Here is a 144,179-nt window from a genome sequence, read left to right on the forward strand (position 1 = left end):
CGCTCAGAGACTTACTCTCAGCTTTTGTGTGGTTGCTGGTAGCGACTAGTAGTGCCTCGGGTCATCATCCGCTTGATGCCAAGAAATCCCAGGATTACCTCAACCGGCCTTGGGTTGGCTTTGGCAGTCTCAGTTGAGACAGGGGGTCACATCCATTAACCGGTCACCTCGCGCACTGACCTGGCAATCCCTGACAGAGCATGGTTTCTCCCTACCACTCTAGCCTTTTTCTGGTACTCTGAGTCTAACTCCAGCCGGCTTGAGACCCCATTGTGGTGCTTTATTTGGACACACTGCCGATGATATTTGCAAGCCTGTCAGTTTAAGCCATCCTCGTGGCCGTGCTTTAAACTCGAGAGGTGTTCCAGCACGTATTTGAACTTGGCTAGCACCTCTAGCCAATGTGCCACCTAGTGAAAGGTTGTTTTGCGGCAGAGCTATTGCAGAATGGCATGGTTTGTTCAAAGGAAAAACTCTAGTCTGAATAGGTATGGGCAGAAGTGTTTTACTACTCTGACTACCACCACCAGCTTTTAGCTTGTCACACAGTAATTTCACTCCAAGGGAGTGAGTGTTTTGCTGTAGCAATCACTCACTTGTTCCTAGTCGCCCTGCTGCTGTGACTGCACAGCTTCCATGCCGCACTTGCTAGCATCTGTGTTCAGGATATATGTGTTTCCTTGAACTGGATACCCCAGCACTGGTGCTGGGGTAAAGTTGTGGCAGAGGGTGAAAAACGCTGCCTGCTCCTCGCTCTTCTATCGCCAGGGTTTTTCCTTTCTTACTATTGGGTGGAGGGGCTTTGCAATGGCTTCCCATAGCTGCCACCAGTGCAAAGGAATTAATCGGCCTTTACTAAGGCACCATCTAGAATGTTGCATAAAAAAGAGAAAATAAGTATAGGCTTTCGTTTGTTTTATTTATAAAGGAAAATCCATTACTTGAGGAGTTTGCGGCTACTGCTCTGCTCTTTTATTGAGCGAACTCTTTTTGTATACATTCTTTGAACTGTTCTAGATAATGGAACTAAGTAAGGAATAACCAAATACCAACAAAAATATTTAAATATGCTAATGTGTTGGCTTGGTTATAATAATCTAACATGGCAATAACGAAACAACATAAATGACAGCAAAACATAATGGTGAGGCGGTATAAACAAACAAGTTATTATCGGTACAATAAAAACAGCAACACAACTTGCAAGATTATATATATATTTCTTTATTCTTATAAATTGGTTTTATAGGCCAAATATTATTCTTATAGACTTTCTTATTCCTATAAATACTTGTATATGAGCTGCACAAAGATCGCGTTAATTAAACGATTAACGTGATCAATACAAATACACGATTAACTGAGTTGAGCCAATTAATCTTCAAATAAAATGCAATACAGGTGGCTTATGACAAGCAACACTTTTTTACCAATTAAATACAACCACAATTATTTTGCACTCAACTATGAAAACACTAAGTCAGTCACTTACATAAAACTTGTTCATACAACAAAAAAGTGTGGTGTCGATCTAGTAATAAGCAGCCATGATGATAGTTGTTTTAAAATGTTTTTAGGTAATAGCAACCGCAGCGATTTCAGTACTATTTAATATCTAACAGTCTATATTTTTGTTTATATTTTAAATTTTTTTAGGTAAATTATACATGTATTTTAATTTTTCAATAAAATCACAATCATATTTCAGCTTTAGAAATATTGTAAAATAAGGTTGACACTTTATTGGAAGAAAAAAGCACAAAAATGTCCTCCGTACTAACTGACACAATTACATACGTTGTTGGAAGCATAAACAAGAAAGCGAATTGCAATATTTGCCAGAAAGATTTTGCCTACCACAACAGCACATCATCATTAAGCTATCATTTAACTAATTCTCATCATACCTCTCAGAATTCATCACCAGCTGTTACAGACAATAACTACTACTGCTGACTACCACCACTACTGTCCCCTGTGAGCGGCTATTCTTTAAAGCGGGCAATATTGTTTGTAGGAAGAGGGCATATCTTCATTCGGATAATGTGAATAAACTGCTGCCTCAACTTTTGGCTGTCCTAATAATAGACTTTCATAGACTATTTTCATACTCATAATAATTAATACTTGTAACCTATGTACATTGTACGTAACATGTACTCCTGTTAACAATAATTGTCTCAAATCTAATTAATTTATATGTAGCTGTACTATTTGTTTTCGAATATGCAGGTTTTTGCTAGATTAATTCTAACATTAGTCGAAGAGTAACTGGTTCAGGCCAATTATTAATCGCGATTAATTTTTATAATCGTTGTGCAGCTGTAATATATATATATATATATATATATATATATATATATATATATATATATATATATATATATTGTGGAGGACTGGACAAACGCTAACCATGCTCTTAGCTTTAGACACCGATATTCTTTGTTACGACTTTAGGTGTGCTTCCTTTATATCTTGTTATGTAATACTCTTGTGTGTGCTTCTTTTATACCCTATTATATAATACTGTGTTTCTGGGCCTGCCTCACAGGCCTGCCACAACGCATTTGGTTTTACATAATCATTATGTAAGTGGGCGGAGTGAAACCGTATATAAGGAGAAGGCACAGGCCAACTCATTGGGACTTTTACTTGTGAACTCGATGCTGTTTAACGCTGTATGGCATATGTGCTGATTATATATATTAAATAGACTACATTTATTCTTACGAACTGATCACGTTTATGCCTGCCTGGTTGGCTTAGTAAGGATCATTCTGCCAGAACTGATCTGGCTTCAAGTACAAACTGCTTGGGAGATACCTAAGGAAGGCTAGGGCTTGGCTGCATTACAACCGGACCTGATCAAAAATGTGATAGCATTGGAGATCAGGCCCTACAGTAAGCTAGCCGGGACCTAGACTAGCCAAGATAGGGTCTCAGAGAGCAGGCCGTGTTAGTATTCCAAGTGAGCGTGAACTGAGGGCAACCAGCCGCGGCCTGATCAGACCACTAGGTGTGTCAGGCAGGCCGACGAGGAGAAGGCCCAGTGTTCAGACTGCACCGGCTTGTTAGGAAAGTAAGGCTGGCTCAGCTACCGGGGCCAAACCTTTACAATATATATATATATATATCTATATATATATATATATATATATATATATATCTATATATATATATATATATCTATATATATGTATATGTATATATTTATATATATTACTTATTTATATATTACTTATATATATATATTACTAATATATATATAAGTAATATATGTATAAATATATACAAAGATGTATATATTTATAAATATATACATAGATGTATATATATAAATATATACATATATGTATATATATAAATATATATATATATGTGTGTGTGTGTGTATATATAAGAAAGTCATGGTCTAGCGTCTACCATAAGTGTTGAAATATTTCTACTTGATGTTTTGTTTAATCCTTGAGAAACTGAACCATAAGAATACTAATCAGTTTACTAATGATTAAGAGGCACTTTTTTAGGTGACAATGCTTAGTTTGAACAATCCAGATGACTTGATTCAAGGGGACGTCAGGTCTGATTCTAAAGATGATGATGATGATGATGATGATGATGATGATGATAATGATGGTGATGATGATTCTGATAAAAATGAGAATGGTAATGGCGACGACAAAGGCAGCACTGACAAGGTTTGCAATACAAATTAATATCATAATTAGCAGATTTCAATGACCTAATTTTGATGATTTATTTTAAAAATGACTAACTTTAAACTTTTCAAGTTATTTAAATTCAGAACAAGTAAGAATGGTAATAGAGGCGACACAAAATTTCAAATAGGTAGCATGGAGAAAGCTCGTAACATAAACTTTGATCAAATATCAAAGAAATACAGTAAAACAGTAAATGAGAGTCATAGTAAAAAAGACTTGATAGTTAAACTCAAAAAGCTGATACATGTATTTTTAAAACTAAATATTTATTGTTCAGCAACAGTTATTGTGCTCTCTGTTAACAAGGGTGTTCTTGTTGTAGTCATTAATTTATTTGTCGCTATTATTTTAAATGTTGTAGACTGGAAAGAAACACAGACGGTCAGAAGTTGCTCAAGTTGTGGGATTATTAGATGGAGTTGTTGCAGCATCTTTAAAAGTTTCAGGAAAACCTCAGAGGTTTTGTAAATCATGCAAACAAAATACTACATATGATTTGAATCAGAGGTATATTCATTGCTCAACATGTAACAACTACCTCTGTCTTTATAAAAAATGTTTATCAAGTGTAGTTAAACATAAGCACTTTCTGGAGCACAGATCAACACATGGTAAATTAAACCCAACAGAGTGTATTTCATGTGGTGGTGAAAAAAAAGCTAGTCCTGAACAGTTTGGACGATGCCCAAATTGTGAGATCTTCTGGTGCCTGGTGAAAGGGTGCTATCAAGAGTTTAAAGAAATCGCCCGACTGCAAAATCATATGAAAAATAAACACAAAGAAGTCAATATTGTGCCGTACATTGCATAATATTCTGTACCTTATTAATTACAAGATTAATTAAACTGAATTGCAGAAATAAAGTTAGATGCTAATAAAGAAATAAACCAGTTTTTTGTACAACTGTTTGTTACATTCAAGTTTATAATTTAGCATCAAGTGCCTGGGACCATTTATTGTAACTAAAGTTAAGGTTTCTCAACGAAGAGAATTCAGGTTTTTGTCAACTGATTTGAGGAAGAGAATCAATTTAAGTACTTGACATTTCTGAGGTATTCATGCATTCTTTGCTAATTATATCACTATCTAATAGGTAAATACTTAAATCGTTGTGCGTTAGTTTTTGTAAAAGAGGACCTATAATCAAGTAAATGATGTAAACAGCATAGATCAATTTTTTTAGAATCATTGTTTTTGCTTGAAGATAAATTGCTAAGTTTTCGGTAAGCATAACTATAGAAAGTATAAACTAACAAACTTTAAATACTATTTGCTTAACATATACGCTGTTACAATTGAAGAGCCCAGGGCTAAAAGTTTTCAAGTCACAAAATGGCCAACTGCAGAAAAGCAAAGCTAAAGTTAGAAACTTGTTGTGAAATCAGAGAAAGGTCACTAGACATCATTTACCTTCATTATCAGGCTCAGAACTGTCACTACATTTCTTTTGTAAGTTTCTTAGATCTCTCTGTACTATTGGATTGCAAAAAGCTGAGATGTTTTTATGGACTTGAGTACTTATAGGGCAACAACTTGGATTTTTCATAGCATTAACACACTTTTCTTCATGTCCGATGACAATGAGAATGGTTAGGTGAACAGCAGATGTAAAGAACAGTATTGTCAGATGAAAAGCCTGCTAGACTATGTGCTGAGCAGGCAAAATAGCTCTAGAAATGATGTTCCGTTGGCACTCCTGTCAGTGGCAATTTCTGCAGTGATATAGACTAATTTGGGTATGGAGAATTCAAAACTGAAAAGTTGCCGTAGCTGCCATTCCCACTTCTATGAGAAAATGATTAAAAATGATATTTTAGGATTGATCTCCTCTGTAAATAAGATTTCTTCTATAGAAACATCAGATTTGCAACTTTTATCATAATTATGTAGCAGTGATTTATAATATCAGTGGTGAAGTCAAAATTCATCTTCTATCTATTTTCGAACATTCCATGTCCTACGATTGTTACACCACATGTAAACTATCTACATGTCTATATGCATATGTACATGTGTATATATTTGTAAGGTTTAATGGCTTAATTTTACAAAAGAATTCTAAACGCGATAATTATGTTTTATAACTTGACACTGATGAATCATAGAAAATAATAAGATACAAGATAAGTGCATTCATGGTTTGAGCTTTGACATGACTTGTGTAGCCCACATGGATGACTCTCAAGAAGTTAATTTAATAAACATTGTCTAAGCATACAGTCAAACACTTAGCCATTGTCTGAAAAGCTAAAAAAAACTTTTAAATAGCTTGAAAGGTTGTTTCCAATGGTGTATGTCTTCAACTTGCCTGCAAAGGCTACCAGATTCCCAGAACATGCTATCAGAGACTGACTAACAGCAAAATTGAGCTTGGTAGAAGAAAACACACTGAGGTGAGTATTTTTTAGACTTTTTTTAGTGCCATTATCTCACCCTAAATGTTTGAGTGTTAAAGACCACTCAAACATTTAAGGTGAGATAATGGGGCATATAATTATTCTATAAAATAATTATTATGCAATTTAAGTACATAATTAATAATCATTATTAAGATGGAAGATATGCAGACATTGTAATCCATACAAACCAGTAGTGGTGGCTACTGATCAAGATGCTTGTATTCAGTTTGAAAAATAACTAAATTTCAATCCAGCAGGGCATTAACCATTAGTCTTACCCTCATTTATCAAATGGACAAATCATGCATGTATTCACTCTAGTTTATTGGTCTAAGCTGACTAAGTGGTGATGATTTCCTCACCACTTAGTCAGCTTAGACCAATAAACTAGTTGTCTAAATAAACAGTGTCCTGACATTCATTGGGCCACATGAAAAGAGTTGGAAACCTGCTATTCATGATAAACCATGTCAAGATGAAGATGAGCTACCAAAGAAAATCACAAGATTCAATTCTGCTATCCACTTATACACATCAAGACCTACATTTAAACATGTAAGCATGATTTGTGAAAAACAAGGTTTGGTACTACTCACACAAATCAACTTCATACTTGCAAAGCTTTCCTTCATGTAGCCAAAACTGTGTCCACTGGTATGTCCATCTATCATGTAAATTAACCTAAGATATGATTACTTCAGCTGCTTTGACTGCTATTAAGTAATTGATAAGTAGTGCCCGGTTTTGTTTTGCAGACCAACTTGTACTGGTATGGTACCAATGATTGGCATCACATCATCCTACAGGCAACTATGGCCCTCACAACGAACTTAAACTCATAGTGACATCTTCAAGAATAGTTTCACATAAACAACTTGCTAATTTTGCAAGTGGTGCACCTGTCTACACATGCAGATGGATTGAAGAATGCTGCCACCATCAAACAGGAAGAACGTATGCTTTGTAGAACTTTGATCAAGATGTGGTTGTCTTAGAGGTGGCCTCTCATAACAAGTGTTATGACAAGTATGTCTGCGCAATACTCGATAAACAACTGCGTAATTGATAAAAATGTTGACCAATCTTGCCTCAACAGAAGCAATTAGGATAGATCACTACTTACCTATGGTGTCTTGGAGTTTTTTATGTAAGAGGACAAGCAGAGAGCTGTGCTTCTAACTGCAGTTTGTAAATATTACAGCCTAGGTTCCCAGATGGCAACTGAATTAGAAACCTTCTCAGATGACTAGTTCATATCTTTAGCAGACATGATCAAACTACTATAAGTGAAGTGACTCCAAGCTATTGAGGATGTGGGGTCATCATTGTGGATGCCATGGGGCTTATCCAAGCTCTATTTGCAAGTGCCATTGCTTCAACGTTCCGTCAACTTGCTGATACCATTTTTGATGTGCTTATTGCTCATACTAAAAAGTACAAGGCCGCTTGTGTGGATTTTGTGATCAAAAACTTTTGCAATAATAGAGCTACTAATGCTACTAAGCTCGGAGATCAACTTCCAATGTAAAAATCTCATAGGTGTGCACGGTTTCTCTAGCTGTGATGTAGTTTCATCCTTCGCATGCAAAGAGAGAAAGGGTGATAGAAAACTCATCTAAACAGAAGTCGACTCTGAGAATCCAACTCCAACTCATGACACTATATTATAGTGTAAAGTTTTTACCACTTTGTTTATTGTATGAATGTATTGACATACATAAGAAAAGGCGACTGCCTAGCTTGACTGCTTAATTTTTATTAATGAGTAATAAAAATAACACCTGGGCTACCCATAACATTGCTGCAATATCACAATACTCGAAGCACATATAATACTTCTAGAAAGTGACTGGTGCAGAAGTCAGTACAAATGGCATGACCTTTTATTTCCATAAGCCGGAGCTAGTAGCAAATGACAACTTATTTTGTGCATCTGCATATAGCGGCACTCACCAATAGCTACTGCCTAGGTCCAATAGACTGAAGAAGAGAGAATCAAGGCTTTTTTCAATTAAATAAAGAGTAAGCATCATGTCCGGTGGGTGCATTCAGTTGACGGTACCTCACAGAACCACCATTTCTTGTCCTGCTTCTGAAACAATATCCCCTGGATTCTCTAAGCATCTTCATCAAGCTTGATGAGTCCTTTACTGAGAAGCTCTTGCACTTGTCACTCTGCCCGGTTTCATTATAATTATGGTCCAAGCTAGTGCGGAGGTCGGTATATAGGCTGAGAGAAGACTTTGAAAGAACAAAGTATGCTTAAGAAAAAAATGTACTGGTCACAACACGAGGTATTAGGGATTATTTAATATCTTTTCACATATTTGCCCATGACTTCAACAAGTCTAATGGTCTACTCACCTTTTTGACCCTTGACTGTTCCTGTAACCAAATAAAGCCCATCTTGAGGATAAGAATAACGCAACTCATATTTAAAAAATATTGTTTAAGGATGTAAAAATTCACAGATGGCGTTGGCCAATTTTTATTTGTTGATACTGTAGGATGCTTAAGTTGAACAACACTTTAAACGGCATGCTCAATCATTGCTCCATAGCAGTGGTACCACTGGAGGCTCTGTATATTAGTGTAAAAATTATATACCTCAAAATCTATAGGTGCGGCTGTACACACAGTAACCTTGCACATGCACTATCCTGAATTCTCAGTCTTTTCTAAGCTGAGATTTCTCTTGAAATGCCTGGAGTGTGGGCTCTTGTTTAACCTGTACTCCTTTAATATGCCAACTTTTTACCGTTAAATCAACAAGGCAAGGTAAAAAGAAAACTGGAAAGAAAATCATAGAGATTATAAAGTTATAGCTAATATTGAAACATGATAGGCAGAAGTTGGTCCCAAATTATACTCAGTACATAATTCAGTGTAACTGAAACAAATGAGGTTTAAACTACCAATAACACATTTACCCCAAAAAATGACTTTTACTTTTTTAACCTGCAACAGACACTTGGTTTCTTTGATTGTTTAATTTGCAAAATATAAATAAACTAATAGAGCCACACAAATACATATTAATTTGCCTATCTCGTTTCAAAGGTCAACAACAATGACTGGTTTTAGATTTTTCCCTGTCTTAGTCATTTTAGGCTTGCCAAGTAATTTGATTGGTGCATATATAGGTTGAGTGCTAGTTGATATCCTGACCTAGTTGTAGTTTTGTTGTGTTGGTGCTGATGAAGGAACATCGGTTTGACAAAATGAGGCCACAGTATTTGTTTTTGCACAGTTACTTTCTCATACTTTTTACTGATGATTGAATCAAAAGTTGACTGACCATTTATCCCACGACCAAATGAGCTGACGTGAAGTTTGGGAATTTTTATGATAAATGCATGTGCACACAACTTACGAAAATTATTCATCAACAATGAGACGAACCCTTGTAATAAATTTCATCAACAAATTTAACCATCGTTTTGTAGATTAGTTAAAGTATAATAACGATACAAAACACATATAGGCCTATTTAAATATGTTACCAAGTATTTGTATATTCTCGAAAATCTCTTAAAACTTATCCATCATTTCGGATTATCCACAAATAGACAGATTTATTAGAACGAAAATTGTCACAAAACGCTTGAAAAGCTTGGTTTAATAAAAGTTAAGACCGGAAATTGAAACGGCAGGCGACTGAGAATAGAACTATTAAGTCGTGCGCATTTTGCGAAAGAATAACGTGCACATTTTACCAGTATTTGGCATCGTTTACTTGTAATCGAATTTATTCGAAGGTTTCTGTAATAAATGTAGACCGTTTGAGGCGTTGACCAATTTATAGGTACGAAATTATGGTACACAGTTTATCAGCCTATGTTTTTTGTCCAATCACCAAAGGTTTCATTTTTTAAAACGTTAGCCAAAATTCTTTACAACTTATGTACAAGCTAGGGCCAAACTACAGCGCCCCTTTATGACGAGAAAATTTTTTATTTTGCTGCAGTTTGCATCAAACTTTCAGACGTGTGAATGCTCATACTCGCTTTCTGTTAAAGATCGCTATCAAAGCCATTCTACATTCAACGCAACCAACTTTCAAACTGTGTATAGTACACAGTAGCGTGCCATTTTATTTCTAATTTTGCATTTAAGAGTTATAATAAACATATTTCTTTATTGCTGTTGAATTACATACATTACAGCAGATTAGGCCTACAGCTTTATAACACTTTTATAACAGCTTTTATTTTGCTACAATTTGCAGAAATCTACCAGACGCGTGAACGCTCATAGGTTTTCTATTATTGCTGTATTACTATATTAACAATATTGGTTGTTCTAATGATATCAGTGCATTTTACTTCTAATATTGGTCAATATTGCATTTCTCCTAGTGCAGGGGAGAAATTATAATAGACATAATATTTTCCTTTCATTATTGCTGTTTGCCATGACCAAACACTTTTTAAATAAATTTTCTAAAAATCTATATAAATACCACAACTTCTTGATATTGTTAGCTATGACGTTTTGAAATGTAAACAAAATTGTGCATTGGTTTTCTATTATTACTATATTAATAATATTGATTATTCTAATAATATCAGTGCATTTTACTTCTAACATTGGTCAATATTGCATTTCTCCTATTGCAGGGGGAAAATATAAACGTCTTTTCCTTTCATTATTGCTGGTTGTTGTATATAATAACACCCACACCCAGTACATTACAGCTACCATTGCAGTTATCCTATTTTACTGCTAATATTGTATTTCTCAACCATCAGTACCTTTTCTTTTTTCCAATTTCACTTTGGCCGTGGGCGTATGACAGTGGAATATCACTTTGGTCGTGGGCTGTATGACAGTGGAATTTCACTTTGGCCGTGGGCTGTATGACAGTGGAATATCACTTTGGTCATGGGCTGTATGACAGTGGAATATCACTTTGGCCGTGGGCTGTATGACAGGGGAATATCACTTTGGTCGTGGGCTGTATGACAGTGGAATATCACTTTGGTCGTGGGCTGTATGACAGTGGAATTTCACTTTGGCCGTGGGCTGTATGACAGTGGAATATCACTTTGGCCGTGGGCTGTATGACAGTGGAATATCACTTTGGCCGTGGGCTGTATGACAGTGGAATATCACTTTGGCCGTGGGCTGTATGACAGTGGAATATCACTTTGGCCGTGGGCTGTATGACAGTGGAATATCACTTTGGCCGTGGGCTGTATGACAGTGGAATATCACTTTGGTCGTGGGCTGTATGACAGTGGAATATCACTTTGGCCGTGGGGTGTATGACAGTGGAATATCACTTTGGCCGTGGGCTGTATGACAGTGGAATATCACTTTGGTCGTGGACTGTATGACAGTGGAATTTCCAGTAGCTAGAATATAAAGGTTGTATCATACAAGTGCATCATACACTAAGTAGAATTTGTAGTTTTCAACAATATTTTAGTTATAGTTTTTTGATGTTCTGTGGAGCTACCTATAAGATAATTTCAGTTTTCAGTTTTACCTGACTTTTAACTTGTAAGGGGGTTCTGGTCTAAACTCCATGTCTTTTTTATTAAGTTCATGTCATCTGATTTCTATAGCTGTTCTCATAAGATCTCAGTGATTTTACATTTAGCACTTTGTTAGACAACTCTAAGTACTCTCTGTACTCTTGAGGTCTATTAAGCACTGTGCAGGAAAGTTATCACTCCTTTCGTAACACAAACACAACTTGATTAACATCAGTCTTCTTTTCAATTCGTTATTTGAATATCTGCACTTCTCTTTCAACTCCACCATTAGATCCCCAAGCAGGAAAACTCAATCTTGGGATTATATTCTCAATTACTTTAAGGGGTACCTGGTGGCCCAATGCTGAAAATGAGTAGAAAAGTTATGTTGTTATAAAATAGTAAGTATTCAGTTTTAATGAGCCTTTCTGAACAGGAATTATTCTCTCACAAAATCTGAGCACTTGTGAGCACTTTAGTCGTTAGCGTACAGCACCATTGGCAGATGATAGTTGTAGTTATTGTCTAACCTTTGATGATGTTGAGAGATTATCAACTTAACCTGAAAATAATTCAGATTTATAGTTGGTCAACCACAGATAACACTCTGTTGAGAGTATCAGCAATTACTAGCTTGGGTTAAGAAACATAGATTGTTTCATAGCAGAGTTTCATCAGGCATAACTTGAACCTTTGGGCCCTCAATAGGAGCTGACATAAATTCATTTTAGACAGACTCAATATCAGAGGCAATTTGTCAATATTATCAGAAATTGTATGTTTTAAAATACTTCAGCAGCCCTACAGATAGCAAGGAAACCCTTTCAATATGGGCATGTTGGTGTTGTGTGTTGTTCAATGCTTTGAAGGCAAATTTTATGAGCTTAAGGATATCAGAATACCACTATAATATAATTTCCTCGTCACGGTTTCTGATGCAAAATTAGCTAATACAGGAGCCGAAAATCTTTCTTTCCAGCTTTGATACTCCAAACTGAGTTAGTGGTTTTATATCCAGTCTTTCAAGTCTTCTTTTTTTACTAGTTTATAAAGCTGCACTGAGCCATCTGCTAGTTTTGAAAAAAGTTTTATAAGGTTGATTTATTTCTATTAAAAATATTTAGAGATCCGTGCATTCTTTGGGCACAGAAAACTCGAGTCTTGGTTAGCATGGATGCCTGCAGAATCAATAACATGACTCATTAAAGTCACATCCGTCCTAGAGAATTTACACTGTTTTTCACTGAGACACGGGATAAACTATAATTGAGATAGAGTAAATGAAAACCAATAAAATAACCAAACATGATTAAAAACACATAATAAAACAAACTTGTTGAAATAAAAGACTGTACTAAGTTTGAACTGCTTGTAAAACATCAGTTATGCTGCATTCTCAACATTTTACAAATTCCCAAAAACTCAACACCTTACAAGTTACAGCATGGTCTGGTCTATAATAAACAGAAATCAATCTCACAAGTAGTTTCTTGAACAGCCACAATGACCTCAGAAGAGTTGACATCAGTTGAAGTTGTTATGAGCATTTTTACCAAAAGGTTAGCAACAACTATACAGTTAAATATTGCAGTGTTGTGCTGCAGTGAAAAAAATGAGCGATTCATTTTCAAATTGGTGAATATTGGTTTGATGGCAGTCTACTATAAAGAACACAAAATTCCTTGGAATGTACAGGGCGTTATTTATAGACCAAACAAGTTGCTTTTCAATGGAGTCATTTTTAGAAACTCAATATAAAACTTAATCTATGGCACACTATTGTGCTGATCAGAAAATAGAATAGCAAACATATCGAAAACTTGTTAAAACTTTTGAGATCTCATCTTGCAAGTTGCAAACACGACATCTAAGAAATTCGCACTGCTGTATTTTGAATACATGTATAATTATTGCTGTTCAATAACTAGAATGTCTACTAGTATCAACTATTTAAAATGTTTAAGTTTGAAATTTGTGCTATCTTTGTTAGATAGATTGAATGCATTGATTAAACACAGAAACACCTATCATCATTCAAGTGGGCACATTACTGATAGGTAACAGTTTCAGCTGCATAAACTATGTAGGAAAAGTAAAAATGTTAAATATATTACAGTGAAGGCGTAATTAGAATAGTTTTGTGCTGTTGCAAGAATTCCTTTAACAGCAATAAATATTTTGTTTCTTATTTGCTATAAAAAACACAAAAGAGCAAAATTAAAGTTTAAGAAAATACCTTTGATGCAAATATAATAATGTATATTTTATTAGAAATTATATTAAGTTTTAATATAATAACTATAAATTATAAACAAACTTTGTGAGAAGCTATAAAAACTTCTAAGAGATATTAAGGTGTTAAAAAAACCCAAATAGCTTTTTTGTCTAATACTCACTCACCAATATTACTGTCCTTAGTTAATTAAAACATTGTTAAGTTTGGATCCAAAGCGCTAAGAGAGTTTTCTCGGCATGTGGTGTGTTTGGCCAACTGTGGTGGTGGTCTGACAGTAGAATTGGTCTGTCTCGGTGGCTCGCTCTGGGTCTTGATATGTTTTTACTTCCATTTTTTACCCTCCATCTAAATGTAAGCTTGGCATCACGGTTGTTGAATTCCAACGAGCAACACACAGCTGATGATTAATAGACAATTCTTTTGATCAGTACCTTTTTACATTTATTTTGTTAATTTGTTTTCTTAGACTCTTTGAATTAGTTCAGCGAGTGTTTCTTTTAAAACGTGAAAGGTTTCACGGTGTTGGTGTTGATTCACTACAACAGCAAGGAGTTCCACCTTTAAAGACTCGCAAGCTCTGAACCTAGCGTAAACCTCTGTAGAAAGCCTAAATCAGAAAATACATGTATTTATTGTTGCAATGATTGACTTTAAGAATGGGTGCATGGAAAGATAATTCTTGACCATCATAGTTTTTTTCAGAGTTGAGTATTATTTTAAAGTTTTAAACTGACAAAAACAATAAAAGAAACTAAATTTGATTAGAATGAACATCTTTTATTTAGCTTTCTAAAAAATAGTGATGCTTTAGAAGTACTTAAAAAATAGAACTACTGCGGTGCACGAAAACTGATAAACACTCTTTAAATTTTTTTTGTTAAGAAAAAAATTATTTGATTGTGCAGATTTTTGAGAATTCATTACAGCAAACTTTAATCAGTGTGTCATTAAAAACTGATGTCTTGTCTGCAGACGTTTTTATTACTTTGCTACTTTGAAATGTATTTATTTCTTTCATGATATCTCAAAAATTAAAAGTTTGATTAAACCAAAAAATATACGACACGCTCAGTGTCTGAAAGTTCATAATTCTACGTAAGCCAGAAAGTAGTGAAGCTAAATTGAAGCTTTGATGTTATATAAACACTTACCACGTTCTCCACTAAATGGAAGAAACAGGCCTTCCATATGCTCTGGTATAATGGAGCGCTAATACATGTAGGTGAAAAAGGCTTCAGAGTCATATAGGTTTGGGTTAGATACTTTTTTCCGAGGCTGATCTGGTGTCCTTAGTGCTAAGGCATACAAAATATTCAGGAGAAAAACCAGCATTTACAACGTGTTTTTCTTTAGGTTGTTCAGGCTGGTTGATGCCATACTCCACACACTAATAAACAAAAAAGACTAAAATTTATCATAAGCAAACTAAATACAAATAAATATGTCTATTTCAATCATCCCTTAAATAATCCAAAACTATTCTTACCATAAAACCTTAAAGGGCAATATTCTCCTACCCCTCCTATATTCACCTGTCCGAAGACATTTTTGTGAAGGTATCAAAATCCAGGCTTTAGAATACTTTTAGGAGTGTCTCCTTGCCTAAAACAACAAACTCATCTGAGCTCTGCTCTTGAGTTTAGCCTTTATTATACTGTCATTATGATGAAACCCTTATCTTCACCAGGGGACAGTCTACCCAAACTTGATCTGCATCTCTATTGCCACTATTATGAGTTGCAGACACCTCTGTGGCCACAATCTCCTCAAACTGGTCAAGCCTAAACCAGCACTTGGATCACGAGTGTCTTTACTCTCATCATCATTTCTAGTGACATCTACTAAACTAGCAGTTGAATTTTTTCTTTTGTCAGTGCTGACACTCTTACCAGCTTTGGTGACTATACCTACTTTACCATCATTATCACTGGTCTGTTTCCCACTACTGCTGACAGTCATACAGGATAGTCATATGGTGCTCATCACCTCAGCCAGGCACTCCAAAACTGCATACATCTGCCTGCCTTTTTTCCATCTGTTGAGAGAGGCTGTCCTCTTTCAATTGAAGCTTATCCAGAGTCTTCAGGTAGCCTGTTCTGACCCCCTATTGCCAATTGTCAACAACTTCTCCGTTCTTACTGACCTTTTTTGGGAATATAAAGTCAGACCTAATGATGTTCAAGTATGACTGCAGTTATCACTTTACCACTTTTAACTTTGTGGTCTCTCCACAGCTAATGCTACGATCAGGCACATTTGTCACGAGCTCAACTTTTTGGACCCACTGCTAGCTCTCATTTCCTCTGTTCTTTATTGTTCCTTTCAGGTAATAGTTGTTCTATCTGCCTCGCAGCTAAACACCACATGCTTTACCTCACTATTATAGTACCTCACTACACATTGCAGTTCTTTGTTGCCCAATGACTCGACTCCGGTACCTCCACCTTTTTTATTTGACTTTTCATCATGTCTTACAACTTACCATCATAACTTTAGCTGAATGATAACAACATAAACCAGCAGTAATAGGTATAAGTGATAACAGTTTAACTGACAACATATTTTAACTTAAGCTTGAACAGCCGTTGATCTAATGGGTATGTCATATATACATCTCTAATATCTATTGCTGGCTTAGTTTAGCTCTTTCAATAATGCATTTAGAACATTTGTAAACATTTGAGGCATTTATAATAGCTAATACATTCAGCAGCTTTATTTCATTTATGCTCAAAATGTTTGTTTGTTGTCAATTCACAACATTGACCCTAGTTTCCGTAAACCTGTATCTATTGCTCAACTAAACATCTCGTAGTTACTAATCGGCAGACTGCACCATTTTATCTAAACACTCACCACAGTTTTCACTAAATAAAAATGGAAGCTTTTTGTACACATTGGTATATATACTTCGGGCATTCATAACCTGAAGAAGGCTACAGAATTTGTTCGTTTCAGATGCCTAGCTTTCTAAAGCCAATCTGTCCTTTTTAGCCCAGGCTCTTGCAACATAGTCGGGCCCGTGAGATCTGCCTACATATACAAAAAAATGCAGCTGAATTTTTTCAGGCATAGGATCTCACAAGGGAGCATTGTTCCAAATTATTTTGAGCCAAGACCTGAAACTGTTAAAACACATTTTATTAAAAATTATTTTGCAGTAAAACAAGTCAACTATCGATAAGTTAATGATTTGTGCTCTTTTAAGGTTAGAATTGAATGCTGCAGAAAATTTAAATCAGGTTGTTTCTCAAATGAAGATACATTTCAATGTTTCTGGTCCATCTCCATTTCAAGATGACATCTACAGAACCTATGACACAATAAGTAAGTAAACATAAGTTCTGAATAGAACACTAATAATGGTATAAATCACTGAGTATTCACTGCTTGTGAGGATGCTGACCTAAGGATAATGTTTAAACAGGCTAACATTATAATCGATGCCGTGAAATAATAAGTAGCTAAACTTGTTACTAATTGTTATTCTTTATAAAGCTTTACATAAATACTCTTTAGGACAGATTGTGTTGGAGAAAACTAACTTGGTAAGCTAATTGCAATTACTGCAAAACATTTTATTGAACACTATGGTGCTCTATCTTTCAACAATTTCTCTATAGTAGCAGTCAAATAGAGGTGGCGTTCAAATAGAGATGGGGTTCAATTAGAGGCTTTTGCGGTACACACTTTTATCAAGGAAATCTTTTCTTTTAGGAACTGAATAAGGAACGAAGGTGATAAGAAACTGATAAGGAACTTATCAGTTTTATCATTGTTTATCATTTCATCAAAGAAACTATGATACTTCATTGTAATGTCTGCCATGTATATGACTTCGTATCTACGCAGTGTGTGTTTACATAAAATGTTCATATCTCATACATCTAAGAGTATTGTTTTATTGTTTCTCTAACCATGAATAATGTTTTCAATAATCAGAGAAACATTTTTTCTAGGCTATCACAGTATGTTGAACTTGTTATGAGCTTGCAGAATGTTCCGAGTTACACTTGTCATAAAATAATTAGTTAGCTAGTCATGATTAGCTAGTCACTTGGACTAATTTAAAGCTTTTGAATAATGATAGCCTTGTGTCTAAAGCTAACTTAATAAGCATGGAATAATGCTTAAGGATCTCCAGTTATATAACAAGCATGCTAGTACAAACCAATAGTACTTTCTCAAGCATTTTAAGCCTGCATATTTTAGTCGGTTTAATGACTATGGTGACGGTTCTGGTTTTAGCAAACAAATTTAATTGACTAATCTTAAACCGGATTACTGTAGTTAGAATACACATTAAAATAAATTCATATTAGCAAAATGTTACGACTCTGCATTCAAAATTATTTAATAAACTGTTGTAGATAATCATTAGTTTGATGAACTTTAGGGTGTAGATTGTTGAGAGATGGTGAGTTTTCTGAAGAGGAAAACGTGATGATAGATGCTGACAATTCCATAACTGCTTTTGAAGCATGGAATAAATTTAAGCTGCGGGGTTTCCATACCGTGTTTAAAAATGGTGAGATCTTTTTGAGGCCAATCATGAAAGTAAGTTGAAAAATCTTTTAAGCATGTCTCTTCTCATTTCACTAATTATGAAACTTATTGTTAAAAAAATGAGTTCAGCTTTTAGGATAATGGAAAGTATCATAAACTAGCTTGAAATATAAACGGTCATTTTGGAAAGTTTGTTTTTGCATATTAGATTATTTTTTGTTGACAAGTTCAACTGAACTTAGCCTTATACACTTAAGTTGGTTTTTTATCAAAAACATTACGGCTAAACTGGTAATGATGCAGCAATGGATGTTAGGGGTCAGAGCAAAAAAAGGATGAAAGACCCAAGCTACTGACCGGAGTCAAAAAAGCCGGTTCAGCCAAACAAAAAGAAAAAGATTGCTGCTAAGGCAGCATTAAAGACCTTCGGTTTGGCTGAAAATGCAACACTTACATATATTGCTATTTTTCTCAAGAGGTCCAGTTACCTGTGGAATAGTAAAATAATACAGGGGTTTCTTTTGAACTGGTAGCAGCTATGGGATCTCAAATCCTTGGCTCTAAAAGAACTGGCTAACCCTTAAAGGTACTAATCGAGGATGTCTTAGTGGTAGTAAAAGAAAAAGCCATGAGATAATTTGTTCTTCTATAAATCTTTTAGACTAGCTTAGGAGCCCAGGGGAGCCTAGTCACTTTAATTCTGGCAGCTGTCTTCTAAAAATCTGAAGGATCCCCTTCACAAAAGCTGACATCAAGATGGCCACTGGGTGTTCTAGGAGCACAGACAAAAGTATATGTTTTACCAAAGCTTTAGAGCTAATGATGATGGTGCCCAAGGGCTCACCCTTGGCTCACCAGTTTCAGTCACCCCGGTACTCTGTATCAAGAGATGTAGAGGCTTGAAGGATGCTTTGCCCTTATGGAAGCCATAGCACCAGTGGTCGCTACTGTCTTGAACAAGAGGGACTTCTGCGACACAGGGTTTGCCAAAACAGTTTGAAAATCAGCTAACAACTGAGTTGTGCCAGCTCTGGCGTGTGGAGAACTCACACATTACTCCATGTTACCCTCAGGCTAATAGAGTAGTACAGCACAGCAACTGAGTGACTTGCTCAGGTTTCTGCTATTGACCAGAGGTATAAAAATAGGATGTGTTTCTTTCCCAGCTAACGAAGGCACAATGGGGTATGACACTTTTGGCTTTAGAAAAGGTAGCAAACATGCTGAAAGCCGAAAGAGAACTGGGCATGCCAGACTAGCCAAACTATAACCTTCTACTGACATACACTCAGCCAACATGTGAGTATGCGGTTGGCTTGCTACAGAGGCTGGAGGAGTTACATGCCACCTTCAGACAGGCACACATAGAAATCTGACAAAAGTACAGCAAGAGTGACCTTCCATCTCCTGGTTACAAGGTATAGATGGTAAACAAATGCCAGAAAAGAGGAAAAAACCTAAAAATACTAGTTGAGTTTTTTGGGAATTAATGATATTGAAGAAGTCTAGCTCCAAATAGTCCACACATACCTAGTAGACTGGCAGAGACAACTATCAATCTGAGTTGGAGGCTTGCTGAAACCTTGCTATGCATGTTCAGAAAAGTTGGGATGATCACTAGCTATCATAGAGCCATAGTAGATGCCATAGTATGAATGAAACAAAAGAAAGAAAAACAAAATCAAAGCTCTGGCCAGAGGCTACTATAAAGCTGCCCTGTCTAAAAGTAGATGCCACGGGAGTTGGGAAGCTGCCATATCAAATCGAAAAACTTTTGAAAAAACATCTGAAAGGAAATGGCTGTCAAGCTAGTCAAGGTGGACATGAACAAAAACAAAGAGAGTCAAAGGAAGGGGTTAGCCAATTCACCAGAGTCAAAATTGACTTTATGACCAGAAGGCTGCTCTTCCTTCTACCCAGCACTCTGGAGTCCTTGCCAAGTTTCTAGAGTGAGTGCTAACTAACAACCAAAGACTGTTTTCTCACTTAGACTGGCGCCATTTTTTTATTAAAGTTCCGACTTGCAGAACCACTAACTAGGGACTGTTAAGAGATAAGCAAAGCACTCTTGCAAGACAAATATTACTGGAAAAAGTTGACTTAAAGGACAGTTGACCTAGTCTGAAAATCTTAACAGTTTTAATTGGGTCTTTGCCAAGAAAGAAGTGATGTGATTTGAGCAAGGAGCCCTGGAGCATCAGCTCTCGACCTAATTGATGTGCTCCACTCCTTCTGACTTCAAACGGGAGGCCCCATAGCTTTTACTGAGAAAGTGTAGCAGCCTGAGATATCAGGGCTCAAGGCTAGGAGATGATGAGAGCCAAGTCACCCAGTTGAGTAAAGGAGCTAAAAAAAGTAGTTTGGCTACTGACTGGCTATAGAGGATCGGCGTGCTACTGAGTCGACTTCTCCAGTTGAGAGGCAGAACATATTGCGGAAACAAGTTTTCTGAATAGTGGATTAGCCTATTCAAGCAAAGCACCTGACAGTCTCATCCCGCCCATTAGATGGTTGCTTATTGCATACTCTGAATTGTATTTATATATATATATATATATATATATATATATATATATATATATAAAGAACGAGGCGCAATGGGGTATATATATATATATATATATATATATATATATATATATAAAGAACGAGGCGCAATGGGGTATATATATATATATATATATATATATATATATATATATATATATATATATATATATATATATATATATACATATCATATCAAGATGATACCTATCATATCAACAAGATGTCAGCTGCTAATGATTATGGAAGCAGGGTACCACTACGAAGAGTTAGCAAGGCCATACCTAAGAAGCTGTTAGAAGACATTAACATGGCACTGGAGTCGATCTCAACTTGATCAATCAGTGAGACTAGTGCCTTAATCTACAGTACAGCAATCGTCATCTTTGAGGAGATGGATATTAAGCCAATGCCAACAAGGCTTCAAGCCATTCCATCCTGGCAGCTGAGGCTACAAAATAAGATCAAGGACTTGCGCAAGAAAGTTAGCAGGCTCAGTGAGAGATCTAACCACAGTTTGGAGCGTCCAAAAAGGGAAGCCACAATAGAAGCTCTAGAATCTGCCAAACAGCAGCTAGTAGCACTCTCGGCACAACTGAAGCTGTGCACCAAAGAGCGGGATAACAAGAGAATCAACAAACTGTTCATCAATAATCCATCTAGAGTGTATTCCCAGTTCAAAGGTGAACTGCAGAGGCCAATGTCTGAGCCTCCCCGATCTAGCACTTCGAAGTTCTGGAAGGACATCTGGGAGAAAGAGACTACTCATAACACCACTGCAAATTGGCTGAAGAGGCTTAAAGAGAGCCATCAACACACTGTGTCTCAGCAAGGACTCACCATCAGCAAAGAGGACATCAAGTGCAGAGTGCAGCGTATGAAGAACTGGGCAGCACCTGGCAATGTCATGATTCAAGCATTCTGGTTAAAGAAATTGACATCACTTCATGGTAGAATGGCTAAGCAGATGGAGTGCCTAATAGAACAAGGTGACCATCCAGAATGGCTGACCGAAGGACGAACTAAACTTCTGATAAAAGATCCAAAGCAGGGGCCGATTCCCAAAAACTATCGACCAGTAACGTGCTTGCCCACCACTTGGAAACTGCTCTCAGGAATAGTTGCAGACAAACTGGAAGAGCACGTGAGTCACTATATGACCAGTGCTCAGAAAGGAATTGGGCGCAACACCCGAGGAGCTAAACATCAGTTACTGGTGGATCGGACGGTCTGTCAAGACAGCAGGAGAAGGCAAACCAATCTAGCCATGGCTTGGAGTGACTACAAAAAGGCCTATGACTCAATTTCCCATAGTTGGATACTTGAGTGCCTCAGTATGTACAATGTTCACCCTGCTCTTGTGGCATTCATCAAGATGTCAATGACCAAATGGAAGACGGAACTGGAGGCTAATGGCAAAAAGCTGGCGAGTGTACAAAATAAGCGAGGCATCTATCAAGGTGACTCCTTATCACCGCTGCTCTTCTGCATATGCCTAAACCATCTTAGCAATATGCTGGAGGAGACTCAATATGGGTACCAGTTTAAGAGTGGCACCAAGATAAACCACCTCTTCTACATAGATGACATCACGCTGTACGCTAACAAAGAAAGGGACATTGATGCGCTAATACACCTCACTCAGGTATACAGCAAGAACATCAGAATAACCTTCGGTATTGAGAAATGTGGAAGGCTAATTCTTAAGAAAGGCCATTCTATGCTCACAGATGGCCTAAGAATGCCAAATGGTACCATCAAAGATATAGAAAAAGGGTACAAGTACTTGGGGATTATGCAAAGCAACATCAACCACGAAGCCGAGGTACGTCACAAAGCCATTACCGAATACAAGAAACGCCTTCGGCAGGTCTTACGGAGCTAGCTCAATGCCAAAAACCAAATCGTGGCAATAAATACCTACGCACTGCCAGTAATAAGATATCCAGCAGGCATAATAAAGTGGACTGAGGAAGCCATCAAAGAAACAGATATAGCAACTCGTAAACTGCTGACCATGCATAGAGCATAGAGCACTCCACCCAAAATCTGATACTACTAGATTGTATCTTGATAGGAAAGATGGCGGTAGGGGACTCAAAAGTGTACAGCAGACAGTGAAAGAGGAGGAGCAAAGCATCAATGCATATGCAGCCTACACGGCCATCTCAGATAAATTGCTAGCTGAGTTTCAATCGGCTGCTCTTACAACGGACCTACGCCCTGATGATGAGGAAATTGACTGGCACACAAAACCTCTTTATGGTGCTTACCACCAACAAATAACTAAGGTTGGCGATCTTCACCAGACATATATGTGTCTGAACAAAGGAAAACTAACGACCATTACAGAGTCGCTAATCATGGCAGCCCAGGAGTAAGTGCTCCCAACAAGGCAACTCCAAACGAAAATCTATCACACTAGAGACGATCCTAGATGCAGACTGTGCAAAGATGCACCTGAGACCATCCAACACATCATCAGTGGATGCAGGCAGCTAGCAGGGAACGCATACACTGAGCGGCATAATCATGTCGCAGGTATTGTGTATAGAAGTCTATGTGATGAGTATGGCCTTAATAAACCACAACACTGGTGGGAAGCTCCTGGTAAGGTCAATGAAAATGACCGCGCTAAGATCCTCTGGGACTTCTACATCCAAACTGACAAGCATGTCCTAGCAAACCAACCAGATATAGTGGTGGTAGACAAGGAGAACAAGAGGGCTACTATAATAGATATAGCAGTACCCAATGACTACAATATAGCCAGCAAAGAAAAAGAAAAGATAGAGAAATATCTCCCTCTTGGAGAAGAAATTGAAAAATGCTGGAATGTAAGAACAACTGTAATCCCAGTAGTCATTGAGGCACTGGGCGCAATAACACCGGCGCATAAAATGTGGCTTGCCCAAATACCAACAACAATCAACTCAGGTGAGTTGCAGAAAAGCGCGCTATTGGGAACAGCTAAGATCTTGAGGCGAGTGCTCAAACTCCCAGGTCTCTGGTAAGAGACCCGAGTTAGAGCAGAATTTACCACCCACACGGGGTATCCGGGGTGAGGAAACAATTTTTTTTTATTTTTATAAATATATATATATAAATATATATATATATATGGGAAAGTATGCAACTTTTCATTGTACTCCAGTGGATTGGTTGTTTGTGGAGTAGTCAAGGGAGGCAACAGCTTTCTTTATAGTATAACTTTGTTATAGCCAAATGCGCAATATGACAACAGCATCATTGAGGTGCATCGATTTATTTGTTGACAATCACACCTTTTAATGTTTTTTTTTGCGGTTTACTGCATTAAGCATTAATATTTTATTTAGATAGCAAATCAGGGTTGGGTTATGAAAGCCTATTTTAAGTAAAATTAAATTGATTTTTTGTGAGTGCAACTAGACATGTGGTAAACCTGTAAAAATAGACTGATAAATTGAAAACATATGACAACGAGTAAAATTATAAATTTATCATTATAGTTTTAGTCTGAGAATACCAAATGAAATGAAATGTTGATTATGTTGTTGTTACTTTTAGTTGATTCATATTTTCACCTCTATTGCACTTAATATGCTAAGAAACCAGCCTATCCTACACATTATTGACCTGATTGGATGGTTGATACACTCGATTGATACAGAACCAATAAATTCTTCACGCATGACTGTTCTTGGATGGATTAATACTCACGGTGGTTGGGTGAGAAGTCCTATAATATAAATATAATACATAAGTCTGCTTTCAAGGTTACAGTATATTGTAATACTTTGAAAATCAGCGTATGTTTTTAGGTCTGAAACTTATCACTAACAACTAGAAGTCTACGCTTTAAACTTAGACGTATTTTAACCTTGCATCCAAAGTACCTGATTCTGTGTATAATTCATTTTTTGATGGTATAAGTTACAGTAAATAGAATAATTTTTTTAATTTTTTCAAATTCTCTACTGTATTTTCCTAAAACTTTTTCAACTTTGAAATAACGAGAACTGATTTCATATCAATACATAACTTTTTTGCCATGTTTACAATTATTATTATTAGAGCAAGCATTAATTTTCATTACCACATTATTGTGTCAGGCACGTTTTACACACCATTAAGTAATCATCTCCCTACTTTTATTAGCATTGACAGCTATTCACGTTTATTAAATATTTTTGATAGCGCAAGCTTTTCATTCCGGGATTACAAAAAATTTAATGAGAACTCGTTTTTGAGATATTTGGCAGACCTTTACTGGAACCATTTGTTAAACAACCAATTAACACTAGATGAAAAAATATGATACCTTCTTACAAAATTTTTTAGATGTTTGTAATAATCATGCACCCACTAAATCTTTTAAATCGCAGTCACAGGCAAAACACCAGAAGAGAAAAGCTTAGAATACAGCAGAGGTTTTAAACTTGATAAAGAAAAAAACTATCTATATTGCAGAACATTAAATTTTCCCTTAAACACGAAATGAATAAATAAACACAAAAAAATTAAGAACAAACTAACAACAGCTTTACGGCTTTCTAAATCCAAATATTTTGAAGAAAAGCTTCAGGCTACCTCTTATGCTTGACACTTGCGGAATAGTGTTAATCAGGAATTAGGAAAAAGCACTGTAACATCACCGGTGCCTAAACTAATTATTGACAGTTGAAACCAGGTTTTAGAAGATGAAAAAAGTATTGCCGACAATTTCAACAGTTATTTTGTAAATTTTGGACCCAACTTACCAAAAGCGTTTGATAATACCTTTCAAGAAGAAAAAATACTATTGCAAAGTAATCTGTCAAATCCAGAGTTTCAATTTTAAAAAGTTGATAGCATTGAGGTGAAAGCATATTTGCAAGATTTAAATATAAAAAAGCTACCGGCTTAGATAATATTCCAGCAAAGTTATTAAAGCTTGCTTGTTGCTCCATTTGCAATCCTTTGACACAATTAATTAATGAATCTTTAGAAATTGGCCAAATCCCAAAATTTAAAATAGCTAAAGTAAAACCTTTATTTAAAAAAGGCTCAGTAAAGCTTTGTTCAAATTATCGGCCTATTTCGACACTGCCTGTCATAAGCAAAATACTGGAAAAGATCGTGAACACACAAATTATGCAATATTTAGAAAGTAATAATTTGATCCATGAAAACCAGTTTGGATTTCAGAAAAATAAAAACACTGCACTAGCTCTTACTCAATTCACAAATCAAATTTTAAAAGCATTTAATGATGGGAAAACCGCACTTGGAGTCTATCTTGATTTTAGTAAAGCCTTTGATACCCTTGATGACCAAATTCTTTTATATAAGCTGAAACAGCTAAAGTTTAGTTCAAATTCTATTAAATGTGTGGGAAACTTTCTTTCTCAATGAAAGCAACTCACCATTACTGGACAATCTGTTTCTGATGAACTACGCATTACATGTGGTGTTCCCAGGGATGCATACTTGGTCCGACACTTTTTTTAATTTATAATAACGATTTATCAAACATTTTAACAGTTTTTACTCCCATTTTGTATGCCGATAATACAAACTTGTTTTTAGAATCCAAAGAATTAGATGAGCAAATTTTTGCAGTAAATAATGAACTGATTAAAATTCGAAAATAGTGTACTATAAATAAACTAACATTAAATGTAGACAAATCAAACTTTATGATATTAAAAAATCATCAAAATAAATATGAAATCCCTAAGACCGCTTTAACTTTGCATAGTAAAATTTTATACCAAGTCGAAAGTGTAAAATTTCTTGGTGTTCACATTGATACAAATTCATCATGGAAGGATCACACACACAAACTTTTTAATAGTGTTAGACCTTTGTTAGGAATTTTACATGAATGCTCAAGTTATTTACCCCACACAATTTTGGTTTTAATTTACAACGCATTTATTCATTCTAAATTCAGTTACTGTATTGAGGCTTTGGGGAACGCCCCAGGTAAATACTTAAACAAACTCCAACTTCTACAAAAACGAGTTCTCGGGATTTTTCATAAAAACTTAAATTAGAACACACCCGCCCACTTTTTCAAAAATTTTCAATTTTGACTGTGAGTAAATTCTATAAATTTCGAACTCTCATCGCGTTTCATCAATTATTCTACAGCTTTAAATTATTTACCTTTATTCTACAGCTCTTTCTTAATTCTAAAGCTACCTCTCTCTAAATCTGTTTCGGGTTATCGCAGAATGTCATACCAGCAGTCAGTACAATGGAACGCTCTGCCTGATGAACTGCGTAGGGTAGTGAGTAACCCCACTTCTAGACGTGCCCTCAAGCTGTACCTGTTTCGGTGGTGATTAAATTGTCTCTGGCTGCTAGCTGTTAACTTGTGGCCCAGCGCCTTGACTAGCAATGCTACTGCGCAGTTTGGGCCTCATCATTATTACTTTTTTTCTGTTTTCATATCTTTTGATGAAATAGAAAACAAACAAACAAAGCATAATCATGACGTTTTAAACTGGCGCGAATAGCAACATATTAATAGTTTTATTTCAAAATCACACTGTGTTGTTGACTGTACTAACAGGAACATAATATGAAAATCTCCTGTCAACATTAAAGAATGTAATGAACTATTTAGTCAATTCAATAATGCTAAACTATTGGTGTTGATAGATGATATAACTAAAATAAATAATATATAGAAATATAATATTTGGAATAGACAATATATAATATATAGAATAAATAATAATTATGTAACACATAAAATAAATAATTTATAATATATATAGCATATAAAATATATGACATATGCAAGAGACAACAAATAACATATAAAATGAATAATATATCAAATGGATAATATATAAAATAGATAGTGTATAGTATATAAAGAGAATAAAATATAATATATAAAATAGGTAATATACCAAATAGATAGTATAAAAATTAAGTAATGAATGATATATAATATATAAAATAAACGTATAAATAAACTAACTAAAGCGTTGGAATAGGTTAAGGTTCCTTATATTAAAATCCAGGTTGCTGTTTATATCTGGTTTCAGGTCTGTTTTGTGCTTCAGCACTCATCAGGTGATTTGCATTAGTATATATTTGCAACATATATATGATATATATACTACATGTATATATTACAATAAATATCATACAGTAGATGAGTATGTAGCTATATTATAAATCAGACATCATTCAAATACTTTTACACCATTATTGGTCCAACCATTGAGAAATTGAGACGTAAAAGTTATAAACTGTTTCAATCTGATTAGGCAGTAAGAAGTAATTTTTATAGATTTTTTAAAGAAGAAGATTAATAAGTATTTTTATAGATTACAATGCTAAGCATGAATGCGCCAGAAGACCTGGTTCAAGGAGAGGTTAGGTCTAATTCCGGAGATGATGATGATGATGATGGTGATGATGATGATGCTGATGATGGTGATAATGATGATGATGATGATAATGATGGTGATAATGATGATGATGATGCTGATGATGATGCTGATGATGGTGATAATGATGATGAATCTGATGAAATTGAGGAAAATGAGGATGGAGACACAAAAAGGAGCACTGACAAGGTTTGTATTGCAACCTAATAAGATAAGTTTAGAAATACAGTAACTTAATGTTGATTATGTATCTTAATCACGACTAGCTCAAACTGTTTCAATTTATTTAATTAAAATCTCAAAAAATGATTACAGAGGCAAATCAGTAGCATACTTTACTATAGGCAGTATGAAGAAGATTTGTAAGACAAATTTAAATGATAAATTTAAAAACTGCTGTAAAATAGTTGATTATAATTATTGTAACAAAGTCTTGAACGCTAAACTAGAATTACTGATAGGAACCCTTTTTAAACTATACATTTGCCGTTTAACACTAGTTTGCTTTCTGTTAAAATCGATGCTCTTAAGCTAGTCGAAACTTTATATTATTGATTGTATTGAATGTTGCAGACTGGTAAAAAGCCTCGGCAGTCAGAAGTTACTCCAACTGAGATAGAAGTAGTTACTACAACTTCTTTAAAACATTCACCAATACCAAGAACACTGCTAAGGTTTTGCACTAGTTGTAGAAATTATACTGCATGTAATCTCAAGTGGAGGTATATTAATTGTTCAACCTGTGCGAACTACCTCTGTCTTCGTAAAAACTGTTTATCAAGTGTGAAGAAATGGAATCATTTTCTCGAACACAGAAACAGGCATTGTAAAAAATTCCCAAACGAATGCATTGCGTGTGGTGGCAAAAAAAGGGTTGGTTTAAAATTAAATGGACAATGCCCTAATCCTAACTGTGAAGTTTACTGGTGCTTAGTGCAAGGTTGCTTTAAGGAGTTTGTAACCTTTGAAAAACTGGTTGTACATTTTAAAACTAACCACCCACAAGTCATGTTTGTGCCTGAGAAGTAATTTTACGTTATGTAACTACTCAATCACAAGACTGCATAAACTGAATTGTCAAAACAAACTGATATGCTCTTAAGACAATAAACTAGTTCAATTTAAATCAACCAAAGTTTTTAACATTCAGTTCAATTAATAAGTATCAGATGCTTCACTTTTTCTTTACAACCAAAGTTGCAATCTCAATCCAATTTCGATAAATCTTTTAGAAGTTGACCAAAGAAAATAAGTTCTAAGATACAAAGTGTTCAGGAAACATGTGAAAAAACCTCATACAGATGTAGATTTTTAGCCTGATGAATACTCATATGTTTTATAATTTGGTAAACAACAACTAAACTGAAGGATCTTTTAAATTAAAGAGTGAGGATAAAATGAGATGCTATTAAGAACTAGCTATTTTCCTTTAAAGTAATTAAGGTTTTTTATATTCAATTTAATTATTGAACATCAGATGATTTGCACATGATTCGTTGTAACCAAAGTTTAGAATTCTCAATCAAGATAGTTAAAGTTCTTGTCAACTGATTTAAAAAAGACAAACTTTAAATATTGTAGTTTACTTGAGCATTACTGTGTCTACGCAGGGTCTACAAATTATATCACTATCAAATAGCTAAATACCTAAACATGTCAAATAGTGTTAGTTTTGGTAAAAGTGGTCCATCCTATGATCAAGTGAATGATATACAAATCATGAACTAACTAATGTTGAAAGACTCTCAGTGCTTGATAAAAATGCCAGGCTTTTGGTATGTATTGCTATGGGAAGAAAAAACTATGATATTTTAAGTAATATTTGCTTAATATAATAATTGCTAGAATTATCAGTAAAATAATTTGGCTGAGTTACTCTAATCATGGCATGTAAATAATCGATAAATTAGTTTACCAATATTTTTTGATGGCAAATAAAGCAGTTTCACTTAATTTAATTAAATTTTTGTCTCACTTGCGCTAAACTTTGAAAGACCCAAACCTGATAGTTTATTTTTAGTTTATTTTCTGTTGTCCTCATAGTCAGGCGATGTTAAAAATAAAAATAAACAGTCTGTAGTTTCTCTTTTGGTGGATTTGGTCATTTCCTAAATTATTTTTGGTCATATAATTTTACTTAAATTGTGCTTGCTAAACCTTTAACACTCTAATTTTAGAATTTTTATTAAAAATATGTTTGAAGGTGGCTTGTTTCTACGAGAAAGGCAGCTTTTTGTTTCAACTCTAAAGAAAGGCCATGTAAAATGCTAATTTTTCACTCTCAGAAATTGCTGTTGTATCAAACAACAATAGATCCAGAGCTCCATCAACTCCAATTATACAGAATGAGTCTTTTTTCCCTGTTTACAAAGATCTCACCAACAGTTCAATTACCTGCATAATATACTCATGATTACAGGTATTTCTCAAAATAACACTAGTAAATTACCTTCTTCTTTGTTCTAGCTACTCATTCGGCCGAGTATCTTTTCACCCACTATTGGGTGTATATGGAGTGACTTTAATGGCATCTCTTCCGAGTTGTAATAGAACCTCGTATGGCTTTTTTTCTTACACCCATATTACTATCATTGTACCAGTTTTTGTATCATTACAACCACTTGTGGTAGCTCAGAGGAAGAAAGTTAGATGGAGATTGACCTTTCAACACAACTACATGCTAAAAAAGCATCATAAATTTTTCATGATCAACTAGTAGACATGTAATAGAAGTTGTCACACACCAGTGTTAATGTAGGCCCAAACCATCTAAAATTAGTCCTCTTTAGAAAAGTAGCAGTTTTGCTATCATAATTATACTTATATTATATTTTTTAATACTCTTCTTTACTTTTACTATATCTTCTTTTATAAATATCTTGACTTATAATGACTGTCTTGCTGCTACCTAACTCTCAGTCTCGCTATTTGTTGTTCAGATTTCACTCGCAATTCTTTTACATCTTCTTTTTCACCTTTTTCCAAAACCAACTTTTCATGCATTCTCTTGCTCAAAGTTTCTACCAGGAATTAGCTGATTTGTTCAACTTAGGTAACTACTCTCATAGTTTCCACCCATGTGGTTAGTTTGATGCCTTCAATTAGCATAGCTCAAAGATTCAATTCATTATCCCTCCTTTGATAAATTGGGTTTAAAGCACCTTATGCTAGAGATTTTACCTACTTGCTGCCTTTTCCTGGTTTCTTTTGCTACTACTGAGAGCAGCCAGACTTGGCTGACAACAAAATGCTTTGCAGTTCTTTTGCCTGCAAATAAGACCGTAAAATGGCTTTGTTATTTTGTCCATTTTTAATTATTATTGGTATTTATATTACTTTAAGCTTTGAACACAAAGTCTGAACAGTTTCAATTTTGTTAAGTACTTACTTATCAAGTACTTACTTATTAAGTACTTACTCAAATAACTTTAGCAATTGACAAACCAACACTATCCCTTGTGATCTTGAATCTACACAGGAGTAAAAAGCTTTTCATTCGTAGCTAATATACCACCATGAATCACTTCAGGTTTCCCCATTTTGATGAATACTTGATATACAATCAAATTTACCTGATTTTAGTACTGCTAATCCTCTAAACTTGCCCTACTTTTGTTCTCTTTTGCTTTTTCTCTTGTATGACACATATTCTCTCCAGATTCCCAAAAAGAACTAAAACAATAGTTATTGAGTTTTATTTTTTTAAATAAAATTTTATAATGCACAAACTCTCCACATGAAGATTCAAATGTTTCATATCTCTCGCTTCATTTCGTTATTACTGAAAATATTTTCGCATTTCATTTTTCTAATGTTTTTTTGTATAAGTTGTTATTCACTCAGATCCATTATGTTTCTTCTCTAGATAATCTTTGCAGTAACATCTTTTTAATTTAAAAGTTATTAATAACTTTGATAACTGCACTTGTATTTACTATAAGGCCATATAAGACTCAATTCAAAAAATTTAAAATATTTTATGAGGGATTATTTTAAGTGAGGCTTATAATACACATGACACCAAAAACTAGCAGTAACCCAATTAAAACTTTGTTAGAAAGAGTGTTTATACAGTATTTCAACTTTCAAATAGGTTTTACCTAGTAGAATAAATAATTCCTGATAGCGCTAAGTCTTGATTAAACACACTCAGCAGTTATAATCAACTCAAGTCAGTTTTAGTTGTAAAATCTCGCCACACATTAATTCCTCCTAGTACTGTTGCAGAAAATTTTGTAAGAATTCTAAAAGTCATTTGTTTTGATCACGCACCTCATTAGCTCAGTTGCTGCTTTTGAACAAAAGGTTCACCTTCATAGGAAACTATGAAAAACTAAGTGATCATGAACTGAAGAGAAATGTTGATTTGTTTATTAAACAATTATAATTCATCTTTGTTAGTTCTTAGTTCAAGGCATCATCGATTTTTCCTGGTTTCACATAAAAGCCAGAAAGGAAAACCTTGTCAAGACTGCGCTGAAGCTTTTAAGTATTTTTGTCTGATTTTACATTTATTTCTGTTCTTTCAGTTCAATCATCCTGTTGAAACATTTGGGTCTATTTTACTCATTATTTCATGAAACATATTAGGATATGCTACTTTTCTGCATGCAAAAGTTCTTCTTTCATTTATAACATAAACTTTAGTCTTTAATTACATGTACTTCCGATTGGAAGTTGATATATTTGATTAGTTTTTTGATTGATCAGCTTAGCAGAGAAACAGGTATATTAAGTTTGGATTGTATATATACCTCAGGTCGTAGGCACTACAAATCTTTTTCTACCTCTTGTCGAGCTTTAATTCACAAGTGGTATAACTTCAAAACTCCTAAAAATATTTTATAGAAACTACGAACCTGATAAAATTATTCCGAAAAAATGTACAAAAAATATATTTTCAAGAAAAGGGTATGAGTGAATCTAGCCAGAAAGAATATGATTCTTTAATTTTGGGCCAGTGTTTTGAAGGCTGGTTTTGTAATAAGAAAATGCAAATGTTTCTTAACATCTCCGGGTTTAATAAAACTAATACGGTGTAAATGATGAAGTATCTCTCAACAGTTAATTTATTTGCCTAAAAGAGTAATAGTGTTAAGCCAGTTTATTCTGCAATGAAAAATAAGTAAGTCGTTTAATTTCTAGTTTCTAAAAGAAAATTGTTACCCGTGGTTTTGATGCAAAAAGAATGCAGTTATATAAAAGATATATAGTAGCAGGCTCATTGTCTACATCAATCAAATTCTCCCAAGCCTATATACATGCATAGCCAAGTTTTCATTCTGTTAGAATGCTCAAGGGAACAATTAGTCATTCACGGTAAACACAAGATCACAAAAAAAGATCAGCCTCCTCTCCAGTCACTATATACTAAAGGGAGTCACATGACTACTAGACGTCTATGCGGTATCCATTATTTCCAGTGACCATAACCTCTAATAGTCTATATAGTCTGTGGTTCTTTATTCCTAAACATGTTACATTATGAATATATAACATGTGTTTTTTTTTCTCAAGACTACAACGCTTAATCAAAGTAACAATATTAATTTCAACCACTATTAGCAGAACAAATAATATCGTATCAAGCAATGGTTAAATTCAATCAAGCAGAGTTTTCCGGCGAAGCTGGTTAGATAATCACAAAAGCGTTAAATCATAAATAATCATAATCATAGTTACAAAATTTTCAAGATCAGATATGTATATATGTACATATATATATATATATATATATATATATATATATATATATATATAAATATATTTATATATATATATATCTATATATATATATAAATATATATATATATATATATATATATATATATATATATATATATATATATATATAGACAAGAAAAGTCACTATTTGTGAAATTTTAATATTCATAATTTTTCCGCAAGATACCTCATAACATCTTGTAATCTTTCGTATGCTACAATTCTTTTAGCCAATGATGCACTGACTAATTTTTACCTTCTGTAACTAGTAAAAACAACTAATACTGCAACATTCTCTTACATGTAAGCTCAGCTTTCAGTCACTGGATCTAGACAGAGCAAGGCAAGTTGAGCTATTTTACAATATAATGTAAGGCAGTTGTTGAGTCTTACAATTTGGGAGTTAAAGACTATTTTTAAACTTATGTCTTCAAATTTTGGATCATATTTAGTCTATTAACTTTTTCTCTTGTTTTAATGATTTTTATTTGACTCATTTTTTCCAACTACTTAAATAGTAGAATATTATACTTAATATTTTGTGACTGCATGTTCTTTGAAAAATTCTGTCTTTATTAGAAATAGAGCATTGTGAACTTTGCTGAAACCATAGACATATAAACCTAGATTGGCCAATAGGGAAAAAGCCTGTCAGACTTAAATAGCATGACGTAACGTCATTGCATTGTACCTCATGCTTGACTGCACTGTTGTTAACAACGGAGCTAATGAAAAGAAGGTGACGTAATCACATTTATTGTCACATAAAAACCTTCTTGTATACATTATCCAGTAAACTAAAGTAATTCTGTGATAATTTCGGATAATCACCATAGATTAAAAGTATAAAAGCTATGAAATATTGCACACAAGTCATGAGCCATCAGGGCTTCATTTGCTACCCTCTCCTATCCCCATTCTCTCTTTCCCCCCTTCTCCAAAGAAGAAGTGAGAAGGGGAAAAGAGAGAAGGGGGAAAGGAGACGAGGGGGGCAAATAGCCCACCCACCCAAAGAGCCAGGCCCTGGCTAGGTAATGACTAATATCATGTTGAATTAAACATGACTAACTATGATGAGCCTGCGAAGTTTTGATCTGATCAGGGAAATGGAATCAATGGTCTTCTTAGCTAGAGCTGGAATGAGACGAAGGAATGCAGGGTCGGACCAGACACAGAGTCAGCAATGAGGGCCAAGATCGGGTCGGACCGGGTCAGCAAGCGCAATTTTTTATTCATTTAAGGTTAAGAGATAGTTCTATTACAGCCTAATGTTGTGAGTCTTGTGACATCATTAAACTAAGATAAAAGAAACCATTATCACACCAATCATTATATTGTATGGCTTGGTTTGTAGATGCAATCTGCAATTTATGGCTAGACATTGGTGGATCAATGCTATTCAATGGGTGATAGATTATTGGCATGATTTGGCTAGTGTTTTTATTACAGATTTTACTTTCAACTGCTATTATAATCAACAAGAAATTAGTTAAGAAATACTTTACAAATATAGAAATAGATAACCCAGCGTAGTAGAAAGCAGAAATCCATCACTTGTCTAAAACTTTTGGTATTAGTGAAAAAAACTGAAAATAAAATAAATTTGCTAGATTGAAGGTTCTTAGACGCGCTTTCAAGTTCCTCATGATGCCCTCGTAAATGCCTCAATAGTATTGAGGTGGACCCTTCTTTGTAGCCTAAATGTTGATTTGCAAGAAAATTTACATTACAGTTATTTGGCATCAAAAGATTCACCATGTCTTACTTTGTTGTGTTGTAAGTGTCAAATATGTGGAAATGTGATTACAAGCTCTTAAAAGCTCAAAAACGAAAAGCCGCCGTAGATTGGAATCTGTTTATTTCTCTGACGTAGTCATTACAGTTTGGTTATCGTCTTGTCACGTGATGTTCTCACGTGAATTGAAAAGCCCCTAAAAAGCTCAATATAAAACTTATTGCAGCACTAGTTTATGACAAACACTCTGGGTTTTACCGAATACCTGGTATCAAATATAGAAGCTCGCTACTTTACAGTTTTGTTTCCGCATTATTCAATCATCAAGTCGTAATCTGATCACGTAATCAAATAATTTTTGCAGCACTTTTTGATTATCTCAGGTGATCAACAGGCTCGTCATGATTATCAGACAATGATATGTACTCCTTCGAGTTAAGGTTAAAAAGTTTAACGAGTTTTTACGGTAAGTTATAAGATATCAGTGCTAAAAGTGACAGCATTACAATGACGATAAAACAGACGCGTAAGAACAATAGACATGGTTTTATTGAGTGCGTTAAGTATATTTGTGAAAATATTTTGACCAATGAAATTGCATGAAAGTGTAAACAGAAACCATCCTGTAACAACTACCTCCCATTTGAGCCGTTTTGGAAAGCGAATCCAAACTATGGCGGTCTCGTGTGGCTGCGATTGGCTGTTCGTTTTTTTAGCTTTTAAGAGCTTGTAATCACATTCCTATATATTTCACACCTACAACACAACAGAGTAAGACATGGTGAATTTTATATGATACCAAATAACTGTAATGTGAGTTTTGTTGGAAGTCAACCTTTAACTTGCTTTTGCATATTGTACAAATAACTTGGTATTTTCCTTTTGTGACTGGCATCTTCATGAACTCCCAGACCACTGACATGTTGATTATTTCTTGCCGAAAAATGTTGTGAAACCTATAGTCCAAAGACTATTGTCGCAGACGTAAAAATATAGTCTTGGCTCACTTTGTTTTATTTCGCCTGGTCCTTCCGTGCTAGGACTATATGCGACTCCATTTCAATCGCACTTAAAAAGCAATATACAACCGCTGTTGTTCAGCCATAAACCTACCCGTGTCTTTGTTTAGGAAGACCCGAGGGTCAGGTGGCCCAACCCGCGCACCTCTGACCCAGTGGGTCAAAACCAGATGAGCAACCTATGCCAGCTCTATTCTTAGCTTCATAATGTGCTCTAATCGAAATAAATCTCTTTGCTATCTCACAAGCTAGGCTACTAGCTTGATGATTACACTTAAACAATAGCATAATTTTGAACGTCAGCAACTTCTCCATGGTAGCAATTAGTGCTAGCATGAAAAAGTTTTTCACCAATCTAGCACTACTAAGCAACAATTTTGTTGCTTTCTCACTGTGGTTGCAAACCTCAATCACTACAAGCAAAGACAAAGTCAAGCCACGACGATTCTTAACTGTGATTAGGAAACTCGCTGCTTGGTTTACATCATAGTTGGTAACATCCACGATGCTGGTGATACAATCATTACACTTCAGCTTTGGTGACTTAGCCAGCTACATAGCCAGCTGTAAAATAATCATTCTGTCTCATTTTTTACTTAAGCCATACTTGCATACTCATCATATTTAGTCATGTTTAGTTCAGCATGATATTAGTCTATTTACCTAGCCAGGGTCTGGCTCTTTGAGTGGATAGGCTATTAGCCCCCCTCTCCCCCTTTTTTCTTTTCCCCTTCTCACTTCTTCTTTGGAGAAAGGGAAAAGAGAGAATGGGGATAGGAGAGGGTGGCAAATAAAGCCCTGATGGCTCATGATTTGTGTGCAACAATTCATAGCTTTTATAGTTTTAATCTATGGTGGTTATCAGATATTATCACATAATTGCTTTAGTTTACTGGATTATGTATCCAAGAAGGTTTTACGTGAAAACAAATGTGATTTTGTCACCTTCTCCTCATTAGCCCCATTGTTAACACCAGTGCAGTCAAGCATGAGGTACAATACAATGACGTTATGTCATGCTAATTAAGTCTGACAAGGCAACCTATGGAAATAGCTAGTTTTGGCCAATTTAGGTTTATATATCTATGGCTGAAACGGTTTAGTTCTTGAGCTAGGAGGTTGCCACATAAGTTTTGTTTTGAGGGTAATTCGCAAGGTCAAAGAACTTTCATGCAACCATTTCAATGAATCAAAGGCATAACTGCATGTCTTGAGTTAGGGTTGCTAGTGTTTAAAATCCAGAATTTATGCAATAGAAGTGTGGTTTGTTTTTGTATGTTAGTGGAGTAAATGACAATCAGCGCGCTCCCTCATTTAACTTCACCGATGTATCAGAGACCATATTTTTTACAGACCTAAAAATATTTACAAGAATTGAAAATATCATTGCCTGGCGTCCACCAAACAAGCATATAAATTTAATGCTAACGATTATGAATGATTTTAATAGGAAACAATATTATGGATGCCGATAGATTGTTATTGGGCTAGAATGTAATTATAGTAAAAGATAAGTTACAATATCAGTCCTAATTAAAATTTATTACTGAGGAGTTTTTTTAACAAACCTAATTTTACCTAACTAAGCTAACAATAGCTATTTTTGCATCTTTTAAATGTTTTGTCATGCACACATATGTTTATCTATATGTGCTCTTTATTCTCAAGGCAGAAAATATCAACACTTAAATATGTAATTATATTGCTAGCAGTAGAAAATAAAAGCAGTAACTTAGTTGTGATAAACAAACTTAAGATTAACACTTGTACACATTTTTATTGTTGTCAAATAATAATAAAGATTAACAGAAATTGAATGTTGGTTATACCTTAAAAGTTATATAATTATGTTGGTTATATCTTAAAAGCTGCAGCAGAGGATTTTGTGGATTTCGAAACATGAACACTATATGCAGCAAACACTTCTTTTCTCTCAAACAGCATTGCTCTTTTGTGAGGTTTGGAAAGCAGTTATCTCTGCGTTTTTAACTTTTTTAAAGACGGTTTCCATATTAAACAATTATTTAGTACAGTTCTTTATGCTTTCATTAACTGTGCCAACCTAAAAAACGATCATTCAAACTATTTTGCTCTCAGCTGGCTCTAACTACGAGTATGCATCAATTTTTACTAAAATTATTTGAAAGAATAATTATACTTCCAATTTTTCACGTAATTTGTTTTGTAAATAAATAAACATGTTTAATACAAAACAACATTAGCATAGAAAAAGGAACAATATATTGTAAAGTAGCTTGAAATCTTTCATGTTGTGTTGACAGCAAGCGCCAGTCTCAACTTTGCTCTTCACTTTGATGTTGTGTTGACAGCCAGCGCCAGTCTCAACTTTGCTCTTCACTTTCATGTTGTGTTGACAGCAAGCGCCAGTCTCAACTTTGCTCTTCACTTTGATGTTGTGTTGACAGCCAGCGCCAGTCTCAACTTTGCTCTTCACTTTCATGTTGTGTTGACAGCAAGCGCCAGTCTCAACTTTGCTCTTCACTTTCATGTTGCGTTGACAGCCAGCGCCAGTCTCAACTTTGCTCTTCACTTTCATGTTGCGTTGACAGCCAGCGCCAGTCTCAACTTTGCTCTTCACTTTCATGTTGTGTTGACAGCCAGCGCCAGTCTCAACTTTGCTCTTCACTTTGATGTTGTGTTGACAGCCAGCGCCAGTCTCAACTTTGCTCTTCACTTTCATGTTGTGTTGACAGCCAGCGCCAGTCTCAACTTTGCTCTTCACTTTCATGTTGTGTTGACAGCAAGCGCCAGTCTCAGCTTTGCTCTTCACTTTCATGTTGTGTTGACAGCAAGCGCCAGTCTCAACTTTGCTCTTCACTTTCATGTTGCGTTGACAGCAAGCGCCAGTCTCAACTTTGCTCTCCACTTTCATGTTGCGTTGACAGCAAGCGCCAGTCTCAACTTTGCTCTCCACTTTGATGTTGCGTTGACAGCAAGCGCCAGTTTCAACTTTGCTCTTCACTTTCATGTTGTGTTGACAGCCAGCGCCAGTCTCAACTTTGCTCTTCACTTTCATGTTGCGTTGACAGCAAGCGCCAGTCGCAACTTTGCTCTTCACTTTGATGTTGTGTTGACAGCAAGCGCCAGTCTCAACTTTGCTCTTCACTTTCATGTTGTGTTGACAGCAAGCGCCAGTCTCAACTTTGCTCTTCACTTTCATGTTGCGTTGACACCAAGCGCCAGTCTCAACTTTGCTCTTCACTTTCATGTTGCGTTGACAGCAAGCGCCAGTCTCAACTTTGCTCTTCACTTTCATGTTGTGTTGACAGCAAGCGCCAGTCTCAACTTTGCTCTTCACTTTCATGTTGTGTTGACACCAAGCGCCAGTCTCAACTTTGCTCTTCACTTTCATGTTGTGTTGACAGCAAGCGCCAGTCTCAACTTTGCTCTTCACTTTCATGTTGCGTTGACAGCAAGCGCCAGTCTCAACTTTGCTCTCCACTTTCATGTTGTGTTGACAGAAAGCGCCAGTCTCAACTTTGCTTTTCACTTTCATGTTGCGTTGACAGCCAGCGCCAGTCTCAACTTTGCTCTTCACTTTCATGTTGCGTTGACACCAAGCGCCAGTCTCAACTTTGCTCTTCACTTTCATGTTGCGTTGACAGCAAGCGCCAGTCTCAACTTTGCTCTTCACTTTCATGTTGTGTTGACAGCAAGCGCCAGTCTCAACTTTGCTCTTCACTTTCATGTTGTGTTGACACCAAGCGCCAGTCTCAACTTTGCTCTTCACTTTCATGTTGTGTTGACAGCCAGCGCCAGTCTCAACTTTGCTCTTCACTTTCATGTTGTGTTGACAGCAAGCGCCAGTCTCAACTTTGCTCTTCACTTTCATGTTGTGTTGACAGCCAGCGCCAGTCTCAACTTTGCTCTTCACTTTCATGTTGTGTTGACAGCCAGCGCCAGTCTCAACTTTGCTCTTCACTTTCATGTTGTGTTGACAGCCAGCGCCAGTCTCAACTTTGCTCTTCACTTTCATGTTGTGTTGACAGCAAGCGCCAGTCTCAACTTTGCTCTTCACTTTCATGTTGTGTTGACAGCAAGCGCCAGCCTCAACTTTGCTCTTCACTTTCATGTTGTGTTGACAGCAAGCGCCAGTCTCAACTTTGCTCTTCACTTTCATGTTGTGTTGACAGCAAGCGCCAGTCTCAACTTTGCTCTTCACTTTCATGTTGTGTTGACAGCAAGCGCCAGTCTCAACTTTGCTCTTCACTTTCATGTTGTGTTGACAGCCAGCGCCAGTCTCAACATTGCTCTTCACTTTCATGTTGTGTTGACAGCAAGCGCCAGTCTCAACTTTGCTCTTCACTTTCATGTTGTGTTGACAGCAAGCGCCAGTCTCAACATTGCTCTTCACTTTCATGTTGTGTTGACAGCAAGCGCCAGTCTCAACTTTGCTCTTCACTTTGATGTTGTGTTGACAGCCAGCGCCAGTCTCAACTTTGCTCTTCACTTTGATGTTTGCTTGAAATATTTCTCTAGAAAGATCAGTAGTCTTTTTCTTTTTACTGCAATAACCAATTATCTCATTTTAATATTTTTTTCTATACATGGTGTATATATTTAAATGCTAGGAACAATTTGCTTTTGTTTAGTTTTTGGCTTTAAGCATTCACCTTGTCATTTTATTTGTATTGTGGGTGATACATTTTTAATGCCTGATCTTTTTTAGTCAAGATGACCCATTTTACATTCAATTCATGTTTCTTTGTACGTTTGATAAATAATAACACAAAGTTTTGTGAGTTTTTGTTCTGACTGCAATAATCCGAATTCATAACTTCAAAAACTTGATAGAACTATTTACTATGATACCTAGTTTTTTTTGTAAGAAATTGAAAATTTTCTTTGTTTAATTTACATAGCTACTACTTAAATAATTGATCCCATTGAATTGAATACTCATCTACAAGTCTAATGTATCCTTTGTATTGTAAGTTACCACTAGAATTTGTCTACTCAAAACACGTAGAATAAACTTTATTCAGCAAGGCCTAAAAGTTTAGAGCCAGGCCACAAGTTATCAGAACAGACATTAGTTTTTAGTGTGAGTAACACTTAAAACTGCCGAACTGCAAAATTTGGTAACTTTAAAATATTTAGCTAACTATGGTAGTTAATTAGTGATAGTTAAACCTTGTAAAAATATACCAGCTGATTTAGTTGTACCAATAGTTCAAATACTTAGTGAGAATGTTTTATGTGGTCAAATTCAAATCACAAAACCTCAAACCCGTATCTTTGCAAAATACACTAGTTTTAAGTAATTAAACTGATATATTTCTGTGTAAAATATATATTAGTGAACTGGCACGAAGCCAGAGAGGGATAATAACAGTTTTCATGTAGCTCTGGTCTTTTGGAAGCAGTTTTAAAGTTTTACCTGTAAGAAATAATAACATGGTAGACTGTAAAATAGTGTTATACAGATAGTTTAATCGAAGGAAACTTAACCAGTAAAGTGTAAACTAGATTTGGTAACCATTCTGTTTGCTAGAACCTGTTGCTTACAGTATTCCATGAACTTTTCTATGTTTAGTTACTTTGACCTTAATGAATCTTTTCAATTCGAACTAAAACTGCTCAATTCATTTTGATGCCTATGATGGTTACTACAATGTGTTTGTTGAATTAGCTTATACAATTCATTACCAATTAGTTTCTGTTAAGATGCTCTTGACTTGAGTCGGCAACCTCTATGTTAGTTTGAATAAAGATATGTAACTTTTTAACTAGGATAGATATATAGGAAAAAACTGAGATCTTCAGTATAGCGAAATGGAATCAGAATGGACCTTAGTTACCTTGAGCTTGGTTGAAAATCATTTCTAATAGTAAACCTTTGGATCCAGCACCGACTGTATGACTGAAAGTGTTTTCAGCTACAGAGAAAGAAGGACAAGATAATTATAATCAACTGTAAGTTCAGACCAACTTATGTATAGATGACTGAAGCACTTCATAATCTGACTAGCTGTGCTACCCTGCGTTGCCCGGGTGATAAAAGTCTCGACAGAAAATTTATTTGTATTTAACATATAACAACATTTACTATTCTAACTTTCAAACTACATATCATGAGAGAAGTGATTTGTTTAGTTTAAATAAATTAGGAGAAAAATGCAAACAACTGTAAAGGTTTTAAAACTTTGTCAAACAGCTGTAACTTTCAAGCTGTTAGCCTGGCACATTGCCAATGAACAATTGCAGTAAGCTGCTAGGCTTCCAATGACGTTACTCCATGACATTGTGTCAGCATTGTTGTCCAGCTACAGTTATTCTAATAATAGCTATAGTCGGAATGTAAACAGACATACGACATAATGTACACATGGACATACTTTCAGAAATATATATGTATATATATACTTCTCAAAGTCTGTGTGTTGGAAATTCGTCTGTCTGTTGGAAATCCGGCTATAGCTACTATTAGAACAGCTGAGTTTGACAACAATAACGACTCAATTTCATGAAAATTCATGAAATTCTTACTGTCATTGGAAACCTAACCTTATTAACTAGCTTAGTGGAGTTTCCATTGGCAATATGCCAGGCCACTAGCTTGAATGGTACAGTTGTTTGACAAAGTTTTAAAACCTTTACATTTGTTTTTATTTCTCTCTTAATTCATTTCAACTACACGACACACTTCTTTCATGATATGTAGTTTGAAAGTTAGAATGGCAAATGTTGTTATATGTTAAATACAAATCAATTTTCTGTCCAAAGACTCGTCTATTACACGGGCAATGCCGGGTGGCACAGTTAGTATATATATATTGGCAAAGTTTTTAAACAGGAAGCAGTGCAGGAATGTAAATTCTAAGTTTCTTAATTTAACTGTATAAAACATGCATTGCACATCACACTTCTGTTATCAAAATATCTGACAATTTCTTATGATAGTAAATTTTTATACTGTTTGATAAAGGATAAACTATATTAAAATAGCTCTCTTTCTTCTTGTTTGCTATCTCCCTTCCGAACTAAGAATTTTATATTCTCAAAATGTTTGAATAATGTTTTAAAAAATCTCAGAAAGGTTTCATTGCAAGGTTGTTGCAAAATAATGTGTTGGCAATATTTTAATCTTCCTAGCAAGATTGTGGGAGATACCTTGCTGAAACTCTCAGCGTATTTTCTCATAAAATTTTTCTATTGTTTTTGAAGAATTTCAAATAATATTCTACAAACATTCCTTGCTTCAAGGGTATTAGCTAAAATCTCAGGAATGTGTTATATGCAGAACATAATTCAGTAGGTTGTAAATGTCTAGAAGCTGTCCATCATTCTGACGGTGTTTCGTAAAGTTTTATTTGAACCAATCGGACACAAAAATACAATGTAACAAGCATAACTTATTCAGAGCATATATTATGCAACACTGTTGGTGAATGCACAAATGGTAGCATAATAAAATGACAATATAAGTTGCATAAAGCACAATCAAAGACTTGCTGGAAAAGTGTTTATCATAATTGTACGGCATAATAAGCCCAATGTTATGTTGCATCCGCTCCAATTCACAACTGAGTGTGAAAAATAAAATTGAAAGGTTTTTAGTTTTTCACATAAATCTTTAAAACTTAAAATAAGTTGTCTAATTTCGAGTGTTGCTAAATTTGTAGTAAAAGAACGAAAACATTTTAATTTTCAAGTTTCATCTAGTTTTCAATAAGTTTTTTATTATCAAAGTGAAACAACTTCAGAAAAATAGACCACACTTTTTGTAAAAAAAATTTAAAATATAATTTATTCATTAGGCTATTAAAAAAAATGTTCAAAGAGCCCCCTAAGTAGCAAGAGCAATATATTACAATTACAATTTAAAGGATTATAAGACAGCCATTGTCAGAAAATTGTTGTAATATTCAATACAGAGTATCAACAATGTTGTACTTCAAGTTTCCCTTTACATTTCAAGTCAGCGTAAGATGGATATTTACATCGGCGTTACATTTACTATATTTAAAAGTTTAAAATAATTTTTCTGTAACATCGCTAGAATGTTCATCTAAAGGGGCACATAATGTCGTACCAGATTGTTAACTTCAAAATGTAAGCCTATGTTATTTAGTTGTTTATACTCCAACATTTCAAAGTAACTTTGCAGCAAAATTGCCTGAACGTTCATTTGAGAGTAAAAATATGTTATATTATAATGTTCGAGTTATATTTTATGTAACTTCTATCTGAAAATTTATGCTCAAATATACCAAAACAACATTTATGGAACATTGCTAGAACATTCAATAACAATGTTGTCTAACATTGTTATGATAATGTTAGCAGAGTTTATAGACGTAATATTTTATAGGATGTTGCAGCAAAATTTTTGCACAGCATTCTGTTGGACTATTCATCAAGATTGTTGTAACATTATACAGTAATAATCACCAGATAATGTTTGCAGAAAATAATAATTAAAACATTTACTGTAATTGGTCATTTTTGTGTAACATTCCGAACATCTCAGTAAAGTTGTTAGTCAGGCTTTTTTATCTTTTTATCTCTATTTTCCTTTTTACATTCCTTTTTTTCTCTCTGTCTCATCCTTCTTCCACCTTCCTACTCATTTTGAACTCACTGTCTCCATTAGGCCCTCTCTTTTGTTTTTGCTCCTTTCCTCTGACTTTTGCTCTCCTTCTTTGCTTTCTATTTTTCCTTCTGTTTCTCTGTTTTCTTATTTCTTAGCCGCTTCTTTTGCTCTCATTTTCTATTTTTATTGTTTTCAACTATTTCATTTTTTATTATTCTATTTTTCTCTCTTTTCTTGTCCTTTTTTCTCTATCACTCTCTCTGTTTTTCTCTTTTTTTGACATTTAAAAGAAAACTGCTTGTAAATGGTGCATGTGATAAGTATGTTGTATGGTAAAATATAGAAAGATAGAATAAAGCTCATGAATAAAAAAGCCAAAAAGGGAAGAAAAGGATACAAAAACTCATGGTAAAACTCTTTTTAGGAATTATACATAAAAAGTTACAGGCTTTTTACTAAAATTTTGTCTAAAACTCTTAATACTTTAGTGAAGGTGTATTAATCAATTATAATAAACATGTATTCATTGAAACAAGAGTTGTTCAATATTTTAATGAAGGTGTATTAATCAATTATAATATACATGTATTCATTGAAACATGAGCTGTTCAAAATAGAAAATTTACTAAGTTACCTATAATATTTTGTCTTGTTTCTTGTATCAACAATTGCTTAGTATGAAAAACCAACAGCCACGCTACCTTTTTATAAAGAAGGACGATAATGGACTCTTGACATACTCCGCAAAAGGATCATTATAAAACCTTTGTCAGCTCTATGGTTTAGCTCTCAAATTTCTCAAATCTGAAAACTTATTGTAGTAAGCCTTGCTTGTAACAATTTTAAATTAAACTCTTATTATAGTTTAAGAAACCTCTCCTTTTGCAACACTTTTGTCAGTTTTTGTGACGGTGAATATCATTTCTGATATCTCTTTGAGCTGTGCAAGTAAATCATTTTTACTTTATCAAGTTTGGTTCATCGAATATTTGAATGAAATACTTAACGAGACTAGTTACTGAAAGATTTGCGCTTGTTGTTTAAGAAAATTCCAATGAAATCTGATTAGTTTAGCATCTTCACACAACTGCTGAAAATTTTTTATAAGTTACATAAGTCATTTCTGCTAAAATATTACCAGATTAATCTATGTAATGTGTAACACAATTGGTAAAATTGACCTACATTTACATTCTGTGACAGATATTAGCAAATTCTCATCAGGTGAATAAATCAATGATGACTGTAAACATGTTATAAAACCTGTTAAACTAACGGTATACTCATGGTAATTCACTGGAACTACTTTATCAATAGACAGTGATACTGTTATGTGTGGTTGTGGAGAAATTATGTTATGCATGATTCATCCAAATTCACACACAGCATCAGTGTTAAATTTGCTTGTTATATTATTCTATTTTGACTATGTTTAGTTTGTGCACTTTTGCTTAGCTTGTGAGAACTAATTTAAGTATTACTGGTTTAGGTATAGTAAAGATGTTAAGCTATTGTAAGTAATGCTGATATTTACCAGTCAAACTTACTTCTTTATTCTGTAAGTCAAACAATGAAATACACAACTAACAAAATTCTAAAACAATAATATTAATGACAAACATTCAGAAGAACTAATAAAAATTACATCCTTACTTGAACGGTTGTCTACGCTTGTTGATCAGTCCTGTACAACTGTGAGTTTTGACAGTTAAACGAAAATTGTGAGAGGTATATGTAAAGAGCGGCAGCAGTTGAGATAGTGGAGTAGAAGAGGCTCAGCTGATGAAGGAGAAGGAGGCTCCATTGGTAGAAAAAGCGAGAGGCTTTTCAGCAGGCAGATGGGAAAGCGTCCGAAGAGGCCCCCAGGAAGAGAGAGAGGGGGGAGGGAGAGGTAGAGGTAGAGAGAGAGAGAGAGAGAGAGAGAGCCAGAACCAGAGCTCAAGCTAGAGCCTCTGACACATTGGAGCTGTTCCCTTTTATAGATGTCAGGCATGTGGGATGGCTAGCCTGTGAGTGTAGGTTGAGTGTTAAGGTTTGATGCTTCATGTCAGGCGTGTGAAAATAAATTGTTTGCGTAAGTCTTCAGCTGGTGCACGTGATGTTGACATGTAGGGTGGAGCTCGTGACTTAATTACTCCTAGTATTTAGGTCATGTTTGACAGGAGTGGCAAACCTGTATGTGACTCATTTGATTCGTCTCTAATGTTTCTCTGGTGGTTTTCTGGTGATGGTGGTTGATAGGTTTTATTGCTTCAATTTCCCTTTGGCATGTTCTCCATCTGGTGTTGACGCAGTTTTTATGATTGATTTTTTCCAATTCTGAAGTTCGTAATTTTCTTTTGGCGTTTCCAATTATCGAATCATCTGATTTCTTTTAGGCGTCTTGCTGCTTGTAGGTATTATATGCTTATCTTGTGGTCTGGCTACATTCCCTGTTGGTATCTTGTTTTCGCAGTATCTCCATACAACAATACTAATTAGAGTGTTATTAATAAGCCAACAGTGTTACTTGTACTTATAAGTTGTCAGGTGTAGCCAAGTAATGAAGGTGAATCAAATGTACTTATACAATTTTATTCTTGGAGTAAGAAAGCTCACACAAATGAAAGGAGGTAATAAATCATTTTTAACAACTGTAGCAAGTTGAAATGGTTAAAATGAGCTAATGAAAAACTTATAATTAAGAGAGATTCTATAAAACTACTGATGATAATAAGAAAATCATCATAGAGGTCAAAAATTAGTCCTATCTTACTGAATATCCATCTTACGTAGCCTCTCATTCATAGCAGCCACCCAGAGAGAGTGTTTTTGTTTATGTACACCTGTTTATTATATCGTCATCATCCTTGATGTAAGAAAATTTAGGATGATTTTTTTCTCCTTCCACATCACCTGTCAAACAGACACAATAGTAACATGATGCTTTCGTTTGTAGTAAGTGAGTAAACTATCAGTCAGTAACCACTTGCTCTATAATATATTTTATAGACACATAAAGATACAAGTATAAACAGTTCACCTTGAGATATTATTTAGTATTATCATTTTATTTAGAAATACTAATAACATTAACTAAAGAGTGTATTAAAAGTACATCTAAAGTTAGACTATATCCCTAGACTGTAATGTGAGTAACACATACTAAAGTTAGACTACATCCTTAGAGTGTAATGTGAGAAACACATATTAAAGTCAGACTATATCCCTAGAGTGTAATTGAGTAACAAATACTAAAGTTAGACTATATCCTTAGTGTAATGTGAATAACACATACTGAAGTCAGACTATATCCCTAGAGTGTAATGTGAGTAACGCATACTAAAGTTAGACTATATCCCTAGAGTGTAATGTGGGTAACCCATACTAAAGTTAGACTACAGTCTTAGAGTGAAATGTGAGAAACACATATTAAAGTCAGACTATATCCCTAGAGTGTAATGTGAGTAACAAATACTAAAGTTAGACTATACCCCTAGAGTGTAATGTGAGTAACACATACTAAAATTAGACTATATCCTTATAGTGTAATGTGAGTAACACATACTAAAGTCAGAATATATCCCTAAAGTGTAATGTGAGTAACACATACAAATAATATGCATTTGATGACTGATAGTAATAGAACATATTTTAACTCCTAATAAAATTACCATATATTGTAAAGTGACCGTACTGTAGCTGTTACAGAGGGATGTAGTAATGGGCGACACTAAAGTTCCACTTTCACATGTGTTTGTCAATCATCCTGTTTTACCTTGACATTTTAATACTGTCGGAGAGGCATTAAATTGTTATAAACATTTTCAAGGAATGTTTGTTTCAAAGAAAATTGAGTTTTTTGTTGTTGTAACTGTATCTCATAATATAGTGGCAATGCAGTTTTATGCTTACAAAACCATTTAAATATTGTTACATATTTTTTTCAACAGCAAAGTGAGTCATAGCAATTGAAATCTTATTAGAGTTACAATCAAACTAATTATAAATTGGTCACAATAAATTTTAGCAACAATTCACAACGTAATTGATAATTAGAATCGATGAACGACTCTATAATGCCGCCGTTTCATTTTTTTACAAAGAAGAAACATGTTTCTCATCCTATTGCTCAAATGCCATTTGACTCCCTGATGATGAAGTATAATTTCAAATAATTTATAAACATTTAAAAGAACTAGCAAATCGTTCAATGGTCAGCAACATTAGAGGCTGTCCTTAAAGTTTGTAATTACTGGAGTCTTTAGCACTGTATAGAAGTTATGGTCAATTTATTTGGCAGCAAAAGAGTTTAAGTTGTAAGCTACTATATTCATGAATTATATTTCCTAGACAAGCGTTGTAGGCTGAACCATGATCCTGAATTGTATTAGTAAATAATACACTTATTTATCTCAAGCCATATGGGCTTTATTTGCATCAACAGAGTATTATCTCAATATTGGGTCACTTCAATCAAAGAACACACAATGTGTACATTGTAGATAAACATTTAGTTGAAAACAACCAAATAATATTTAACTATTATCTAATTTTACACATTATTGTTAACTTTCTAGCAGATCTAAGAAGTTGGTTACCTATCTCATAATTGTTAATAAAAGCTCTAACAATGCCATCTAACCTCTATGCACCCTCAGACATGTGTTGTCATTGTGTAGCTTGAGAGCAATTAGAAAGAACTGCAATTTTATCTCAAATATCCTCATATATACACAAAAATCATTTATAAGCCAAACTAAAAATAGTTCTGAAATGGTGAGTTTGTGAAAGCCAACCATGAAAATTGTAAGATACCCGTATGCAGTCGTTACAGTAGAAGAATGCAAAGATAATTAATGGATATGATAATGATTTTTGTCATGTTTTATTTTTAATTTTTATATTTTTATATCAGTAAAAAGAATTATGGAAACCTACAGCATGTTACATTTCCTGTAATAAGCATAACTATGCAAGCGTTCATGACGAGTAACGTTAACGCCAGCTAACTACGTCAGTGTTACGACAGAACGATCATTGACTATTATTGCTGTTATCATGTACTATAACGAACCAAACCCTGCCCGGTGTATTTGAGTGCACACTTTTATTGTGAGAACAAAAGCTGGACAGAAAAGATGAGCTGCGCCGGTTTGATGCATTTATTCAAAAAGCTCTCGGGTGTTGCTTTTCTTCAAGCAAAACACATCGTTCAGTATAGAAAACTATGAGTATAAGGTACCAGCCACATGCTTAGCGTGGTTTGATGTGTAGTTACTTGTACTAAATTACCATAATGTCATTTTACTTTAGTGAAATCAGATTAATAAGTGTAACAGCTGGCCCTTTACTTTAGTAACATTTTAGAATTAAACTTCATTTCTATGTGGGGATATATGGTACATATTATTATTTATTTACTTATTACAATATGAAGACCTCAACGGAAGAATGATCAATGTCACAATTGATCAAACTTGAGATATAGCCATTTTAAAGTTTGCAAACTTTGTTACAGGAAATCCCAACTTATATCATAGAAACCTTTCAACCCGTGGTCAATAAGGATGTTACCTGTGAATATCATCAACAAAGAGGTGGTAGACATAATTTAGTGTGGCACATTACGGCCTAAATTAAAACCACTACACGACATTGATTGTTTTACGTTGAAAATCATTGACAACTCTCTACACCAGACATGTCTAAGTCTAAGTCCGGCCCGCAAGCCAAACTGGCCTGCAAGGGTCAATTTTCATCCTGTCATAAAATCATTAACGGCTGGCCTGCGGGTAGAATTAACCCTTTGAACTCTAACGGCCGATTTTCCAGACTTGTGTAGGGTCTGTTAAAATCGGCTGGAAATCTGGCTATCACGTGGCTTTGTTTACAAAAGCGGTTTCTAAGTGACATCGTGAACCAATCAGATTAGCTCTTGCACAGAACGTTTGACCAGAAATGTCTCATCCGTTTGTAACATTTTTCTAATATCTTCACTTCCTTCGATTTAATAACAAATTTTATTAGAAAAGTATCGCGAAAAAATTGATACGGCTCGTTTGTTGGTAGGTCATAAATGATTGTGATGCAAATAAAGAATTTTATGATACTAATTATACTGTGATGGAACACAAGATTTACATCCTCTCTTGTACAGTTTCCAACCGGAGTTATGTTCCCTTTTATTCTTTTGTTAGCCACGCCCCTAAGGGAGGCTGGTCTTATCATCTAATTTGCATAATTTCATGTACATAAGGCAGGGTCTTGGCTTTTTGTATTCATTCAACACATGCAGTGCATTTGAATCATACTCCTTCTGCTACATTAAGCAATGCAGGAACTACCACGGCATATAGCTATCTCCAAAGACTTGGTCTATGGACTGTGCTGTGGGAATAGACTCATAAAAACACTGTCGACCTCTGTCGACCCCGTCGACCTCGTCGACCCTAGGTCGACCTTGTCGATCTAGTACAAAACCTCCTTCGTGCAATCCCTTGTGTGAAGTGGTTAATGTTGACCGGTGGAGTAAGCCGACCTAGTCGCCTCCGCGTGTTGGTCACGGGAACCAGCACACAACCTCCTGTGAAGGGCGAATGCTGACCGGTAGAGTAAGCCGACCTAGTCGCCTCTACGTGTTGGTCGCAGGAACCAACACAATACTTGTCCACTATAATTCGAGTCATGAAATGATGATGAACATGCACTCAATGGATATGATGCAACTGTAAATGTTTTACGAGTTTTTTTATACGTACAAACTTTTATCGTTTATCGACTCGCTGAATCTTCCTCAGCCAGTCACACCACCCTCGCCCTCAAGATTGCCTGCTATAGGGAGAGAGGAGCCGAGCCTACAGTTGTCCGACAGAAGCTGATGGGAACCAAGACTATGGAGTCCTATGGCTGCCCCCGGGGCCCTTCCGGTACAACTGCCACGAGGTACAGGGACTCCTGACGATGTTCGCACGGCTCCCCCTACGTCCGGACCCCTTGAATTAAATAAGGATGATTGGCCCCAACTAAGCCGCGGCAGTCACCCATCAGGACCCGGTCTCCCGAACCCTACACCAGCCGGCCAGGTCTCAATGCGGCCGCCATACGGTGAAGGGGTCCCTCGGGTATCGGATAACCTTCTCCCACCCTCCGGGGCAAGGACTGGACCCGACGGTCCTCGAGTCGAAATGGAGCCTGGTCTTCCTGGGGAGGATGGCCAAAATATAGTGCGGCCATCACTAAACACAGAGGACGCGAGACCCCTGCCTACGGAGCAGTCATCCCTGGCCGCCATCCAGACACCCCTGGACGAGATCCGGGCTCTCCAGCAGAGGTCTGGAACCGAGCTGGGACAGATCTATCAAGCCATAAGAGAACGACGAAAGGTCGAGGAAGCGGTGGTACGTTTGGGGAGCCCCGAGCTACGTAGACTTGCTCAGATGTACCACCAGCTACAGATCGACGAGTCTGGGGTCCTGACCCTCCACCTAGTACAGAATGGACGGGAGAAAGTTGTAATTGTGTGCCCTCAGAGCCTACGCCAAGAGGTTTTATGGAGGACACACGAACAAGCCCACAGTGGAGTAGAGCAAACCTTGAAGAGGGTACAGATAGACTGGTATTGGCCAGGAATAGCCGGCGATGTAAGGCGGGCTGTATTGTCATGCGAAATCTGCCAGCGAGCTAAACCCGGCGCCCCTCGACACTCTAGTAACCGCCAACGGTTGTATGCAAGGAGGCCCTGGCAGCGGCTGGCGGTGGACCTGGTGGGCCCCCTTCTCCAGACAGCACGAGGAAATAGCTGGGCCTTGGCGTTGACGGACCATTTCACCCGATGGTCAGACGCCCTCGCCATTCCCGATGCTACCGCCCCCACAGTCGCCCATGCATTAGATGAGCGTGTGTTCTGTTATTTCGGGTTGCCAGAGATAATACACACAGATCAGGGAGCTCAATTTGAATCTACTCTGTTTCAAGAACTGTGCGGATTCTGGGGGGTAGACAAAACGAGGACAACCCCTTACCACCCCAAAGGAAATGGAGTCGTCGAGAGGAACAACCAGGTGCTAGGAGACTCATTACGAGCGCTGCTACTCGGCAGAGAACAAGAAGATTGGGACCTCTTGTTACCGCAACTCATGCGTATGTTTCGAGGGCTGCCCCACTCAGCCACCCGGGAAACTCCGAATTTCCTCATGCTTGGGCGAGAGCTACGCCTCCCCGACCAATTACACTATAGAAGACTGGTGGATTCATTCACCAGTACACACGAGTATGTCAAAATCATACATGAGAGGCTCGTGCAAGCACATACCCTCTTGCGAGAGAGACAGCGAGAAATCATGACTACGGACACCACAGAACCTCCCCTCTTCAACGAAGGTGACCTGGTGTGATTAGTCAGCAAGCGACGTAGAAAAGGAGGAAATCCAAAACTAGCCGCAAAATACGTTGGCCCCTACCGGGTGCTAAAGAGTTATGACAACCACACCTACGAAGTTGAAAGGTACGGACAAAGGTCGGTGCAAGCAGAAGGAAGGTTGAGGCTCTGCCGACCAAGTGAAGTACAGCAAGGCAGGGCCCCAGCTCAAATCGAGCCAACTAGAAGGCCAAACATGAGAGGGTACCCTCGAAAAAGACATATACACAATCAGGCACCAGTACCTCCAGATATATATATAGAACCATTACCTCTTGTCCCACCTATAACAAGATCGAGAGTAGATACGCATCCACTCTACAACCATCCAGAAAGTCGTCGACATACCAGTTCCGAAAGAAATACGACTATACCCCAAACCCGTAGCCAACTCGGCCTCGAGCACACTCTCGACCCTAATCCAGATGCTGTGACCGAAGAAGGGAGTACGCCCGTCCCGGCGAATCCAGGGACGAGTACTACATATAGCGAAACCTCAGCTCGGCCCCAACGCCCCCTGCGTATCTAGCGGATTACGACACCAGTACTGTCCAATCAGGAGAGGCCAGAAGGGGTCAAGGCCGAAGGGCGGCCATTTTGGAAAATAAAGAAAGCTCTCTCACTGTTTGTTACCAGCTCGACACGCACGCACACGCACACTTACACCCTCCAGCCATGGAAGTGATTAAAGAAACCATCAAGGAAGCTTCTCCAATTACCGGAGCTCTACCCTTGCTATCGGAGCTAGTAATTCCATTAGAACTGCACCCTGCTCCCAATGAAACTTTGGACGGTATAGACTCCGACACGACAAAGGAAGATTCTTCTCCGAGCTCTCGAATACCGACCAAGTGGGTCTCAGAGGAGACGACCAGAAAAATAATGAAGCTGTGTGAGGAAGACGGTGTCCACTGCCCGTTGTGCCATCAGTCATTTTCCACCCCCCGAAGGCGTCGGATTCATATTGCACAACACTTCACGAGGTTTTTCTGCAAATGTGGAAGAAATTCTACCTCGAGGGATACGATAGCCAAACACCAATCGAGAATGAAGGGCATGGAGAACCGGAAAAATCACAGCAGAGCGGGCATCAAAATCTACGAGGTCGACCGCGCCAGTTATCCCACATGGATAAGGAGGGTCAAATTAATCAATCCACCGGCCTTCGAGAAGCCTATGCCTCATGGTCCGGTCAAAATAAAGCCCCCTGTGAGGAGAGGACCGCAGGCACCCTTTCCCTCTCCCCCGAAGGAAAAGCGGGTGGATCGGAAGTGGAGTCCGCTCAAGAAGGGGAAGCCCATACCTGCTCCCAGGAAGTCGCTAACGACGGTGGAGAGCATCCAAAGTCGACTGGGGGATGTCCGACCCCGTGCCACGGTAGACGCCCTTCGAGAGGAGGCCTCCAGCCTCAGATGAACGGCCCGCCGCCTGGAAGAGATGGCTAACCAGATGTCGACCAAGTGAAAGATTACGATACAGATTCCGATAAAAACATTGACTATTCCTAGAAACCATTATTTACACATCTTTATCTTGTAGTATATTCTAGCTCGTTTGTGTTTTTTTATTTTTTATTTTTTTGGTTTTTTATTATAGCCGATTGCCGTCTATAGGGGCGGCGTGTGTGATGGAACACAAGATTTACATCCTCTCTTGTACAGTTTCTAACCGGAGTTATGTTCCCTTTTATTCTTTTGTTAGCCACGCCCCTAAGGGAGGCTTATCTTATCATCTAATTTGCATAATTTCATGTACATAAGGCAGGGTCTCGGCTTTTTGTATTCATTCAATACATGCAGTGCATTTGAATCATACTCCTTCTGCTACATTAAGCAATACAGGAACTACCACGGCATATAGCTATCTCCAAAGACTTGGTCTATGGACTGTGCTGTGGGAATAGACTCATAAAAACACTGTCGACCTCTGTCGACCCCGTCGACCTCGTCGACCCTAGGTCGACCTTGTCGATCTAGTACAAAACCTTCTTCGTGCAATCGCTTGTGTGAAGTGGTTAATGTTGACCGGTGGAGTAAGCCGACCTAGTCGCCTCCGCGTGTTGGTCACGGGAACCAGCACACAACCTCCTGTGAAGGGCGAATGCTGACCGGTAGAGTAAGCCGACCTAGTTGCCTCTACGTGTTGGTCGCAGGAACCAACACAATACTTGTCCACTATAATTCGAGTCATGAAATGATGATGAACATGCACTCAATGGATATGATGCAACTGTAAATGTTTTACGAGTTTTTTTATACGTACAAACTTTTATCGTTTTGACCGGAAAAATGGGGATGCACTGTTTTTTTCTGTTTGATGACATTTGATATGGGTTGTTCAACCTTTTCACTAATGTTTCACCAAATATCATTGTATTATGAGCATGTTTAGATTTATTTAAAAAAAGTTTAAAAACTTATGATCGTTGGACAGATTTCCTATTGTTAATGACCAAACCTGCCAACTCTCACGCATTGGACGTGAGACTCACGCAATCACATCAAAGAAAAAATGAAAATGTGTGAGATTTTTTCCACAACTTTATATATACTATCATTGATAAATCAATTGCCCCCAAAACCAAATCTCAAGCATTGCCCAACTCTTGGGTTGGCAGGCCTGTTACTGACACCACTAACAAAAACCACCAGGGTTCAAAGGGTTAATCAATTGGACAGAAGCGGTGTTACCTGCATGTTAAACATTTAAAAATCCAATCAACATTTATAGTACTGTCATATTTTAAATGAGCCCTGCACTTGTTGATATGCCTAATACATGTACTAGTTCATTTTTCTGTAATTTTGTTTAAAAATTCTATAAATATGAAACTGCCATTGTCAGATATTGTTTCACGTTTTAAATGTAATTTGTATCCAAGAGTACAATTACTTCTTTTCAACTGTTTCAAAAAATTAGTGTTAAAAAAGTGAAGTTAAGTGATTATTAAATTTCAATTAAAATGTCAATGCAATTTTGATATGCATGTTTATAACAAACCAAAACACATGCTTAAAATAGCTGAAATTGAAATAAAGAAGCAAATATGAAACATAAATTGGCTCGGTAAAATTTATTTAAATTAATTGCTGTTTTATGTAAAAAAATGCCCGCCAAGGTTGGCCCCCTAATTTTTTAACACGCCACATCTGACCCCTTTTGCAAAAATTTTGTACACCCCTGCTTTACGCTTTATTTTCTATTAGGTGATAATTTTACAATGTTAGCGTATAATATTCTGATTTTAAACGCTATATTGCAGTAAAATATGGGGTTTTGCCGTATCTAAAATTGTACCAAACAAAAATGAACGAGTCGCAACACCACAACAACATTTTCTTGACAGCGTCCGAGAAAGACTGCAATAATTTGGTTTTGCATTACATTACGTGCTTTTGCCAACATTTTTATTTTGCCGAAATGTTTACGAATACCGCTATTCAAAAAGTGCAGCGTGTCTATACTTAGTGCGTCGCTAAAGCTATGTGAAGCTACAATCGCTACGAAGTTAAAACGATCCTCCGCGATGTTCTATACTCTTACCAAAACTATTACTTTCATCACCTTCAAAGTTAGTGCTGCTATTTTAATTATGTGTGTAATCACGAAAATCTGAATCTGAATTGGCTATAATATCATCAATGCAAGTAATTATCTGTTTTCTAACTCGAGAGATACTTACGAAAGCCATAATAACACTGTTGTGTTAATTAATGATAGTATTGGATTATCCTACCAATTACTCTTACAATGGTTAGGGAGTAGCTCAAGGATACACTGCTAATCGTCATTACTGACTTCTCAGATTAGGACCAATCCTGATAAATGACTGTTTAACCAATGTATTGTTGATTAACGTAATCAGGATCCTATAAAAGACCTTCCTAGATGTGAGAATCTAAGACTATGCTCTGAGAAAGGGAATCCTTAAGGTATGCGAAGAGGGGTTTCACAATACCTTATATGCTTATTTGAAAACAAGAAAATATATAATAAGTAGCACTCTAGACTAAACTTACAATAGTATAAAAGTAATTTCTAGAGATTAATAATATAGTCACTCCCTTTATTCTCCGAAAGTCGACTCTTCCACTTAATCTCCTGACAAGTCTGTCCGCCATTAGGATGCTGTATTGAAAGAGTGAAGTATATGAATGAATATGTGTCCTTGTATATGGGTTGAGAATTAGCCTTGGCGCCCAAGGTTGGAACTATATGTTTCAACTCTTCCATTTTGAGTTTTGTAATTTTTGGGGTTCCTGGTCACGTTCTGTTGTATTTCCCTCCGCGGAGGTTTCTTAACCTTTAATCTTCAGTTTTTAATCCCTTGTCTGGTGTAAATTGGTATAAGATGCGGATCTTCATACACAGCATGACGCTGGTTGTTATCGTCTGAGCGTTGTCATGGGATGGCACTAATTCCAATCATGAGAATTGTAGATGACGTAACTCTTGGAGTTACTTATGTAAGTTGCATGGTGATGTGGCTTGTTATCTTCTTATCTTTGTAGCCCTTGGACTTTGATCAATTCTGCAAAGAGCTAGTTTATTTTAAGCAAGAATATTTCTGGACCTTGATCATTTTTGCTGAAAGTTTGTCACAGGCGCTAAACTTTGTGGCCAGAACTATTTAAGGGAAGATAAACCTAGTATTTTGCGAAAATGTTACATTGATCATTCTTCTGTAAAGGTCTTCATATTTTAAATAATATTTGTTCCCTATTACTTTGTGTAGTTTAATAAAAACAATTGAAAGTATTATCTGGTTTATATGTTCCCTCATCCTGTTGATCTATTATTATGTCACATGCTCAATTTGTTACACCACTAAGTGGGGATTCTATCACACAAAGTTGTCGTCAGAATAGTCACTTGTAAACTTGCTGTCATCACTTTTAAATTTACAGTCATCACAATCGTCACCTTTTTCCTTCCATAACCAAAACAACCTCTTTCTTCACATTCGTTATTTAATACAAATACCCATTCTGGTGGCACTAGGTTGAAAACCTAAAACTTGCTCTGCTTGAACCTCTGCTAGTCAAAAGCATAGCTCAACCAGCGACCTCCACAAACTTATGAGTGATGTTTGTGAGCGTTGCTGATTACTCCGGGAAGAGTGACAGGCGTCTTAGGTTTTCGGGTCTACATTTCTTGTACTGAAAATAGACTGAGATTGTCTGCAACAGACTTGGAAACAGATTTTCTGTCAGTTTATCATAGCATTTCACTGTTGTTTACATGAATTACCTGTCAGTCTATAAATGCTGAGCCAGATGCTTCGAATCAAAACTAGTGAAGTTTCGTTTGATCGTGTTGATTTCTGGACAAATAATTCAGCAGTTAGTAATCTTACTTACACAATCAGCTTGATTTATCGGCTCTTGTTGGGGCTGCATTGCATATCCACATTCTGCTATCGGCTGTGTGATAGCCAGTTGGTACTAACGGCTTTTGTGCTGGCAGAGATGGAAGTATAGTTAAATTAGAGGTGCCTAAGCTACTTTCACCAAGCACCAGTTCCTGCTTGGCTTGGTTCGAGGTTGTCCTGATTTTACTTCACACAATCATTATATTGTATAGCAATGTAGCCACTTGGCTTTTTGTATAGCACATATCTATGCAAACCTGTAGGTTTTGAGTTCAAAACTCTTTTTGAAGTACAGTTTTGTTCCTAAAGCTTAAAAAAATGTACTATATACTAAACATATAACCATATATTTATTATACACATTTAAATAGTGTGTATTTATTTTGTATATACCTGTATGTAAAACATGTCTGTATATATATTTCTCAAAGTCCGTGTGTTGGAATTCCGTCTGTCTGTTGGAAATCCGGCTATGGCTATTATTATAACAGCTGAGCTTGACAACAATAAAGACTCAAATTCATGGAATTTCATGGAAATTCATGGAATTCTTACTGCCATTGGAAGCCTAACCTTATTAACTAGCTTAGTGGAGTTTCCATTGGCAATATGCCAGGCTACTAGCTTGAAAGGTACAGTTGTTTGACAAAGTTTTAAAACCTTTACAGTTGTTTTTATTTCCCTCTTAATTTGTTTCAACTACACGACACACTTCTCTCATGATATGTAGTTTGAAAGTTAGAATGGCAAATGTTGTTATATGTTAAATACAAATCAATTTTCTGTCCAAAGGCTGTTCTATTACATGGGCAACGCCGGGTAGCACAGCTAGTATATGTATAAATATGTATATTATAATATGTATGATATGTTGCCTTATAAGATTGCGGTATTACAGTAACACAACATTACTACATAAAATCACATTAAACTACATTGCTATGACTGACAGCAATGTTTATTTTTCACCGGACACAAAACACACATATGCCATAGGGAATAATCCCTTTTAACTTGAGCATTACAGAAAGATAGAAGTCTTATTCAAGGCACCATCAGTAGCCAATGTTTTTGAACTGGAATTTGATAAATTTTCTTTAAAAGTTCTAATAGCACTAGTACTTCAAGTACTTAAAATTATTTTCAAGTGCTTAAGGTGTCATAGGTTGAACCATTATTGGGCAAAATAATTCAAACAGATTTTTCGACAACTTCCATAAATGTGTTCTCCGTCCAACTCCCCCTTGTTTGAAGCTTCACTTTTCAGTATTCACATTATGTTTAGCCATTTTATTGGGTATTTACAAGTAACTATATTTTAGTAATACTGGATAATGCTGTGCTAATCTCTATTAAAATGATAGACCTGTCAGTCCCTCTACCCAAAACAAGGGATCAAAGTTGGAGTAAAGGGTTGCATAATATGGGGCTCGAGCTCGTAACATTCAAGTTAGTAGGCCAATATATCAGCATTTAAATTAATTCGTATGCTTATAAATATTTGTACAAATACATGTACTTATTAATAGAGTTGCCCTGATTTTAGTACCAGAATCGATATCGGTGCCGATATGGGTATCAAGTATCTGAATAGGCCGATCTTTTCTTAAAAAATCTGAAACTTCTGACACTTTTTACAAATCAACTATGTCGCAGAAATTTTTTATTTTAGCGACACTAATAAAAAATCATCAACTCTAAGCTCCTTACTTTTACCTAATGAATTTCGGGCCTGCCGCACTATTTATTTCATGTCTATAGCCTGATCAACACAGCGAAAGAAACTTTTTGCTTCAACTAGGAGGTAATCACAAAACGTGCTATTTTCGAATTACAGCGATAGGATTTATTGCAGTCAATTACGAACAAGATAACAAAGATGGGAGACAAGAACGTAGTGTAATATTTCTATTTACTAGCATTACGAAAGTAATTTAAACAGTCGTTGCGTTAAGTTATCTATCACTCTCTCCTTCCTGATGATACAATGTATCATTTGTATTGTATGAAAAACGGTAACCCCAGTGGCTTATTGGTATTTAGCCTGTCCTCCGCCATATGTGACAAGTGAGCGCTCCCTTCACTACTACTGGCTGCATTGATAATGATGGAAGGAAGAGACTTCTTACTAAGAGAATTGAATCATTAACGGTAATTAAAAGAAACATTGATACATTTGTACAGGCGAAGCAGTTCATCCAGTAATAAAAGAGAGACTTTGTTATCACAGAGTGAACTGTATCACCAACTGCAATTATCTTTATTTACAAATTACAAGAAACATGGACTGTTTTGTTACTACATGCATGGTATGTCAGTATGTGAGTATGTATATATATATTTTTCCATAAATACAAATAAATTCATTAATATTTATGGTTTTTTTGCTTTATGTTTATATTCGCATAATAAAATGAACAACTATCTATGCAACACAAAAAATCTGAATCAGATTACTTTTCAATAAGAATCGGTGTATTGGATCGGAATCTGAATTGGCTGGTGAATTTAAAATCGGGGCATCTCTACTTATTAATCTCTGTATTTTATTAGCACACTGGACTGCTAAAGTAAAATCAGGGCAACCCACTAACCAGGCCAAACAGGAACTGATGATTGGCTATAGAAGCTTAGGCACCTCTAATTTAACTATACTTTCGTCTCTGCCAGTTTAAAGACGGCCAATTTCGACCTGCTATCACACAGCCGATAGCAGACTGTGGATATACCAGCGCAACCCCAACAAGAGCCAATAAATCGGGACTATGTATAACAGCCGATAGCAGACTGTATATACATGTATACCAACGCAACTCCAACAAGAGTCGATAATACAGACTCTGCATACTACAGCCGATAGCAGAGTGTATAAATATCAGTGCATTTCTAGCAAAAAAGCCAATAATATGGAATCTCTTTATATATTACAGCTGATAGCAGACTGTTTATATATACCAGCGCAACTCCAACAAAAGCCGATAAATTAGACTATATAATACAGCCCATAGCGGACTATTTATATAGACCAGCGCAACTCCAACAATAACCAATAAATGCAGACTCTATATACTACAGCCAATAGCAGACTGTATATATACCAGTGCAATCCCAGCAAAAGCGCCGATAATACAGACTCTATATACTACAGCCGATAGCAGACTGTATATGTACCAGTGCAACAAGAGCTGATATATCAGAATCTATAACAGCTGATAGCAGACTGTGTATAATAGACTAGCACACCTTGTGAGCCAAGCTAAGTTACAAAAGAAGGTGTGTTGTACTTGAATAAATTTATTGTGATATCACAGTATGCCTCACCATACTAGCCAAGTCTTGACTGCTCCTCAAATCCAAAAACAACTGTTTATATAAGCGAGCAGAAGCAAACACAACATATGATTGGTGGTTACGAGTAATTAAAATTTGTAGGTCAAAATGACAGTTACTTATCAAAACAACAAATGCTATTCACAAGTAAATACATAATATAAAAGTTTTGTTACATTTTTATAATACATTTTTAATATGGGAAAAAAGTTAATAATTAAACAAAGAACCAATAAATATTCTTTCTTGAAGTTCAGAGGATTTTCTGCTTGTTAGTCCAAGGTAGCAGGTGCCTTATAGTTCTTTCCGCATTCATTTCATTCTCCGCTAGCCATTGAAACGTGCCATAATTTGAAATCTTAAGGTAGATAAATAAACCAGGATTGACTCGCTAGTATCGTTTTAGCCTTTGCTCCCATCCTTTTTTCGAACCTTCTCAGTGTGACCGACATTTAATTAAGAGTTGTCCTTTCATTTTAGCTGTGAAATGTCTTGCATGAATTTTACGCAAATTTAAGGAGGAGTATAGTTCATATTGGAAAAAAGTTCATTTCCTGTTACAACGGTAAAATTTTGAGAATAGTAACGTTAAGATCTTGAAATTAGATTTTATTGTTCTATAATTTTCCCTATATTAGGGAAACTGAAAGGTTTGCGCACCTTCAGTAAAATCCAATCTCAAGATCTTAAGATTCATCGGCTCGCACAAACCAACTCTCAATATTTTGCCTTTGTAACAAGAAACAAGCTTTTTCAATATGAACTGTAATTTTCCCAAACTTTCTACACTGCCAGTCAATTACTAATTTCCTATACAGTGATAATGCAGCGACAGACCCCATGCGATGTTGCAATGCCATCACAGAAACAGTCGTTTTGCTCCAATTGTATCCCGACTCAAGGTTGTGGTTTTGATGTGAATTAACTGTGTGATGCACCATCTTTACGCAATAAACTTGCTTTTAATAACCAACAACGTCACCTTTCTGCAAAGGTTTAGGCTTTCTGTAGATTCAGAGTCAGAAATTTCAGTTCACTGAATGCTTCGCACAACCATCATTTCACTATAATAACATCTGATGAAAATTTGGTCTGTTTGTCAGCTTAGCGTAGCGCTTCATCATTTGCACACCCTAGTGTCACTGCGCACCCTGATAGTGCCACTGCATATCCTAGTGCCACTGCACACCCTGATAGTTCCACTGCATACTTTAGTGCCACTGTACATCCTAGTGCCACTGCACACTCTAGTGCCACTGCACACCTTAGTTAGTGCCACTGCACACCCTAGTGCCACTGCACACCCTAGTACCACTGCACACTTTCTCGAGGCTCATACTTTGGTAGCCATACACTTGAACACTTGCCTTAATCCTCAAGCTTATATTTGTACAAAAACTTAACCCTGTAAACCCTGTCGGTTTTTTGGGCATTGTGTAGGGCATCTGAATCCTAAAAGCCGGAATTCCGGCATTCACATGGCTTTGTTTACAAAATCGGTTTTTAAGTAACAACAGAAACCAATCAAATTAATTCTCGCATAAGAAGTTAGGTCAGGTTTTTTACTTCTATTTTTAATAGTTTTCCAATACCTTCAACAAATTTTATTCGAATGATATCGCGAGTTCATAAATGATTGTGATGCAAATAAAGAATTTTATGATACTAATTATAATTTTTCAGTATATTTTATGTCATTAAATGATGATAAACAAGTGCACAATAGATATGATACTACTGTAAATGCTTTTACATCTTTTATAAAATTGTACAAACTTTCATAGTTTTAGCCCGAATAATGGTGAAGTAATGGTTTTTCGCTGTTTGACGACATATTTTGCAGGTTGCCTGCCATTTTACTATTGTTTCACTAAATATAATTGTATTATGAGCACGTTTAGATATATTTAATAAAAGTTAAAAAACTTTGGATCGTTGGACAGATCGCCCAGGATTACTGACACGCTTCGATGAAAACGGCCATGGTTCAAAGGGTTAAATTTATCTGTGTTTTATCAGCACACTGGACTGCCAGTGACTTCGTAAGTTTCTATATAGTGATAGCGCAGTGACTGATGCTGAAATACTATCATAGAAACAGTCGTGTTGCTCTCATTGTATCCAGACTCAAGGTTGCAGTTTTGATTTGATACACCGCCTTTGTGCAATAAAAATTGCCTTTAATGACCAACAAAGCAACCCTTGCATAGGTTATGCTTCCTTGTTGCTTTATATGTAGAACTTTCTGTTCACACAAGGCTTTGCACAACCATCACTATACTATAATAGCACCCTTTGGAAACATGGTCTGCTGGTCAACACAGCATAGCACTTTGGCGTTGTACATCCTACTGCCGCTGCATACATTATTGTTCAAAAATAGCATTGCTTCATTTGTTGACTGCCGGCTCGCTGTTTTCTGATGGCTGATCAAATACATATATTGATATATTATTTTGTAAAGCTGTAACAGTACAAATGTGCATCATCTATCTCTACATTGTTTGTATTTTAGGAGTTATCAAATATGAAGACCTATTCAATCAATGATTTTGCAGAAAGTCATCAATGTAAGAAATGGCAGAAGGCAGAGAAAATATTATCAAAAAGTTAAGAGAGAACTTGCTTTGTCCTGTATGTACCAAGCACACTGAACTAAGAATGCTGCCATGTCAGCATAGCATGTGTCTCTCTTGTATAGGTGAGTCAGTTTAGCCTGTGTCTGTATTGTGTAGATGAGTCAGTATATCATGTGTCTATCTTATCTATGTGAGTCAGTATATCATGTGTCTATTTTGTCTAAGTAAGTCAGTGTATCATGTGTCTCTCTTGTCTAAGTGCGTCAGTATATCATGTGTCTATCTTTTCTAAGTGAGTCAGTATATCATGTGTCTATCTTGTCTAAGTGAGTCAGTATATCATGTGTCTATCTTGTCTAATTGAGTCAGTATATCAGGTGTCTATCTTGTCTAAGTGAATCGGTATATCATCTGTCTATCTTGTTTAAGTGAGTCAGTTTATCATGTGTCTATCTTGTCTAAGTGAGTCGGTATATCATTTGTCTATCTTGTCTAAGTGAGTCAGTATATCATGTGTCTATCTTGTCTAATTGAGTCAGTATATCATGTGTCTATCTTGTCTAAGTGAATCGGTATATCATGTGTCTATCTTGTTTAAGTGAGTCAGTTTATCATGTGTCTATCTTGTCTAAGTGAGTCGGTATATCATGTGTCTATCTTGTATAAGTGAGTCAGTATATCATGTGTCTCTCTTGTCTAAGTGAGTCAGTAGCCTATATCATGTGTCTATCTTGTTTAAGTGTGTCAGTATATCATGTGTCTATCTTGTGTAAGTGAGTCGATGTATCATGTGTTTATCTTGTCCAAGTGAGTCGGCATATCATGTGCCTATTATGTCTAAGTGATTCAGTATATCATGTGTCTATCTTGTCTAAATGAGTCAGTATATCATTTGTCTATCTTGTCTAAGTGAGTCAGTATATCATGTGTCTATCTTGTCTCACTGAGTCAGTATATCATGTGTCTCTCTTGTCTAAGTGAGTCAGTAGCCTATATCATGTGCCTATCTTGTTTAAGTGTGTCAGTATATCATGTGTCTATCTTGTCTAAGTGAGTCGGTATATCATGTGTCTATCTTGTCTAAGTGAGTCGATGTATCATGTGTTTATCTTGTCCAAGTGAGTCAGTATATCATGTGTCTCTCTTGTCTAAGTGAGTCAGTATATAATGTGTCTATCTAGTCTAAGTAAGTCAGTATATCATGTGTCTATCTTGTTTAAGTGAGTCAGTATATAATGTGTCTATCTCGTCTAAGTAAGTCAGTATATCATGTGTCTATCTTGTCTAAGTGAGTCAGTGTATCATGTGTCTCTCTTGTCTAGGTGAGTCAGTATACCATATGTCTATCTTGTTTAAGTGAGCCGGTATATCATGTGTCTATCTTGTCTAGTTGTGTATGTATATCTGTGTCTGGTTTGTCTGCTTCACTTAGCATAGATTGTACTTATTTGGTTCATTCAATACAATATGATATCAGTGCCACTTTCTCTGTAAGCTGTGATGGACAATTATTGTTTGCGAGCCACAGTTTTATATTACTCTCCACTTCAGCTATATAATCACTTTATCAATTACAAAGCGGGAGTATTCAAAATAACTAGGACATGTATCTATGCTATAATAATTCATACTCTGGTTCACTGATGCAAAGTAACAGCCTTTCCTAATAATTTATTTTAAGCAGCACAAGCTCTCCCTGCTGCAATTATTTTACCTGTTCACACCGGCTCAACTCTTTCAGATTCATAACCACCTACTTGAAGCACCTCTCGTTGCTGCGGGAAAAAGTGGACAAAGTTTTAGCTTGTTTAATGATTCCAAAACTTTCAAGTTTAGTAGTTTTGACTTGCACACATTATGGTGGAAAAAACTTCTCTCAAGCTGCCTACGTAGGCTAGGGTGTTTGCTAAATTTCAGTTTATAGCCAACGATAGCATTCGTAATGTATTTATAATACGTCAGGGTTTTTCAGTAAGTGCTTATAATTGCTAGTGGAGCAACACGGATGCTGTATTTGAGTGCGCAGCTTCTCAATAACATTTTTCTAGGTACATTTGCTCACTATGCCCATGGATTCCCTCCTCTTTGTTTTCATATAATCATGATCTTCTCATGGATTAGTCTGGCTAATCCATTTTTTATGAGACATTCTGTAGATACAAATTTGTTTTCTATTAATGTCTGTCGCACCTAAATTTGATTCAGTGCCACGTATCAGCTTGCTTTGTTATAGCTGCAAATCATCCTGATAACAGGTGTTCACTCAGTTACAGCTGATTCATTATCATAACAGATGTTGATTTGTGATAAATACATGTATATTTACATCAAACACAATTACGGAATTTTAACTGGATTAGCCTACACATTCATGCTTTCCAGCGCTATATTTTTTTTCTAAATTTTATCTGTAGTTCAATCACTAAATTGAGGTATATTTAACTCGTTTCCCAGCAGTAGGCAACTCCTAATTAACTTAAGCTATGCTTACAATTGATAGCATTTGGTAAGTATGGTTGATAGTTAGTTCCCAAACTTGATTCGTGACCAGCGTTTCACCGCAAAGCTTTTTATATCTTTGGAAATAATTTATATATATTTTATTCTAACTTTGCAAATTCTTAATTAGATCTTTCAAGATGAAAACATCAGCAAAACTAAATAGAGAGCTAATTTCTTGGTTCGCATTTACTTTTAGACTGCCATTATAAAATTCTGCTTTTTATATTGTATGATTGTCACGTAGGATTCATCATATATTTTTACAGTGGCTCACTTGGGAGGTAGCAAATCGTTTTAATAGATATGCATTTTATATTGTAGAACAGATAGTGTCTACATCATCTCAAGAAGAAAGAGGTCCACACTGCCCATTCTGTAGCTTAGTGATTTCAGAGAGCCCATCAAATTACCCTAACATTTTACTGGCCGATCCTCTACAAGAGCAGCTTGACAAGCTCAACGCTGCCATTAAAGACAGCAAGCTAGATGATGGTAACATATTCCAAGGATGCTATAGAGTCCACAAATCTGTTTAAAAGAAGTATTCAGGAACATCTAAACTGATCAGATAGCGCGTATATACTGATATCACTCTAATTCAGAGTCTTGTTTTAACTAAAAGTTTATTATCAAGTTGTTTATAAATTACAATATACAGGTTAGTTGCCTAAATTTAAATGTTATGATTTGTTTCTTGATTAGCCAATGAATGTTGCTTACACTAGCACTATTTCTTATTGACATCCGGTGTGTGCCACTACTCACTCTAGATAATTTTTCTATTATTTCTAGTAATTTTTAATAAATAAGTAAAATTGAATAAAATTTGAGTAAATTTCTATGGTTTGCTGAGAAATAATTAGGCAAGACTATATACATTTTAATTAAGAATTACCCGGCAGTAGCTGCCATTTTGTTCAATTGTTTTTTGTAAAGTTGTTGAGCTGATTGGTTGTTTGATGGACTTTATATGCCGGGAAGATACAATTTCACCTCATAGATTTTTATTGTCAAAAGCTTTCATTTTCAGCTCCTACAAAATATTCCGAATGCATTTTTCATGAGTAGATGCTGACATATTTTGACTGATAAATGAGTCAGGTACGCCGGTCTTTTTTTGATTTCAATCCATTGTTAGTTTCCTCAGCATATTTACAACTCACATAGTAGTATTCTTACTATATTCTTATTTCAGGGGCCATTTGTGAGTCTAGTGGATGTCGGAGACCTATAGACTGGCAGTGCGTAAATTGTAAAGAGTTCATCTGTCAAAGGTACTTGTGGAGTGTCAAAGTATTGTACTGTTATTATCTGTAATGCTGTCTCAATATGCCATTGGTTTGAAGTGTACAAATTTATTGACTTGGTTATTGACTTGATAGGTATTGATAATTGATTTGGTTTATAGTACATGTCATTTTGGTTGTTTTTAGTTCATCATGCTATTTTATCAGTTTAGCCGTGAAGTTAATTATCACCCATCATATTAATGATAGTTTAATAACTAGGTTACTATCTTCACATATTAGAGATGAATTAAACAATTACAATTTCAGTCTGCTAAATGTTTAATGTTATGTATTTACTGTAAGCTTAGATTATTTTGCTAATTTTTTTGTTTTATTTTTAGCTAATTACTAGTTTTATTTTAAACGTGGCTAGATGAAGTGCCGCAATAAAAGTTGAATGAAGACAATTTAAATAAAATGTAAAACTTTTCGTAATAAATCTGGTTGTTTGAGTTCAAGACTGTATCATGTGTTTGTTTTAATCAATCAGATAAAATACCATTTAAATATATTAAAATAAGATTCTTATAGCTTAGCTGAGATATGTCATGAGAAAAACTAAAAAAAAGGTTAAATTCATAAATAAGTTGTATTTAAAGACAGTGAATATTACATATTTCAATTAAGAAAGGAAGAAGGTTTCTAACATTATAGTAAGTTAAATTTTAAGCTTGAACAGCGCAATCAGTGAGCTCAATTGTTGACTGCATTAGAGTTTTTACTTTAATAAAATAATATCCATTCAGATGCAGCAAGGAGAAGCAGTGCACATTTTCTCACTCTCTCCACAAGCTTACCGACTTTTACGATTTGAAAAAGCAGAGCGAGGAAATTTTTAAAAGATGGAAAGCAGCAAAGAAAGAAGAAATTAATTCTCTAAAACAAAATGTAAGTAAACGAAAAACAATGCTTTATATTTCAGGTTGTTTTATATTTCTGTTTATTTTATGGAATATTTTATAGTATTTCTGGTTATAATATTCTAGCATTTAGAATGTTTTAAACACTGAGACACTAAGTAGTTCAATTTGTAGATATTTGTACTTAACTCTAGTTTAACTTTACAAAAGGTTACACTTTAAATTTCTCTAGCATGCCTAAATTTTGCATTTGGCCATAAACTACATGTAAATAAAAAAAATCTAAAACTTATTTAAAGAAAAACTCATAGAAAGTATAAAACTTTTAAATAAAGTCTACCATAATGTATGCTTAAAATAACACACACTGAAATTGCATTACATAATATGCCAGTGGGTGAGTAGTCATTTTGATTATATGTGCTGCCAGTTCCCTAAAAGTAACCTAAAACCATTTATGCCGCCTAGTTCGTCCGCTATCATTATTTGCTTGTTGTTAAATATCCTGTAACCTACAGCTTTTGTAATGCAATTTTATTCTACTACTAGAGTGTGATGTCTACTAAAAAAAGACTGAAATGTCTTGCATATAGCAGATATTATAGCTTTTATTATCTGCCTTGTCGGGGCTATCACTAGTAACTGTTTTATTATTAAATTCTAGAGAACTATGTTAGCTTCTCAAGTTCAGGTAATGCAACTGATGGAAGATGAAGCGCAATCAGTTTTAGTCAATTATAGTGCTGATATGGAAAAAGTCAAGGATACTGACTTCATCAGACTTGTGGAGCACATATCTATGGGTAAATAAATATCTATTATTATTCTAAGATTTGAGTAGTTTATAGAATGTGAATGTGGGTTAATGAACTTGTTTTACAAACTCAATATGATGAGACATGACTCTTTGCTGGTAATAGTAGAAACAACAATTGGCATTTTGGGAGTTTACCAAATATTTGTTTGGAGATGGAGTGAAGTATTGTGATAATAATAAACCTAAGGCTAAATAGTCAATCGCAAAACTTTGAAAAAAGGTATGGTCCCAGTCTTAGCCTGAGTCCTCGACAAACTAGTTTAGATTAGAATCTATTAGTAGTAAATTCTAATAATCTGTGAAAATACATATCGTAATTCAATGAGGAGATTTAGAAAATCTCATTCTAAAAGAAACCTTTAAAACCCTTTAATGAAAAACAATAGGAACATACTAGATGTTTACATAATAACTCTACAACAAGATATGTGAATTTTAAAAAGTTGTTGGGTTTATAACGCAGTTTACTGTATAAAATTATTCTAAAGTGCCTGTAATTATTGCTACATTAAAGTCTGAAAAGTGAACGTAAACTGATAATCCTCCTATAAAACCTCTAATGTTGTTTTGCATGCATTGTAGTGTTGTAGCATTTCTAAAAGCTTTTCAGAAATTCAACAAAAACATTTTTTCCATTTATTATGAATTTTGTTTCAGATTGTTCAAACATTTTTGGGCTTTCAGATTACATTCATAGATTACATAGCGCAATAGTTCTTAAAGCTTGCCTCATCAAGAAATTCTGCAGTGTACTGTTAAACAGTACAAAGTTTTCATCACTTACCTCAAAGAAGTTGTGTAGACAAGATAGAGAAAATAGATCCCTTGTCAAGTGCTCCGAGTCTTTATCGCCGACAGTAAGATCAACCGCCGAGATCGGTTCTCAACTTTGATTGTGAATGAATGAAAAAAGTTGTCTCATCTAAACCAATTAACTGTTGACTGTGAAATTCTATGAAAACCAAACAAACATGATTGAATAGTACGCGAAGATACTTTGATAACTTTACGTTTTAATGGTAACTAGGCAGTGACTTTTGAAACGACACCGACTATATCTTTCCTTCCTAGCTTTAACCCAAGAGCTTTGCAAAACACAATACTACTGATAACACTTCCTGCTTCAATCAACAACATTCCTTAGCTGTCAGTAAATCAGTAAAGACAGTATTGTTTTGCATGGAAACGCAACATGATGTACAGTTATTTTAAAAGTTTGACTACTTTACCGCACATAGCATTTAAACTTCGTGTACACAAATACACATTTTTCAGCAACATAGAAAAATTATTTTGTGTTTTTTTATAAATTTTGTTTCTGATTGCTTAACCCATTTATAGAAGTTTTAATTTATGAACCATGGATGTAATAAATGCGTGATTAAAGTGTTAGTGATATTCAAATGTTCTAAATTTTTAGCCAATTAATAAGGACCTCAAATGCTTTTTAAAATTTAAAGAATATGTTTACTAATAGTAATCTCTATCATCTCTTTGCTAGAATAGTTTTATCATGAACACCAGTTTTTTACAAAGTTGGTAAATAAACTGCAATAATAAAATAAGTATTACAACAAAATATGTGAACATTAATAACATGCCTCATTAACCTCACAACTCTAGTACCTTATTAGTATTTACTATAAGTTTTAATAGTATCACACAGATGATGATTTGAATCACAGAGTCACTATTGATAGACTTTTTTCCACTATATTGACTACAAGTAGTTTAGAGGTGGACAAGGTTTCCATGGGATATGTCATTTCATTAGTGTTAGTTACACTGTTGCTTGATTGCAATTGCAGGGCTCAAGAAGCAGCCAACTCTTGGAAAGTGTGATACAGTCCTGGCTGGTACTTGCTACTCTGTAGATGTGAAACCTAGTGGGGAGATCTTAGCAGGAGGCAATAAGAAGTTCACTGTGTGTATCAGCAATGGAGGTGTAGTAAGAACTGAACCTGTATCTGATGGTGATATCGTATCTATCCAGTGGTACAAAAATTGCATATACACATTGTGTTGCGACACTGGAAGTGGTAGTAAAAGAGAAGTGATTGTATATGATGGGAGCAACTACAATGAATTGAGGAGGTGGTCTGTGCCCAAATATGTGTTTATTAGCCAGCTGGCTGTTACTAATGATCAGGTTCATGTTGCTGACCAAGAGCATCATCAGCTATGGGTCTATTCATTAACTGGTGAAACTGCTGATCCTATTTATCATGCTATATTTAGTAGACCTAATCACTTAGCTATCAGCCATTCAAAGGGTATCATAGTCAGTGACTTCAACGCAAACAAAGTTCACTCACTGAGAAATGATGGCACAATACGATGGACCAGCAGTAAAGTTGCTGATCCCAGAGGTGTTTGTTGTGATGTCAGTAAAGATGTTTGGACTTGGTCCCGCAGAAGTAGAGTACTGTTCCTGCTCTCTTCTCTGTCAGGTGGGTCTGCTGCTGACTCAACAGTGTTATTAGTTAGCAATATATTATTTTTCAGACAATATAATCGATTTGAGAAGCATAGAAAGGTAAATAAATTTAATTGCAGAAAAAAAATTTCTGTGTATCTGTGTTTAGCAAAGTGAAAAAATGCATGTAGCACTGTTAGTAAAGGTTAATACATTAAATTTTAAATGTTATGAGTTTTGATCAGCTGAAAACTGCAAAAAAAATCTGAATATCTTCAGCTCAACACTGAGTGGTCCGTGTAACGGCTAATATTTTATATTATAACTAGCTGCATCCCCCCGTCCACGGGAATAGATTCATGTACAGCAAAAGGTTTATTGAGAGTCGTCTTTCATACTTTAAAAAAACTCCAAATATTCAGTCTACTGAATTTTTTGCCCTGATCAAACTATGCACACACATATGCAGTCATATATGTTAATAATGTTGGGGAGAACAATGGAAATCTGCAATATTTTTACAGCTAGTCTAATATGCACCATTCTCAAACCACTCTAATTGGAGTTGTTCTATTTTTGTACAGAGAACTGATAATGAAACTGACATTGCTAGGCAAACTGAAGTTCTTCAAACTGACAGTATTGAAAAATTTTGAATGTTTTAAGAAATTCTACAAAATATTTTGCTATTGCACTGCTGAGCTATAGCCAGCATTTATTGAATGGAGACTTCTACATGCTTAAAACACTAATCATGGCTCACCAGGACTTCATATATAGCCTGTGTTTTGACATGGTATATATAGACAGTGTGACAGTAATGGGGTTGTGTTAATAAAATTTATTATCGGTAAAATTTACATGTATAACAGCACAGATAGTATGATGTCAAGGCAGATACAGCATTAGCACCTTACAATAATAAAACATAATGCCAACATAATAGCCTTTTTGCCGAGCAGAAACTGCTGACCAAACATGACTATGACTAGAACAGACCAGAACTGCTACTGAAAACATTTCTAAAAATGAATGAAATGGTGAGATTTTTGTCATATACCCAGTTCTCTTCTCACCTTCGCCTATCACAATGTTTGGAGTACACGTTAAAGTTCTGTAGTAGCTTTAGTTCTGTAGTACTTGTAGCTGGAAAAAAGTAAACGTAACTCAGATGCGGAAGGAAATGAACATGTTTACTATTATGAACAGTGGCAAATCCAACATTTTTAAGTAGTGGATGTATGGCAATTCCGAGACAATACCACATTGAATGAAAAGTACTTACCTTTTGGAAGTCGAAATTTAGTAGGTAAAACGCGAAAACAATTGTCTGGGTGGCCGCAAGAAACAAATGTTCATGTGACCTTTCCTGTACACGTAGATATTAGTATTCAATAGTAAATACTAATTGCATGTAATTTACTACTTATTAATTTATTTAATGAGTAATAAATTTTATTTAATTTGTCACCGATATTTACTACTAATTCAATTTTTCTACTCATATTAATTCAGTTTGCTTTGTACGACTGAATTGAAAAAAGGAAATACCGCTCTAGAAGGTGGACTAACACTCGCGCACATACACACAAATGTACAGACAGATTTTTTGCCATTTATATAGTAGATTATCTGATGATTATTATAATATTATGAGTGGAAGCTAATACTTTTTTAGTAATTCTCATTTTGCGAACGTACTACACGCCTGAGTTGTGTCATGATTAAGCAATGCTCTCAGATCATTTTTAGCGTTAGTGCAAAATATTACTTTTGTCAAAATTTGGTGGAAAATTGAAAATTAGTTAGCTAGAGTTAATGACTTTCAATCATGATCACATCAATGACTTGATGTTGCGTGGTCTTTATGGTAATTAGCCCTTTACTATAATAATGATATACTGACTCTTATTCAGCTATGTATTATGTACACTATAGTATCTACCACCTTAGTTTAATATTCATATGATTAAGTTAGCTGGTAGGAGACAACTTCAATTATTGTTTACCCATGGTGAAATAGGCAGCCATATAACTAGGGTTTATTAAATTTTATTAAAAGTTAAAACGCAGTTAACTTTATCTAATGACTTTCAGCCATGATCATACCGCTAGCTTGTTAGGTGGTTGGTCCTTTTTGGCAGCTAGCACCCTGGAAGTCTGGTGCACAATAAGAGGTTATCATTTTTAATCACCATGTGTTGTCTGCAAAAAAAATTCATAATGCAGCAAGGTGATGGAGTGGCTAAGCAGTGTGGCTTGCTACAAAACCAAATGTGTGTGTTCAAAACCGGTATAATGCCATTTTTTCTAACCCATAAGAATTATTTGGGACAGACACAGCACTTATTATAGTACAGATTATCAGCTAGTATAATTGTGATATACTTACTATCATTATACTAAGTACTGTGTATACTAATGTGTCTCCATTTCAATATTCTTAAGTTTAGTGTGGCTTGGAGAAGAAAATCTCACTATTGGTTTTCCACAATGAAATAATCAGGCATAGAAATAAGGTGTGACAGATATAGCATGTGATATAACAAGAGATCAACATGGTGAGAAAACACATGAATCAGATACTAAGTTCAGTGCTTTTTGTTAAACTGCTCTGGGTAAAAGGTAACAAACATTATTAAAATATTGCAATTGGTAACTAAACAATAATAATATTTACCATGTTTTCTCAAATATACGCTGAGTTTAATGCTAAAAAAGTTATCAAAAAAGATGCACTTTACATTCACTCTTCTGTTTTCACTAAAGCATAATGATGTGATGTTAATTTAATTTTATCATCAAACAGACAGAAAAAGCGGAACTTCATCATTATTCGGGATAAAACTATAAAAGTTTGTACGATTTTAAAAATTTGTAAAATCATTTACAATAGCATCATATTCATTGAGCACATGTTCATCATTCTTTTATGACTCAAAATATGCTGGAAAATTCTAGTTAGTATTATAAAGTTCTTGATCTACCAACAAATGAGTCTTGTTAATTTCTTCGGCATATCGTTCAAATAAAGTTTGTTATTAAAACAAAGGAAGTAGGTAAAGGTATTTACAACTTTTACATATGGGAGTAAAATTTCTTGTCTAATATCTTGTGCAAAAATTAATTTGATTGATTTATGCTGTTACTTAGAAGCTGCTTTTGTAAACAAAGCCATGTGAATGCCGGAATTCCGGCCGATAGGGGTTTTGACACACCCTACGCCATGCCTGAAAACTGACAGTTGGTGTTCAAATTTCAAAGGGTTTAGGCTGCGAGCACGAATATCGGTCAATAGAAAATAGTGAAAGATGATAAATAAATTGAATAGAATTATATAATTGTTTTGTAAATTTTAAAATATGTCTGATGTTTGGAAATTCTAGACATAAACCTGTATCAACAAACCTGATAGGCTACCTAAAAACCCTGTTAGCCAAGAAGTACTCTTTTCCAGCACTACATTAAACCATGCTAAGCATGTGGCTGGTAGCCTTTTACTTACAGTTTGGTTTTATACCATACAAAGTCTTCAACTTGAAGAAAAAACACATGTGAAGGCTTATTATTGCCCTTATTCTGTTAAGCTTTTTTACCAAGATAGGAGCAATGACTCAAATACTCAAGGCAGCAAACTTGGTTGTTAATAGTAATGACAGTGACAACAGTACATGATTCGTCCTTTGTAACGCTTACCGAGTTACTTGTTGTTAAAATTACTTGTCATGAAAGCTTGGGTAGTAACTCTTATTACATAGAACTCAGTACACAGTTTTTTAACTTTAATAGTTTCAATAATGCCATTAAAAATTAAACCGCGACAAAAAGCAATAATGATTATTACTTTCATTCATTCTCTTTCCAATATTTTACTGCCAGCTGCATACGGCTACTTTACAGTTTTCATGATCTGCTTTTATAAATCCACTATTTTAGAGCTACTTTTAGGCTGGTTTATAAATAAGAATTTCTTCTATGTGAGGATATACAAGATAAAACTGCAGCTAATGCATACAAGATCTCAGGCTACACAATGAAAACAGATGTTTGAGAGTACATGGAACTAGATGTCATTGTTAGAGTTTTATTAACAATTATGTAATAAGTAACTTATGCTTTAGCTCTCTCAGAAAGTTCATAAAAATATATGAAATTAAATTAGGTGGTAAATATTATTTGATCGTTTCCATTTAAATTTTTAACATGTACACTTTGGGTGCTTTTTGATTGAGGGACCAAATATGGAGATAATAATACTCTGTTGATGCAGATGCAGTGCATATGACTTGAGATAAATAAGTGTATTATTTACTAATGCGTGTCATAGTCATGGTTCAGTCTACAGTTCATCTGGAAAATAGAGTTCATGAATTTAGTAGCTTGCAACTTTAACTCTTTTTTTGTCAAATAAATTGACTATAGTTTCTATAGAGTGCCAAAGAATTCAGTTGTTACAACCTTTGAGAACATCTTTGTATGTTACTCAACATTGAACAGCTTGCTAGTTCTTTTGTTAAACTTATAAATCATGTTAACATATACTTCATCATCAGCAAATTCAAATGGCATTCAAGTTTATATGGTTAAAAACACGTTTCATTTGGTAAAAAAACTTTTAAAAAGGTTTTAATATAATGTTGCTCATTAAATCCAATTCAAATCCAAACAAATAGTTGCTAAAAGTTATTGTGAACATTTTATAAAAAGTTTGAGTGTGACTCTGATGAGATGGTAGCTGCTGCGACTCAGTTTGCTGTTGAGAAGAAAACCTAACAATATTTAAATGGCTTGTAGTAAACAAAACTTGCATTGCAACTATATTAGTGGATGCAGTTACAACAAAACAAACTCAATTTCTTTCCTAACAAACTTTCCCTAATAGGCGTATAACAGTTCAATTACTCCCTGACTTTGTGAAAGAATGTTTGGCTAAAACTGTATCATTGACAAATACATGTGAAAGTAGAACTTTAGTGTCACCCATTACTACATTACTCTGTAGCTGTTATCATATGGTGACTTTTTAGGGAATTAAACTAGGTTTAATTCTATCAGCAGCAGATACATATTGTTTGTATGTGTTACTCACGATACACTGCAGGAATGTGATGCATGCTAGATTTGAACTCTGTGAGATTTTAACCACAAGTATTAAACCACTACTACTGAGCCATAGTAGAGTCCTTGGCATTTGATCACTATTATCATATCCCGTATACTGTATGCACTCGCAAATGGTGAAAAAGTGTACGCCAAATGTGCACTTTTGATTATTTACTAATATTGCTTTTTGCATTTTTATTATTTAAAATCTTTTTTGATCTAATTGTTTTGCTATTATTACCAGTTTTTTTAATTTGTAATTTTCAACTTTGCTGTTTCAATTTCAAATGCTCGCTACATTTATATTTCCAGTAAGGTCTGAATGCTAAATCAGTAAAGAGTAATACTTTTCACCCGAACCATCGATTATCTCAAAAAGGAATAGCCTCTACATCCTCTCTCCAATCGGTCAGACACAGTGTTAGGCAAAGACAGTCCGATATATATCATTTTTACATTTGTACCAGTATCGAGAGATACCAGTATCACTGTATTCAAAGTTTTGATGGATAGTTTCACTATGTTTCCATGATGCGCAGTGCTTCGATGCAGCCTTCTCCGAAGTCGAGATGATTGTACGTTTACATGCTGCGTAGTGGTTTTTAGCAAATTAGCCAGAGAAGAGAAATTGTATAAATCGAATCGCTGGATGGATACATGGAATCGATCATGGATACCGAACATCAGAAACGGTCTTTTTATGCTTTTGTCATCATTATACTTTTATTTACAGTACACATTCACAATGATTTACAAACCTTAACACAATTTTTACAAATAATATATTTTTAGTAAATGTTTATATAAGTAATAGATTATTTAAATGTTACTTTAGGACTTGCCACCTATTTTTCGAAAAGTGTTGGTATTGATAACAAAGTCCATGAAAGTAATTACTTCATCATCCTCATAGGAGCAAACCATAATAAAATTTAAGTGAAAAAATATCGGAAGAATAACAAAGACAAGATAAGCAGGATAACTTTTGTACTAGTTTATGGCGCTCGAAGAATCTGTCTCCACGGCATGAGAGCGATGCGCTGCTACTGCGCAATTGCTGTTTCCTTGCTGCGACTTTGCACTGGCTTCGCACTGTTCAGTGCGCAGTGATTTCAGTGCAAAGACGCCGTTTCCATGATTCGGAGAGAGCGCAACTCCGAAGTACTGCGCATCATGGAAACAGTGATTGTTATACTCCCAAATTTCTATGCACGAATTGCTATTATTAGTTCAACATATTCATGATTTTTATTTTGTTCTCTCAGTTTGTATTAATATTTCTATTACCAAATCATCCTTTATTGTAATCGCAGGAAAACAGACTTAATCGAGCTTTAACTCACTCCATATTTCACTTTTCCAATTAAACACTTTTATAGTTATTTTGTTTTTGCTCAATTCAATTGGCCTGTACAAAAAATTTTTTTATGATATGAAGTTTGAAAGTTAAAGTTGTTTGACAAAGTTTGAAAACTTTTACAGCTGTTTTTTTTCTTCTAATTTATTTAAACTGCAAGAAACACTTTTATCTTGATATGAAGTGTGAAAATTATAATGGTAACTGTTGTTAAATGTTAAAAAACAATGAATTTTTCATGCAGAGACTTGCATTACCCTTGCAGTACATTAAACTAGTAATATAACAAATTGAACTGTTTATACTTTTATTTTTACATTTATATAAAATATATCATATAGCAAGTGATAATTGATTGATGGTCCACTTATTTACAACAAATGAATAGCTCATGTTTAGAATTTTGTCTACTTGACAGGTGATGTGAAAGGAGAAATAAATCACCCTATATTCTCTGACATCAAGGATGGTGATGAGATATTTGATATGTGTATAAATGAGAACACTCTCTGGGTGGCTGCTAGGCGTAAGGGACTACTTAAGTTTGATATTCAGTAGGACAGGACTAAGTTGTGACCTTTTTGCTTTTTTGTTGTTTTTTATTAATTTTATGAAATCCTTCTTAACTCTAATTTTCTTATTGGCCCATTTTAACCAATTTCGTTTCCTAAAATTATTGAAAAAAATGCTTTACTAGCCAATTTTAGCTGCTTATATTTTTATTCATCAAATAATAAACCTATATATGTAAATCCGTTTCATCTTTATTACTTATCTACACTGGACAATCTAAAAGTACAAGTAACATTGATGACATATTAATAACACTCTAATAAGTGTCACTGTCTATTGATAAAGTATTCACAGTGGCTTTCATGAATAACCATGAGTCTATTGTTTGTTTAACAGGTTTTATAACATATTGTTAACAGTGATCGTTGACTTATTCAACTTGGGAGAACTCGCTGATATATTTCACTGAACATAAAAGTCACAGTTTTCCCAAGTGATATTCAATAATCATCAAACAGTTTCAAGTGTGTTATGCAAAACATAGCAAAAACAAGTCTGATAATCTTCAAGTAAAACTGGCATAAGTACCTTTTATAAAGAATTTCAGCAGTTGCATGAAAATGCTGGATTGATCAGTTTTTATTTTTAAGAATTTTTTTTAAATAACAAAAATGTCTTCAACAACTAGTGTCAATAGTTATTCCGTTAAAATATTCAAGGAACAAGATTTTATAAAATGCACTGAGGTACTTGCACTGCTCAAAAAAATATCAAAAACGATATTCTGTGACAAAAAAATGGAGAAAAAGTTGAAGCAGATGAGATTTCCTAATACTGTAATAGGAGTTGCATGCACGCTGCTACAATGGAAGACAATTCCAAATTCTTGCTTTCGACTAACACAGATGCTCAAATCATTTTGCAATTATAATTGGTTAATACATTGTTTACAAGGCTTCTTCTATTATTACTTTTGTGCGTCATACTGACCGGTTTATCGTGTTTTGTCCAAAGTTGTAAAACACTCAATAATATTATATTAAAGTGTGAGGTCACCTCACATGAGAAGGCATGTTGCATGGAGTGTAGCTTCATGGACACTTAGAGATTTGAGTATAAAATGAATGAGCACTATTTGAAGATAGTTTGTTCTTAAAGCTGAACTGTAACAACTATGACTCACTATTATAAGTTTTTAGATCTGAAAAAATACAGAGCATAAACATAGTCCTGGTCAAAAGTGTTAACTTTGTTTTTGGTGATCCTTTGTGTAGATAGTGCTGTTAGTCCATTATTGTCCCTTTATAAAAGTAGCACAGTTTTAGTTAGTGTCTAACTAAAACCAACTACTAACTACTACCAACTAAGTAACTGTTTATATAGCAACTAAGACAAAATATTATAGATAATGTGTGATATTATAGATATATTATAGATATTATAGATTATTATAATATATAGATTATAATATATTACTAGAAATTCCACTGTCATACAGCCCACGACCAAAGTTATATTGGAAAAAAGAAAGGGTACTGATGGTTGAAAAATGCAATATTAGCAGTCAAATAGGATAACTGCAATGGTAGCTGTAATGTACTGGGTGTTATTATATACAACAAATAGCAATAATGAAAGGAAAAGATTATATGTTTATATCTCTCCTCTTGCAAAAAAAAGAAATGCAATATTGGCCAATATTAGAAGTAAAATGTACTGATATTATTAAAATAACCAATATTATTTATATAGTAATAATAAAAAACCGATGCACAATTTTGTTTACATTTCAAAACGGCATAGTTAACAATATCACGAAGTTGTGATATTTATATAGATTTTTAGAAAATCTGTACTACGTAGTCATTGTTTTGTAGTCATCCAAACTTATAATTAATTATTGTAATAATCTCATAAGAAACGTTAAAAAATATCATCATCATTTGCTATACTTATACTGCGTTGGACATCAGTTAGAATGGGAAAGTATTCAAATGTGTCGGCAAATGAAAATGAAAAAATTGAAATCGGCAAAAATGAAACGATTTCTGTACTCCTATGTTAATTGCCAAAACCTTTGGCAATTCGACAATGCTATAGACTGGTGAAAAATGCACGTTATTTTTTCGTGAAATGCGCAAGACTTCATCGTTCTATTATCTGTCCCTCGGCTTTTCAATTTTCGGTCTTAACTTTTATTAAACCAAGCTTTTCAGGTGTTTTGTGGCGATTTTCGTTGAAATTAATCTGTCTATTTGTGTATAATCCGACCAGATGGGTAAGTTTTAAGATAATACCGACGGTTTACAAAGACTTGGTAACATATTTAAATAGGTTTAAATGTGTTTTGTATCGCTATTATACTTTAACGACTTTACATAACGATGCTTAAATTTGTTGATGAAATTTCTTGATGAGGGTTCGTCTCATTGTTGATGAATAATTTTCGTGAGTTGTGTGCACATGCATTTATCATAAAAACTCCCACACTTCGCTCCGCTCGTTTGGTCGTGGGATAATAAATATTATATATATATATATTATACGTGTATTATATATCATATTGTATTATACGTATATTATATCAATATTATAGATTATACGTGTGCTGTTTCAGTATATGTATGTTATAATTGGTTAATACACCTTCATAAATAGTGAGATTTATAGAAATAATGTCGGTAGCATCTTTAACTTTTCTTTCATGTATAATCACCATAGAAAGTTTTACTATGAGCTTTTTGTATCTTTCCATTTGTTGGCATCATTCCATACAAAATAATTATTACTGCATTTGTTTTAAAATCTGAACAAAAATTGAGAGAAGACTAGAAAAACTAAGAGAGAAAAAAGGTAGATAAACATAAAAAGAACAGAAACAAATAAATATTAAGAATGTTAAAGACTAGGGTAAAATAATGGAAAAAGGAATAATAAAAAAAGAGAGCGAGAGAGGAAAACAGATTAAAATAGAGATGGAAAAAAAAGAAAACGAGAAAGAGAAACAGAATGGAAAGGGAAACAAAAGGAGCAAAGATGAGGGAGAGAGAAAGTCAAACAGAGAGAAAAAAGAGTCTAAATACAGAATTAGAAATAGAGAGAGTGAGCCTGGATTAAGTAGTAAAATAGAGGAGTGAAGATGAGACACACAGAGAGAAAGGGATAAATCAGAGAAAGAGATGAAAGCATACTAACAACAACAGTACTGGGACGTTGCATAACGTTACATAAAGATAAACGTTCTGTAAACGGTTTCATAATGTTCTACAAACTTTATCTAGTGATCCTTGCTGTATTATGTCACAACAATATTGCAGAAATGTTTGCAGAATGTTGAGCAAAATGTTACAGCAACATTCAATAGAATGTTACAGCAATAAAATGTGTTAGTGTTATCATAACATTTCTAGAAAACATTGTTATTGAATGTTTTAGTCATTTTTTATGAAGGTTACTATGAAATGTTTTGAGCACAAACGTCTGTATAGCATTGACATGCAATGCAATTTAAACGTTATAGAGTAAAATCTTTCGTAACTTCACATAAATGTCCAAGCAATATTAGTGAAAAGTAACTTTGGAAAGGTGAAGTGCAACCATTCATATAACGTTTATTTACACTGTAAAGGGAACATTGAGGTGTGACATCATTTTTACGCTTAGCTGAATGTCCCAGTAATGTTACAAGAAAGTAACTTTCCTAATGCTTTAATAAAGTCAGTGTTCCATAGATGCAAACATCTATGTAGCATTGAATTGCAATGTACAAATTTGCTGCACACTTCCTTTAGGAAGTATGATAATAAAAGTAGATCCCACACGAGCCAAATATTTTCCTCAATAATAAACCTATATACTTATTAGTTGTTGCACTAATCATACCATATCAATCTGTAGTTTCTATCAGCTGATTGGCTGTCTTGCTTGCACTAGTAAGTACTCTGAGTGCATTATGTTGACTGATCGCTTCTGAGAGACAGCCATTCCATTGTGTCTAATCCACTTGTTGAACCGAAAATGTTTATTGGGTGTCATTGGCGCCTGGCTAGCGCTTTTACCAAATTTTACATGTAACGGGGAAAAAAACGTCAACATAGTGGGTTTGCAAGTAATATTAGAATGATATAAAGTTACTGGAAGATCTGAGGCTATCTGTGTAGATAAGGGTAGAGTTTTTACAGTCCCGCTTTTGTTGTGTTAAGAGTCAGTATTGGTTCTTCATTTTCTCTGTTAGCATCTGTTATTACTATTACGGTACTTGCAGTTGTTCTCTTATTTCTAGATTCAGGACATCATTTGAGTTTTTTACAAATTTGTCAAACTTTCCCAAGTTTCAATTCTGCAGCAAAATCTCCAAGGGCAGCAATGTCACTGGTGAAATAGCTTCTTGATGACAACATTTTTGATAGCTATCTGCATTCACTCGCTATCGTAAGCTATGATTTTACCCCTTTTGGTAGCGATGGCAGCGGTTCAGCACGGTCAACGCTCTTGATACAAAAAGTAAATGAGCTTGTTGGAGCTGAACAACTAATTTGTATCACGTTACATTGAATTGCAACGTAACAAGAAATTTATGGTGAAACAATTTCTACCATCAAATGTATATTACAACAATGTTCTGACAATGTTTCTCACATAATCTTTTTAACTACATTTTCATTGTACCATTTCACTCTCGCTACTGAATCCGTTCTTTTAGAAAATTGCTGGACATCTTAATGAAGTCATTGGTAAAAAATCTCCAACTAATAAGCAAACTTTAGCTTTGCTACGTTTGTCAGAAACGTGTGATCATTTTTTTGAAGCTTTCAATTTCTGACAATAAAAAATATGTTTAAACCAGATGAGACAAAAAAACTGCAAATTTTATTTACTTGTTATTACAAGGTTAGCAACAAGCAAAGTAATCTAGACAAACTATGTCAATTTCAAATGCTTATTGTAAAGACAGGCTATTTAAAGTTTCCTGTTTCACACTTGATTTTAAATATTTCAAAAAGGCTAGAGTCTATTAAAGCGCATTTGTCATAACAGTTTTTTTAAGGCATAAAACCAAAATAAAAAATTCACGCACATTTTTATAGCTATATTTTAATTGTATTTTAGGCATATTTTGTTGGTGTTATATTGTGCTATCGTTTGTGCATTTACCAACAGTATTGCAAGAAGAGACGTTGTACAAAGGTTATGTTTGGCACAGTATAATAGTAACATTGTACTCAATTTGTTAGAAAAACATTTTTTTAAACGTTATCAGAATGTTTGAAAGCTTTTACAAAATTATATTCCACTAATACTCTGCACATAACTTCCTAGGATGTTTTTTATCATCTTTGCCGCAACCTCATTTACGGAATGTTTGTTACAAGATAATGTAAGATAAGAAATTAAGATAAAAAATTCCAGAAATGTTTTGTTGCAACAATGTAGCAATGAAACATTTTTGGAACCTTTTAAATTATCTCTGAAATGTTTTAAAAATAGTTTTAAATTGTTTAAAAATTGTTAGAAATAGTTTCCTTTTTTAGTTGGGAAGGAAAATTGCAAACAACAGAAAAAATGATTTTACTGTTAATATAGTTTGTTCTTTATCCAGCATTATGTCGATAATATATTTACTACCAAAAGATATGTCCAGATATTTTAATTACAAAAGTGTTCTACGCAACGCATGTTTTCAACTGTTAAATTAGGAAACTTAGAATTTACATTCTTTCTTTGTCTCATAGTTTCAACAACTTTTTAATCAGACTACAGAGTGCTACAGTCATTTATGCAGTACAAACATGGAATTTGAGCTTGTTTTACAGCCTATTACAAAAGTCTCATATTTCTTTCACTGCAGTTGAAAGTAACTTTTAGTAACACTGGTAAAAGTTGTTGGTCGTTTCCATTTAAATCTTTATCATGTTCACTTTGGGTGGTTTTTAATTGAGGGACTTAATAGAGAGAATACTCTGTTGATGCAGAAGCAGTGCATATAGATTGAGATAACTAAGTGTATTAGTTACTAATGTAAGTCAGGATCATGGTTCACTCTACAGTGTTCATCTGCACAATAGAGTTTATGACTTCAGTAGCTCGCAACGTAAACTTTTTTTTGTCAAATAAATTGATTATAATTTTTATACAGTGTCAAAAACTTCAGTAATTACAACTTTTGGAAACATCCTCTAACTTGTAATTAACTTGTAATTAACTGTGCCTAAAATATTTTTACTAAAAACGATTTTCAGTTAAGGTCATACTAACCAAAATAGTTGGAATTTTTGCTTTATACAACTTATACAACTTTCTGCTTATTTTTCCAATTATCTCACATAATCAGATTAAAACATTATAAGGATTTACTTGGTTGATTGGCATAAGTCTAAGCCTTTATTGTCTTCTTTTTCTTAAAAGTTGCTATCAGCCGAAGCGTACATGAAAAATGTACTGTACAAAAGTACAATTTTGCTGGTACGTTAATTTGTACTTAATGTATTAATTAATTCATTTATTAATTTTGTACAATATGTACATGTACGCTTTGGCTGATAGCAAAATATTTTTCGTACGTAATGTACAAATTAATGTACTAGCAAATTATGATTAATTATGCTAATTCATAATTTGTATTCATAATCAATTGTATTAATAAATGAAATTAATAAAAGGTCTATACATCTCTAAGCCGCTTGAACTTCTACAATTGTGTCATGTTTTCAGTCGGTCATGGCAAAGCAATACTCTGCATCATGATCCAAAAAAACACTTCAATAACAGCCTTTAATTTTTTCTTCTTGCCCCAAAGCTGTTTACCCCTGAAATTATGTTTCTTATTTACAGAAACAATAATCTTCGTTTTGTCGAGGAACATCTTTATTTTACTCAGTTCCCTCTTTAAAGTTCCACTCATTTCATACGTCAATCTCACAACTAAAAAATCTTTACGGTGTGTGCAGCCTGAAGTACATTGCAATCCTTCCTCTTTTGGAGATAATTACCACTAAATACACTAAACTTGTTTTTAGATAATTTTATTTGCTAAGGGTAACATAATATTTTGTTATTATGTTTTTTTTTTCTATGATTCTCCTTTTCTTCCTTTCTCTATTTCTCCCTTTCTCTATTTTTCTCAATCTCTATTTTTCCCTCTCTCTCTCTCTCTCTCTTTTCCCCTTTTCCCCCATTTCTCCCCTTTTCCCCCTTCCTCTCTTTTCCCTTTTTCCTCACCCCTCCCCTTTTTTCACTTTTCCCTTTTCTCCCCTTTTTCTACTTTTCTCACTTTTCCCTCCATTTCCCCCCTTGTCTCTTCTTCTCGTTTCCCCCTTTTCTCTTTTTCCCGTTTCCCACTTTGTTCAATTTTCCCCGTTTCCTCCATTCTCATTTTCCCCATTTCCTTCTTTCTCTCACTTTCTCTCACTTTTCCTCCTTTTCCCCATTTTCCCTTGTTTCTTTTTTTTCCCTTTCCCCTTTCCCTATTTCTTCCCTTTTTCCTTTCTCTCTTTCTCTATATCTTTCACCACCTTTAACCTTTCTTGCTCTCTGCTTGCTCCTCTACGTTTTTTCTGTCAAATTGTTGTTTTTGCAAACATTCCCCCCCTCTCTCCCACACACTCCCACTCACTCAACAATCACCACTAGGAGCCTTCTTTTAATTTTTTCTTGTGGCGGATAAAATATTTTCATAGCGGAAAAGAAAGAAGTCAAAGTTTGCAAGCTCGTGTTTTGCTTGCCGTGTTATGAAAACTGATGGTATACAGTGCTGCCATAATTGAGTAAACAAAAACGCTTGAATAGTTTTCATTCACAATGGTCTATTCTACTTTACAGTTGGTTGATTAGTGAACATAAAAACCAAATTGGAAAATTTTATAACTCGCAACAGTAAAGTTTATTACTATCAGTGGGCTTTCAGACTTACTCCGGATGTTATACATAGCTTCAGTTCTGCTGATTACATATAATTATTAGGTAAAATATTATATTTATTGTATCATATTTATATCGTACTGATATCATACTAACTGTATAAGATTTGATACTGGACAATTATTGATGGGTCTAATTATTTCACTTGTGTTTTATTCTGTGTTTTATTAATCAATGATTACTAATTAAAGAATTAAAATTTTCCCATCCAGAGAGAATACAGCATGACATTGGCATAGAGAATAGCATTGCATTGATTTTTTTGTAGTAAAAGTTGTGAAAGTTGGCTTTCTATGTTATAACAACAACCGTAATACAATCTAAGTATAGACAATATAAATATGCTAAGATATGTGTAGTATTACGACTGTTTAGAACATCTGTATAGTTAAAATGGACAACGATAAAACGTGTTTAGCAATGGCTTTAAATATTGCTGAAACTAACTAGTAGTAAATATCTATGTAAGGTAAACTAGAAGTTGCCCACTCCTGATTAGGGTGAGAAATCTAAAAATACTACACAGCATATCTTCAGCATATGACACACTATTCAATTGGGTATCACTTAAAAATGCCTATGTCTACCATTATTATTATTCATGAACAGCCATTTAATTTTGGAACGTTGCAAAATATATACTTTTAAGAAATCCTAAAAAGGAAATACAAAACAATGACTAACTAACATCCTGCTTGTCAACTATCTCTAAATAAATAAGCACGAAGAGGCTGATAAATCTTTTACTGCTAAATCCATTGCTTGTAATTAACCTACAGAGATTTCACAGTCTGTGTTGCAACTTGTTAGAGCTTTCAAGTATTTTATGTATTTGTAAAGTAGAAGGCGTATTGTCATCCTATAACTATAGGTAACAATGTGGCATAAACGCTTATTGCACTCATTGATTTTTGCTACAGATTGCAGCCAATGCTGACTTTTTATGTGCTACAGGAGAGGAGTTATGTGTGTTAACCCATTGCAAGCTGAGTGTATATAATAACAATTATGCTATGAAATGCTATAAATCTGAAAGGTTATCAATTTTGTTATAATCTATCAAATGCTAAAAATGTACAATATATTGGAGAACTAGTAGCATAAGCAAACTAAAATTATAATACCTTCAAAAACAATAATTAATATCTTTCAAACATAAAAAATATTACCATCAGTTGTATTATTCAGTCAGTTTGGTTGGAAGCTATTGGACCTATTTACCTCATTACTCCATCATTTTCTAAATTGGCTTCTGACCTCAACTTTTTTCTAGAGAGCAGAGCTAGTTGATGTTAGTGCACAAACAATTTCCAGCAGAATAAATCTTTCTTCACTTTATAATTCACATTTTTTGCGCAAGTAAAGAGAAACTGTATAAATAAAATAGCTTCAGAATTTTAGCCTCAAAATACAGGGTAGCACAGATTCCATTGTAAATGTACAAAACTCTATTCACACAGGTCAAAGGGTCAAGATCATGTTAAACAAACAACTACTATTCACCGGATACAGCTACTAAATATTTCTTGTTTTGTTTTTATCAATTTTAACAAAAAATTTCAAAGACTTGGAGTTAAAACATTGACTTTGCTATGAACAGCAATGATAAACAAATTAGCAGGTTATAGAAGCTATCAAGCCATTTTCAGTACCATGCAATCTTGGTACACACTTTTTTAATTATCACTTACAGTAATATTATGGGTTCATAAGTATTAGGAATATATAATAGCAGCAATTAAATATGAGAAAAGTTTCAATAAAATTGGCATTCAAAACAACATCTGCTTTGTTTTCAACCATTATTTGATAGTGGTGGAATTCAAGTATAAATGACAATTAAATACAGGTTTTTCAGTATAAAATCATTGTATAAGCATCTCAGTCCAATTGTACAGGAGTTATATTATGCAGTGTCTTATTAATCTACATTGAAAATAGTGGCATTTTAAAATATTTTATTATTACTGCATATGCATTCTACAAGGATTATACATTAGGTATTGAATGACATGTTATATAGGCATTGTGTACTCACTACAAAGGTGACATAAAGCAATACATGGATCTGCTACACCATAGGTGGCACTGTCATTAAATAAAAGACAAATTAAATAATTTTATTGCAAAACCAGGGCCAGAATGAGAGAATGTTTTATGAAAAAAATTAATTGCATTGCAATATGGCTGAACAAATAAAACAATGTTTTGTCATGGTTTAGTCGATCATCTATAATTCTTTTTAGGAGCACAAGGCAAATTTTTTTATGAAATGCTCTTACGACATGGGCATTACAGAAAGAAGCCAGTATTATTCGAGGCACCATCAGTACCCTACATTTTCTTCTTTCAATTAGATTATGCTAAACTTTCTTTAAAGAAGAAAATACTGGTGGCGATATTCAAACACAGATTTTTATATGACCTCCGTAAACCTGTACACAGTCCGACGCAGACGTTGTTTGAAGCCTCAGTTTCAGTATCCACTTCCAGTTTAGCAATTTTTCTGGGCAACCGAAAGTTACTATACAGTTGTTCTGAAGACTGCCATGTCAATTTGTACTATAATGGAAACTGTGTCCATCATTCCACCAAAACTAAGGCTAGAAGTTGGAATAAATGGTTGCATGATATGGGGCTTAAACTCATAACAATAAACTTGGTAGCTACAGACTTGAACACGTGTCCTAACCATCAAGCTCAGACTTGAACATGTGCCCTAACCATCAAGCTACAGAGTTGAGCATGTGCCCTAACCATCAAGCTACAGAGTTGAACACGTGCCCTAACCATCAAGCTACAGACTTGAACACGTGCCCTAACCATCAAGCTACAGACTTGAACACGTGCCCTAACCATCAAGCTCAGACTTGAACATGTGCCCTAACCATCGAGCTCAGACTTGAACATGTGCCCTAACCATCAAGCTACAGACTTGAACATGTGCCCTAACCATCAAGCTCAGACTTGAACACGTGCCCTAACCATCAAGCTACAGACTTGAACACGTGCCCTAACCATCAAGCTCAGACTTGAACACGTGCCCTAACCATCAAGCTCAGACTTGAACACGTGCCCTAACCATCAAGCTCAGACTTGAACATGTGCCCTAACCATCAAGCTACTGACTTGAACATGTGCCCTAACCATCAAGCTACAGACTTGAGCATGTGCCCTAACCATCAAGCTACAGACTTGAACATGTGCCCTAACCATCAAGCTCAGACTTGAACATGTGCCCTAACCATCAAGCTCAGACTTGAACACGTGCCCTAACCATCAAGCTCAGACTTGAACACGTGCCCTAACCATCAAGCTCAGACTTGAACATGTGCCCTAACCATCAAGCTACTGACTTGAACATGTGCCCTAACCATCAAGCTACAGATTTGAACATGTGCCCTAACCATCAAGCTACAGACTTGAACATGTGCCCTAACCATCAAGCTCAGACTTGAACACGTGCCCTAACCATCAAGCTACAGACTTAAACATGTGCCCTAACCATCAAGCTCAGACTTGAACACGTGCCCTAACCATCAAGCTACAGACTTGAACATGTGCCCTAACCATCAAGCTACAGACTTGAACATGTGCCCTAACCATCAAGCTCAGACTTGAACATGTGCCCTAACCATCAAGCTACAGACTTGAACACGTGCCCTAACCATCAAGCTCAGAGTTGAACATGTGCCCTAACCATCAAGCTCAGACTTGAACATGTGCCCTAACCATCAAGCTACAGACTTGAGCATGTGCCCTAACCATCAAGCTACAGACTTGAGCATGTGCCCTAACAATCAAGCTCAGACTTGAACATGTGCCCTAACCATCAAGCTCAGACTTGAACATGTGCCCTAACCATCAAGCTCAGACTTAAACATGTGCCCTAACCATCAAGCTCAGACTTGAACATGTGCCCTAACCATCGAGCTCAGACTTGAACATGTGCCCTAACCATCAAGCTCAAACTTGAACATGTACCCTAACCATGGAGCTCAGGAATATATGTACAAATACTTACTATGATCTGTATTTTATCAGCACACTTGATGGCTAGTGAGCTACTGAGTTGTCATATAGTGATAGCGCACTGACACACTTCCATACGGCTTTACACTGCCCTCATAGAAACAGTCGTGTTGCTCTCATTCTGTTCTGATTCAAGGCTGACACCAAAATTGCCACTATTTGTTCTAAGAGCACAGACAAAAAATCATCTCGCCGAAGCCCTGGAGTTAATGATGATGGTGCCCTAGAGCACAGCCTTGGTTCACTAGTTCAAGTCACTTTGGTATTCTGTATCAAGAGATGTGGAGGCTTAAAGGATGCTTCGACTTTTTAGAAGCCTTAGTGCCAGTTTATTTGTACGCAATTTTATTTGTGTTAGTAGCCAGAGAATCCCCTCTAAAATTTACCCAAGACAGTGACAGCGATATAGAGCTGCTATTACTAAAATAACTAGTCAGAGAGCACCATTACACCCTAGTATTTACTTATCAAGAGTATCAGTTTAATTTTATTGCCAGACAACAGCTATATGGGCCAAACTGTTTGTATTTACTTCATTCATTGTTTGTAAAATTTATTTGTGTTTGAAATATTTTATTTGTACACTTAAGTTTGTAATAAATTGTACTGTAATATATCTATACATAAAAATATCTCTATATAAATATCTCTAAAAATCCTTAAAAATTATCTATATATAAAATATGTATATACATTTATATTCTGAATATATATCTCTATATATGAATATATATATATATATATACATATATACAAAAATTGTTTCCTCACCCCGGATACCCCGTATGGGTGGTAAATTCCGCTCTAACTCGGGTCTCCTACCAGAGACCTGGGAGTTTGAGCATGCACTCGCCTCCCGATCTTAGCTGTTCCCAATAGCGCACTTGTCTGCAACTCACCTGAGTTGATTGTTGTTGGTATTTGGGCAAGCCACATTTTATGCGCCGGTGTTATTGCGCCCAGTGCCCCAATGACTACTGGGATTACAGTTGTTCTTACATTCCAGCATTTTTCAATTTCTTCTCCAAGAGGGAGATATTTCTCTACCTTTTCTTTTTCTTTGCTGGCTATATTGTAGTCATTGGGTACTGCTATATCTATTATAGTAGCCCTCTTGTTCTCCTTGTCTACCACCACTATATCTGGTTGGTTTGCTAGGACATGCTTGTCAGTTTGGATGTAGAAGTCCCAGAGGATCTTAGCGGGGTCATTTTCATTGACCTTACCAGGAGCTTCCCACCAGTATTGTGGTTTATTAAGGCCATACTCATCACATAGACTTCTATACACAACACCTGCGACATGATTATGCCGCTCAGTGTATGCGTTTTCTGCTAGCTGCCTGCATCCACTGATGATGTGTTGGATGGTCTCAGGTGCATATTTGCATTGTCTGCATCTAGGATCGTCTCTAGTGTGATAGATTTTCGTTTGGAGTTGCCTTGTTGGGAGCACTTGCTCCTGGGCTGCCATGATTAGCGACTCTGTATTGGCCGTTAGGTTTTCTTTGTTCAGCCACATATATGCATGGTGAAGATCGCCAACCTTAGATATTTGTTGGTGGTAAGCACCATGAAGAGGTTTCATGTGCCAGTCAATTTCCTCATCATCAGGGTGTAGGTCCGTTGTAAGAGCAGCCGATTGAAATTCGGCTAGCAACTTATCTGAGATGGCCATGGAGGCTGCATATGCTTTGATGCTTTGCTCCTCCTTTTTCACTGTCTGCTGTACACTTTTGAGTCCCCTACCGCCATCTTTCCTATCAAGATATATATATATATCTATATCTGAATATAAATATATATATATATATATATATATATATATCTCTATATATGAATATATATATATGAATATATATATATATATATATATATATATATATATATATATATATATATATATATATATATATACAGTCAAACATGGATAACTCAGCCACGGATAGCTCGAAAACATGGTTAATTCGAACGGTTTCTTTGGTCCGTTCCCACGTAATGATAAATTGCTATAGATAACTCGAACTCAACACTGTTAATTCGAACTGTTTTTTTGCCCAACGGCTACCGAAACGGTTGTTATCGCTTTAGAAAATCACTTTATTCAAAGCCATAGAGGTAAACCTCATCTTTTCGTAATTCATAAGCGTTGTTATTACCACCATCGGCAAAATAATTTTGTCAACGACTTTTCTAAAGGTTTGGTCAAATTTGATTTATACTGCTATACGATTAATAGCACGGACTTGCCGTGTCACGCGCGCAAGGATTTTCGCCATGCACATACAAAACAAAAACAGCATGTTGTTTTGTATGTGCGTGGCGAAAATCCTTGAGTACGTGACCCGGCTAGCCCGTGACAAATAGTTTTCCGACGTTGATTCCGTGTTGAATCAATGTCGGAATGTTGAATGTTTAAAACGTCTTAAAATTGTTTTTATTAAACGTATACGTTGTCTTAGCTAAAAAAACTATTCATCGTTTGACCTAAACACAGAATACGTGTGTACATTCAATAAGTATCCATTCAAAAAGCGTGAGTGATATACAATGTACCGTTAAACCTCGTAAAACTTTTAATTGAACTGCCTCGGAGTGTTGCTCTTAACGAATCCCAGGTAAAGTAAGGGATTTTTCTTTGGTAACTTTTTCTTGAAGTTGCATAAACTTCAAGAAAAATCGGCAAAATTGATCGTGGGTAAAACGCTCAAAAGAAAAAGATGTCTTTTCTTTTGAGCATTTCACTAACGATCAAGTTTTGCCAATGTCAATCTAAAAAAACGTCCTGGCAATAACATCACCTCAAACAACAAACCAATCTCAAGTGATAGAAAAATCTCTATACTTTTTGATAAAAACATTTTAAACTTTACATTAGAAGCATTTAATTTGAAACAAGCCATTTGTGCTTTTGATTTATATTATAGTTTGCATATGTACATGTATCTACTAATAAATAAGTAAATACATGGACTTGTGACAGTGCTCTGATAACTTGAACGCTCTGATAATTCGAACACTTTTGCTCGGTCCCGTGAAGTTCGAGTTATCCATGTTTGACTGTATGTATATATATAAAATTGTTTCCTCACTCCGGATACCCCGTGTAGGTGGTAATTTCTGCTCTAACTCGGGTCTCCTACCAGAGACCTGGGAGTTTGAGCACTCGCCTCAAGATCTTAGCTGTTCCCAATAGCGCACTTTTCTGCAACTCGCCTGAGTTGATTGATGTTGGTATTTGGGCAAGCCACATATATATATATATATATATATATGTATATATATATATATATATATATATATATATATATATATATATATATATATATAGTCAAATTGTAGTGAATAGGAGGCCACTTTGGAAAATATATCCACGATATAGGGCTTTTGGATAATAGGAGGCTTCTGATAGGAGGCTTCGCTAAAAACATGCTAAAACAACTCTACTCGTCATGCTGATCGCATACGTATCTATTTTGCATTTTGCAAAAATTTTGCCGGAGAATGCAACATTTTGGAAAATTTTGCAGGTTGGGAGGCTCTGTAGTATGAATTGGAGGGCCTCCCATTAGCGCATAAATTGAATTTTTTTATACAAAATTTGGAGTTGTTTTCTCTTTTGCACAAGCAATTATCTTCTCTTTAATTTCATGGACTCCTATTAGGTTTTTTATGTCTAGCAATAGATAGTCTTAGTGTCAAGGTCTCCATTACTTCTTTTTATATGAATTTAGCTAAATTCCATATGATATTTAATTTTAAGGATTTTAGTTGCAATGAACCTTGATTATTAGATAAAATGTTTTAATAATAGGTTGCAAAAGCCAACTAATTCGGTTTTCAGGACTTTGGTCAACTAAGGCCAAAAAAAAGACTTATTGGCAAATATTTTTGTGCTTTGATCAAATGTTTGTCATATTGTTTATCCACATGAAAATTTTGTTTCACCCTTTATAGCTTGTTCGTGTTAAGCAACACAAGAACTAGCATTTTGTTAGTTTTAAACAAGTTGCAATAATGATCGGATTGGTATCGAGATCATCATAGTTTTCACATAGAAACAAATACACTTTGTGATCATATATTAAAGCATCGCATATATTCAAGCATGCTGCAAATATGCCCGTTACATTCACAGAGCTAAAATGTTCAAAACATAAATTTCAAACATGAACTGTGACCACTTTCGTTACTAAAACACGTTCATCAAATCCAATCATTGCTACTAGCAGACAAAACTGGAAAAGATAGCATGTGGTGGCCTTTGAATTATAAAAAAATTTACGATAGGAGCCTTCGATAAAACCAAGGAGTAACTTTGAACACACTGAAGATTACATAGATATTCATCTCGCATTTATCAACATTGGTCAACACTTTCATTTCAAAATATCATTCTTAGTCAAAAGAAAAAAATGAATTCATAAGCGGCCCCTTTAGGGAGTAGAGTTTAGAGATGTTATAAGCTTAATATAGGCGTGTCAAACAAATAGTTTAATTGAGTGCAACAATGACAAAGACAATATTATTACAAACAATGAGTTTGTATGAACCTAAAGGTCTTTTGTGAAAATGGAACCAACCATCAAAAGCAGCCCGAACAGTTGTTGCAATACCAAAATATTGAAAATTGAATGATTTACAAAGCATAGCATCAAACCTTTTGTCAACAAAAATGGATTATCTGATTTATTTCTGTCAAATAAAGTTTTAGAGCTTCAAAACACTGCTGCTACAATAATTGTCCTGCGATTTGTGTGAGCAGTCCCTTGTATGTTGAGTATAGTGCAATATGTTATGGTTAGTGTAACCAACGGCTAGGCACAATTTTTTACAATAATATTCTAGCAAGACATCTCTAAAGTAATTGGCAAGGGAACTTTGCTGATTGCAGACACGCCCAGTTGCAGAAAGAACTTCAAGCTTGGATGTCTTTCCTGTCACTGGAGACCTTTTTGGAAATTGAACAACAACCTGTCGTTTGAAGGTCAGGCATTCTAGACCACTATGCTTCAACGGGTAGAGTTGCTGCTCTTCCTGCAAAGAAACCATTTAGTAAGTTGTATAGTTGAAAATTAGGAGAATTTTGAACCCTACCCATTTTACAGACTTTCCCAAAATATCAAGGAGGTTTTCTAACATTAATTACTAAAAAGTGTGTTCCATCACGTTGTTTCAAAATACTTAGGAAACGGACCTGAACTTTAAAAGGAAGCTCTTGCAGCGGGTTACTTTGGCAGCACTACTACATGTAGGTGTGGCACAGAAGATGTCTTCCTACTGAAACTGCATAATTACATTTCTCCTAAAGATATTGCAATTCTAAGTATGCTGATGTTCCACCTAACAATAAAACTTTAATCAATAAGCTTTTCTTTGAAAAAGTTTGTTTTAATGTTGTGGTTAACACAAATCTTTTCGCTCAGTAAAATTAAAAACAATGATTATCATCAGTGATTTATTTCAAGCTAATGCTTCTTTGTTCAAATCTTAGTTAAGAATGGTATCATTGAAATATAATATGTAATAAATAGTTGGATTAAGAAAAGCTCTATTTTACAAACCAACAATTACAGCGGTACTGTTTCTTTCCCTTCTAAGCAAAACGCACAAAAATCAACAACATTGTACACATTCAGCCTGTACTATTATGAGAACAGTATATGTCCATCTAAAGCCACAGTTGGAAATCAGAAAAAAAAAATTGTGTCACATAGGATTTAAACTTGCAAGATTCAACGCGTTAGACTGACACAATAACAATTGTGCTAATTGACCTTCTTGCAATAGTTTGCAATAATTGAATGTTTAATTATTGCAACTGACAATATTTTACCGCACTCTAGACTGCCATGGTATTTTTAGTACAAACCAAGTTTAGTCCAACTCTTGAGCTGAATAAAATTATTAACTGTCTAACAGTCAATGTTTTTTCATGCACAGATTGACTATTTAATTGTATAAAAATCCCTTATTATTCAGTTGGCCTTTAACACTCTAAGGTTGGTGTGTTTAGATATGCCTATTGCTGCCATCCATGTACCAATTAAGCATCGGCTTACTGTCAGTCATTTTACTGAAAGATCGTGATTTTACTTCATGGTATGTTCACAGGTTTTTTAAACTTCAAACTCTAAAACATTTTTGTAACATTTTATTTTGCAAACGTGTTACCAGAGCTATGCACCAAATCGACATGTTTATGCTCTGTGCATTACTAAACCTATGTAAAGCTGTGATCGCAATGAAACTAAAATGATCATCTCCAATTTTACTTACACTTACAAAACTATTATTTCCGTCAGAACTTAGCAGATTACCGTCAGAGTTAGTGCTGCGTCTTTCATTATCTTTCTAATTACTAAGCCAGATTTTGAATTGGCTGCAATTTCATCAACATATGTAACTCTTTGTTTTTTAAGTCGCGAGGAACTTGCGAAGGCCATAATAACGCTAAATAGTTCAAATGTTGAAAAAAAGATGAGCGTTTCCGAGTTGAAATTTTCCAAACAAAGACTTAAAACAGACTTGCGAATTTATGCAACTTTCATAGAAAAATATTTAGACAACACTGTCAATACTATAAAAGTACTAAAGGTCGTTGGTTATGTTATCAACAAGTAATAAAATTAAGTTACTATGCGACTGCTTGAAAATTTGCTATAGTGTGCATATGACAGTTGGCCATACACTTTGCATAAAAGCGCATATGGCAGCAAAAGGGATATCTTGCTATGAACAGTTTCTATAGTTACATGTTTTCCATGCGCTTCTGCCTTGCCAGTATTTAGGTATTTTATATAATAAAGACATTTAGCTTTAGCTGCTACTTACCACACTCCTAACTGGCAATAGTTTGAAACACCAGAATAGGGTTGTAGTCTATAGCACTAAGCTATCGTACAATACTGTTTTGAATGCATCTTAGGGTGTATCATCTAAGTACTTTTACTATCGCGAAATTCTGCTTGCGACCTGAAACACGGAGGTGAAAAACACTGACTGAAACACGACCACACAGTGGGATGCCAATTTAAAAGCCAAGCAGAACTTCATTGAGACAGCTGATCTAAAAAGGAAACAATATTTACTTGCAACAGGCTGAAACAACATTTACATACAACAGGCAGTGCAGCTCGGCACAACATACGCGTATAGCCAAGATCAATGTTCTATGGCTCTTACAAATATGTTTGTACAAAACACATTTTTATTGAGTAGCTGATTAATTAGCCTGTCATACGTGTACCTATTTGAAAGAAAAGAATCATCTGCCTGCATTGAACCAATAGAAAACATGTTAACAACCCTCACCGACCTGGGATTTTCCGTTTTTTGGGAGCACATATTTTTGTTCTCGCAATTTCGTTTTTTACTACAAGTGTAGTAAAAAGACCTTGGTAACTTTAAAGGTCTGACACGGCTGGTTACTTAACCAGCCGTGTCAGACCTTTAAAGTTACCAAGGTTTTAGAAATGGGCAATCAATAGACTTTTGAAAATGGATTACTGATTGCTTCCTATGTTATTAGCGGAAAAGGCTGAGAACACGACCGAGCTCACACTGCAACACACTTTTAGCTTTTTCTTTGCATCATTATATGTAATAAGTTCTGTTGATTGATATGTTTATAAAAATCTCATAGGCGGTGTGGTTCAAAAATAGGGGCCATTCTAACCTGAGGGCACACACATTCATTGGTAAAAGTTAGGTCTTTAACAAAAGCCATTACATTTATGAGAATAGCGATTTGTATAACAAAATATGTTGTATTCTAATAAAAAGTGTATTACGTTGTTCTATATAGATTGATATGGTAATGATGCTACCACTACCAGGCACACTGGCCTTTTAGCTATAACTAAACAACCATTTGTATTAACCGTTTTAGGCAACACTCTTGCTCACTTAAATTCTTGAGTTGTCTGCTCCTGTAATAATATTATGTTTTACAAACTATGATACAATTAAAAGTGCTCTTGTGAATCCTGGTCATCAAATGTTTTAGCAATTTTTTATAACATCAAATGGCAATTCAAATTTCCTCTCTTCCAACAAGATCAATAATTTTTTTAATCCGTCTTAGCATTTTCAACTTATTAAAGAATGAAGGAATAATTTGTTCAAAAATCATGAACTTGTGGTATGACTACTACTCTATTTCTTACATCTATCGCAAAAAATTATCGTCGACTTTTACGGACCTCAATTGCAATTTAAGAAAGCTTAAGATGAAGAGCTAAATATATAAAATAAGTACATAGATTCATTGCAAGTTTACCAATTTTTGATGAGCTGAAATAGAAGTAGCATAAGTTGAATCAGTGCTTTTATTGAATAACAACAGGTTTTATGTAAACTAAAATCATTTATTGTAGGCAGGTGACACTGGAGGCAAATATAAACAGACAAGATCCTCACGCACACTTTTCGATCAATGTGGATTTTATTTGTATTATTAATACTGATTACACTAAAACTATTTAGTTCTTCTTAAATGGCCAGTGATCAAATTTTGAAATCTCACATTGCAGATGCATATTAACCGACTTAGCGTTGGAAGGCATTTGACACCACAGCGATCGTTTTCCCTATATTTTCCAAGTTTATTAAAAATCCAAAAAGTTTACATCACTTCTATTATTTGAATTATTTTGATTCTGATCAAACAAAAAGTCACTAATGATCGCAGGATCAAATAATCTTTTATTTTACCGTTTTGAAAGTCGAGCTGATGTTGACTGTTTTTTCCAAATTTTATTCTTTTTCAAGGAGAGGCAATTTGTTTAGTTTTTAGCACAAATCAAAGCCTCTCAGATAATCATTTCATATTGTAAATCATCAACCGATATATTGTTGATGATATTTAAAACTTACTAGTGTTCATATCCTTTGTTTAACGTTACTAGGCGACAGTTTTATAAACGTCTACCGAAAGCGACATAAATTTTGTTTCTTCACGCAACCGGTAAACGACATTTTAGTCGTTTCTCTGCCAAAGGGTTAACACTAAAATAGTACGTCCAGCAAGTCCAGCAAAATCAAGAAAAGTTTAAACTAACAGATTTTGCAAGCAAATAATTTTTTTAACAAATATGCTTCAAGATGTCATTTCTTACAGAAATAATTTTTTCAGTTGTCTAAGCTAGGATTATTAAAAATAAGTCAGCTTGCTTTATAACTCGCATGTTTTTAGACCACTTTGAATTACTCTTTCTAGGTTTAATGTTTTCTTCCAAAATACGCATGATACAACTAAAACACAATTAACACTAAAATAATATGTCCTAAGCTCCAACGAACAACATGAGCCTTCAATTGCTGTGCAGACGGCTTTTCTCCAAAAATTGTAATCTATTTGAAGAAGGTTCAATGCTGGGACAAAAAAACATGAAGTTGCCCTCTCGAGCACTTTAAAAAAATTCAAAAAATCTGAGATTATATAGACATTATTAAAGTCCTTTAAATAGCTCAGAAGTTTCTAGTAGAACAGATTTTCAGCCTTGGTTTACACGATTATGGCATGTGCTTTTACAATAAAGTTACTCTGCCATTGGCATGCAAGTGCCACTGCGCCTGTTTGTTACAGTTCGTTTTTGTAACACTATTCAAGAAAACTGAAATAATTACTAGCTCAGGTAAAATTTCCACTTTAATGCTCATATCAACCGATTAAACAATTAAAAACATTCTGGTTAATTGGCAGTAGACATGAATTTGGAGACAAACAAGAAGGTGAAGTAAATAAAAGCAACAAAAGACTGATTGATACTTGTTGTTGCTAACTAACAAGGTGAAAGCGGTGTCTGTCTGACTTTTCATTTATCCATCGTCGGGATACAGTTAGGAAAAATATATATTTTTGATGAGACTAGAGCTCATAACATTCATCTGGGTATATCAATACTTCAATGCTTGCACCAATAGGTAGCTTTCCAATTTTTGGGAGTTTATGAAAGGCTAGTCATTTTTTCTATTTTTTGACACAACTGACATCTTCTAATGGCAAACTAGTTTAACTCTTTTGCTACTGCATAAAATTCTGACCGAATGATTAACCTTCCCAAATTAATTCAAACGGTTTTTCGAAAAAAAGCGATATACCGCTAGTATTTAAGCAGTAACTCAAGAATGAAAACAAATATTATTTTACTGTAAAATGCATCTTATTTAAAAGAATGTTCTCTACAAGGTAAGCTTAGAATTGTTTGGTGAATCTCACTCTCACAATTTTTCTGACGCTTTGTTTGCGATAACGATCTGGTTTTGCCGTTTTGAAAAAATGATTGGAAATTGAATAGTTGAACAAAAATAATGTATATTGGTTGCACCTGACTAGCAACAAGGTGGTCTCGTGCGAGACCAGACTTTATTAGTCTAGCTAATGTGTAGGTTTCGTAATGAAAAGCAAAGTGAAACCCTATTGAAACGTCAATACACCGGCTTACTGTCTGTACTTAAATTACTGTGAAATGTTAGAATGGTTGAACTGCAAACGAATTATATTGGTTGCACCTGCTTGGAAACAAATTTCTTTAATTGGAGGCATAATTTGATGTGTCTAGCTAATGTGTGGGCTTCCTAATAAAAAAAGTGAAACCCTATTGATAAGCTGATGCATAGGCTTGCGGTGGCAAAAGAGTTAACAATGTACTAAAATCTATAATAGCGAACCCTATACATACTCTTATTGCTCCAGTTCGGCAAGAATGTAAACTATATTTTTAAAGCCAGCTATAAAATTCTCGTCATTGAATTTGAGAATTTGCACCAACTTGACACTTTACTTCATGTGAAAGTATTTATGTTGCATCAAACAAAAGCTTTACATAAATTATTTTTAGGTGGAGTTCCCGTTATAAGAGGAATGCATTATAAGAGCATTTACTGGACAGATATTCCAACCAGATAAAGTCCAAACTATGCCCATACACTTGAAGTTCATTCTTTGAATTACCATACTGGGATTGAAATTGAAATACGACATAACAGTCAATCAAGAGAACTTCAATTTATTTATCATACAGGAAACAAATACATTATGTTTAGAGAAAAATGCAAGTGTTTTAACAAAAAAAGTTTGAGCCATGTACATGTATATATAGTACGTAAAAAAAACTACTTTTTATTTTGCGATTTCACTTTTCACAAAGAACCAATGTCCCTGTGTATCACGAAAAATGAAGGATAACTGCAAAAGATAGCTATGACAAGCAGAACGGGATTTTGAGCAAAAATTGGATTTATCACAAACAGATTGTAAGTAATACTAATATGCGAGTCAATCTATTAACCAACATGAATGCCATTGAAAGTTATAAAGGGTATAGCATGGGGCAAATTATTAACTCTTTTGCTACCATAAGCCGATGTCACGGCTTCCGAGGTAATATAAGTACAGACCATAAGCCGATGTATTGGCTTATCATGAGGGTTTCACTTTTCTTTTCATTACGGAGCACACACATTAGCTAGACAAATCAAACTCTGTCTCTACCAAAACAATTTGGTTGCCAATCACCCGCAACCAATAGAATAATTTTTAGCCTAACAGTTTCATTTCTACTTATTATCAAAACAGAAAAACCAGATCATTATCGTCATGGCAATAAGAAACACACAGCGTTCATTCAACGCAAAGAAAGCGTCAGAACATTTGTGAGATTGGGACTCACTAAACAGTTTCATAGTTATTTTGTAGAATTTTTTTGAAAAAGATGCATTTAACAGTGAAACGGTAGGTTTTGATTTTTGTGATATTACTTAAATACTAGCTGTATATCAGTTTTTTGAAAATTTGTTTGAATTAATTTTGTTTGGTCAGAAATTGATGTGATAGCAAAAGTGTTAAATGTATTTGCCAAAAATAATATAATTGAATTTTTAAGACTAGAAGTGATTTTTTATCTCTATAATTGTAAAATACCTCTAAAAAAAAAATTTTTTTCATTAAAGCTCATTCTACGTTTCTCAATATTTTTGTCTATAAACACCGTGATTTACCTTCACTAAGTTCTTGTGTCCACTCTCTTCTGACCAGAAACATCCCAAAGATGTATGTAAGCTGTTTGAACCTTAAATTGCCAGTTCTGTAGATAACTTGACTAGCATCAAAGAGGATGCAGGACATGTTATGGCAGCACTCTGCAATGATTCATAACAAAATAGAAATAACAAGTTTTTTTTTAATAGAACCTTTTCCGATTTACATTAACTGTTTTCAACATACGTTTACAGCAAATCGTTTGCAAGTTCATTGATTGCTGCAGAAAAAACAAAAACTGAGCAAGTAGAAGTGTATTTGATATTCTAGCCCTGACATTCAATCACAGCTTTTATATTCCTCACCGGTGTAGTCTTTAGGCATTAGAAGAGCATGACTTAAGCAATGTGAACAAAATTTCAAAAGCGATCACCAAGTCATGAAATCGATTGTCAGTTGTCTGACCTTGATTTGGACTTGGCTTCTAGATATTATTGTAAGGTAAAGTTTAGAGCTCGTCACCATGGGTGTTAACTGCAAGTTTCTGTTCCTGTCTCAGACGCTACGCTAACCTATAGTTTGTACAAGTGCTATCGCCGGTAAACAGGTAACAGGAATGCAAGAACACGACAACTATAAACATGCAAGGGTGAATAGGAGCTGTGTACATAATTGAAATTAAGCAGTTATTCACAGGGCATAGTCCAATATGTAAAACATAATAACCAGAACCTGACGTTCAACCAAATTATTGTTAACCTTTTTCACACCGTTCCCGTAAATCTTATGGGCTGAGAGCGCAGTCTCAGCGCACCAAACCCGTAATTGCCATCAGATCTGAGTCTTCAATAGGTATTTTTTAAATTCATTTATTTATTTTAAAAATGGCACTAACATTTTTCATTAATATTTTGAGGAGTTTTAAAAGATATCATACTACTGTTTTGAGGCTGTAATTACTCCCTTCTACGCATGTGCAAAAAGAACACTTTGTTAGAAGTTGAACGGTCTTTATGGAAAGCTGATCATCATGAACGGATGCGATATTTGAAGCGCTATTAAAAAGATTTGTTTACAGGAAGATAACGACAGGTTTGAAAGTGAAGAAGGGGATTTTAGACCAAAAAATGTGAGGAAGCCGATGAAAGTAAAAAAGAGAATCAACAAAATGAATGGGATTGCGAAAGTGAGACTGAAACGGCCGGTGTTGAAACGGCTAATAATGACGGATATCAAAGAGGAGCTGATTTAAAACCAAAATAATTACATTTTGCTAACAGTCTGGCAGGAGTATAAGTTTGAATTCTTAAACAGGTAGGTGTTTTTTATTATTCAAAGCTTTTTAAACATCGGTCGCTATAAATATTATTTTGAACCAAACAAATAAATATGGCCTTCAAAAACATTGCGATGCGTCGGAGCCTGTTGATGATAAAGATTTGGCGAGTTGTTTGTTTAGTTTTGCATTTAGGTATTCTCAAAAAGCCTACTATGCTGCCTTACTGGTCCACTGTGACATTCCTTTATTATCTACGCTGATTTTTAATCAATTTAAAAATTGAAAGAAAATTAGAAGCAAGCTTACAATTTATTGACAATTTTGAAGACCCTACTGGCAATAAAATGTTCAAGTTAGAAAAAAATTTTGCCATGACATGCGACTGGTTCTATCCTGTTTTTCACTCTGATAAATTTATATCTGTAGATGAAAGCTTGCTGGCATGGGAAGGATGGCTCAACTTCAGACAGTATATTCCATCTAACAGATCTAAATTTGGAATTAAGTTATTTGCTTTCCGTTGCTGTCTCTGGCTATGTGCACCAGTTGTCTGTATACATTGTCGACGAGCAAGCTGAATGCACTGGCAGCGGAGTCACAAGTGGAATATATTTGTGCAAGTCATGTTTTGATCTTTACCATGCTAACTAAATTTATTTACAAATGGTATTTTATTGTTTCCGCAAATGCTTCACTGCTTTGTATTGCTAGCATTTTTACATAAATTTGCTAATTTATTGTATTAGTTGTGCATTGGTGTGCTGTATTTGTTGCACACTTTCATCTTCAGAGCAGCGGTCTAATCAAAAAGTTCTGTTCTCATATTGTTTTGCAATCTAGTAGTCCATGATTTGCTGTTTCTGCTCATAATAAATGTTACTTCATGTTTTTTGCTGCTTCACCAAATGTGTGAATATAGGCTCACGACTTAATTCTTCTTGCACACAACCGGTTAATGTTTGCTGCAGCACACATGAACCTGTGCATTGACTTTATATGCAAAACTTTTACATAGATCTATAGTCTCAAGAAATGCATAAAAACTAGAGCAAAAAATTGTAACTGCATATAATTATATATGTCTAGCTGCCAAGTTTTTGCAAGCTGTGTGGAGGAAAAAATCTCATTCTGCAGGAAAATTTCTCAGCTTCCAGATGCATATTTATTCACAGTTTTGTGCCAATTTGCACAAAAGTTGGAGCAACCTTGTCGGGTGACTGTCTTGCGCTGCTTATGGACAAGGCGTCTTGAGCATTTCCAGTGGCGCTCCCGCTATACATTGGAGCTCATAACTCCACTTTCAATGCTCTTGGACGACTAATTTTTTTTTAAGTTGTTGTGAACATATAAATCCATGCAGGAATTATTTATACAACATTGCAAAATTGCTTTTAGTAAATATAAAAACAATTGAAAATGACCAACAAAAATAAAAAAAACTCGTCGCTTCAACGAATTGAGAGTTTTGCAGGAAAGCAAATGCAAGCTAGCTACATAAAAAAAATCAGCTTGTAGAGAAATTTCTCAGCATTCTTTGCATGTTGATTTATGATCTACCTCAATTTTGATGAAAGTTGATGCAGTTTTTACGCAGTGGTATCGAAGGCTCAAATAACCATAGTAAATGCTCTGGTGCGCTGGGGGAATTCCAGCCGTAAGCCCGCGTCACTAAAGGGTTAGTAAGAACTCTGCACCAGCTTCATGAAGCTAAAAAGTCATACATAATAGTTACATATATATGGAAAAAGAGACAAACCAAAAAGCAGCAACACTTATTCAATACTAAGAATGATTAACAAAGCTGAGAATATTAACCAGCATAATGCGCAGTAGCACTGACATACATTTGCTGCTTGAATGGTATGTTTCCAACAAAAAAAGCGGGTTCATTTTTTTAAAAAGATTACTACTCCCTAACAAGCAAAATGATAACAAGCCACGGAACTACGAGTTAGCAACCTAGGCAGCTAAGTTGTACATGTAATCCAGATGAGTCTATTACGGTTTTTAGCAAGGCAAATAATTAACCAATATTTGAGTGTTCACCAAACTAAATTTTCTTTAATGTGCCATTTTTAGCGGCACAAAGAAATCAAATTTTTGATGATCATTTGCACCGACTTGAGGCAGGTGGTAAGAGTGAAACAAACTAGATTTGTTCGACTTAGTCAAAAGCGTATAAAAGTATTAGGCACAATTAGCCACATCAATACTTGTTACAGAAATATCTATCATACTAAGATAGAGTTTAAAATCATTTCTATGAAAAGCCTGTTGCAGTGGCTTCTTTTTGTCCTGGGAACATTTAAAATCCTTTAATAGAAAATGCAAAACCTATATAAAATATATAGTATAATATAAAATTAAAACTGGTAGCAAATTTATGTTAGCGATGACATATTTTTATTGTAGTTTTACATTAGCACTATTTGTTCTAAACAGTGTGGTAACTACATGATGTATTTAACAAACTAACGTCAACTCCTTTACTACGAAAGGAATTTCTTTACTGCGACATAAGTAATTAGTGACACATAATTTCTAAAATGAGTCTGTATAAATGGTTATAACTTTAAACCACATGATCTATTAACAGTCTTTTTATAGCAAATTAATCAGTATAATAATACGTTAGTTGATGCCGCGAAAACTATAAAAAATGTGTTGCAGAATGAGAGGGAACACTTTTCGTTCATTTTGAAATTACCGTGAGGTGAGCATAAAACTCGAGTCAGATGATTCATGAATATTATTAGTTTACAATATATTATTACTGATAAAAATAATTACTCTCATCAGCACTATTACTCAATAAAATTACCCAGTCCATAGAACTAAAACTAGTAAAAATTTGTGGCTGTTATGCCTCCGACATGACTGTCATTTCTAAGAAGAAATTGTCATAAAGCAGGTATTCGCAAAGCGAAACTACACTTGGGTTGTAAACATATTTTTATTGGTTCAACATATACAAACCATTGCTTTTTTCATTCAGGTATATATACAGTAAAGTAATTTGTCAATTACTCACTAATCATAAACAATTTGGGTCATGATCTCAGAAACCATGGTTAAATCAGTGGTTTGAGATTGGGAGTTATCTACACTACTATCAAAAGGAGTGAGTTCACAGCTATTTTGCAAAACAAAATTTTGATTTTACCTCAATTACAGCAGGTTTTATGGTCAATAAACTGAATGCATGTAATTAATGCATGCTGAATGCTGAAACCATTAATGCCAAAACATAGTTCCGAGAAAACAAGTGTTGAAGTTTGAGAAACAAAAACTAATGCACAATTGTGTTTACATTTCAAAATGTCATAGCAACCAATATCAATCAAGATGTTGTGATATTTATCTAGATTTCTGAATTTATATCCAGAAAATTATGCTGAAGTTAAAAATCTAAACAGATTGTAGCTGGTTGTCATAGAAATAGCTGTATATCTAAAAAAATGTATTACTTATTCAGTTAGTGCAGCTTTATAGTCGGATAACTCAACTTCATGGTTTGCGACTTTTTGAGATTGCGACCCATTCGTACAAAAGCTTGACAAAGCCACATCATGCAGCACTTGGTTATGCGAAAACACTTTGACTATCTTTACTGTCCTACTAGGTTCACAGTAGCTCAGGAGTTGAACAATTTGATTCGCACTGAAACAGCTTCGTCAAAAGAAAACAGAAGCAATCAGTGTAAAATCTGCTTTGTATTACTTTTACGTCATGCTTTGCTGTATTTGAGAATCATATTGTATACATGTATAATTAAAAAAAAAACAATACCAGAGGTTTCCAAGCTTTTAATATTAATCGAGCTAATTATTATTATAGCTAATTTAATTCTTAAATGATTAAAAAAATAACTGAGACAATTTATGCGTAAATTATTGGTGAGCTTGCAACAAAACTTACATTACAGTTATTTAGTCTCAAACCATTTACCGTATCTTACTCTGCTGTGTTGTAAGTGCAAAATATGGGGAAAAGTGATCACAAGATCTTAAAAGATCAAAAGCAAACAGTTAATCGCAGCCATCACAAAAACGTCATAGGTTGGAATCCCTTTACGAAACGGCTAAAATGGGGTGTAAGTTGCGCAGTGATGGCTTCTGTTTAAACTTTTTTGCAACCTCATTTGTCAAAATATTTTTACAAATTTACCTCATGTATTCAATAAATCATGTCTATTGTCCTTAGGTGACTATTTCCTGATCATTGTAATGCTGTCACTTTGAGCACTGATATCTCAAAACCTCGCCTAAAAATTATTTTATTTTTTAACTTTAGTTCGAAGGAATGTATACCATCCTCTGATGACATGAGGAGCCTGTTGGTCACCTGCGATAGTCAAAGGATTCTGCAAAAATTGTTCATGCTTTTTGACAGGAATTATGGGTCACATGATCAAATTACGACAAAAAAATTACACCAAGCTGAAAAAATTGTAAAGTAGCGAGCATTTATAATTGAGCATGTATATTTGATGAGAGCTTCCCGGTAGAACCCGAAGTGTTTGTCATAAACTAGTGCTACGAGACGTTTTATACCGAGGCTGTGATTGGCCTTTAATTTTCCGTGATAACACTGCATGTCAGAACAATAACTACATTGAGTTGAGTACGTAATCAAAATACAGGGATTCTAACCTACGATGTTTTCGTGATGGCTGCGATTAACTGTTCATTTTTGAGCTTTTAAGAGCTTGTAATTACCATTCTACAAATTCTGCACCTACAACCCAGTAGAGTAAGACATGGTGAATTTTTTGATACCAAATAACTGTAATGTAAATTTTGTTGCGAGTCGACCTTTAAATGCAACTGCATTTTGACAGCATGTTTATAAGCAGGCTTGATGTAAGAAACAGAGTAAGAGTCATACCACAAGTTCATGATTATTGTGGATCATGTCCACAAATTATTACTTCACTCTTCAATATGTTGAAAATGCTAAGAGGGGTTAAAAATTTGTTGATCTTGCTGGAAAATAGGAAATTTGAATTGCCACTTGATGTTATAAAAAAATTGCTAAAAATATTTGATGACCAGAATTCACAATAGCACTTTTAATTGTATCATAGTTTGGAAAACACAATAAATTATTATTATTAAATAGGAAAATTTAATTGCCACTTGATGTTATAAAAAAATGCTAAAAACATTTGATGACCAGGATTCACAAGAGCACTTTTAATTGTATCATAGTTTGGAAAACATAATATTATTACATGAACAGAAAACTCCAGAATTTAGGTGAGCAAGAGTGTTGCCTAAAACGGTTAATACAAGTTGTTTTTTAGTTATAGCTAAAAAGCCAGTGTGCCTGGTAGTGATATGGTAGCATCATTACCATATCGTTCTATATAGAACAACGTAATACACTATTTATTAGAATACAACATATTTTGGTATACAAATCGCTATTCTCATAAATGTAATGGCTTTTGTTAAAGACCTAACTTTCACCAATGAATGAAGTGTGCCCTCAGGTTAGCATGGCCCCTATTTTTGAACCCGCCGCCTATGAGATTTTTTATATACACCTCAATCAACAGAAAATTTTACATCTAAAGATGCGAACAAAAAGCTAAAAGTGTGTTGCAGTGTGAGCTCGGCCGTGTTCTCGGCCTCTTTTGCTAATAAAATAGGAAGCAATCAGTAATCCATTAATCAATTAATCAATTAATCAGCTACTCACTAAAAAAAGTGTTTTGTACGGAAAACTTTGTAAGAGCCATAGAACATTGATCTTGGCTAAACGCGTACGTTGTGCTGAGCTGCACTGCACAGCCTGTTGTATGCACTCAGTTAATGGACTACGTACAAACCTGCTTGTGTTTTAAAACGTTTCAATTCTGAGAACCCAAATTAAACTCATTAAAAAAATCAGTCAAACTTTGCAAAAATGGTTAATATTTTTATATTAACATTTAAATATTAATATTTAATAATAATATTTTAATAAACTTTATACTAAATTTATACATAGTTGAAATACTGTACATAAATATAAAAAACGGATAATTTGTACATACAACTTCATACATTAGTATTTTGCATCCTAACTATTGTTTTAGTTATTTTTTTGATTGCCAGTGCTATGGTATTTTGGTTTAGCCAACTGCCCAATGTAATTAATGACTACAGTCTCCAGAGCCAACTATAATCATCAAAAGATCAAGACTAAAAAAACAAGGGCTCATAAACTCACCCTTTAGCTTTTTTAAAAACTTGTAGACCGATATGATTGGTTCTATGAGGAAATGATCGAGGGACTATAGTTCGGTGTGGAGAGCTCATCTTTATTCTCCAGATCAAACAACTTCTACAAAAGTAAAATGTTTGTAACATAATATTAAGTAAGAAAGTTGATGACCACTTTATGCATTGAGCCTCTGACCACCTTTTATTTGGTATTTACAGACATGTTGAAAGTGGGCTACCGTTAAACCTATATTTGAATGCTAACTCTATTTTAATGGTACTGCTATTTGAGACCACTTAAAGCAATTGTTTGAAAAATTGAGGGCCATTTTTTATTGAAGGATGGGAGTAGGACTGAAAGATAGAGTGTTGTTGCATCAAAATAGATGTGTTATGGTATTTTTTTGAGGTATTATTATCGCGTTTATCAAAAGTTAAAAAAAAAGTTTGGGGTATCGATCAAGTCTAAAATAAATTAAAATTATACCGCAAAAAGGTTCACTTTATGCAAAGAAATTCAAAGCAACAGACAAATGGCAACAAGTGTTGAAACTAATGTGTTGAAAGGTCTATGCGAGGTCATTGAGTAAAAAGCTTATTAAGTGAACTAGTTAAGGATGACCTACCAGCCCTTGAAAATCAGGTTGGTTACGCATCCAATGACTGGGAAGAAGCGTTGAACTAGCATTTGAGATCTGTTCATCATTGTAACATCTCTCAGGAAAGATGACTTTAATGACTACGTAGGCCTAAACAGATAACAAACTACTGATCCACGACCAGTTGATATGTTGGTGGACATGCCGATAAATTTGATATAGGCATACATAAAGTGCTTGCCAACTGGAAAGCAATACATGAGCTGTTATGGATGAGCAGCTTTCAATGCAAGCAGCTGGGCAAATGGCTTTGTACTAGCCTTTGTTATGAAATATTACCCAAGCCTGTGTCAGTAGACAGCTCGCACCTCTGGTAGTTAAAGTGCTAAAATTTTCAAATAAATTAAGTAATTCCATGTCAATAAGATAATACCATAGTCGTTAAATATAAATATAAACTTGTAAAAATTCATGAATTGATGATATGTCAAGTTTTAACGCTTTGATCCTTGCCGATCTTATCAATGCGTGTCAGTAAACCTGGGCAATATTTTCAGCGATCCAAAGAATAGTATAATGATATTTGATCAAACACTAGTAAAAAACCTACCACCGATGTCATCAAACAGAAAAAAATGGTATTTCACCATTGTTCGGGCTGAAACTATAAAGTTTTGTACAATTTTAAAAACTCGTAAAAAAATTTACAGATCATATCCATCCAGCACACGCTCATCATCATTTCATGACTCAAAATATACTGGAAAAATATAGTTAGTAAAATATTTTCCACCTACAACACAACAAAGTAAGACTTGGTTAATCTTTCCATACTAAATAACTGTAATATAAATTTTGATGCAAGTAAACCTTTAACTCTTTCACTACCACATTAAAATCTTACCGAATGAATATTCTGCCCAAATTAATGAACCAACTTTTTGAAAAGCTGATATACCGCTAGTAATTAAGCAATATCTCGAGAATAAAAGCAGATATCACTTTACTGTAAAATGCATCCTATTCAAAACAAAATTTTCTACAAGATAATTACAAGGTGATTTTTACTCTTGTACAATATCGAATGTTTTATTTGTGTTGAACGAACGCAGTGTGTTTTTCCTTGCTATGACGATAACGATCTGGTTTCACCGTTTTGAAAAATAATTAGAAATGGATTAGTTGAAACAAAAATTTTTTAGGTGCACGTGATTGGCAACACAATTGTTTCACTGGAGACAAATTTTGATTGGTCTAGCTAATGTGTAGGCTTCGCAATGAAAAGAAAAGTGAAACCCTATTGATAAGCCGATATATCGTTTTACGGTCACTACATTTATCACCGCGATTTGTTGACAATATTTAGCTAAAAATATTTGCATTGATAGCAAGTAGTTGGCAACAAGGTTGTTTCACTGGAGACAAAATTTGATTAGTCTAGCTGTTCTATAGGCTTCATAATTAAAAGAAAAGTGAAACCATATTGAAAAGCCGATATATGGCTTACGGCCTGTACTTGAACTACCACTAAAGCTGATATATGGCTTACGGCCTGTACTTGAACTACCACTAAAGCTGATATATGGCTTACGGCCTGTACTTGAACTACCACTAAAGCTGATATATGGCTTACGGCCTGTACTTGAACTACCACTAAAGCTGATATATGGCTTACGGCCTGTACTTGAACTACCACTAAAGCCGATATATGGCTTACGGCCTGTACTTGAACTACCACTAAAGCTGATATATGGCTTACGGCCTGTACTTGAACTACCACTAAAGCCGATATATGGCTTACGGCCTGTACTTGAACTACCACTAAAGCTGATATATGGCTTACGGCCTGTACTTGAACTACCACTAAAGCCGATATATGGCTTACGGCCTGTACTTGAACTACCACTAAAGCTGATATATGGCTTACGGCCTGTACTTGAACTACCACTAAAGCTGATATATGGCTTACGGCCTGTACTTGAACTACCACTAAAGCCGATATATGGCTTACGGCCTGTACTTGAACTACCACTAAAGCCGATATATGGCTTACGGCCTGTACTTGAACTACCACTAAAGCCGATATATGGCTTACGGCCTGTACTTGAACTACCACTAAAGCCGATATATGGCTTACGGCCTGTACTTGAACTACCACTGAAGATGATATATGGCTTACGGCCTGTACTTGAACTACCACTAAAGCCGATATATGGCTTACGGCCTGTACTTGAACTACCACTAAAGCCGATATATGGCTTACGGCCTGTACTTGAACTACCACTAAAGCTGATATATGGCTTACGGCCTGTACTTGAACTACCACTAAAGCTGATATATCGGCTTACGGTAGCGAAAGAGTTAAAACCAGTCTTTATTTTCATTGGAGGGTCAGTGAATGTCTCAATAGCTTAAAACCTTCCAGTTAGCAAAACCAGAATACATTGAAATCAAGGCTCAGAGGCTAACCATGAGACTAAACCATAAAAATACTCATTTTAATATTATCACCAGAACTATATTGAATGCAAATTTTGATTTTTTGTAATAACAGAGAAAAACTATTCTAAGTAGTAACTCTATGTTGTTATTATTGTTATATGAAACAATACCATTTTAAAGTTCTTGTTGGCATAAGTAACAGTAAAAAAAACAACAAGAAAGGCGCACAGCTAATGGCTAAGTCCTGGCAGTTGTTGTCTAAATTAGAGACCATATGAATGCAAACCTGGAAAGAAATAATGGAAAAAAGTTAGATCGTTTTATCTGGTCAGTACATACCTGCAATCAAGAGCAAGCCAGGCATTGTAGCATTATTACGAAACTCAATATCGGACTCTACAAGAAAAACGACAATTGATTAGCATCCATTTATGTTGGCAAGTTAGACAGTACATCACCAGTTAGACAAAGACATGAGTAATGAGTGTAACCAGTGCCAGCATGTGGTTTACAGCGATTGATGAGATTAGCTCTTTCTCTGAAATAAACAGCAAACAGGTATGAGATTACATAATGCCATACACTCAGCTATATACAAAGGGGTGTTTAAATAATGCTTCTTACTAGTTTAAGACCTTTATTTCTTGAACGGGGTTCTATGTTTGGCTCTGAAAGCTAAAGCTCGAGACAAAAACTTGCAAACTAGCATATTAATGTGTATACGAAGAGCTTCACGATTTTGCATGTACCTGTATCATGGTTCGTTAGACAATCTTCAACAAAATGTTTACAAACTAAAGCAAGGCTAAGTCAAAATAGTCATTTTCTCTCAAATAATATCTGCTACTGTGAATGTTTACATAACCAGATAAACTCATTCGCACCCATGCGCGAGTTAACGCAAGTTAACATGCGTATTTATAACATTGTCAGGCACTCAACGCGTGTTTACTCGCGTCTGAAATTTACCAACTCTTTGCATCATTATTTTTCAGTTATAAAATAATACTTTTAATTCGCTATAAAGAAAAATTTCTGGCCAATCAGACAAACTTTAAAATATGCTTCTGTGACATCTCCGACAAAAGTTATAACCCGATTAGTACACCTATCTCAATATCTACCAAAACCGGAAATCATCATGCTGACTTGAAATTTTATCGTTTGTGATAATCTTTTTTCAACTTCAGCAGTAAATATGCAGATCAAAAAGTGGTAAGACACTGAAAGACTGCATAAATCAAATTAAAACATTATTTTTAATGTTTCAAAGTTTCTATTAACTTTTAATTTTGCCAATTTGAATCGTTATGCTCGAATAAAAATGCATTCTTCACGCTGCCAGCTGTAGTCAGACTGACGTTATCTTTCAGTTTCGATAGGATCATATTGGTTCTGAGAGCTGTCTATGATATCTGAAAAGTCAAGAACAGAGTTATTGAACATATTTTTATTATTTGAAACATTTTCATGAAGTTTTATTCGTGTTATATTGGCATATAGATTTGCTATGCATTTGTTTGAAGAAAAAATTCAAAGTTTCTCGTTGGGAAAAATTTGAAGTTTCATGATTTTCGTGTTCGTGACTAACTACATCTGTATAAATAATCTTTATAACTATGTATTGTCTGTAATAAATAACTAATTTCAGTCAAACTTAGTATATTTTGCAATTTTTATGGTGCAAATCTAACTTTGTTTCAGCAAATGACATTTTTTTGAAAATTGGAAATTTCCTAAAACTACCTTCTTTGATGCATGAATCTACATAAAAGGGATACGAGTTGTTTGTATGAATATAATATAATTTGAAAACGGAGATTTGGCTGGTTCTTGTGAAATTTAAATGAGTAAATTATCTTAAGTTTGTTTTTTGTAGTAGTAATTTGAATTACGGCAACTTTCCGAAAATCAGCGGTATCTGGGGCAAATCGCCTAAAAATTAGGCAGGTGCGAATGAATTAATATCATTCAATAAAATCAATAATATGTAAATCCGCGACAAAGACTTTTTCTCATGTCATGCATATCTAATACGCTTCACAAACCCTGCAATTATCAGTTCCTGCAAATCACTTGACATTTCTACCGCTTGCTTCAGCTTTTATGACTATTATTGCTTCAGCTTTAGCTATTATTGGCTTGAGTGCTCTGGTGGGTTCTTGTCCCAGCTTAGTGCTTTATGTATGTACGAATAGTGCTGGGCACGAGTACTTCTTGGTCAACGGGTTTAGACCCGCCCCCTTCTGTTCGGGTTTTTTCGAGTATCGGGTAGCTAGTAGTGCTAGGCTCGGGTATTCCTTTGCCTACGGGTTTTTCGGGTATCGGGTTTGTTGATATGGATTTTATGTTTAAATTTTCTAAACATATATCTTCAAATTTACAAAGCATTTATATTTCTTTTCTATTTATTTATCATTTTTCAGTTTTTATTGACTGACATTCGTACTCGCAGCGTTAACAGGTGGATTGTTAAACAGTCAAGATAGTCTGGGGCTACAGGGCATTTTCATGTCAACAGGTGGCAGAAGATAGGGTCTATGGTAGCTTAATACTTAAGCATGTTCTATGTACCTCTCTGACTTTTTGTAGATGGTGCTCCAAATATCATAAAAAACTTTACATTATCGGCTTTTTCCGTTAGTAAGGCTTGTTGGCTTAGTAAAACTTGGTTATAATGAATTATGTAATCTATAACAGCTAGCTGTGGTAATCAATTTAAACAGAGTTATTAAATTTTCCCTGCTACTATCAACGCTGATAGCTTTTTCTAACAAGGCGATAGCGGAAACAGACTAAGGACCTATGTGTTATCGGTGATAGCGAACACGCGCCGTATTAAAAATTACATAGATTTGTTTACGAAGCCGATTTGGCTAATTGCGCAAATAAAATTTGATGTAAGTATTTCTTCTCACCTTTTAATGACAAGTAATCACTGCTTGACTACAATATTTCTAGTAGGCATAGTAAATAGGGTATGATATATTTTATTCTATCTATTAAATTAAAGACTCGTTAAACCCCATTGTCATGCCTCCTTAGCAAAAATGACACAGAAATGCCCAGTGGTCCCAGACTAAGAGCGCAGGGTGCAATAGACCGAGTTTTTGTTAAACCATAACTGTCACGAACAACTTTTATCGTATTTCCTAGGTAAATCAGACACGCTGATTCCGATTTTGTACTCAAAATAAAGATTAGTCCACTAACCTTCAAAGTCATTTAGGCTTTTTTAAAGCGTTTCAATGTCCGTTTCGAAAACAACACAATCGGCATTACAAGCTCCGCCCATAAATATGTGACGAAACCTAGCTTTTTCAGAAACGGAAGTTCGGAATGTTTAGTCCGATTTAAAATAATAGAGATGGGTGTCTTAAAACCCATTATTATCTAAATCCAGCCTGTAAAATAATTTCAGTTTTTTATGAAAGGGATATAAACTATTTAAAATTGCTCGCAGCTTGCTACATGACGTTTAAATGGGCTGGACGCCGAGAAAAATTAGCTCAAAAAGCGCGGTTTTATCACAATGTTATCGCGCTTTTTAAATATGCACTGCTAAATAGCTTATCTACCTTTCTAAAAAGACTGATATTATTTTTAAGGCTGAATTTAGATATTAATGGATTTTAAAACACCCATCTCTATTATTCTAAATCGGTCTAAACATACCTACGTAACTTCTGTTCCTAAAAAGCTAGGTTACGTCAAGTATTTATGGGCGGAGCTTGTTATGCCGATCGTGTTGTTTTCGAGACCGATATTAAAACGCTATAAAAAATCCTTCATTACTCTGAAAGTTAGTGGCCTAATCTTTATTTTGATTACAAAATCGGAATCAGCGTGTCTGATTTACCTAGTAAATACGATAAAAGTTGTTCGTGACAGTTATGGTTTAACACTACCCGACAGATCCGTGTACCAAAACCCGAACTTGAAAGTCAAAGCCCGAACCCGAAGGACCGGAATACCCGAAATCTCTATTACCCGATACTCGAGAGAAGATAAACCCGCGAGTTCAACGAGTATCACTACCCGTGCCCAGCACTATGTACGAAGATGTTGGTTCTAGTAAGTGTTTCCGATCAAGTTTTATTATTCACAGGTGTGTTTTGCCACTCTCTAGCTAGCTCTGCCCTATAAGCCTGACTCTTATTCGCTCCGAGAGCCACATAATGCGTGTATAATGAGTCTGTGATAATATTGCAAAATACTAGATAAACCGCAGTGAAAACATTGGCCTTGCCTTGAATGTGGCAGCAGTGAATAACAACCCTGTCATATTTAGCCATACCATGTCAATTACCTTTTTTGGTCGCTATAACTTTATCTCTATCTCTTTCTTCAAGTATATGGAACAATTCAAGTACTGTTCCATATACTTAAATTGTAATTACAGGTGAAAATGATTTTCTATCATTTTGCAGGTACAACTACAAAAACATTGAATCTTAAATCCAAAGAATAGAGAGTAAACTTTTAAAAACACTACCCTGCTCAAACTTAATTTAGCAAGTAGCATTGACTGAAACATGTTAGATATCCAGTGTTATATTTCAGCAGCCTAATTTAATCCATAACACCAGAATAGTAATTGTGATATTAAAATACAATTATAATTATTTCCATAGATGCATTAGTCCATAGCAGGCATAGTTGTTGAGTATCGCACATCTTTCAAGCGACTAATCCCAACATTTATTCATTGTGCTTCAATAATTCATGTGCCAAACTCGAACTCAGAAGTCAAAATTCTAGCAAACATGATAAAAATACTCAAACTTTCTAATGCCAAAAATTGAGAGAAGATAAACTCACATTTCCAGTGAGTATAATTACTCAGTACAAATATTAGGGGAGAAGTGGGATATATGGAAACAGGGGATACATAGGTATCCCATTATTAGAAATTGTTTACTTTATTTTAGTTTTCTATTGCTTGTATAATATTGTCCAATCCAAAAATAGGTCACTGCTGCCATCTTAGTTTCTGTCAAAGTGAAAATGTCAAGCATGGAGGTAAGTTACCTTTCATCAGTACTGTTTCGTAAATTTACTTAATATTCTAGCAGGTTTAACATGCAGCAAATGAATGACGTTTACTCAAATTTTTGTTTTTAACATAAATAAACATATTTTAACCGATTTGAGACAAAATTTAAAACTAATCTGTAAATAACTTGAGAGTTATGGCACTTTACAAAAGTTATAAGCTGGGTATACATGGGCCATTAAGAATGAGGGTAGTTGGACCAGTTGGCCCAACTAATCTACTGCAATGCAAGCGCAAAAACGGATAGATGGGTCAAGCGGCCAAGTATAATTTTATCATAACCCATTCAATTTACGCTTTTAGCCAATACCATAGTTTTATAAAAAGAAAGCAGCAAAAATCTATACGTCAAATAATGTTATGGGTAGTGCTGTAATAAGATATTAAATGAAAAGCTTTCAGTTATATGTATAGCCTAAGATCATGAAATTTGCCCTTATGCCCAAGTTTCCTCAAGTGGTGGCCTCTGAATCCTCCATACTGACCCATGCATCTTTCTTCAAAGATAGATGGCCCATTGACTTTACTATATGAAATTATTTGAATGCAGTTGAGAGAGCAAAAGTAAAACCATGTTCACCGATGCACTTAACCAAGCTCTAAGAGCATGCAAAATTATAAATACAACGCAAAAAAACCTTAGTTATTTCATATTAAAAATGTAACTCTTTTATTGGCTCAAGTATCCTACTTCTCACCTACTCTGCACTAACAAAAACCAACCACAATACAAGGACAGCACAACACAGAATGGGTAAGGTCTGTTGGTTAGGTTATTGAAAGCTGGCTGAAATCATCATGGTTAAAGACAGGGTTTATCTCTATACGAGGGTCAGTGTATGTCTCAATAGCTCAAAACTTTTAAATTAGACAAAAACAGAATACATTTAACTCAAGATTCAGAGGCTAACCAGGATACTACACCATGAAAATATTCATTTCAATGTTATGACTAGAACTATATCGGTTGCTAAATGATTTTTGGTAATTACAGAGAAAAACTATTTTAAATTGTACTCTTTTTGCTATTATCATTACTATATAAAAACAATGTGAATATTAAATTTTCTGTTGGCATAAGTAACGATAACAAAACAACAAGAAAAGTGCACAGCTAAAGGCTAAGTCGTCGCAGTTATTGTCTAAATTAGAGACCATATAAATGAAAGCCTGGAAAAAAAATGAAAAAAAGTCAGATTGTTTTATATTGTCAGTACATACCTGCGACCAAGAGCAAGCCAGGCATTATAGCATTATTACGAAACACAATGTCACACTCTACAAGAAAAAAAGACATTTGATTATTAGCATGCATTTATGTGGACCAAGTTAGAGAGTACATCACAAGTTACACAAAGACACATGAGTAATGCATGTAGCCAGTGCCAGCCAACAGAGACAGTGATTGTTGACACCCTGTTGACAGTGATTGATGAGATTAGCTCTTTCTCTGAGCTAAACAGCCAACAGGTATGAGATTACATAATGCCATACACTAAGCTATATACAAAGAGATGTTTAATTAATGCTTGTTACTAGTTTATGACCTTTATTGCTTGAACTGGGTTCTATGTCTGGCTCTGAAAGCTAAAGCTAGCTGGAGGCAATACATGTCCCGCAGGATACTGGAGAAATATCAAGCAAATTTTGGTCATTGAGTTTTCTGATGATAGGCTACACGCAAATTCGTTGCAAACTAGCATAATAATGGGTATACGAAAAGCTTAATTATTTTTAATGTACCTGTTTCATGTTTGGTTAGTCAATCTTCAAAAAATCTTTAAAAAAAACAAGGCTTATGGCAAAATATATATTTCCCCTTAAAGAATATATGCTACAGTCAATGTTTACATAACCACATTAATTATATCAATCAATAATATAAACATCTGCAGCAACAGATTTTCCTCATGCAATGTGTATCTAATACGCTTCACAAAGCTTTGCTAGCAAAGCTTTGCTGGCACTTAGTTCTAGGCTTCTAGCATTATAAAACGTTTATTTTACATGAATTTTTTTGTCTTGAATCTCTATACCGAAAGGTTAACTACTGCTAACCTTTGCCTTGAAACGGTAGCTTTGATTAGCATATAGTAGGCCTACGGAACTAATTTTTGTATGAGTATTACAATATAAATTATATATTCTTTCAGAATTCAATTAAAAACTCTTTCTGTAAACCATTTTTAATTAAACTCTTGTTATAGATCTTTGAATCACTTGAATTTTTGAGAAGTTGGAAAAATTTGGGATTTTAAGGATATAACGTAAAGCATGCATCCGACAACCAGCTAGCAATGGAAAATTATTCAGTGATGCATATCTACCAATGTCTACCAATGATCGCAACACTCGATTCCTGAAAATCGCTTGACATATGAGCTTGACTTGACTTGAGTATGAAGCAAATGTTAAGCTACAGTCATCCAAGCTTTCATTGAAAGTCGTATATTTTTGTTACTTTGGATGAGCGACAACAACAAATCCTGTAGCCCAATGTAGTCCCCAAAGTTCAAGGTAAAGTAAAATCTAAAGCAAAAGCACACATACCTGCTGCTTTCATTATCTGTTTCATTTCTTAAATACAGTTTTATCCTACTCACGTTGGTCTAAATCAGAAACTTGCAGCCACATAGATCTTCTGCCAGCTCAGTTGTCCTCCATTGATAATACTTGCACTAAAAAGCGTTGCTGACATGAGATGAGTTAAATGAGCTAGATTTGAAGCTTAGATTCGATCCCGAGTGCACTCCGAGTTCACGCAAGCGATAGTAAATCCTACAGAAAGAAATGTGGTTATCAGCACAATTAAATTAGGTTGATGCCCATACGCAGCTAGACAATTTGTTTAATTTTTTGGCTGTTGTAATAATGAAAACTCAGAGTTTACACAGCTGTCTGCAGGTCTGAAGCAGGCCTTACCTCAGCCTGTGCAGAAAAAGTATTGTAACTCTTTGATGATTTCAATATAACAGAGAGAGTTTACTATCAGGCATGTACATTTTTGATGGTTTTAATTTATACGCTACAGCACGTACACTAATATGTATAGACAATATACATACTGTATATGTTTAAACCAATAGCTGGGAGAGACTTGCCAAATGATTGGTTTAAAAGGCAATGATGAAAGCCTGCATTATTATGAGCACAGTTTTTGAAAAACAGTATTTTTGTATTGTATAACATGTTCTAGGACATACAAGTTTGAACCATACCAGTGATTTTAATGCCTTGCCAACCCCTTCTTGTAATCTCTGCTATCTGGTATGCCTATGGGATTTATTTGAAGATCTTAGGGCTTTCTGCAATGCTTAAAAACAGCACACAATTCACAAGCTATCGGCATGCGAATTACATCATGACTAATCGCTTGTCAAGGAGAGAAGTTTAAAAAACACTGTAACATTAAGCGTCAATGAAATTTTTTTTCAAATCAGTCAATTTGAAGTTAATTACGTGATTGCAGCAACATGCCCTATCTAGGGCAACAAGCCATAATGGAGAGCTAGATTTAATGATGAGAAGTTGTGGTTCATGTGACTCTATTTAACCCAACTGGCTCAATGTGAAGTCTGCATTGTGAACTACATGACATGTAAATCAATATAAAACAGTTGCAAATACTTCTAACAGATTAAAATATACATATTGGTGCAAATGTTTTAGAGGCAGCTCAAGTGAATAGAATTAGTCATAAATTGTAAAATAAACATGAAATCAGAAATAGGCAGTGAGTGTAACAAATATTAATGTGTGTAAAAGTTCAAGTTTGCTAAAATGAAATACACAAAATAATTGAGAAAAAATTGCCTTGTTGCCTTCTGTGGCTCGTCTTGGTAGAATAAAATTGAAAATATTGTGGACTTTAAAACTTAAAAAAATAACTTTATAAACTTAGAAACTTTATCACCAATAGGGTAAGCTTGTTAAGCCTTATTGCTCAGGACAACAACTGCTGCTTTACTGACCAGATCTAGAGAGGACAGTAGACCAAGATGAGCCGAGAATGTGTAAAACTAAACAGAATTAGTGCACATCTTGGTGCCTAAAATAGTCCTAGTCTCAGCCACACCAACCGCCGCAGAAGCAGCAGCAGCTCTCCATCTTATTCATCCCAGCATTCAAAGACTGGAAAGATCATTAGAATTTAATAAAAATGTACCCGTTATATAGTCATGACACATCTGTTGAAGTAATTATCTATTACACCTTGAAAACAAAGAAGTCTGGGGCTGATTTTTACTAGAAATATGTTTAAGAAATGGCTAAAAATAATATAAGTATTTAAATTTATTACATATATGTTAAAGACTATAAAGTAAAAGCCTACTCATATTAAAAGATTTGATTGCACTGAAATCTCACTTGGTACTGCGCTATGATGACACAGTGTAGTGGCAAATTGTCACTGCCATTGATACAAGGTAAAAGATTTGGTAAAATGTTATCTCAGCATTACAGCATCTACTGAAATGTCAGTATCTAGGTCGTTTCCAAATGACATCCACTGCTTTCATTTAGCTACCAATTATGAAGCCTGGTTATGTAATGTTAAACCAATTACTCATAACACAGAAAATCCCTCTCGCTACCCCTTTTATCTAGCTAGTCTGTAAATCATAGGCCAATCATGAAAACATATCATGTCCTATGCATATATAACAAAGTTATTCACTGCAACTGCTTGCTGTTTCATTTAATTTTTTTTCATATTTATTAGATAGAGCTATGGAAAAGCTAGAAACACTACACAAGTTTCTTTTCAGATTGATGATGTTTGATAGGTATAGAATTGGGCTCGATGTACCTCGGGTTTTTTTAATCTCTGTTGTCTAAAGCACGTCAACAGACTATCCTGCATACTATGCCGCAACTTTGATGCCACAAAATATCCTGATCTCACAAAAGGTTTGCTATTAAAAGTTGTTAAGTTTTTGAGTCATTATAATTGCTCTTTTCTTTCATTTCCACACAATATCACTTGCTTTTACCAATTCTTCCATCAGCCAGTAAAATAAACTTCATACCAACATGTCAATATCATGTAACTGCAAGGTTTAAAGACAAGGTCACAAAACATTTTTATGTTATTCTAATCACTTAGCTTTGGTAGGGGATTACGTTATTCTTGCAGATTAAGCGGATTAACAGTTGACATAAAACCATGGTCAGGGTTGTCACCATTATGAGAAAACATAACTACTCATTAATGAGCACTGCCCTCACTTGTGCTTGTATATAAAACTCATTGCAATTTCAACAATTGCCAGTCTAGACATCTATATATTTGCATTAGCCGTGCAGTAGCACTAGTAAGTGTGTCACATTCATGATGCTGTCAGGATAATTGCATTACAAACTTTTACTATGGGTAGTATGCACTATACATGCTGTACAAGTATTATATAATGCATACTAATGAGTATCGATTCAGTGACAGTATTACCTTCTGCACAGTGTGCAATGCTAGATACAGTGGAAGTGTTGCTAAGGTACATTTCGTAGTGTTACAAGCAATAAAAACCTCTGCATTACGGTTGATTGTACATACATGCACAGTACATTTTCATGAAATATCATTCCAAAATCAAGTATAGTGTTGAAAATTGCAACACAATTGCAAGATGTGGATGGTATTAAAATTTGAATGTACATGTAATTAGGCAAACAAGTTGATCACCACTAGCATATTGTAGCTTATATGATTGGAATCTGGAATATGAAATGGGACTTACTAGACAAGTTCAGTAGTGCTAACGATAGTATTGAACGATCTTGTACAATGCAGTACAGATGCTTAGAAAGTCAGTAGTGTCAGCTGGTTCACAGTATCATTTTCATACTAATTCACAATTGCAGTACGCATGCAGTTTCAATTTTTTAAGAATGTGCATTAGTACTATGTATGAATTGCTGGGTTTTAGGTAATGAGTCATGAAAGTAAATAGGCAGTGGATGAAAGTAGGAAATTTACAGTAGGAGCACGGTTTAAGTAACAGAAAATGTCCATTTTCCCTTGTAAAGTTGTAATGCGGTGGAAAATTACTGCTTACTGAGCTGCAATTACACAATACAGATTTAACGCATCACAACTCTGAACCATTCACACAAATCAGCAGTCTGATTGCATTGCAATTGTTTAGCGGAGTTTAATCAGCAAGAGCTTGGTTTGAATGGGTCTAGTGTTATATCTAAAAGTACAAGTATACACCACAAAAAGTTGCATTGTTTCAATAGACATTATTAAAACTGCAAATTAATAAAATGTTGCAAATAATCAACATTTCACTGTAAGTTTAAAGTCTGTTGTTAGAAAATTCTGAACAATGTTCATACTCCTTGAGATAATTTAATCTTTAGTTTTGCGCAATGAGAATGCCTAGGCAAGTAAATGCATTCAGCTAGTTTAGAAACAATGCTTACATTAGTAGTGCTGCGGCTCACTGAGATTTTTTATTTTTATAAACAATCATGAAAACAATGTAGCATAGTAACAAACTTGCGTTGGTAAACTAAAAATTTTCTTTCCGAACTCAGAGTCACGAAAAACTCCAAAGGCTGAAAAGAAATTAACTTCTAAAAGCTTTCCTTGAAGCAAAGCAGTTGCTACTGCTCAAGTATGTAAATTTGATGTAGCTTGTCATGTTTTCACTTTTCAGACCCCAACTATATATCTTACAAAGGCTTTAAAGATGTGGTTGTGTCAAAAGATTTGGTTTAATTAAATTAAGACCCATAAAAGGCTGAAACATCAGCTACAATTTGATGCCATTTTCGTTTTTGTAGACCAACCCTGTTCAGAGATATATGAATTTAAGTGGGGCCCGCTTTTAAAAAGCTCACGTTCCAGCGGGTGCTTCTTTCGTGACGTCACAAGCAATATATCTGAAAAGAAACCACGAGCGATAAATATGAGGTAGCTTCCTTAGTCAATCATCAGCGCAAAATTTTTATATAGGCCGTAACAAATGTTGTCACTAGTAAGACGCGTTGGCTGTGATCTCAAATTTAGGAATTTTACTCTATTATTAAATCGCATGGACATCGATATTTACTAAATTAATTAACATCATTACTTTAATCAATTACTCGATCGACACGATTTATTGGCGAACAACATGATTGTAAAAATTGCTGCGAAGGTGACTGTGAGTTTTCTTGGCATCAGGTAGTAAAAGTTCTACGGAGGAAGATTGGAAAATGGAGGTAAATTTATCTTTTACTATGATTCTCCTATAGAGTTTCTTGTTGAGTTTACATTTAGATTATATTTCCCTGTTTGAGGCTGAAATGTAATTTCCTGCGCGTGCGAGATACGTATGTGCAGTGAATTTTTGATGGCTTCTTTTTAATCTTTAGCATCTAGCAATACAATGGCTTAGATTGATGAATATACTAAAGGTAATATTTTAGTACTCAATAATACATGTACTAATTAATAAAATTATACATTTTTGCTATCACTAATTATCTTTTTATGTTTTTTTATTGGTTCTCCTAGCTGCATTTGCTTCAAATTTTCTGTGGCAGTTTTATGTAGTAAATTAGATTTATGATTTGACTTTAGATGTTCACTTTTCACTTGTAGAAAGTGAAGAAAATTGATTGATCAATGCAAATCTTTAATTTCCAGAACCGAAGCTCCGAATCGTTGGCTTGGCGTACTTGTGCCTTTGTTAAACGTTTAATCGTTTTTAAAATTACACTCACAGTCTATCAAACTCCGAATTTGAAAGCTTTCAGTAGATACGCTTTAGAATGACATATTTATGAATGACATATATTTATTGCCTTTGTGTTACTGATTACAGGATGTTTATGTCGTCCCACCATCCGAAGCAGCTTTGTCAGTATGGAAACTGCCATAAAGGGAAAAAAGAGACTTGAATGTGTGCTGTATAAACCATGTTTTGTTTAAGTTTCTTGCAGTAGATGAATTTGTCTTATTGTAACAGCTAAAACTATGTGAGTGGCCACGAATTGATGAATATTTTTAATAAAAGCTTTATGCCGGGATGAAAATATTTTGCTTGTAAAAATTATATAATAGAATTATATTGTTGACGATAATGCAAAACATGATTTACAGAATATTGTATTGAATTGGATACGATATATGGATGTTCGCAGAACTGGAGAATGTGAGTTCAAATCCAGTTTGCAGCAGACTTCTCATCCTTAAAACTCTATCCCTATGTATATTATTTTCAAAGGTAGTAAGAAACTAGTTTTCAGTGTTGGCAATGATATACGGCCGCGCCCCAAGGATAGGCGACGGACATAATGTGGGCGGGGCTTTTGGGAGGCTTTATACAGTGTCGTATAGGGACATGTCCCTATACGACACGGGCTGTATATCGTTAGTGTGGGTAGCGGCGGAAGTGTGCTGATACAAAGACCTTATTATACAGTTAACTTGACAGAATTACCGTAGACCGGTAGAATTGGTAGTCGGTACTGAAATGTTTACACAGCAATTAGAGAAAGTGAGCAAGACAAATTTTCAATTTTTGTTATTTGAGGCCTTTGAAACATTCATAATAATGTATCTGTAGTAGGGTTTAAAATTTTATTCTAACCAGCATGAGCAAATACAAAATAAAGTATATGCCGATAGAGCCGCGTAGGACTAGACTTTTATCGCAAATAGCCGATGTGAATACGAGATATATTGACAGATAAATTCACTTGTGACATCATTTTGGGCAAGTCTGGGCATGTTTTTTTTTGCCTGAGCGTTTTTACGGCGACCATATTTTTCTGATTTTAATCTTCAAATATCTTGGCAATGAGATTGCCTAACACAACAAACAACATATCAACTGATAGAGAAAAAAATGCTTTCTTTTAAGATCAACTCAAATTTGACACAACCACATCTTTAACAGTAAAAGCCCTACCAACAGAAAACAGTATAAGCCTACAAGCGTTGCGAGGTAGCATCATATCCTAAAAAACAAATGAGCTAACAACGACTTTTTTCTATATATGTTGGGTAATATGTGATGTGCTCTCATGTGTGACACAACAGTTGTGATGCAGTCCACCAAAAAAATTCACAGACGTTGAAAATAATCACTTTTTGTCAGATTTAGCTTTCTGTAGCAGAGTTTAATGTATGTCACGAGCTAATTAAAGTTATCAAAGCGTTTTTCATGAAAATATTAAAATGTTGATATCATCTACATGTAAATTGTTGCAACTTTTACCTACTATTTATTGAGTATAACGCATAACTAATCTTGATGTCATTATTTGGCAAATAATTTCCATAAACTTTTTGAAACAAATATTTTGAAAGGGTCCATTACATAAAATTTTAAAAAGTGTTTTAAAAAACTATTGGCATTTTTCAATTTGTTGAATTTCTGCATGTGGTTTTATGTGATTTGGTTGCTGGGATGTTTCAAAATTAAAATTGTTAACATTTAAGTGCAATTATAAGGCTCAGAAGAAAAAGATTTCTCCAAAAATTATGTCAATCGTTGCACTTCCTGTTTTTTCTTCCCGTGATGCCATCGGCTATTGCAGCCAAGTTGCAGTGTTATGCATCTTTATTGACATACATCTTATTTGGTGTTTGCTTATGGTTGTTTAAATTAAAATTAAAATATAGGCCTATACTTAGATACATTGCTATAGCTGTTTCAAACTTTTTAAATATAGGTTGATTAGAATTAGTCCCATTGTTTTCCATTAACTACTGTATGAACACATGAGGAATCATTGATAATGAGACAGTATGTCTATTTTGATAAACAACAAGCATGACTATTGATGTAATTTTTGAGGTCTGGGCACATTTCTTTTCTTGTGAGCATTGTAACTGGAATTGAGTTTCGCAAACTTTAATCTTAAAATATCCTGCTTGTCCGAACTCCGAAAACCACCAGCAAAATTCCATATGATAAAAAAACTTCAATACTTTTTGATTAACTCTTCAAATACTTGACAGGTAAAATTGCCTTAAAGATATTAAAGGTATTAAAGCAAATGAACTATGTATAAAAATTGAGACTAAAATGTCACAAGCATCTTAATTACTGTTTAAACCATATAAGAATTGCTGACATTTCGGGAAGCACAGCGAGAGTTATATTAACGTGTAATAGACAGCAAGGAGAACCACACGTTTTTAAAAAGCTTGCGAAAAATCATGGCAGCTTTGACAATCCATCATAAGTGGCCTCTGAGCACAAGTTTTCTCATCCTGCATATATGCAAAAGCTGCAAACAAGATGCCTGGATGCTTGTATAGGCAGTTCATTAGCTCAGCCTTTTCATTAGCCTTTTCATCACCCAATACAAATTCCAACCAGTTCTATTTGTAGATGGATGAGAGTGTAAACTAATCAGTGGTAGTGTTTTTTTAAATAGTTTTTACAAATTTTTGTTGCTCCTTGCTGATTTACTAGCCATAGTACAAGATTGCTAGGATTGTTCTTGGTCAGTGTGACGACCTAATCTTCTAAGCTCTCATTATCCATGTGTTTTTCTTTTAACTGTCTCTGGCAGTTAATGTTTCATGAATGGGTCAAATTCTAAAAACTATATCTCAGCAAATTATCACAGCAGGAATTTATTTTTCAAAAATAATTTTTTCGTTGCAACTTTTCAGTCTTAACCTATTACAGAAAATTTTATTAAATTTTGCATGCTTGTCACACAAACTAAGCAAACAGCCCATTTATTCAGTAGTATCATTTTTAAGCGACACAGATAATTGCTTGAGAATAGCAAAGCACATCTGCCCTTTATCTTTGGTAAACAATATTGTTATGAAAGTAATGTGCAAGCTATCTTCACAACTAACTGTCAACCATGGTAATGTTATGCAGATGTAAGTGTGTCATGAGTAGATTATCAACAAACAATTTTTTCCAAACTGTTTATATATACCAGTACAGCCTACACTAACATATGTGTCAATAAAGTATAGTGAGTATGCCTAGGCAAACAATTTAAACCAATTGAAGCTGAATGGTGGAGCTGGTAGCGGCATTCTTGGGAATCAGTTTGCATGTTGTAGGTTTGACTTCCCTATTACGCAATGTTTATCCCAAACCTCCAACCATGGCTTGGAACCAAGGAGGTCCAGGGCTCTTATTACCAGAAAACTAGTAGCCTACCCTGTCAGTCTGGCACGCTGAATTTGCAAAATTATTACACATAGCTGCAAGGTGGTTAAGCTGAGCCATCGTTAGGGTGCACAGCTGCTCAGCCAAATATTTTGAGTTCAATTCTCCGTGCAATGTTTTTCCTAACCTTTATATTTAGCTTTAGACAGATGGACAGACACGGCTTTTATTAATATTTTTAGTATCATTCTAAAAACTGTCTTCACAACCGAGTGGCTGGTAGTAGGTGAGCCAAGGCCTTAGCTTGAGGAATTTGACTTTAACGAGTCCTTCTACTGAGGAGTCTTCCTTAAAATCTGACATAAATATTCCTATAAAGTATACCTATATGAGTATAGTCACTGATATGGACCATTACACAAAGAGGGCTCCTGTTTGTAAACTAAGGAAAGAGAAGATAATTCTGACAACTTATGGAGAAGTGCTTTCTGCAAATCCTACTATTTTAACTGATTTTAGATTCATCAGTATTCATAAGAATACTAGCTCCTAGCAGCACTGTTTTCTAAGTTGTTTGAAAAACTGTTGAGCACTGCCCTCAGAGAGATATGAGAGAAGCTAGGTGATTAATGTCTCAATCAGTCCAATTACTACAGATAACACTTTCGCTTGGACATTCTCCAGCCTTCAAAGCTCAAATCTTGCCCTTTGTACATCTTCTTAATATCTTTTTTTTAGTCTTGCATCACCTGGGATGGATATATAACTAATCTAAACCCATGTTGTTTCTTTTATGATTAGTTCTAAACCTTTCATTTTGTCATTTTCAGACACTGGCTCTACCCTATTGTTATACCAATATGCTGTGTGTGGCATGTGATGCTTCTCACAGAAAGTCCAGCAACCTGCTGCAGTCACTTGATCATGTCGATGGTTGTATTATGTTTGTGCAATTTTTGAGCACTCATTTACAATATGGCTGGTACATCCTTTGTCTTACACAATCTGAGTTTAACATCATTCATACTCTTCTCAATCCATGCTTTCCTGGCATTGGTTTGCAGTGCTTAGTCTTGTGCTGCTGTTATTAGACTATCTACCTCTTTCTAAAGGCTTCTTCTTGTCATCCACTTTTGTGTCCCCGTACTCTCTGATTACTTGTTTTTATTTGTTATTTTTCATTCATCAGTTTCGGTGTATATTATCTGGCATAGCAAACTTCCGTTTTTCTCTAAATTCTATATTTGTATGTCTTCTTCATTGTTAGTTATCAGTTCATTTAAAATATGTATAATTTCTTCACTCTGGTCATTGTGTATTTCTTCAGAATGCGGCCTTCATACTTTACAGTTATTATTGTTATAATTATTACTAGTCCTATGGCAGTCCGCTGTATCTTGAGGAATGGTCATGTGTGTCGATAATGTGCAGATAATAAGTATATTTGCGGTTATTCTATCCTTAAAGAAGGCAGCTCATTAATGCATGCGTTAAGGTAGTCGACTCTTAAGCTGTATACCACACATTTGAAACCAATAAAAACAATGATTTCTAAATCTCTAACCCTGGCTTCAGAGGCCCAGACAAAAGTTCCATATACTATAGAAATGATTGACCAGTGTCTGTTCTGTTTGATGTGCTGTTATTAAAACAGGTAGAAAAAGAATGCCTGAACTGGTTCTTCATTAAATGAAGTAATGCGCTTAAACACTCTCTGCTTGATAAGGTAGCATTTTATTGGCAAAAGGCAAGGTTTTATTATTTACAATTATATAAATATAAAATGCTAGTAGAAGCAAGAAAATATCTTCTTTGTAACTATTGATGCATCATTGTAGTAGTAGCCAATGAACTAAGACAAAATAACTGGCGTTTTGCTGCCTTCATCGCAAAACTAGCTGCATGCGATTCTCACAGTATGTTTGTTCAATTGTAGACAGAACAGTGTAAGCTTGTTAATTAGTGGCTTGCTTAATGGCTTGTTCATGGTTTTCTGAACACCTGTTAAGAAGTCGATTAACACTTTCAAGCAGTATAGGCCGTGCGCCAAGGCAGTTTATCTTGCATTTCCATTGGCACCGTTTTTCAGTGAAAATTTATGCAGTGATTTAGACTAATTGTTGTATGGATAATTCAAAGCTGAAGAAGTGCCGTAGCTGTCATTTAGACTTCTATGAGAGATTTGATAAAAATGATTTTTTAGGATTTATCTCCCCTGTAAAAACGATTCCTTCCATAGAAGCATCAGATTCGCAACTTTTTCATCAAAATTATTTTGCAGTGATTTAGAATGTCAGGGTAAAATCAAAATTTACCTTCTATCTATTGTTGAACATTCCATATCCTATGATTTTTACATGCGCACTTAAATTATATACATGTACATACGTATATGTACATAGGTATATAACTGTACATTTCAATAGCTTGATTTTACAATTCAAAATAAAAACATTATAACTATGTTTTATAAACTGACACTGATGAATCATACAAAATAATAAAAACACATTGTGAACATTTTGTATGTGTTTGAATAATGGTGTTTCTACTTTTGTAGAAATTATCTTTTAAATTTATTTGTTATTGTATCATATTTTTTTAATTATGTATCAATATGTTGTTGATTAATTAACATTAATAACCAAAGACAAATTTTTTAGCGTAGTTCTGCATGATCATACTATGTTTGCATAAATTTATTGATGTGTGCTATTTATTTTTGGCACCCTTGGGAGGTAATAAAATACAAACTAATTTAGTTGGTTTTAATGCATTTACAACTTTTTGGATAAAAATGTTAGGTAAACCAGCTGTTCTAGTACCTACCATTCAGTCCCTTTTTGCCATGACCATAACCAGTCAGCCAACATCCACATTTGCAAACTATATTTGTTGTGCAATAAATAAAATGCTATGAATTTTTGTACTTTGTGGAAAAGTAGCCAATTTACAGACAAGTTCGAAAGATAGACTACCATCATCGAAATCAAACCATCAGTTTTGCGGTTTTATATTCACAAACCACTTCTTGGTAATTCAATTCATAATTGGTTTGTTTTTCTTTTACATCCCAAAACACTTTGATTTCATGCCTGATAAAAACCTGCCTATAAAAGCTCTGCTGGCAGCCATCAGTTGTGCATTTTATGACAAACTTTGGTGTAAGGAGACTTAACTTTTATAGTGTGAACAAATTTTACCAAAGAATTCATTAATTTTTGGACACAAATCAACGAGGAGACAACTCCAAGTTCAAAACTACCTCTAACGAAATTAAAAATATATCCATGATAGGAGGCAAAATTGTTCCGCCTCCTATTATCAATTTGCTATACACATTTTGAATAATTTTTATATATACGAAGGCCTCTTATTAGGGGGCCTCCCATCCTACATATTTTGAGTATATATATATATATATATATATATATATATATATATATATTTATAAATGTATATATATATATATATACATTTATATATATATAAATGTATATATATATATATATATATATATACATATATATATATATATATATATATATATGTATATATATATATATAATATAATCATTTTTGCTGCAGTGATATCAAGGAGTTGTTGTCGAGTAAGGGGTCTAGGTTGACTGGTTGCTTCTCTGCCAATATTCCTGCCTTGATAAATATTACTACTTGTCTCTAGTTTTCGTAATCGGAGTAGGTTGTTTCATTCTCAAGTCACAGTAAAAACAAAAGAACAATATTAACAAGTGTAAAAGAAGTACAAAAACAATAGCTGAAGTATTGAATGAAAGCGATCAGTTTTTAAACAAGGGAATGAACTAATGCAATTAATTATGGAAAACCGTATCTGCATTGCAAATCAAATACATACCATAATGTCCTGATCATTCTTGTCATCAATTTTGGTATTAGAGGTTGATGGAGTTGATTTCAATGTAAAAAGCTGTAGGAGAGACTTTTGTGATGACGACGCCATGCCGAATAACTTTTGAAAACCTTGCATAATTTCGTAAAGAAGTGTGAAGCATTGGCAATGGGGTTAACTCAATGGGCGATGATTTTAAAAAAAGTTTCAAACTCAGCTATGTTTAGTACTTCTGCTTAGCCGCTAGTTTTTTAATTTGAGGCAGTAGTTATTTTCTCTTGTGTTTAAAAATAGAACTAATTATTCGCGGAATTTAATAATTCTCGGATTTGACTGTTCGCAAAATCGCGAATTATTGAATCCATCAAATAGTTTCATCCTATGGGGTATATTCTGGCAAGTCTGGAACTTGTCCTGGTTAGAAGTCTAGGCGTTTATTTTCACCCAATCCAAAATGGTTTAAAACAAACTGAAATCATGACAATAATATTGTATGTTATAGGCCCCTATATACTAGAATGTCAGTCTTTTGCACTGAAAGAGATCGCCATGAGTAATAAAGATGCTCATAATTAATCTAAAATGTGGCAAAGTAAGGGAGTGATGTAGTGGCAAGTCTATTAGTAAAATTACATCTCTAAGTTCAACTTTTGCGCTAAACAATTTTTAATGCTTTTAGTATGGCTTTAGACAGATATATGCAACTCTCATTATTGCAAACATATAAGAACAATCATATTATAACATGCCAATAATTGAATAATGCATTGCGGGCTAGTTTTTTCAATTGGATTCAATTTTGGTAGTGTGCTTGCAAACATTGTTTATGCCCTTAATAAAAATAATTTCATAGTGAAAGGGTAATTTTAAACATGGTTTTTATTTTTGATCAAATCGATTTCAGAGTGAGCAGGTGATTTCAAACTCTGTTTCTCCACTTGATCAAATTAATTTTGTAGTGAGATAATAATTCTAAACACTGTTAAAGAGGCATTTTACTAAAACATGTATATTCTAAGATTTCTATTTTAAATACATAAAACTTTATATATATAAAATATAAATCATGTTTTAAAATAGGTTCTTATAGAAAAGAGGTTGTATATTATATGACTGCTACTGTGCTCCTGCACACTTCTATTACATTTATGTTTTACCTTTCTGAACACTTCCTATCATCAGAGTTTGACTCTATATTCTATATAAAAGCTATAACACTACAAAGTAAGCATATAAATCACATTTGGTAGACAGAACTCAGCATTCTTTCTTTTTATCTGTTAAAGGTATGCTAATCTAATAAGAATGATTTATGATATATTGTTAGTTTAACCACTACTTCCTACTAGCACTACTTTTATTTGTTTTAATATGTATTTTAGGCCTACTTTTATGATGATTTCTTTTAGTAAGACTTACTTTCTAGTCCCACCCTTGAATCACAATCAATGATTAACTAAACTTTTAGTTTCTGCTAGCACCACGTTCAATGAACCTATTTTATTTGAACACTTGTGACCTACTTTAGGTAAGTGATTATGCAGTAGATGTAGGTGACTCACTCTCCTGTCACTATATAATGGAACTTTCTACCAATGATGAAGATAATGATGATAGTTTAGGCGCAATGTGCAATGCAATGAAGGTGAGAATGACAAGACCTGCTAACACCTGCTAACACCTGCTAACACCTGCTAACACCTGCTAACACCTGCTAACACCTGCTAACACCTGCTAACTGTCTCATACACTTAAACTGTGCTAATAAATTACTTCCTCTAATCAGTCACTTTGACACTTTGTTTAGAGCTTTCATTAGCTTGCAACTTGATACCATCATAAATAATAAACCGTTGCATACATCAATTCATCTGAGATAATATAATAATGTATTGTTGTAGGCTTCTGATGTTATTCTATTATTTAGTCAAGTTTGTCAGCCGATTATTGCTCCTTATCTTGAAATACAAAATGAGTAGTTACTCTGTTTTTGCTGACAAGTATGGACAAAGTGAACACGTCTAAGTCCTTTATCATTTACCATAACGTTGTTACCCAGTTATACGTGACTAAGTATTTTATATAGCTAACTTAGCAAAATGCCCGGGTATTAAAATCAGCTTATAAACAGTGGCAGGTAGTGTACGTAGTTGCCTGCCGCTTGCCATTAGTCTGGAACATTGTCAATAACTAATTTGAGTAAGCTACAATCTGTATGGCTAAATAAGTGCTAATAAGTGCCGTAATAGCAAGCTTTAGTGACCTTACACAAGACAGAGTGCTATGCGTAGTTTAATTGAGATAATGCCTCACATTGCCTAATGAATCTATAGCATCTCTTGTAGCCTAATTGGTTAGGCTATTGCCTGGTAAATGGAAGGTTCTGAGATTAAATCCAGCACAAAGCAGATATTTCATTTAATGACTTTAATCTTGGAATGAAAGATCTGCACCGTTCGGTCTGTCCAAACTACCGCTGAACAAAAGGAATGCAAACAGGCTTTGAGATTTATATATATAAATGTATTATAGGCCAGCCTATAATTGAATTACCTAAATATACCATACCATCAACTATGCTAGGTTCAAATTGGATTTATGTATTTATTTATATATATTTTGTTATATACCGTATATTGTTATATATACTCAGCTATAATACACTCTGATATATATATGTATGTATATATATATATATATATATATATATATATATATATATATCCGGCTGCTCTTACAACGGACCTAGGCCCTGATGATGAGGAAATTGACTGGCACACGAAACCTCTTCATGGTGCTTACCACCAACAAATATCTAAGGTTGGCGATCTTCACCATACATATATGTGGCTGAACAAAGGAAACCTAACGGCCAATACAGAGTCGCTAATCATGGCAGCCCAGGAGCAAGTGCTCCCAACAAGGCAACTCCAAACGAAAATCTATCACACTAGAGACGATCCTAGATGCAGACTGTGCAAAGATGCACCTGAGACCATCCAACACATCATCAGTGGATGCAGGCAGCTAGCAGGGAACGCATACACTGAGCGGCATAATCATGTCGCAGGTATTGTGTATAGAAGTCTATGGGATGAGTATGGCTTTAATAAACCACAACACTGGTGGGAAGCTCCTGGTCAGGTCAATGAAAATGACCGCGCTAAGATTCTCTGGGACTTCTACATCCAAACTGGCAAGCATGTCCTAGCAAACCAACCAGATATAGTTGTGGTAGACAAGGAGAACAAGAGGGCTACTATAATAGATATAGCAGTACCCAATGACTACAATATAGCCAGCAAAGAAAAAGAAAAGGTAGAGAAATATCTCCCTCTTGGAGAAGAAATTGAAAAATGCTGGAATGTAAGAACAACTGTAATCCCAGTAGTCATTGGGGCACTGGGCACAATAACACCGGCACATAAAATGTGGCTTGCCCAAATACCAACACCAATCAACTCAGGTGAGTTGCAGAAAAGTGCGCTATTGGGAACAGCTAAGATCTGGAGGCGAGTGCTCAAACTCCCAGGTCTCTGGTAGGAGACCCGAGTTAGAGCAGAATTTACCACCCATACGGGGTATCCGGGGTGAGGAAACAATTTTTATATATATATATATAATCTATAAACAAATTTTCTATTTTGATTTTGCTGCAAAGCTTCGATTGAACAATATAAAAATATAAGAATATTTTCAAAGATAAAAATGTTTTAAAATAACAAAACCTGATACGTGTTTGTTTGCAATTAATATCATCAAATCAGTAGCTGGTAATACGCAAATACAAGAAAAAGTGCTTATACTTATAAAAATTATTATTATCAGGATTAGGTAGAAAGACTGCAAACTAAACTTTCATAAGCACTCATAAATCTATGGTCATTTATGCTGAAGTTTTACTGAGAGACCATAAAAAATGGAATTTTTAAGACCAAGGCTCGCACAGAAATTCAATTAGTCAATTTTTTAGAGTTTTCTATTTAAAGAGCTTTGTTTTGTCTAATTCTTATACACATAAATACTAGGCTAAAATCTGGATATATAGAACAAAGTTAAATGTTGTAACAAATTTTAAAAGTTTTATTTAACAATTTTTTTTGTTCAGATATTTTCCAAAATCTTGACAAAATAACAAAAATATTTTAGTCTTTTTTATGCACGCAAAAAACTGCAAAGTATTTTGTTGTCAGCCAAGTCTGGCTGCTCTCAGTGGTAGCAAAGCAAAAGAAACCAGGAAGCAGCAAGGAAAGTCTTTAGCATAAAGATCTTTAAAGCCAATTTATCAAAGGAGGGAAAATGAATTGAATCTTTGAGCTTTGATAATTGAAGGCACCAAACTAACCAGATGGGTGGAAACCATTCAAGTAGTGACCTAAGTTGAACAAGTCAGCTAGTTCCTGGTAGAAACTTTGAGCAAGATAATGCTTGAAAGAGTTGGTTTTGGAAAAAAGTGAAAAAGAAGATGAAAAAGATTTGCGAGTGAAATCTGAACAGCATATAGCGAGACTGAGAGTTAGGTAGCAGCAAGACAGTCATTATAAGTCAAGATATTTATAAAAGAAGATATAGTAAAAATACAGAAAAGTATTACAAAATATTATATAAATATAATTATGATAGCAAAACTGCTACTTTTCTAAAGAAGACTAATTTTAGATGGTTTGAGCCTCCACTAACACTTTAGTGTGTGGCAACATCTATTACATACCCCTTATAAGTTCATGAAATATTGAGGATGTTTTTAGCCTGTAGTTGAAGTTGAAAGGTCAATCTCTATCTAACCTTCCTCCCCTGAGCTACCGCAAGTGGTTGTAATGATACAAAAACTGGTACAGTGATAGGAATAGGCAGAGAAGAGAAAAGTCATAAAATTCAATTACAATTCAGAAGAAATGCCAATAAAGTCATTCCATAAAAACCAAATAGTAGTTGCAAGTAGACCCGATCGAATGAGTAACTAGAATGAATATTTTGGGTTAGAAGAGGTCAATTTACTAAAGTTATTTTGAGAAATACCTGTAATCATGAGTATTTTACATGTATGCAGTTAATTGAACTGTTGGTGAGGCTTTGTAAACAGGGAAAAAAGACTCATTCTGTATAATTGGAGTTGATGAAGCTCTAGATCTATTGCTGTTTGATACAACAGCAATTTCTGAGAGTGAAAAACTAGCATTTTACATGGCCTTTCTTTAGAGTTGAAACAAAAAGCTGCCTTTCTCGTAGAAACAGGCCACCTTCAAATATATTTTTAATAAAAATTCTACAATTAGAGTATTAGCAAGCACAATTTAAGTAAAATTATATGACCAAAAATAATTTAGGAAATGACCAAATCCACGAAAAGAGAAACTACAGACTGTTTATTTTTAGTTTTAACACCGCCTGACTATGAGGACAACAGAAAATAAACTAACAATAAACTATCGGTTTTGGGTCCTTTAAAGTTTAGTACAAGTGAGACAAAAATTTAATTAAATTAAGTAAAACTGCTTTATTTGCCATCAAAAAATATTGGTAACTATTTTATCAATTATTTACATGCCATGATTAGAGTAACTCAGCCATATTATTTTACTAATAATTCCAGCAATTATTATATTAAGCAAATATTACTTAAAGTATCATAGTTTATTCTTTCCATAGCAATACTTAGTGAAAACCTGGCATTTTTTTTATCAAGCTCTGAGAGTCTTTCAACATTAGTTGATTTATGATTTGTATACCATTCACTTGATCATAGGATGAATCACTTTTACCAAAACTAACACTATTTGACATGTTTAGGTATTTAGCTATTTGATAGTGATCTAATTTGTAGACACTGCGTAGACACTGTAGTGCTCGAGTAAACTACAATATTTAAAGTTTTTCTTTTTTAAATCAGTTGACAAGAACTTTAACTACCTTGATTGAGAATTCTAAACTTTGGTTACAACGAATGATGTGCAAATCATCTGATGTTCAATATTCAATTTGAATGTAAGAAACCTTAGTTAATGTAAAGGGAACTAGTTTTTTTTCTTAGTGGTATCTCATTTTATTCTCACACTTTAATATAAAAGGATCTTGCAGTTTAGTTGTTGTTTACCAAATTATAAGACGGGGGAGTATTCATCAGGCTAAAAATCTACATCTTTATGACGTTTTTTTAGTGTTTTCTGAGATCTTTAAATCTTAGAACTTTTTTGTTTGCGCAACTTTCAAAAAATTTATAGAAAACTGCTGAGACTGTGACTTTGGTTATAAATAAAAATATGAGGCATTTGATGCTGAATAATCAAATTGAGTGCAACAAACCTTAGTAGATTTAAATTGAATTAGTTCATCGTCTTATCGGCATCTCACTTTATTTTTACAGTTCAGTTTAGACAGTCTTGCGATTAATAAGTTACATAATATTTTGCAACGTAAAATTCCTTTTAAATCACAAACTTGACTTCGGGGTGTTTAAGTTTAATATGTGAAGCCAGTTTTGCAACACTTTGATACTCTCTAAAACAGCCTTGCACCAAGCACCAGTAAGTTTTGCAGTCAGGATTAGGGCATTGTCCATTTGGTTTAGAACCAACCTTCTTTTCACCACCACATGCAATACATTTGGTTTGGAATTCTTTAGCATGCTTGTTTCTGTGTTGGTGAAAACGATTCCACTGTTTCACACTTGATAAACAGCGTCTAAAGAGACAGAGGTAGTTTCCACAGGTTGAACAACGAATATACCTCCAATTAGGATCATATGCAGTATGCTGTTCACAATTAAAGCAAAACCTTTGCAGTTTCTCTGGTAATGATGAAGGTTTTAAAGAGGATGTAGTAACTACGTCTACCCCAATTGGAGCAAAGTCTGACTGCATGGACCTTTCACCAGTCTGCAACATTCAAAGCAATTGATGAAATAAAGTTGTGACTACCTTAAGAGCACAGACGTTAACAGATAGCAAACAAAAATTAGACTTAAACAGCAAGCGCATAGTTTGAAAAGGGTTCCTATCAGTATTTCTAGTTAAGCGTTCAAGTCTTTGTTACAATGATTATAATCTACTGTTTTACAGCAGTTCTTTGAGTTATGATTTAAATTTGTCTTACAAACCTTCTTCGTACTGCCTGTAGTAAACTCTGCTACTGATTTGCCTCTGTAATCATTTTTCTTGAAATTTAAATAAATAAAGTAAACAGTTTGAGGTAGTCGTCATTAGGATACATATTTAAAATTAGATTACTGTATTCATTTTAATTTATTTTATCAACTTGCAATACAAACTTTATCAGTGCTGCTTTTGTTGTTCCCATCATCATTCTCATTTTCATCAGATTCATCATCACCATCATCGTCAGAATCACCATTATCATGATCATCATCATCATCATCATCTCCAGAATCAGATCTTACTTCTCCTTGAACCAGGTCTTCTGGCACATTCATACTTAGCATTGTAACCTATAAAAATACTTCTTAATCACATTGAAACTGTATACTATATATATATATATATATATATATATATATATATATATATATATATATATATATATATATATATATATATATATATATATATATATATATATATATGTAAATTATACTTAACTTATAAAATATAACTTTTCAGTGTAAACCACATAGGCCTATACTATATATATATATATGTACTATATATATAATATATATACTAGAAATTTCACTGTCATACAGCCCACGACCAAAGTGATATTGGAAAAAGAAAAGGTACTGATGGTTGAGAAATGCAATGTTAGCAGTCAAATAGGATAACTGCAATGGTAGCTGTAATGTACTGGGTGTTATTATATACAACAAATAGCAATAATGAAAGGAAAAAGAATTACAAAAACACTTGTAAGACTAGTAATTCTATTTATTTTTTATAACTTATAATTAATTATTGTAAATTAATTACCAAACTTATAATTAATTATTGTAATAATCTCATAAGAAACGTTAAAAATATCATCGTCATTTGCTTTACTTATACTGCGTTGGACATCAGTTAGAATGGGAAAGTATTCAAATGTGTCAGCAAATGAAAATGAAAAAATTGAAATGGTAAACAACACCATAGACTGGTGAAATGAGCACGGTTTTCTCGTGAAATACGCACTACTAAATAGTTCTACAATCGGTCGCACGGCTTTATTGGCGTTTCAATTTTCGGTCTTAACTTTTATTAAACCGAGCTTTTCAAGCTTTTTGTGGCAATTTTTGTTCAAATTAATCTGTCTATTTGTGTATAATCCGATCAGATGGGTAAGTTTTAAGATATTATCGAAAATTTACAAAGACTTGGTAACATATTTAAATAGGCTTAAATGTGTTTTGTATCGTTATTATACTTTAACGACTTTACATTCCGATGCTTAAATTTGTTGATGAAATTTCTTGACGAGGGTTCGTCTCATTGTTGATGAATAATTTTCATAAGTTGTGTGCACATGCATTTATCATAAAAACTCCCACACTTCCGCTCCGCCCGTGTGGTCGTGGGATTATATATATAATATACATATATTATATATATATACACACTAACACAAGTCATTTGATGATTTCAGAAGCTCAAAACAGACCTGTTGTGCCTGCAGAGATAAAAAAACAACCTGGACTTTAATACAAATAACCTTAATCTATTCCAACTCTTTAGTTAGTTTATTTATACATATATTATCTATTTTTAAATATTATATGTTATTTATTTATATACTATACTTTATCTGTTTTATATATTATATTTTATCTATTTTATTTATAATATACTGTCTATTTTATATATTATCTATTTGATATATTATTTATTTGATATAGTATATGTTAACTATTTTATGTGTTATATATTATCTATTTTATGTATTAAATATTGTCCACTTTTTATACTACATGTATATATTATCTATTTTATAAATTATATGTTATATATTTTGTATATTAAATATTATCTATTCTATATATTATATATTATTTATTCTATATAATATATATTTGATATGTTTTCTATTTTAGTTATATTATCTATCAACACCAACAGTTTAGCCTTATTGAATTGACTAAATAGTTCATCACATTATTTAATGTTGATATGTCATATATCATTTCATATATCTTTCATATGTCATATATTTTATATGCTATATATGTTATAAATTATTGATTTTATGTGTTACATAATTATTATTTATTCTATATATTATATATTGTCTATTCCAAATATTATATTTCTATATATTATTTATTTTAGTTATATCATCTATCAACACCAACAGTTTAGCATTATTGAATTGACTAAATAGCTCATCACATTATTTAATGTTGACAGGAGATTCCCATATTATGTTCATGCTAGTACTTAGTGTGATTTTGAAATAAAACTTTCAAGTTGTTGCTATTCGTGCCAGTTTAAAACGTCATGATTATGTTTGCTCTAATAATAACAATATTAAACATGGCAAAAAATATTTTATTGAAAAAAATGTGTATTGATATGGGACCAGTTCTCGTTTTTTCAAAGTTGAAAAAGCTTTGTGAAAATTTAATTATGGATTTGGAAAAACTAAATAATCTATTTCAGTTAGTGCAATTTGTACCATCAAAGTACGAAATATACATGAAAGTAGATAATTTAAACATGTGTGTAAGGTTAAATACATTTAAGTTGTCGGTGATGAGCTTCAGGCATAAAAATATATGTTGGTTTTAAATGTTGACTTGCAACAAAATTCACATTACAGTTATTAGGTATCATACGATTCACTATGTTTTACTCTGTTGTATTGTAGGTGCAAAATATATGGAAATGTGATTACAAGCTTTTAAAAGCAAAAAACGAACATTTAATCGCAGCACCAGGAGACCGCCGTAATT

The 144,179-nt window shown here is 34.6% G+C and overlaps 3 protein-coding genes and 1 long non-coding RNA gene across 5 annotated transcripts; 2 read left to right on the forward strand and 2 right to left on the reverse strand.

Moving 5' to 3' along the window:
• Nucleotides 1-28,216: 28,216 nt before the first annotated feature.
• LOC137402824 (calsequestrin-1-like) lies at nucleotides 28,217-36,942 on the forward strand. The gene is made up of 2 exons (XM_068089332.1): nucleotides 28,217-28,453; nucleotides 36,853-36,942. Exons 1-2 carry the CDS (start codon nucleotides 28,217-28,219, stop codon nucleotides 36,940-36,942), a joined length of 327 nt encoding a protein of 108 aa, XP_067945433.1.
• Nucleotides 36,943-38,960: 2,018 nt separating this feature from the next.
• On the reverse strand, nucleotides 38,961-51,967 carry LOC137402825 (uncharacterized). The gene is made up of 3 exons (XM_068089333.1): nucleotides 51,820-51,967; nucleotides 51,626-51,749; nucleotides 38,961-41,268 (listed from the first exon to the last, which is right to left on the reverse strand). The coding sequence occupies exons 1-3, from the start codon at nucleotides 51,965-51,967 to the stop codon at nucleotides 38,961-38,963; spliced, it is 2,580 nt and encodes an 859-aa protein (XP_067945434.1).
• On the forward strand, nucleotides 51,301-80,017 carry LOC137401984 (uncharacterized). Of its 2 annotated transcripts, XM_068088453.1 has the most exons (7): nucleotides 51,301-51,346; nucleotides 67,801-67,971; nucleotides 68,675-68,753; nucleotides 69,515-69,656; nucleotides 70,293-70,431; nucleotides 72,254-72,895; nucleotides 79,740-80,017. In XM_068088453.1, exons 5-7 carry the CDS (start codon nucleotides 70,299-70,301, stop codon nucleotides 79,877-79,879), a joined length of 915 nt encoding a protein of 304 aa, XP_067944554.1. In that variant the 5' UTR covers nucleotides 51,301-51,346; nucleotides 67,801-67,971; nucleotides 68,675-68,753; nucleotides 69,515-69,656; nucleotides 70,293-70,298; the 3' UTR covers nucleotides 79,880-80,017. The 2 variants fall into 2 exon arrangements, with proteins under 2 accessions (XP_067944554.1, XP_067944556.1); XM_068088455.1 differs by lacking the exons at nucleotides 51,301-51,346; nucleotides 67,801-67,971 and adding an exon at nucleotides 68,085-68,137.
• A 16,564-nt stretch (nucleotides 80,018-96,581) lies between these two features.
• On the reverse strand, nucleotides 96,582-106,696 carry LOC137402145 (uncharacterized). The gene is made up of 3 exons (XR_010979475.1): nucleotides 106,602-106,696; nucleotides 103,786-103,926; nucleotides 96,582-96,819 (listed from the first exon to the last, which is right to left on the reverse strand). It is a non-coding gene; the product is annotated as an uncharacterized lncRNA (long non-coding RNA).
• Nucleotides 106,697-144,179: the final 37,483 nt, after the last annotated feature.

This window comes from Watersipora subatra, chromosome 8 (assembly GCF_963576615.1).
Source record: "Watersipora subatra chromosome 8, tzWatSuba1.1, whole genome shotgun sequence".
In the NCBI taxonomy this organism is placed as follows: Eukaryota; Metazoa; Bryozoa; class Gymnolaemata; order Cheilostomatida; family Watersiporidae; genus Watersipora; species Watersipora subatra.

Coding starts and splice junctions, on each gene's coding strand:
- LOC137402824 (XM_068089332.1), top strand. CDS start 28,217: ATGAATGCGCCAGAAGACCTGGTTCAAGGAGAGGTTAGGTCTAATTCC. Junction 28,454..36,852: donor CAAAAAGGAGCACTGACAAG/GTTTGTATTGCA, acceptor GTCTTTGTTTAG/GAAGACCCGAGGGTCAGGTG.
- LOC137402825 (XM_068089333.1), bottom strand. CDS start 51,967: ATGACTCGAATTATAGTGGACAAGTATTGTGTTGGTTCCTGCGACCAA. Junction 51,750..51,819: donor CAACACGCGGAGGCGACTAG/GTCGGCTTACTC, acceptor GTTTTGTACTAG/ATCGACAAGGTCGACCTAGG. Junction 41,269..51,625: donor GGAGATAGCTATATGCCGTG/GTAGTTCCTGCA, acceptor TGGTTATTGCAG/TAAAAAGAAAAAGACTACTG.
- LOC137401984 (XM_068088453.1), top strand. CDS start 70,299: ATGTTAGCTTCTCAAGTTCAGGTAATGCAACTGATGGAAGATGAAGCG. Junction 70,432..72,253: donor TGTGGAGCACATATCTATGG/GTAAATAAATAT, acceptor TTGCAATTGCAG/GGCTCAAGAAGCAGCCAACT. Junction 72,896..79,739: donor CCTGCTCTCTTCTCTGTCAG/GTGGGTCTGCTG, acceptor TCTACTTGACAG/GTGATGTGAAAGGAGAAATA.